This window comes from Rattus norvegicus, chromosome 9 (assembly GCF_036323735.1).
Source record: "Rattus norvegicus strain BN/NHsdMcwi chromosome 9, GRCr8, whole genome shotgun sequence".
Classification (NCBI taxonomy): Eukaryota; Metazoa; Chordata; class Mammalia; order Rodentia; family Muridae; genus Rattus; species Rattus norvegicus.
The window spans coordinates 22,996,917-23,113,161 of NC_086027.1; the positions used below are offsets into that span (position 1 = coordinate 22,996,917).

The following is a 116,245-nucleotide window of genomic DNA, read 5'->3' on the forward strand; positions in this document are numbered from 1 at the left end:
ACTTCATTAAACACATCGGTTGCCTCAGCTTCGAGGTAGAGCTTGATTACGAGGTAGACAGGAGCAACCTAGGCAGGAAGTACATCAGAATGTGTGCTTGCCCCTGATTGGATGAAAGCAGGAAGTACCAAAGGCTTGGGGGTTCCTATCTTTATAGGCACCTGACTGACCTAATTCAGCACTATTTCTTTGGGAATCCCGGATACAGAAACAGCCAGTGTCCATCTTCCTGGCCAGTGTTTAATAAAGGTTGCTTTAATCAGATCATTGTGGAACTGGTCTTTCTCTTCTCAGTCCTCAGATTTAATACACGTTCCTAATTGCCGAGCTGTCTCTCGACCCCTGCAGCTGGCCCCTCTCATGTAATATTTTGAGGATTCATCCATGGGCGATAAAAAAGAGAAGGAAAGGCCATGGTGCTCCTAGGGATGATGGAGGAGAAAGATTATTGTAGATATGCGGGAGAGCACAGCCAGAGGCAGACACATCTGGGAGAGTCCAGAGTGGTTCTGACTCTGAACCATGTGGGGAGACAGGGAATGGAAGAGAGGGAGGGGGAACCAAGTACAGCAGCCAGGAAGCCAAAGGTACAAAAGGGGCGGCTAACCAAAATGTCTAGATTCTATAGGGAAGAGCATCTGTGGGCTGGAGAGGGCGGGGTATGCCAGCCATACCCTGTAACAGGTAGGGACTGAGAGATGCTTAGAAAAGACCTGGAGGCTTGGTCCACTGATTGGTTAACTAGGTTCCTCAGCAGCTTGTCCTGAGTTGTTTGAAACTGAACCTGGGGAACATGTATTAGACATGTATTTTTCTTTTTTTAGTCGTTTCTATTTGAAGTAAGGTTTCCCCTCTCACTGTTTCGCCCTTGCTGGTGAAAACTAGTCATTTTCTTTGAATGTGGAGTTCTACATGAAGCAAAGAGGTTTGGTCTGGGGCTGGGAATGCGATTGTTTTGATGTGCCGCTGTCACCTGATGAAGATGGTAACCCCAAGGTCTGCACCTTCCCAAGATAGCTGGAGGTGTGGGGAGCTTGTCAGACAGGAAGTTACCAACCTGGGAATGTCTCTCGGGAGAACTGCTCTACTGCCCCGGTATTTGGAGGAATTTCACTGTGTGGTTGAAAATGCAAATGCCGACTGTTTTCTGGTTATTCCTCAGCAGGGGTTCGGTGAGCATGACCGTGGGGCTGCCTGCATGGAGGATGAGGAGTGGGGCTTTCTCTTCTCTAGGGACTTCTGTGACACCTGACCTACTTATCTTGGAAGGTACAGAGCAGTCTTGACACCTTTACTTTCTGTTTCACTTTAGTTTAAAAGAAGTGACACCCTTATCGCAGTGGAAAGAGTTCTTTCTGGTTTCCCCTTTGCTTTGAGAGCAGAAACTCAAGATTAATATATTCCATCCTGGACTGATGGACAGAGCCAGAGAGGGACTTTTCACTCTCACAGTGTAGGGAGCCTAGCTCTGTGACTTCCTCTTAGCAAGGCTGTAGCTTAAACATTGAAAGTTCAGTCTCTAAGAGGCCGCTTGGGGGATGTACTTATTATGGGGTTATCTCACCTGGGCTATGAAAAATTGGTCTCCTAGGCTCTGGTTAAAGGTGCAATACTGGGGGCTGAGGGTTTATCTCAGTCAGTAAAGCTTGGCATGTGAACCTGAGGACCTGGGTTTGATCCCCAGCCGCCTCATAAAGATCGGGCCCCAGTGATAAAGTACCTGTACCTGTTATCCCAGTGCTGGGAGACGGGGCAGGAGACCCCCCCTGGTTTGCTTGGCCAGTCAGACTGGTCTATTTGGGTGATCTCTAGGTCTGAGAGTCTAAAAAGTGAACGTTTCCTGAGAAATAACATCCAATGTTGACCTCTGGCTTCCAGACAGATGCACATGCCTGTGTACACGCACATACACAAACACAGATGTTGACATTAGCTAGTTAGATAGATCTGGGATGGGGTCCCAGAGGGAAGCAAAGTCATTGCTGTCTGGTTCTAGCAGGATCCTGCCTTTGTTTTTTTTTGTTTTGTTTTGTTTTGTTTTTCTTTGCTAAATGTCCATCTATCATCTGTCTGTCTGTCTGCTGTCTCCACAGAGTGTGTTTAGAAGTCAATGGTCAACCTGCAGGAGTCAGTCCACTTCTTCCGCTATGTGGGCTCCAGGGATCAGAGTGCCAGGCTGGGCGGCAAGCATCCTTCCCCACCTAACCATCTCACCAGCTCAGGATCTCTCATTCCTAAACAGGTTTCCAGGGAAGCTGTTGCTAGTCGTCTAGATTGTACTTTCAATGGCCAAGATAAAGTAGAGGGCTTGAGTCTAGACACAGGCCTACACAGGGTCTAATGTCTGGACATACCTAGGTTCTCCTCTTTTTCATGCTTTCTCCGAGAAGCTGGGTGGAGTGCAGAGCTGGTCCTGTGCTTGTGCCTATCTGCTAACACCTTTTCTCCTGTTGCTTAGAGACAGAAAGATGTTGCTTGCAGCCCAGTAGAGGAGGGAGAAAGTGCACTCAGGGGTGGGACACAGTGCAGATGGCTAGGTGGGAGCTGCCAGGAATTGGGAATTCAAGGAGTAGTGGACACCCAAATGCCAAGGAACTAATCTTACAAACATATCCTTAGTGTTAAAGAAAAGGTGTTATATTTTATTTTTTATTTTTTTGGTTCTTTTTTTCGGAGATGGGGACTGAACCCAGGGCCTTGCGCTTCATAGGCAAGCGCTCTACCACTGAGCTAAATCCCCAACCCCAGGTGTTATATTTTAAATGGTCATATAATTGCCTGTATTATTTCTTTGGTTTTACACCACTTGGCCTGTAAAACCGGGTCCTTTTTAAAAGTTTCTGGCACTAGAGAGCAGAAGGGTATCTGTAAGTTCTAGGCCAGCCTGGTCTACAAAATGAGTTCCAGGTTAGGACTACATATGAAGACCCTGTCTCAAACACAAAACCAAACCAAACCAAACTAACCAAACAAAATTATTTACTTATTGTAATAAAAAAAACAAATGCAGAAACTCAAACAAAACAAATGTGTAACGTAATAGTTAGAAAGCCAGTATCTTGGGCTGGGATATAGCACATAGGGAGAGCACTTGCCCAGTATGTATGAAGCCTTGGGTTTGACTCTTCAGCATGCAAACAAACTATTTCTCCCTACTATGTTGGATGTGGGAGAGAACTCGGCAGTTACCCTGGGGGCCTTCTATGGCTTCTGTCTTTTTTTTTTTTTTTCTTTTTTTCGGGGCTGGGGATTGAACCCAGGACCTTGCACTTCCTAGGCAAGCGCTCTACCACTGAGCCAAATCCCCAACCCCCCTATGGCTTCTGTCTTAACCCGACCCACTTTTGTCTTCCCAGAGGCACCCACCACCTTTTATTTCTTGGCCCCTTATTAGCATATATTAATTGTCCAAAACATTGTACTTCACTAGGATACTTTTATACATGTAAATAACGGGCCTTAATAATATTCACACTCAATTTGCATTTTTTGACACAAGGTTTCAGGTAGTGTAGACTTGCCCCCAATTTGCTATTTAACTGAAAGCTTTACTTTTTTCAAAACCTACGTTGAATGATGGTTCTTGAATGCTTTAACCTCCCTTCTAGCCCATCACCAAACAGTGGTAGTGGAGAAGAGAGGTTATTAGGATATGGGGGAAGTGGAACTGTTTAGAAATTGTTCTTTGGAATCTTCCTTTCACTTCAGGAAGACACTCCTTCACCAGTTATCTGAGTTATTAGGAAATCAGCAGTTCAGTTCTCGGGATTCAGCAGCTTGATCAACTCACAAATACTTCACGTATACACCAGCAGCTCATTTTGGTAGAGTTGGGACAGCAAACACGAGCCAGCAGTGGTGGCCCGACCTAGCAGAGACAGCCAGGCTTCAGCTGAATTGGAGTCAGCAGGAGGAATTGGACCACCAGCGATGCCAGGAGAGGTTCTCAACTGTGCCACTCTCGACAAAGTGAAGATCAGCGAGAGCGTGAGACCAGAAAATATTGCAAAGCCAAGCCAAGCCTCTGTCACTGTCTGTTGAGTCCCAGTCATACTCTCTCCAAACATCACGTGTCCTCCACAGGTCTCGCCTTACCATGTGTCTTGCCTCAGCGCGTGAGTCTGTCTTAGCAAAACTCCATGGGAATCTCTATAAGTCAGCTCATTACTCTGCTCATTGACCTGAGTCCACAGAATCTGTAGGAAGCTGTAGGAGCCTCTGAGACGCCTTCTTGGTACATTTCTCTCTATGGAGTCATGACAAGTGGGGCTCAACAGTGCATGTAAGGCAGACCAGTACATGGGTGTCATTATCAAAGACTCCTTCATCACACGCCCTTTCATGTGCTGGCTTCCTTTCACCTGTGTCCGCTTCAGGAAGACACTCCTTCACATGTTCTTTCCAGCAAAACCCCATTCGACACAACTGACTTTCCAAAGAAGTTTCCACTTCGTGACTGGGTACAACTTTGACCTTCTTGTCTTCTGAGTGCCTGGTTTATGTGAGGCTGGGGGTGGAACTGGGCCCTTGTGCATGCTAGGCAAGTACTTTACCAAAGGAGTTATGACTCCGGCCCTGGTTTGCTTTTCTTTTACCAGCCAAGTATGTGTTTTTAACTCTTTTTTTTCTTTTTCTTTTTTTTTAAGATTTTGTTTATTTTATGTATATGAGTACACTGTAGCTGTCTTCAGACACACCAGAAGAGGGCATCGGATCCCATTACAGATGGTTGTGAGCCACCACATGGTTGCTGGGATTTGAACTCAGGACCTCTGGAAGAGCAGTCAGTGCTCTTAACCGCTGAGCCATCTCTCCAGCCCTGTGTTTTTAACTCTTATAGTATCCCAATATTTCTAGACAGGGTCTCAGTTATGCCCAAGCTGGTCTCAAATTCTTGTCATTTTAATTATATATAAATATTGGGGTTGGGGATTTAGCTCAGTGGTAGAGCGCTTGCCTAGCAAGCGCAAGGCCCTGGGTTTGGTCCTCAGGTCCGGAAAAAAAAAAAAGACAAAATAATAAATATTCACCACCTTGCACATACCTGGCCTGTGGAGGTCAGAAGAGGTTTTTGGGTCTTCTGGACCTGGTCTTGCCCACCAGGTAGGGGCCGGGGGGAACCAAACTTGGGTCCTCTGTGAGATCAATGAGCACTCCTAACCACTGAGTTACCTCTCCAGTCCCAGACCTCGAACTCTTACACTGAAGCGGTTCTCTCAGCTCAGCTGTCTGGTGCTATTGGATTGTAGACCTGCATTACCACAGCTGGCCTGATGACTTGGTTTGTGCCGCATCTTTCTATCCAGGGGGTTCTGCTCCACCCTTTTCCTTCCAGTACGCCCACGGTGGAGCATTTGACCTAAAATGTTTCTCAAAGTCTGTGTGTTCACTGACCACTCATTCAACATTCAGCCGCCAGTTAGCCGCTGGCTGTAGAGCCCTCTGGGCACAGGGCTGGGGTTGAGGTTTGGTCTATCCCTATGTGTTGTAGTGTGTAGTAGTGCTAAACTCTATACCTGAAGGTCTAGGCCCAGAAGTGAGTGACTTCTCATGTTTATAAGCTTATGTTGTACAGACCTTGTTCCTTGATTTAAAGCTATTAGTTAAATAAAATTGGCTATAGCCAATTACTGGAGGGATTAGAGGTAGGTGAATTTGGAGTGACCTGGTTGGAGGAGGAGAGACCAGGGGAAGGAGGAAAAAGGAGGGGAGAGGAGGAAGCCCCCATGAGGGGAGATGGATTATGAGCACATGGCCAGGAGAAATAGCAAGAACCTGGGGTACACTGCTGGGGAAGTAGCCAGGCCAGCAGTTAGATGAGTAGATTAGGGGTGACCCCCAGTAAGTTTCGAAGCCCAATACAATAACCTTAGTCTGGGTCTCATTTGTAAGCTAATTGGGGATAAGCCTAAATTGGTTGGACTACAGGTTGTGTGTCCCTTTGGGAAAATGACTGCTGCTCTTTTGTTTGTGTATGTGTGTGGGTTAACCTTGTGTATACTCCTAGGTGGGGGCTTGAGGCTGACCTTGAGTCTTTCTCTAATGTCTTCCACCCTATGCTCTGAGGCAGGGTTTCTTATGGAACCCAGGGCTCACTGACATGGTTAGTTAAGCTAGCCAACTTGCTGTGGGGAACTCTACTCTCCGAGTAGCAGGATTTCAGATGGGTGACTACCCCTGCCTCAGATTTATATGGGCACTGGAGTTTCAACTCTCGTCCTCCTACTTGCTCAGTATGCACTTTACCAGCCGAGTCATCTCCCCAGTCCCCTGCAGATGCTCTTATCCCAAACAGGACATTCACATTCTGGGATCTGTCTTTCTGTCCCCTGACCAACGTTGATGGCATCATGCTGGTGTCTATTAATTCACTAGAAAATACAGGACACATTCTAATTCTGTCTTCTCACTTTCAGTGTTTACTTGGAGTTTTGCTGTGAGGAGACATATCCCCTGACCTGTTGGTTATCGAGTAGCACAGTCGGTGAAGAAAGGGCAAATGTTTCATTTCCCTTCTTGGGAGGTCAGAAGACAGCATCACGTGTTGGATCTCACCATCCACTGTAGTGCAGCAGGGGCTTTTGTCTATTACCACTCATGCCACCAAATTTCAGGGGATGCCCCTGTCTCCCATCCCTGTGTGAGAGTATTGGGATTACAGATGTGATCAACTGCTTCTGGCTGAACGGGGGTTCTCGGGGGCTGAGTGCCAATTCCACACTCATGTGGCAAGGGCTTTATCCATTGGGACATTTCCCCAACCTTATGAATGATTAGTAGTCTAGTCAGACTATTATTACTGTTAGTTTCAGTTAGGAATAGCTTATTGTTTTTTTATTTCAGTCATACTTATGAGTTTCTGCTAGCTTGTGTGTGGTGTTTTGTTGTGTTGTTTACCTTTTTTATCTTTTGAGATGGGTCCCTGGATGCTCAGGGTGGCCTCCAGGTGACTGTGTAGCTGAGGCTGGAGAACTCCTGATGCTCACACTTCTGCTTTCCAAGTCCTAGGACCACAGGAGTGAGTCACGGTGCCTGAGTATGCTGTGTTTCTTGCCTTAGTCTTGGAATCAGCCATGTCTAAAAGCCCCAGGTTCAAATGCTATATGGAAACTATAATCTAAACTGGGCATAGTGATACGCCCCTAATCCTACTTAGTGCTTAGGAGGTCAAGCTCAGAGGATGGCCTCAACTTGTATTTGTGTATGTATGGGGTGCGTGTGTATGTTTGTGTATGTATGGTGTGTGTGTATGTAAGGGGTGTGTGTATGTAAGGGGTGTGTGTGTTTATGTATGTATGGTATGTATGTGTATTTGTGTATGTATGGGGTGTGTGTGTATGTTTGTGTATGTAGGGTATGTGTATGTAAGGGGTGTGTGTTTTTTTGTATATGTATGGTGTGTCTGTGCATGTATGGGGTGTGCGTGTTTGTGTGTGTGTCTGTATGGGGGTATGTGTGTGTTTGTGTGTGTGTGTGTCTGTATGGGGGGTGTATGTGTTTGTGTGTGTGTATGTATGTATGTATGTATGTATGTATGTATGTATGTATGGGGTGTGTGTGTGTCTGTATGGGGTGTGTGTGTGTTTATGTGTGCGTATGTGGTACTGAGGGTTGAACCCAGGGCCCCTGGGCATGCTAGGCAAGTGCCATTGAGCACTTTTGATCTTCTGAGATAACATTTTGCTGTGTAGCCCAGGCTAGCCTCAAACTCATGACTCTCCTGCCTCAGCCTCATCTGTGCTCAGATTGGAGGCATGTGTCACCGCACCTAGCTTAAGAAGGGATTTTAAATGTTCAAAAAAAAAAGTAATGAGTATGTGAAGTGATTGACAGGTTAATCTACTTGCTTTTATTGTTTAATATGCATTTATATTACACTATCAAATATATATCTATCTATATATATTGTTAATTAAAAATAAATGAAAAGAACTCCAGAAAGTTTCTGTACACAAGTTAATGGAAAAAAATCTCTGTTATTAACTGATTAAAAAAAACCTTCATCTCTCCTCTTTCCTTGTTTTCTCTTCCTTCCTTCTCTTCCTGTTCCTCCCTCCTGTTCCTCCCTCCTGTTCCTCCTTCTCCTGTTCCTCCCTCCTGTTCCTCCTCCTGTTCCTCCTTCTCCTGTTCCTCCCTCCTGTTCCTCCTCCTGTTCCTCCTCCTCCTGTTCCTCCTCCTCCTGTTCCTCCCTCCTGTTCCTCCTCCTTTCTCCTTTGGCAAAAGCAGCAAAGGAAACCAGGGCACACCTGGGAAGTACTCCACTGAGCTACATCTCACATTGTAGCACAGATGTGTGTGTGTGTGTGTGTGTGTGTGTATGTTTAATAAGCTGACAATGAAAACAGGCATGGTGGTACTGGAGAGGCTGAGGCAGGAGGATCACCACAAGCTTGAGACCTGATCTAGGTAGGGAGGTCCAGCCAATCCAAGGCTGCTTAGGGCAGCTTGAGGTGCGTAATAGTATCATACTATGAACAACCACAGGAACCAGTCCTCGGCAGTTTGAGCAGCTCTAAGTATGGGGCGAGTGTGGCTTGTACCACTTTGCACTGGTGGGCTGGGGTTCATAGGGCAAAGGCCTGCTTTGAAGCCCAGCTCCCAGCCTGGAAGTGTATACAGCCACTGACAGCGGCACGAAGATCTTTAAGAGCTGCACAATTGGGAATTCGTTCACTAGAACTAATCAAAGTGCGGGGTCCTGGGTAGTGTTTTCATCTTCCTGGGGGGGGGGGGTGAGTCCGGAATGAAGTAATTCTGTTGGAGTGTTATGAACAGACTTGGAAAAAGGTTAAAGGAAAGCACGAACGCAGAAGGGTGTGGCCGGGTGCTGCCACTGTGTATCTGTAGTATACTTGTATCTGTAGCCATGGAGGGGTAGATGACTTTGGACAAAGAGTGGGGCGGGGCTAAATGGGTGGGGTTTGTGGAGGCTTCCCCTGGATGCTTTTTCATAGTTTTTTTTTCCCCTGAGTTGGGGTTGTCTGTGTGTGTGTCTGTGCGTATGTATGTGGGTATACGTGAAGTGGAGGCCAGAGGGTGGCAACTATGTCTTTCTTGGCTGCTTTTCCACCGTGTTTTGTAGACGGTTCCTCTCACTGAACCTGGAGTTGGACAGTTGGACTACACTGGTTGTCCAGAGGGCCCCAGGATCCTTGTCTTCCCACCCCAGTGCTGCAGCACTGGTGTTTTTGTTGTTTGTTTGTTTTTGAAAACGAACTCTGGGCCTTGCATGGAAAACATTTTGCAAGCTGAACCATTTCTCCCATTTTTGTCGTTTTTCTTCCTTCCTTTCTTCCTTTTCTCCTTCCTTCCATTTTTTTTTTTTTTGAGATTGTAAACTAGTTCATTGCTTTCTTGTTCCAAATTAGATGAAGCACAAGAGCAGGCTCTGAAGCAACATTTGTTTATCTTGAAGGGGAATTTATCATCAAACCCTTCCGTTTACAAAGATATTCGGCTGTGCCCCTTCCCCAAAGGCGCGGTTTGGGGAACATGAAGGGAGTTACCTCCCAGAAAACACGCTATAGTGGAAGGTATCATGGGGTGGCTGTGGCTCTTGACACTCAGATGGGCTTTTATCTAGGTATCTGTTGTCCCCAGAGCTTTCTTGTTACTTAGCTGTCAGGGGTGGAGGCCACCACGCTGGCTCTGATTTAGAAAGCTCTCTCAGACACACACACACACACACACACACACACACACACACACACTAATAACAATAAATCAGAACACAGAGTTCCATTATCCTATCTTGAAATGGGGCCTCTGTCTGTCTGTCAGGATGTCTGGAGAGCAGAGATGTAAACACAGAACTGAAGATCTACCATTAGTGCTGTTTTCACTTGCTATCAGCTTACCCATTACCCTTCGAGATGCCATTAAAAATGCATTCAGGATGTGAGGGAGATGGGGCCTATCAAAATACAAGTTGATTGTAATTGATGGCGACACTCCCCCACACACTCCATCCCCACCCCCCACTCCTGCCTGCCCTTCAGCTTCCAGTGGCTTTAAGCCACTGAGACATAACCCAGAGCAGAAAAAAGACTGGAGGGAAAAGGGCCTCCAAGCAATGATAGGTGCTGCCAGAGGCCAGGGAGCCAAAGTCCATGAGGCTGTCTGCCACCCTCACTCAGGACCTGGGACTTAGCAGAGTACTTATGCTCCTAAAAGCAGCTACCTGGTACTGAGCACCTTGTGCGTGTCAGGTGCTGTGGTTTTCTTCCCCTCTGTGCTAAGGTTCCAACCTTACTTCTGCATACTAGGTAAGCTCTCCAGCACCGACCCTCCATACCCAGGGTCTGTAACGTGCTTTATATGTAGTAACACTTAGTTTTCACATTAAGCTGTTATGAGCCTTACTTTACACATGAGGAGTCTGAGAGTGTTTCACTGGTATGTTTACCAACAGGCAGGCAGTAATCAGTAGAGCGGGAATTTGAACCAGACAGCCTGCCTGCATAGTCAACGCTGTTACCTTAGTGTATGTGTGTGTGTTTAAAGATTATAAAAAAAGATCTGTTTATATTATGTACATGATTACACTGCAGCTGTCTTCAGACACACCAGAAGAGGGCATCGGATCCCATTACAGATGGTTGTGAGCCACCATATGGTTGCTGGGATTTGAACTCAGGGCCTTTGGAAGAGCAGTTAGTGCTCTTAACCACTAAGCCATCTCTCCAGTCCCTCCTGGCTCGTTCTTGAAGGGTCATTTGCCGTCCATTTCTTGACCTTTTTCCATAGGATCTGGAACTCATGAAGCCCCAGCCTTCCAGAATCGTCTTTCTAGGGAGATTAGTCAAGGATAAGATTAAAGAGGGCATTCTGGGGCCGAGGAAACAGAAGGCTTCCACACAGGTTGTGAGTCACCATGTGGTTGCTGGGAATTGAACTCAGGACCTCTGGAAGAGCTCTTAACCGCTGAGCCAAGTCTCCAGCCCTATGTGTATGTTTAGTACACACAATTCTGGAAGTCCATGAATCTGCGATCCTAATTCCCAGTAAATTAGGGTACAGGGTCACTAGATAGCCCATTCACCACAGGGAAGACTTAACTGTGAAAGCTTCTTACTGATAGGCACAGGCAGGGAGCTCAGAACTCTCCATGGATGGGGGCAGAAGCAATGTGCACCATGGTGTACAAACTCTACCTTCGGAGGCTGAGACATAGACTTACAGCTGGGGTTGATGGGAAGGCCCACATCTGGCCAGGACAGAGAAAGAGAATGGAAAGACCCTTGTCTCTGGCCTTACAGTCACCCGGGAACTCCGTCTGCATTGTTACAGGCAAGAAGAGTAACTTACTTTGTATCACGGAGGGCTGTAAGATGAGTAGCCAGATTTGCAAGCTGATGGAAGAAAATAAAAAGCTGATGCGTGGGACAAGATGGATTATGATGTATGTGATACGTTTGCGACACTTTGGTGGCAAGCCAAGGAAATATTGAAAGCGTGTTATGGAGTAAGTGCAGGAGCACATGGAGGAGCCCTGAAGATCAGTGGGAGCACTTTGATGACTCAGAAAGGTCGTTGGGAAATTCCTCAACGGTCCAGAGAAAGGAGAGGTCATATTATTTGGTTGATGTTCTGCACTTGTGGGGAGTGACTACCTTGTGCCCAGTGAGGGAGGTTGATGCAGCCCCTTGTCTGCAGGAAACTCTCTGAGGCGGGGAGGGCGTTGCAGGAAAACATGGAGCCAACAACTGTCTCCAAAGATGCTAAGAAGCTGAAGAAACGACAGATCCAGGATTGCAAAGAACAATTTCTTAGGGACCAGCTGGCAGGAGCATGGTCAAGGGTAGCAGCAGGACAGCTGGGTCTTTTGAGTCCTACAGTGGTGAGGACAGATGTGACTCTCTTCTTGGCTACAATGTATCTGGTATGTGTCAAGCTCACATCAAAGATGATGTCAGACATATTCTTGGCTCTGAGAGTACCAGCATCCGCTCCCTGAGCTCTGCATAATGACCCCCATGGTTCTGTCTGTCTGTCTGTCTGTCTGTCTGTCTGTCTGTCTGTAGTGCTGGGAAATGGGTGGAGAAACAGGCTGGGGTCAGTGTTGTGGTGCAAGATGGCTGTACTCATGCCCGGCAAACTTTCTGTGTAGCCAAGTCAGGCCCTTACTGTGGTTGTAGGATGTGTGGAGACGAGGAGGGGCTAGTTGTTGGGGAACATAGAGTGTAACTGGATTGGGGTGCAGGGTTCAGCTGCTAGAGTGCTCACCTAGCACCCAAAGCACCCTGGCTTAAATCCCTCGAATGCCACTAAACAGACGTGATGGTACAGGCCTGTAATCCAGAGGTAGGAGGATCAGAAGTTCAAAGTTATTCTCGGGTATGTTAACTACATGTGAGTTCTGGCCAGGCTGGACTACATTAGACACTGTTTTGAAGGACACACTCTAAGTGAATCCTGTGCTGGATTCCAGGGAACTTCTTTGCTAGATGATATGGAGTTTCCTTAAACAAAGGCTATAGATGGAGAGGTCTCAGATCTACAGATGAGGTAGGTCCCAGAGGGCTTCTCTGCCTAAAGAAATATATGCGATCCCAGGAACTTACATTCTGAGTTTCCCATTTCCCTTTTCTTCCAAGGTCCTCCCACCTGGAGGTAGGTATTTACAGTGTCCATGAGGACCTTGGAATGTAAATCAGCAGAACATGTTACCTCTAGCTGTTGTCTGGTGTCAGAAGGATATTCTACTTTTTTGGGGGGGGGAGGGGACAAGGTTTCTCTCTGTAGCCTAGGCTGTCCTGAAACTAGCTCTGTAGACCAGGGTAGCCTATAAAGCTGTGCTTGTGTCTGTCTCCCTAGGGCTGGGATTGAAGGCGTGTGCCACCATGCCCAGTGACTTTCAACTCCTGATCCTTCCTGCCTCCACCTCTTCTTAAGTGCTGGGTTTATAGCATGTGTCCTCATATTCAGTTTCTCCTTTACCCTTTGGAAGGGGTAAGAGCAGAGGGGGCAGCGGGGGCTCGGGGGTGGAGAGAGCATTCCCAGACAGCCTTGCCTGCAGCGACAGGCAGACAGACACCAAGTTAAAGACCCTGGCTGTCAGCTCTGGATGATGACGTCGACCTTCCACAAGCAGGGAAGCTAGGGAGTGATAAATTGAAGGTATTAAATGGCACTTGAGAAGCTGAGAAGAAAGAAATGAATTTACTTTGCAGAAATATCGATGCCTGGAAGACACTTGGCTTTTCTTCCTCTTCAGACACTGAACTCAGGACATTTGGATGATGGCAGCTATGGAGAGGGAGATGAGACCGACAGAAAGGCAAGAAGCAGTAGCGGGCTCAGCCCTGAGAGCGTTGTTCCCCAAAGCTGGCTTCTCTGGACTCTCTAGTCTTCAGAGACAAGACTTGGGCTGATTTGGGCTGGGCCCCAAGTCAAAGTCAAAATCCAGCAGCAGATGGTCATGAGCTTAAAAAAAAATTGTCTATAATTTTATTTTCAGGAAAACTGCTTTCATATAAATTAATGTAAATACATATGGACAGGCACACACATATGCGTGTACATATGTATGCACACACCAAGATACATACACACATGCCTGAACACATTCATCTGTTTTATTTCTCGTTGCCAAGGACCGAACCTGAACTTTGAGTTGCTAAGGAAGCACTCTTATGCCAATGTCCTCAGACCTTTATTTGACTTCATTTATTTTTACACCTTAAAACATTTATTTGTTTGTTTATTTTTTATTTATGTGTGTACATGGAATTTGTGGCGGTCAGAAGACAACTCGAAGCAGTCAATTCTTTCTTTCTACCGTAAGTGTTGGGATGGGACGCAAGTCCTCTGGCTGGGTGGCAGTGGTCTTCACCCACTGTGCCATCTTGCAGGCCCTAATCTGACTCTGAATAAAGAGACTTATCAGAGTTATTTCTTACGCAAAACTTGGTGAGCAGATTTAAAAATTTATACTACAACACAGTAAGTTATATGCTGAGATGCAAACCCTCGAATATGGCCAAAATAAAATTTAACTTCTATGCATGGAAATACTCCATTTTACCCCCCACTGAATTGACATTGACCCTTTTTGGCATAAGGTGAGTATACTGAACTATCAATATTTAGTATATTTTACCCAGCACTTGAACTTTTATCTACTTTTTCTCCCACACACACACACACACAAAATATAAAATGGCCTCCCGATGTTGCTAGGACAATTAAATCTATAACATAGTCCACCCAGCCCTAAGGGTGCCAAGCTATGTCCAGTGCCCACATAGAAACCAGAGCATGGCTATGTGCGCCCGTGACTTACTGCTGGCTGGAGAGCTGGAGCAGACTGGACGACCTAGCTGGAATAAGAAAATGGCGGGGCCCAGGTCACTGGATAAATCACTTGCCGGAATGTATGAGGTCCAGAGTTCAGATCTTCAGAACCCACTTAAAAGTCAGGCAGTGGGACAAGCTGGCTAGCAAGACAAACAGGGTCTGCAAAAGGCTCTGTCAATAAAATGAGAGCGGTGGGAAGGCGTGCAACATCAATCAGGCCTCCACACGCAGCACACAAATAATAACACGCCACCTCCTGCACATGTGTGCATGCTCCGGCGCGAGTGCGCAAGTGCGCATGCTCGGGCGCAAATGCACACGTGCTCGCGGACACATACACATGTTGAGTGATGGCTATGTCTGCGAGAGACCATGTCTCAGAGGAATAAGGCAGAAATTGACAGCGGAGGGCAGCCATAGTCCTGTGGCTTCTCCATACCCATGGCACCCTTACCCACCACAGTATAATGTTATAGGAAAGATGCCTGGATGAACCCTTGGGTGGATTTCCCAACTATTAAAAGGAAAATTATGGGGGCTGGGGATTTAGCTCAGTGGTAGAGCGCTTACCTAGGAAGCACAAGGCCCTGGGTTCGGTCCCCAGCTCCGAAAAACAGAACCAAAAAAAAAAAAAAAAAAAAAAAAAAGGAAAATTATGTATACAATTATGTAATTTTACAAAAAAAATCTGTACCACAGAACATGTACTATTTACTATTTTAACTTTCTTTTTCTGAGCCAGGACCTTGTGTAGCTTTGGCTGGCCTAGAACTGACATCTACACAGACTAGGCTGGCCTTGAACTTTACTGATCCTCCTGCTTCTGCCTTTTGAGTGCTGGGATTACAAACATATGCCATCACCCACGACATCATCATTGTCACCACCACCACCACCACCAACAACAACAACAACACATTTTGAGACTGTTATTTTAAGGCAGGGTCTCAAATAGGCCAAGCTGACCTCAAACTTCCTATGCAGCTAAAGCTGAGTGACATTGAACTTTTTTTTTTTTTTTGGTTCTTTTTTTTCGGAGCTGGGGACCGAACCCAGGGGCTTGGGCTTCCTAGGCAAGCGCTCTACCACTGAGCTAAATCCCCAATCCCCCGACATTGAACTTCTGAATATCCTGTGTCCACCTCTGAGTGCTGGGATTGTAGATTAACACCGTGTCTCATTCATGCAGCACTGTGGCTCCGTGTGCATTAGCCAAGCCCTACCAACGGAGCCACATCTGAAACCCCCATTTTAACTACTTAAAATCCTTCTTAGGGGTTGGGGATTTAGCTCAGCGGTAGAGCACTTGCCTAGCAAGCGCAAGGCCCTGGGTTCGGTCCCCAGCTCCGAAAAAAAAAAAAAAAAGAACCAAAAAAAAAAAAAATCCTTCTTAACTGTGTGTTTATGTGTCTGTGTGTATGCACACAGGAGTGCTGGGGCTCAAAGAAGCCAGAAGAAGGTGTCTGATCCCCAAGACTGGAGTTAGAAGCAGTAGCTACAGTTGTGAGCTACCCTGCTTAGGTGCTGGGAACCAAATGCAGTTCTCTATGAGAGGAGTTGGCACTCTTCACGGCTGAGCCATCCTCGCAGCCTTTGTTTCAATGGCTTTAAAATGTCCACTCACGTTACTGTGCCACTGTTACCACTATCCATTTCCATACTGAAGTGCTGTGTCCTCCAACCACCCTCCAGTCCCTGCTAATGCACTTCCTGCCTCTGTGACTGTGGCCCTTCCAGTGTGGACACTTGATGTGGAGCAGACTGAGCACGGTGTGACAGTCATCTGGTTTCTTTATATATTAGTGTTCACTGTGTGACGGCTGGCCATGCACAGCCAGCCATGACGCCTGTAGGATTGTCCCTGTGGATTTTCCTTTTAACTGTCCCCACTGGGGCGAGCTGCTATCCAGCGGATGACTCTTACGGGACCTAGCATAGGTATGAGGAACTGCCAACTTCTAGCTAACTTTCTGCTGTCACAGGAGTAAGTGGATGCCATCCAGTGTGTGTGTGTGTGTGTGTGTGTGTGTGTGTGTGTGAGTGTGGAGTGTGTGTGTATGTATATGTGTGTATGTGAGTATGTGTGTGTGTAATTATGTGTGTGGTGTATGTATATGTGTGTGGTGTGTGTTATGTGTTTAAGCCAGAAGAGGATGCCAGATCATCACCTTTATGGGAAACCTGAAGCATGTTCTGCTGGTCAGGATGAATCCCTGGTCTGTTTACAAGGTCATTTCACCGCCTGGAGAAAGGCACATCTGCTTTTGGGCTTTTCTGGAAAAACGAAGAAGCAGAGTAAACCCCGAGAGGACTGAAGTGTGTTAAGAGAATATGTTCCTGTCTATTCCAGGGCACAGGAATCTTGGAGACCTTCTGTTTTTTGTTTTTTTTTGTTTTTTTTTTGTTTTGGCCCCAAAGGCAGTAGAGGGGCCATCCGCATCCATGAATGGGCAGCACAAGCTCCTTCTTGGAGACACTGGGTTGTCGTTGCTGGAAACTCAGCACTGTTAGAGCTGAACAGCTGCTCCCCGCCCCACGTGGTCTCTATTTTCTCCTGTTTGTGTGGATCTGTCACAGCCGTGGCTCCCCACGATGCCACAATTTCCCAGAGATGCTGATCCAAATTGTTGCCCCCAGTATCCCGAAGAGTTCCTTTATCCTTTAGAGATCCACTGAGGTACAGCTTGATCCTTTGCAGAAAGAATTTCAAGGTGAGCCAATCTGACTCAGGGTTGGACTTTATTAAGAGACATCTGAAAACACATGTAAGCACAGGGCTTAATAGGAAGAGGCCCTTGGGGAGGAGGGGGCGTGCCTGAGGAGGAGGGGGCGTGCCTGAGGAGGAGAGGGCGTGCCTGAGTGGTGGGGGCGGGTGTCCACAGCCTTCACAATAACAATATATACAGTTCTGGCGAATTCGGAAGTTAGCATTCCCAGAGGATTTCCTAGAAATGTGTGCACACAGGATGGTTCCTGTCAGGAGTGTGATGGGTACGGGGACACCCTAGACAGAGATGCAGGAAATGAAGATATTTTCACTCTGGTCCAAAGGTGAAGATAGCCTTGTTTGTGAGCTATACAGAGAGCATCTGCCGGGTGGGGTGGGGTGGGAGGAGGAGGCCATGTGTGAGATGGTGTACACTCGGGGTTTAATTCCTGGCACATTATTACTCCTACATTCTTAAAAGGAAATTGCTGAAAAAGCCCTTTCCGGTTTTTTTCCCCCCTTGGAGCTGAGGATCAAACCCAGGGCCTTGTGCTTGCTAGGCAAGCGCACTACCACTGAGCTAAATCCCCAACCCTTACATCCTTAAAAGAAATACTTCTCTATGACTGCCTCAGTGGTTATGAGCGCTAGCTGTGCTTCTGGAGGACAGGAGTTCTATTCTCAGCATCCATGTGGGGATGGGGGCGGGGGCGTTAAGGGATGGCTCACAACTGCCTGTAACTCCAGTCCCAGAGGCTTTGGTATCTTCTTCTGATTACCGTGGGTGCAGACACTCACATGTGTGTGCACACATAATAAATCAATCATGGCAATCATGATGAAATACAGTCTGTGTGTCAGCGACCTTCACAGTGAATGCTTATTATATTGGAGTTGCTTCTCAGCTTGTGAGAGGCCCCAGCCAGACTCCTTTCCTCTCCCTTTCTGCCCTGCCTCAGATGGGACGTGTGTTCTCAACTCCCCAATTTGGGCTTTTCCCATGTGACTCTGAGTAACAACAGCACAGAGGGTGTGACATTTTCAGAAAGTTGAATCACTAGGCGTGCTGTTCTCACTCACCTCCTGCCTTTGCCATCTGACATGAGAACACCCACCCACCCTTGCTGTTTTCAGGAGAACGGAACAAATCTGGGCACCACACTTTAACCCAAGTTGCATCCAGCATCCAGGCCACCTTCAGCCTGAAGCTGATTGGTAGTCACTGACTCATCCAGACTCATGAACGAGAGAACAAGAACACCTCGTGTGTGCTGTTGTAGGCAGCTGAGTTCGGGGGGCTGTTTGTTATGCAGCATTATTATGGCCAGAGCTGACTAATACACAGAACAAATGACAAGAAGCCAAAAGTAAAAGGATAAGGGAAGGAGATGCTGGTGCGAGACACAAACAGCAAGCGGCGGGTGATGGTGCAGTTCACTATCAGGCTGTAGGAACAGCTGGGAAAGGAACCTCTCACCCCCATAGACACATAGACAGACATACAAACACAGACATACACAGACACACATACACATAAACACACTGACACACAGACACATAGACACAGGCATACACACACAGACATACAAATACACAGATACAGACACACATATAGACATACAGATACACACATCACACACAGACACACAGACACACAGACAAACACACACACACACACACACACACACACACACTGTGGTGGTTTGAATATATTTGGCACAGGAAATGGCACTATTTGGAGGTATGGCTTCTTTGGAGTAGGCGTGTCACTGTGGGTGTGGGCTTTAAGACTTTTGTCCTAGCGTCCTGGAAGCCAGTCTTCTTCTAGTGATCTTCAGGTGAAGATGTAGAACTCTCAGCTCCTCCTGCACTGTGCGTGCCTGGATGCTGCCATGTTCCTGCTTTGATGATAATGGACTGAACCTCTGAACCTGTAAGGCAGCCCCAATTAAATGTTGTCCTTGTAAGAGTTGCCTTGGTCATGGTGTCTGTTCACAGCAGTAAAACACTAATACACACACACACACACACACACACAGTGTCATTTGTGAACCCTGCCTGTCTGGTGTCTTTGACCAGTATTGCCAATGTCTGAGAGGTTTCCAAAGAGTGGAAGTTTGATTCCTTTGATGGTCCAGATTTCTCCTTAAAAAGAACAGAAAGAGCTGGATGTGGTGGCACACACTTTTAATCCCAGCACTTGGGAGGCAAAGGCAGGCCGATCTACCTGAGTTTGAGGTCAGCCTGGTCTACAGAATGAGATCCAGGACAGCCGGGGCTCTATTACAGAGAAACTCTGTCTCAAAAACAAAAACAAAAAAACAAAAAACAAAAACAAAAAACAAAGCAAACCCTCAAATAAAACCAGAAAGAGATACTATGTTTTTCTCTGCCTGGATATTTAGCAAAAGCAGAAATCTGATCTAATTGACTGCTCCATAGTCTGAACTCTCATTGGCTGAAATCAGTGTCCCTCATTTTGTTTCCTCAGCTCCCGGCAGCCAACCTGCTGGCCTTTCCTTTTCTTTTTTTCCTCAGGGAAATCTGTAAATACTTCCGCTTGTTGTAGGGAAAGGTGGGCAGGCCCTGGGGGGAGCAGACAGCAGGGCTCAGCAGGCCATTCCATGCTGCCACCATCACTCTGTCGGGTGGCTGGGTGACTACTCCCCTGCACACATGAGCTGGAGGAGCATTTTCAGCTGGACGATACCTTTCCACTAACACGCTGCTTTTTCTCCTCAGTTCTGGTTCAGATTTACACACTGGGTGAAGCTATCCCATACTGGCGAGGTCCTTGCCCAACCAGCTTTGCAGTTTTAGTTTGTGTGGAGAAAACTGTTCCAAGAAGGAATCCTTTCCATCTCTTTCCTAAAATCAACTCTTCTGGGGGGCTTTTTGTTGTCGGTTCTGGTTCCAAGGTCAGCAGAGAGGCAAACTGCTGCCTTGCTAATTAAGGTAGAAGTCTACCATCGTCGTTGGGACAGCCTTCTGAGCTCTGTGCAACATGGAGGACTCTTTTCACCAGCAGGGCTTCTTCGATGACCTTCTGTGGGGAGTTCAATCTGCCCTCCCACGCCTCTACCTGAGGAATGTCGTGTAGCCTTGGTTAAGATTATAGGTTCAGTTTTCTTTGTCCCGGTAAGAACCGGTTCAGCAAGCACCTGAGATCGCTGAAATGCTTCCGTACGCTAACGAGACATTTCTGTACCCTAAACCTTCAGCCAACGACCTTTGCCCACCCCGAATGTTCCTACCTGTGACTTTTCTCTTTGCTGTTACCAAATATCTGGCAGGAAGAGACAGGAAGTTCGTTTTAGAGTCTGGTTGAAGGGCTGTCACCCACTGAGGCAGGCGAAGGCCTGCTATGAGTGTGAGGGGGCAAGACAACACAGAGCTTCCTCCATCTTGCTCTTTCAGAGGCCGTTTTAGGTTTAACTAGAATTTGATCTCCTCGTGTTGTCCCACGTTAATTAGACGGGAAAAGAAAGACTACTGACCCAAATCATTGTGGCCAAATTAATTAAAGCAAACAATTAACTATATAGTAAGTTTTAAAATTCGTATACATGGGTTTTGAGACCGCAGCATTGGATGTGAAGAAGATAAAATTTTTATAGCTCAGAGGTAGGGGATTTCCAAATGGGGGACCTGGAAGGGAAATAGGCGGGGTTACAGGATGGCCTATAAGCACCACAAGTCTGTCATAGCAACTTCCGGAAACAAAGGCGAGGGGGTCGTAACAGCAGGTAGAGGAGGGTTTTGTAGGGTAAAGGACATCTTGGTGATCATCAGTCTAGGAACACCACAAAGCAACAGCCTCACACAACAGTTTTACTGAGACAAGAGGGTACAAAATGGCTGCCTCCGAGTGAGGATGGAGACTGGCAGGCCAGGCCAAGATAGCGGGCTTTATAGGTGAATAGGTGGGCTATAGAGCATGCATATAAGGGAGCTACCATGAGGGTGGCAATGGTGGAAACACATTCCATTGGCCGTTAGTGACGGCAGGCTGTTCATGCTGAGTCACTGAAGGTGCCGTGGGGGTGCTCTGAGGAGCTTGGTTTCAGGATGTGGACCGACATATTAGATCACATTACAACACAGTAGACCAACAGGTAGTTATAACAAGGTAGCCAAAACGACCCTTTTGAAACAAAGGTGGGGCTGCAAAGATGGCTATAAACAAGTTTTCGAAACAAAGACATGATTACCATTCTTGAAACAGGCAGAGCAGTGCCCTTTGTAGTTACAGCTACAGGTGGGGTACAGCCCAATCCTTGGAAAACAGGCTTAATCGTAAAAGAAATGAACCTAGTGTGTCTGTACTGTAAGCGGCTCTTAAGCCTAAGATAAAGGCAGGCTGGCTCTTCTCTCGATGGGAAGCCCTGTGGAAAATTACCCAACCCTGTTCTAGGAGCCTGAGGTCAAGATGCCTCAGCTAACTTATCCTGGCTTCTGTTAAACTGCCTGCTTGTGCAAACCTCCCCCTGCAGCTACTGAACGAGACACCAGGATGTGAATTTTGCCTTAAAAAACAAAACAAAACAAAACAACCCCCCCAAAAAAAACCTTATGCTAAACACACGGGACTACACTTGGGTCCTAAATACCTGAGTGTAGTCCCAGCTGGCTGAGTTAAAGACTCTCATTGGCTTTCTGTGTTGTGTTCTCTGGTGGGCTTCCTGTTCCAGCAGGGGGGTGAGGGAGTTAGTCACCTTACTTCTGAGTCCGAGAGTAGAGGGGTCAGGAGGAGGCCATGAAACTTTAAGCCTCACCCTCCGTGGCCCAGTTCCTCCAGTGAGACCCTACCTTCTAAATGTTCCATAATTTCCCTCAAACAGCGTGTCTACTTGGACACCAACTGTTCAAACACCTGTGTTTACTGAGGACATGGAAACGGGGTGGGTATGGGGTGGGCGTAGGGTGTACGCTGATGGTTCTATAGCTTCCACCAGGGTCTAGCATCCCTCCTCACAGAATGCCTGCTGAGCAGGGTTAGCAGATAGCCTGGGCTTGTGAACCCTCACACGACCTCACCTCACACGACCTCACCTCACACGACCTCACCTCACACGACCTCACCTCACACGACCTCACCTCACACGACCTCACCTCACACAACCTCAGGTGTTGGCTCTGCTCGTATTCCGCCTCACGAATAAAGGGCCAGGCTCATGGAAGGTTTTTCCTGAGTCAGCATCTTGGTTTCCATGGTTTCCATGCTGTCACGTTGATTTTCAAAGTACTGACTGGTTTGAAAGCCCTGATAACATTTATTTATACTTTCTTTTTTCTTGTGTGTGCGTGTGTGTGTGTGTATGTGTACGTGTGTGTGTGTGTATTTTATGAGTACACTGTAGCTGTCTTCAGACACACCAGAAGAGAGTATTGGATCCCGTTACAGATGGTTGTGAGCCACCATGGGGTTGCTGGGAATTGAACTCAGGACATCTGAAACAGTTGTCAATGCTGCTGAGCCATCTCTCCAGCCCTATACTTTATTTTTTAGAAAAGGGATACAGTTTTGCACTGTTTAACTGTTTGTAGTATTTTAATAGGCTCCAGAAAGAGTCTGCCCTCTGCTGGCCAATTCTCTCTCTGTCTCTCTATCACTCGTCACTCTGTCACTCTCTGTTTCTGTCTCTCTCTGTCTCTCTGTCTCTCTGTCTCTCTGTCTCTCTCCCTCCCTCTCTCCCTCCCTCTCTCCCTCCCTCTCCCCCTCCCCCTTCCTCGCCCTCTCCCTCTCCCTCTTTCTGTCTCTCATGTTTTTCGAAACAGGGTGTCTCCTTGTAGCCTTGGCTGTCCCAGAACTCACTCTGTAGACCAGGCTCGTCTGAAGCTCAGAGATCCACCCGCCTCTGCCTCCTGAATGCTGGGACTAAAGGCACTGGATGTTCTCTTTAAAGACGTGGATCACTTCAGCGCATCTGTCACCCCAGGACTTGGGGATCTGAGGCAGGAAGAACTCAAGTTTGAGGTTAGCTTGCACTACACAGTCCCAGAACCAAAACAAACTCAGAGCAAGAACAGTAATAAAATAATATGGATTATGTAATGCTTCTGTTCCAGTTTGGAAGGTCAGGTACCAATTCCAGGCAACAGAAAAGTCTCCCCCTTTATTTCCCATTAATATGTGATGTCAACTCTTAATCCTGCTTGAATCCGCCCTCATGACCCCTATGACCTCTGCCCTTTCTACCTTGTCCAGAGATTAATGTTCCATTATATCCATTTTAAAGATGTTTCCCCAATCACAGGTCTAGATGTTGTCTTTGTTGCCTATGGCTGTTTTCTCATATCCGGCAAGTCCCTTCTGGTCCCCTCTCCTCTTAGCGATGTTTCTACCGGCTTTGCAGTTTCTCAAACTCCCTAGAGTTCTTAGGGTTTCTATTGCTGATACGAGACACCAGGACCAGGGCAACTCTTATAAAGGACAACATTTCACTGGGGCTGGCTGACGGTTCAGAGGTTTAGTCCATTATCATCATGAGGGAACGGGGATCAACATGGCGGCGTGCAGGCGGGCATGGCGCTGAAGAAGGATCTGAGAGAACTCTCTTCATCCACAGGCAGCAGCAGGAGACTACTGTCCACAGGCAGCCGGGAGGAGGTAATGAGATGACGAACGCAGCCGTCATTGCGGAGAGCGCTCGCATGAGGGCCTGGGCCTATGGGCTTGTGGTGAGTACCCAGGCTCACTAGGAAAGCAAGAGCCAGGAAGACTCTATCTCCTGAAGCCAGAAGATAAACGCCGCTGGCCTGATTCTTTCATGTGGGTACGGGGAAGTGAACTCAGGTCCTTATGCTTAGAGAACAGGCGGCATTTTACTTCCTCCATCTTGCGGGCTCCCAAGACTGCTTTTGATTCACCTTTGAGTCTTCACTGAGCATTCTTCTTGGAACACAGAGATATCTAATTATGGATCCTGACCTACGCTGACAGTAAGGTTCGTTGTCGACCTGGGGGCTGGCAGTGTTAGCTGGATCTGGGGTCACTCATATTTTCTCACCCCACTGAAGGTTCAGCAGACTGTGCCATTCAGCTCCCTCCAATTGAGAGACCCCCCACCAGGAGGCCTCGGCCTTCAGGTTGTGACAGAGGACCGGGCATCTTTTCCCCAATGCACGGGTTTACACTGCCCTCTGGTGGACACTCATGGTATACACAGGCTCAACGATGAATCGTAGTGGGTGACCTTTTTCTGACATTGAAGAAAACTTGCTTCCCTGTAGGGGTTTTTGGCTGAGCTGCTAGGCCTCCAACCCCCAATTTACCTTGCATCTCTTGGGTGTGTTAACAAGCACACGGCCTTTTTACTCGTGTATGCCACTCCTCAGATAATGCCTGGCTCAACTCTCTTCTCACAGCATCTCAGCCTGCTTTGCCAAGACCCATGAGAGAAGAGGGACAGTTTATCTGATATCTTTCTCCTCTGCTGTCTGCTTTTTCTCTTATCCCCACGCACCTAATTCTTATTTCTGCCTCAGCTTCTCTCAAGGGTGGGGTTGCAGGAGGTGTGGGAAAACAGAGAAAACATCAGCTGACTGATGTCAGTTGTGCTTATCTGTCCATCTGTCCCTGTAGTGTCACGCTCTCCAAAACCCCAGAGGGAGGAGCTCTGTAGGCTTCGCTGAATATCGAGGCCAAGATCTTCTAGTACTGGCAAACTGAGTGGAGAAGCCTCAGGGGCTTAGAGTTCTAAGCCTTTAGAAGGCAGAGACTCATGGCTCTTGGGTTGAAGGCTTACCTCTAGCATCAGGGGCTCTGGCTGCAGTGGTGGCCTATCAGAGCAAGAAGCAGCAGACGGCTCGGACCTTCTAGGGCTACAGTTCTTGTACAGGCCTCAGGTATTGGGCCCCTTCCGTGTGCAGCAACCAACACCATGGGTGCTGTTTGGGAAGTTGGGATCTTTGTTCTCCACGGCTGGGTTCTGTTACAGTTCCCTGAAACCTTGGCCCTTACGGCTTGGCAGCTCTCAGGTCTATTGCTGTAATCTCCAGTGCTGTTTGCTCCACCATTGCAGTCTCTCTTTCTGTTACTAGCTGAGTCCACTCTACTAAGGGAGTAGGCAAGAAGGCCCGGGCAGCCGGCTCAGTCGGTAAAGAGCATTTGAGCCTGGGTTTGATCTTCAAGAACCTATCTTTAAAAGCTAGGAGAAATGTACCTTTGACTCCAGCACCAGGGAGGCAGAGAGGAACGGCTCCCTGGGGTCTGCTGGCCAGAAAGTGTAGCCGAATAGGTTAACTATTCAAAAAAAAGGTGGAGAGTGACTGGGGAAAATGCTCGCCATAGACCACACATATGCGGGCACGCGCGCGCGCACACACACACACACACACACACACACACACACACACTCGGAGTATGAAAAGATCATTTTCTATTGACACTACCAACCTCTCTAATCCCAAGAGGGTGCACAGAAGACGGTCTCCTACCTACTGTATACAAAGGGAGCTCTGTGAACTGCGCTTCTATATCCAGGGATGCTTGCACCAATCACAGTGGACTCTTCTGCGAATGAAGGACTGTGTTTGTACTAGCTGCAGGCTTTCTGCCGGGCTGCCAGGAAAGTGTTCCTCTTGCGGTTAGAGGCAAGACCATTTAGAGTTTACCAGAGTTTTTGATGACAATGAGGTCCATGCAAGCTGTCCGAAGCGGTCCTAGGTGGGGCTGCACCTCCAAGAGCCAGAGAGCTTGGGCAGCAAGCAGCTGTAGTTGTTGGGTGGCTGTGTTACTTCCTTGGAGTGTCCCAGTGGCTGCCACCAGCATAAGGGCAGTCCGCCTGACTGGACGACAGCCCTATGATGGCAGTCAGGGTTCCTGGGGAAGCTGTAATGCCTGTCAACTGAAGAGTCAAAACACTTCATCTCAGCACTCAGGATGCAGAGGCAGGGGCAGGCAAATCTGTGTGTTCGAGACCAGTGTGGTCTACATAGAGAGTTCCAGGCTGGCTGTGGCTACGCAGAGAGACTCTGTCTCAGTAAAATAAAAGTCAAGCCACTCTGGCCCCAACATCCTAGCTTTTATAAAGAAAAAAAAGGGCATTAAGAGGGATGCTTACAACAAGATTTGTCATTAATGAAAAGACACTTCAGCTGTAATTAACAGTACTTTAATCAAGCTTTGTTCCTGCCCCAGAGAGAGATGGGGCCTTCTAATCTGTCAGTGCCTTTGACCTTGTTGTGGTCCCTGATAGAAGTGCTACTATTTTACAATTAAAATTAATCCAGAGAAACTGACAATTTTCAACTGTTTGATCCCGTGAATGGCCATTCTGCCATTACCATCTTCTCTTTCTTTCTGAGACACAGTTTCTCCGTGTAGTTCTGGCTGTCGTAGGACTCGCTCTGTAGACCAGGCTGGCTTTAAGCTCACAGACCCACCTGCCTTTGCCTCCAGAGTGTGCTGGCATTAAAAGTGAATGCTCCTGGGGTTGGGGATTTAGCTCAGTGGTAGAACGCTTGCCTAGCAAGCACAAGGCCCTGGGTTCAGTCCCCAGCTCCGAAAGAAGAAAAAAAAAAAAAAAAAAAGAACAAAAGTGAATGCTCCAGCTCTGGCGTCTGTTTATAACCCCAGTGGCTGTCTACTATTGGATAACTCCTCAGTAAGGGGCGTGGCCTGGGGAGCACCTCCTCTGTGCAATGTTTGGCTAGCTCAGTTTCGAGATCTTTACAGCCTTTCTGCTGTTTCTTTTACAATCAATGAAATTATTAAAAACAGAACCACTCTGCGAGAGGGTTCAGTGGGTAAAGCGCTTGCTGCACAAGCTCGGGGACCTGAGTTCGAGCCCTGGAACCCACTAAAAGTCACGTGATATGTTTATAAGCGGGTGGGGCAGAGATAGGTAGATATCCTGGGACTCCTTGCCAGTGCAGCTGTAGCAGTGAACTCCGTGTTCATCGAGAACCTTATTTCAAAAGAATAAGGCAGAGAGCAATGGAGGAAGACACCTGACATTGAATTCTGGCTGCCACAACCTCACCCTCCCAACACGTGTGCACGCACGTGCATACAGCACACAAATAAATATGAGTATTTAAATTAATTAAAGATCTGTATTTTTTTTTCTACTTAACCATAGGAGAAACTACATAACATAAATTTAGAGACTAAACTTCGGGGGGGGGGAAGCTGGGGGGCGTTTCTATGCGCGATTTATTAGGGAGAGGGTTAGAAAGATAAATTTCAATCTATACCATGGAAAGAATGCTAGCTTTGTAAGGTGGAACTTGGGAGTGAATCCGTTCTCTGGATGACCTTGAACGAGTCTTTGCTCCAAGTCAGTTTTCTATTTTGAAAAATGCAGCTGGCTGTTGAGGGAAGACAGCATCCAGCAGGGCGCCTGGCCCAGAAAAAGGCGCTGTAAGTGGTGGGTGAGTCCTGCCTCATCAGGATGCCAATTCTACACCGATATCTGCAAGCTTTATAGAGGGTGCATCGCTCATGGCCACCCGAGGTTTACAGAAGTAGCAACGACAGATGTTGGAAAAGAGACACAAACTGTAACAAAATCCTGAGGCTCTGCAGCTCTTAGGTCTGAGACCCCCATCCTCAACCCGGGCCAGAGCTCCGGATGCTGGAAGATTGGTGCGTCCAGAGTAGCGCGCCAGCTCGCGGGAAGTGGCGCGTTGTCCTGGCAACCCTGGACCGAGCCTTGCAGGCGGTAGTAGCGGCCCTTGCTTTCGCTTTGCCTCCGGGCATTCGGCAGTTCCGCTGCCCGTTGGTGCGTTGATCTGGGCCGTATCCGCAATGGAGTCCTCCAAGGGTAGATGAAAGGTTTCCCCCAGGGAAGTAGGGTGGCACTCAGAGGTGGAAAGGAGACTCAAGGGTGGGGCGGAGCGAGTACTCTCTGGAGCCTGAGTCCGGAGGAGGGGGAGTGGGCTTGGCATTCAAACCATGAAGACCTCTAGGGGGACCAGCGAGATTTAGGGTTCCCCCTTGCTCTGCCTCTTCAATTTCAATGACTTGTGGGGTATGCTGGTTTTGAATGGTAGCCTTTTTAACAAGCACGTCTTGGGTCCGATTGCTTTTCACGGTTAAAATCACCGTGTGCACCGGTGAGCCCATGGGTACTTGAAATGGCAATCCCTATGGCCAACCTCCCTCTGTCTCTCAAGAGCGGCCTGTACTGGAGAGCTGCTGAAGTGTCCAGAGAAAAGCGATTTGGGCATGGCCAAGGTGGAAAAGAAATACAATTGAGGAATCAAAAGTGTTGGGTGGGCGTTATAAGCTTATGGAGAGAAAAGGTTTATTGGACTCATAGGTTTATAGGTTTTGTGGTTTTCTTTTTTTTCTTTTTCTTTTTTTTTTTAAGGTTGAGCACTGCTACTCCATATGTTGCCCAGAGTAGCCTGGAATTCTCCACACCCTGCCAAATACCGGGATCACAGGCCCCTGTCATTCCACGTGTGGCTCATGTTCATGGTCCCTCTGGTGGCATATCATATTGGCATATCATATTGGCAATCATGTGTCAGATCAAAGCATCTCCCTCTTAGTTAAGAAATAATGAAGAGAAAAAGGGGGGGCTGTTGTCCTGCTTTTTCACTCAGAGGCACCCCCAATGACTCAAGACCTCTTAATTTTTTTAAAAATTGTCTTTATTTTAGATATATGCATATTTTGCCTGCCTGTGTGCGTATGTGTACTGTGTTTGTGCAAAAGTTAGGAGAGGGCATTGGATTCCCTGGAACTGGAGTTATGGACCACCATGTGGGTGCTGAGAATAGAAATCCAGCCCTCTGCAAGAGCAACGAGGGTTCTAACTCTTTCCACCTCCATGACCTCTGACTTTCCAAAAAGTCCCACCATCTCCCAACAGTGTGACAGGCTGGGAGCTAAATGCAGATTCAAGCTAAAGCAACTAGTTAGGGGAGACACAATGAGCTCACGTCTACATTCGAGATCTGACCAGGAAGAGACTCCATCGGAAGGAGGAGCCAAGCTGGCACGCTCACATCTCAATGCTAGCACCCGGGGGAGAGGCACGAGGATTGCAGTGTTCAAGGTCATCCTCAGTTATAGAGCAACTTTGAGGCCAGTCTAGTCTGCACGAGACCCTGTCCCAATAAGACAAGGCTGAGATCTGAATGTCTTGTTGCCTGGAACTTTTAACAGCTGGGAAGTATGTCATGAATGAGTAGAGGGAGCCAGAGGCTCGAGCTGCCTGGTGCTTTGTTTAATAAACTCGGAGGCTGGGCTTTGCCCTAGAGTCTGTCCACATCCATTTTTTTTTCTTGCTCACATATTAGTAGAAATGCGGTATTGCTTAATGGATGGAGCACTTGAGGTGGAAATCGTGAGCACTCCAGGGTTTAAAAGTAGGTGAGCCTCTCACTTCACAATTGGCTCTTAAGGTAGAGGAGGAAGAATGGAAGCATGTTTCTCTTGAGGGCACAGAGTCCAGAGGACAGTACAGTTCCCCAAAACCGTTCGGGGTGAATCCAGGCTCAGGCTGTCATGGCTGTAGGTCAGTAACCAGTGCTGCCGAAAGGGGCTGGAGAGATCTCAGCCTTGTCCCCAGTCTCCTAGGTCCCAGGTCTTCATGTCTGATTTCCCTTAGTAACTTAGATGCGGGAGCTGTTCCCATCCTCGGCTATAAACTGGGCCGGAAGGAACTGGAGAACCTCTGCCCATTAACTGCTTATCCTGGCTAAGATAGCATGGAGAAAAGGACTCTGGGATCCCAGCTTCTCTCGGCCACCATTTCCTTCCTCTTCCCTCGTGTCATGTGGTTCATAGTAACCAGAACATGTAGCCAACTGAGCTACACTTCCAGTCCCTGGGAACCTAACTTTAAACTTCAGAACTTCCTGTTTCTCCGATCTGGTTTGGAGTGAGAGAGGAGACCACTTTAAGCTAGTGGGGATCCAGACTTTGTAATTGGGGGTTCCTTTCAGGAGACACATCGAAGGTTCAATTTAACAGGGAGTCTAGGTCCTGGGGAACTGAGGAGCCCCACAAGCTAGCTCCTTGTACAGTGTGTGGGCATATGTGCCTTTTCTTAGCAGGAAGGGCCCATTATTTTTCTTACTGCTGTAGTGTTGATGTGTCTTTTCTTTTTTTAAAAAAGATTTATTCATTTATTATATATAAGTACACTGTAGCTGTCTTCAGATACACCAGAAGAGGGCATCAGATCTCTTTACAGATGGTTGTGAGCCACCATGTGGTTGCTGGGAATTGAACTCAGGACCTCTGGAAGAGTAGTCGGGTGCTCTTAACCGCTGAGCCATATCTCCAGTCCTGATGTGTCTTTTCTTAAGTTCAAATTTATTATTGGTTTTTACTTATTCACTTTACATCCTGCTCATTGCCCACTCCATATCACCCCCTTCCGCATCCTATCCCCTCTCCCCTTCTCCTCTGAGCAGCTAGAACATATCCCACAGACAGGCAACAGCTTTTGGGATAGCCTCTGCTCCAGTTGTTCAGGACCCATCTGAAGACCAAGCTGCACATCTGCTACATGTGTGCCCATGTATGTTCTTTGATTAGTGAACGTTCTTTGGTTGGTGCTTCAGACTCTGAGAGCCCCAAGGGTCTGGGTTAGTTGACTCTGTTGGTCTTCCTGTGGAGTTTCTATCTCCCTAGGGGGTCACAATCCTTCCTCCTAGTCTTCCAAAAGAGTTCCCAAGCTCCATCCACTGTCTGGCTGTGGGCCTCTGAATCTGAGTCAGCTGCTGGTGGAGCCTCTCAGAGGACAGCCATGCTAGGCTCCCATCTTCAAGCATAACAGAATATCATTAATAGTGCCAGAGACCCACTGGATGGGTCTCAAGTTGCGCTGGGGGACTGATGTGTTTTAATGGTCACTCACCCTAGATCTTTAGCTTGCTTGTCAGGCAGATAAAGCAGGAAGTGAGTAACTGAGGTGGTTTTTTTTTTTTTTTTCCTTTTTTAAAAACTAAAAACACTCCATATTAAGCCAACATGGTTTGTTGCTGGCATTATTTTTCTCCCTGCCAGACAGAGGGTTCCGAGTTAGCTGATGAGACAAGTGTGAGAAGGTACTTCCGGTATGTAAGGTGTTGCTTCCGCCCAAAGACGTGCAGCTCTTCTTGAGTTTCACAGATGGCACCAAAGACACAGATTTTCTTCCAAATTCCCTTTCCCTCATGAATTCCTTTCTGGTCTCTAGAATCTTCCATTGGTCTTTAAAAATGTTTATTAAAAAATTAATACGGTAAGGCAGCGGTGGCGCACGCCTTTAATCCCAGCACTTGAGTGGCAGAGGCAGGTGGATCTCTGACTTGGAGGCCAGCCTGGTTCACAGAGCAAATTCCAGGTCAGCCAAGGTTACACAGTGAGACCCTGTCTTGAAAAACAAACAGAAAAAACAAAATTAATGTTCTCTGTGTGGGTTATGTATACACGAGTGCAGTCAGCCATGGAGGCCAGAAGAGGGCGCTGGATCCCTTGGAGCTGGAGTTACATGTGGCAAAAGATGGCTGGAGCTGGGAGTAGGAGGTAATTGGCTTCCCTAGAGCATGGCCAACACTACCATCAGAAGGCATTCTTCCTCTGCCCGGGCAGGGGGAGGCCATGTTTAATGCGCTCAGCCCTCGATTGAGACTAGGATACTCCTAGGGAGATCCTGTACTCAGCTTGAGACAGGTAAGTGTGTGTGTGTGTGTGTGTGACATTTAGCTAAGAGATGGCTCTGACTGCCCTTGCATCAGACAGGCTTTCCCACCGCAGAAGCTCTGGGTCACTATTTTATTACAGTGCTGGTATTGTGAAACTTACTAAGAAAGCTAGGAAATATGCTAACCTTAGCTGTAACTCCGTGTTGTAAGATCCTCTGATACTATCCATAGGGGTCAACTGGTGTGTGTGTGTGTGTGTGTGTGTGTGTGTGTGTGTGTGTGTGTGTGTGTGTGTCCTCCACTGCACACATGTGGAGGTCGGAGAACAACCTTCAGAAGTTGATCCTTCTTCCAGGGTCTCTCTTGTTTCTTTGTCCTCCGGACTAAGCTGGCCTGTGAACTCATGGCAATTCTCCTGCCTCTACCTTCCATCTGACTGAACGAATTACAAATGTACAAGCCCCTACATGTGGCCTGGAAGTATATAACTGTAGAATTATTGTGCATGTATTTGTGTGTGTAGGCTCGTGCTTCCCCATGCATATGGGGAGGTCAGATGACAAGTTGGTGGTCTCAGTTCTTTCCTTCCAAGCTTACACAGGCTCTGAGGGGATGGAGCTCTGGTCACTAGGCTTAAGGGACAAGTGCTCATCCCCTGCTGAACCACCTTGCAATGGCGTTTCTGAAGTTAGGGCTGGTGTGTGGAGGAGCGCCACAGTCGTGTCTTTCCTGTGCGAGCTCTGTGTGAGCCTCCTTGGCTTGGAGGAACATTCCAGAGACAGGAGAAGGTTTGTGTTTTCAGTGCACTGAGGTCTCTATTGGTAGAAATTGCGGAAATCAGTGACTGAGCTGGAAAATGACTTAGTAGCCAGATTTTTGAACATAAATAAGGTGTAAGAATACCTTATCCGATTGTCCATCCCCCACCCCTTTTTTTCTTTGTAGCCCTGTCTGTCCTGGACCTTGCTCTGTAGATCAGGCTGGTTCAAATTCACAGATATTCACCTGCCTCTGCCTCCAAGTGATGGGATTAAAGGTGAGTCACCACCAGGCTTGTATTTTAAATAATAATAGTTGCTATTATTATTATTATTATTATTATTATTATTATTATTATTATTGAGACAGAGTTTCTCTGTGTAGCCCTGGCCATTCTGGAATTCACTCTCGAGTCCAGGCTGTCCTCAAACTCACAGAGATCCACCTGCCCCTGCTTCTGGAGTGCTGGGATTAAAGGCATGTGCCACTACCATCCAGCCCAAATTATTCTCTGGATGTGCACGTGTCACAGTATGATTAAAACCTATACCCAGGTCTAAAAGAATGCCTCAGCCGGCCTAAAGTAAAAATTCCAGGTCATCTGGAGTGGAGAGATAACTCAGTGGTCAAGAGAGTTTCCTGCTCTTGAAGAGGACCTGAATTAGATCACAACACTGGGTAACTAGCAACCAACCACCTGTAAGCCCTGTTCGGGGGATCTGATGCCCTCTTCTGGCCTCCTCAGGAACTGCACTTACATGGCACATATACATGCACTCCACCACACACACACACACATACACATGAAATAAATCAAAATGAAAAAGAATTCCAGGTCATGAAGTTATCATGTCATCAATTGAGAACTTTTGTTCTTTGTGGTGCATAAAACAATGTTATTAAAACTGATAGTAGGCCCTGGGTTCGGTCCCCAGCTCCGGAAAAAAAAAAAAAAAGGAAAAAAAAAAAGAAAAAAAAAACTGATAGTGTCTTCTACTTGGTGAATTGCACTGAAGAATGCAAATTTCTAATTACTGTTCAGTTGAATCCCAAAGGTTTGAGTGTTAGTGTGATTTCCATCATGATCTCTTTTTGGTGAATTATTCAGCAGTGTGGTTTGAGCTCCCAAGCTTATGGTGAGGTTTTGGCTTGGGCTGTCTTATTTATTGATTTCTAATTGCGTCGTGCTGAGTGCAGTCTATGCTCTTCTTTGGTTCCTTTGTGGCTTTGACTTTATCTCTGACAACCACTTGGCCTCACCGCACCTTAGGCTGCCCTGGGTTCTGGCTCCCAAGGCTTTGGGAGTCTGCCAAGGTCACAGGTCTTGTGCCATACTCCAGAAAACCTGAAAGTGGAGTGGGGGAATTTGAAGACAGGCCGACCTTTGAAATTTGTAACCACAAGCACAATCCTGTGAAGGGTGTGATGTGTGTGTACCTCTTCTTTCACTCTCCCTCCCCTCTCTTCCCTCCCTCCTCTCCCTCCCTCTCCTCCTCCCCATTCCCCTTTCTCTTCCTCATCTCTTTTTTCTTTTCCTATTTTCTTCTTTCCTCCTCTTTCCCTCCCCTATTCTTTCTTTTTTTTTATTTAAGATTTGTTTATTTATTATATATAAGCACACTGTAGCTGTCTTCAGACACGCCAGAAGAGGGCATCAGATCTCATTACAGATGGTTGTGAGCCACCATGTGGTTGCTGGGATTTGAACTCAGGACCTCTGGAAGAGCAGTCAGTGCTCTTAACCACTGAGCCATCTCTCCAGCCCATGCCTCACCCATTCTTACTTCCCTCCTCCCTCCTTTCTGGGTATCACTATGCTGCCCAGGCTGATCTTGAACTCAGGGCCCTTTTTGCCTCAGTTTCTATCCAAGTAGAACTGTAGGTGCATGCTACCATGTCTGGCAGACATGAAGAGTTAGGTGACCAGAGTGGAAGCGTAGAATTCCCTGGTTATATGAATTTAAGAGGTGATGAAGAAGTCATCTGCTCTGTAGTCCTGTTGACAGACTGTGGGGATTCATGGAGGACCAGTGTACAGAGTGGTCCTTTGCAGGAAGACTAGGGCACAGTCTAAGATTGGACTCTAGGCTCTGAGAGGACTCTTGATTTGTGCAATTTTCTTACCACAAGCAATTATGTTGTGTCTAGTGAGCTTTTGTGCTCTGTGAAGTTATTCACAAAGAAATACAGTATCTACTCGGTTGGACTTAAAAACAGAGGAGTACTTGGAGGGGTGGAGAGGTGGCTCAGCCAATGAGAGCACTTGCTGCTGTTGTAGAGAATTGGGAGTTTGGTTCCCAGCACCCACATCAGGTGGCTCAACCATCTGTAACTCTAGCTCCAGGGGGCCTGACGCCTGACACATGTGGTGCACATACAGGCATGCAGGCATGCACACATACACATAATAATAAACACAATTCTTAAAAAAGTAACTGGATGGGCTGGAGAGATGGCTCAATGGTTGAGAGCACTGACTGCTCTTCCAGAGGTCCTGAGTTCAAATCCCAGCAACTACATGGTGACTCACAACCATCTGTAATGAGATCTGATGCCCTCTACTGGTGTGTCTGAAGACAACTACAGTGTACTTACATAAAATAAATAAATCTTTTGTAAAAAGTAACTGAACAGGATGCACTGTTGAAAATGGTAAAGAACAGATCTACTTTTACAGAATATAAATCATACAGCAAAAAACCAAAACAACCAAATAAACAAACAAAACACCGATTCATCTCTCCATGTGATACTCTCAGACTTAAGGGACTCCTTTGTCATTAAGGGTGGCTGGGGGTGGGGTGGGGTGGTGTGTGTTCCTTTTTCTTTTCCTCCTCCTCCTCTTGATACAATGGCTGACCTTGAACACTTTATGTATAGCTGAGGGTGACCTTGAACTTCTGATTTTCCTGTCCCTGTCTCCCAAGTGCTGGGATCATTGGCAAGGGCCACCATGTCCACTGTATGCAGTGCTGAGAATGGAACCCTGGGCTTCCTGCACATCAGGCAAGCGAGTTACCGACGACCTCCACCCTCCATCCAGCCCAGAGAATTCTATTCATTTATTCGCTCAAACACTGCTGAAAGGCCAGAGGCACGCCAGGAACTGCTGTAGATGCCATTGCTGGCAAAGTTATGTTTGTGAACGAGTGGCTTGATAATGGGAGGTGACCTGTAGACATTTCTGAAGGCACTTCTTCAGGTCCTGCCCACCGGCTGTGTTCATTCATTCCGACACGAGCAAGCGCTCTGGAGAGTTGTACCAAGGTGTCCACACAGTGTACGGTGACACCCAGGTGCTCTCCTCCACTCAGTTCGGAGTAGGTGAGCTGTGCGGAGGCACAAGCAATCTGCTGTGGTGGCTGGGATTCCAGGCTCTCGCATCACGAGTCTCGTTGCTAAACTTGGAGCTAGATGTTTTTGTTCTCTCTGAAACCTTCTGAATCTGTTTTCTCATTGCGCTCTCTCTCTGTCTCTCTGTCTCTGTCTCTGTCTCACATACACATGCGTGCACACACACATGCACACACGCATGCACGCACACACATACACGCGCACACACGTGTGCACACACACATGCACACACACGCATGCACGCACACACACATACACGCACACACACGTGTGCACACACACATGCACACACACATGCACACACACGCACACACACACATACACGCACGCATGCACGCACACACACACAGTCATGAACTTATGAGAGCTAGATGGGATATTGTTTGTGAGGGTTAGGATCCCTGAGACACCATAAATACTGAATGCTAGCTGTTTTATAAATTTATTTATTGGGTGTGTGAGTACAGGCACGCTTGTGCCAAGGTGCCATGGAGAGATTAGAGGACGAACTCAGGAGTCAGTTCTCCCTTGCCACCTTCTGAGATCTGGGGATTGAACTCAGATTGTCAGGCTCGGTAGCAAACCCCCTTTACCCACTGAGCCATCTCACCAGATCCCTGCCTTCCCCGTTTTTCAAATACAGCATAGGAAACAAGACAGGCTGTCAGATATCTCAGCAATATACTTAAATGGTGATATCTGTGTTGCAGATGCCCAGCACAGTGATGTTCTAGAATCTAAAGGTTGCTTGGCCAGTAGGACGTCCTCTCATCAAAACAGAAGGGCCAGCCTCTCTTCTGATGGAACCGGTCTGAGGGTCACTGATGCCCCAGGCCTCCCCAGGGTGATGACTCCCTCTGAGTAAGTGTGCGTGTCGGGGTGTCGGGGTGTTGGGGGCTGAACTGTGAGCCAGAAGCTGGTAGTCTGAGGTCAGTGTGACCTGCGAGGCAAGAACATTAGAGCCAGGCTACACAGGTTCAAATCCCAAGTCTCCCACTGACAAACTGCGTGAATTCAAGCAAATTGCATCACTTCCCTGAGACTCTGGTCTGGTGTTCTGTTTTGTTTTTAAACATTTATTTATTTATTACCCCCCACCCCCGTGTCTTCATGCATGTTGTTGTGAACATGTGGAGGTTAAAAGGAGAACTTGAGAGAAACACACACACACACACACACACACACACGAAAGAATAAAAGAATGAAGAAAGGAGGGAAGGAAGGAAGGAAGAAGGCACACACACAAGAAAGAGAAAGGGAAGGAAAGTAAAGAGAGACCATCTAAGAAATACAGTCAGCGTATGATTATCTTTCTGGGTGAGAGGCCCACAGATGGCGCCTGGGCACTGAGAGGAGAAAGAAGAGCTGGTATTGTTTTGTCTGTTGACCTGGAGATTTACTAATTAAAAAAAAAAACCCATGACTTTGTAGCATTGGCTTATTTAGTTACTTCTTCTGTGAGTGTGCATGGCACAGCAGCCTGTGGAGGTCAGAGGATAACTTTTGGGAGTCAGTTTTCTCTTTCCTCAATCCCAGGAATTGAACTCAGGTCCTCAGGCTTGGCAGCAAGCTCCTTCACCCAATAAGCCATCCGGCTGGCCTGGCACTGAACTTATAAGTATTTATGAAACTGTGTTTATGTTTCGGGTACTTTTCTCCGTTTGTATTTCTGTTAGCAATACAAAAAAACAAAACAAAACAAAACAAAACAAAAACAAAAAACCCTTGGGGTTGGGGATTTAGCTCAGTGGTTCCCAGCTCTGAAAAAAAGAAAAAAAAAACCCTTTTCCAATTTTTTTGTTACAATGCAAGTTTATTATAGAAAAATGAAAAATTACAAAATCACTTTTACTACAAAGAGAAGTCACAATTTCATACTATAGAGAAAAATATGTTAACATTTAGTTGTTAGATTTTGTTTTGGTTGGTTGGTTTTGCTGTGAGGGCAGATCAAGCCCAGAACACCATATACAAGAGCCTCAACCTGGTCCTGATGTAACACGTCCAGTCCTGATAAAAGTCCTTTCTCACACACATAGATACCTTTCTATTTGAGGTATCTCACTCTCCTGTAAGATCTAATTTAAACATCTTCTTTTTTTAAAAGGATTATTTGAAATTCTTTTTTTAAAATAAAGATTTATTTATTTCATGTATGTGAGTACATTGTCACTGTCTTTAGACACCAGAAGAGGGCATTGGATCCCATGACAGATGGTTGTGAACCACCATGTGGTTGCTGGGAATTGAACTCAGGACCTCTGGAAGAGCAGTCAGTGGTCTTAACCGCTGAGCCATCTCTCCAGCCCTTAAACATCTTCTTTTTTAAAAAAAAATTTATTTATTTATTTAGTGTATATGAATACACTGTAGCTGTCTTAGACACACATCAGATCTCATTACAGATGGTTGTGAGCCACCATGTGGCTGCTGGAAATTGAACTCAGAACCTCTGGAATAGCAGTCAGTGCTCTTAACCGCTGAGCCATCTCTCCAGCCCCTTAAACATCTTCTTAGGGCTAGGGATATAGCTTAGTGCAGAACACTTGCTTGCCACATTGCCAAGGCCCTGGGCTAAAAGTCAGAATTATAAAGAGGCACCACGTGCTCTTATGAAGACCACAGACCTTCCAATTTCTCTTCCCTCCCACTCTTCAGGCTGGGGCAGCACTGGAAGGCAGGAGAAAGTTAGAGGAGCTAAGCCAGCAAGGGAGGAAACAAGGCCCTCACCTGCACACCGGCTCAAGTCTCTGACCAGCCGAGAGTCAAGAATTTCAGCGCAATAAAGCTGGAGAGATGGCTCAGTGGTTAGAAAGCCAAGTGCTGGCCGCCATTCTAGAGGACCTGGGTTTTGTTCTCAGCACCCACAGCCACCTATAACTCCAGTTCTGGGGGATTTTGGCTTCCATGGGCATTGCATGTACATGATACACTCACACTGCAGGCAAACTCTCCCACCCCACCTCCCGAAATAAATACATCTTTAAAACCCATATAATACAACAAAGGCACGTTATCCTAGGTGTACAATGAGATGGCCTTAAGTACCTTCCTGGTGCCTTAGGACCACCATGGCTGCCTGTTTTCAAACCGATGCGTCACCCCAAATGCAAACTCTGTATCCATCAAGCAGAGCAGTACTCTTCCCTCCCCAGCTCTGGGAAACCTCTCCTCTGCCCTCCGCTCTCCTGTTAATGGAGTCATACTGATATGTCCTCTTACGGTTGGCTAATTTTTATTTCAAAGAATTGTTTCAAGGCTTTCCCGTACTGTTGCGTGTTGTAGAACTGCGCCCCTTTGTAGGCTGAGTTATACTTCTCTGTGTAGATATACGTTGAGCTCCATCCATTTACCTACCTGTTGGATACTCAGATTTCTTACTTCTCTGTAATGCACATCCATATACAAGCGTCTGCCTGAACTTCTGTTTTCTGTCCTTTCAGGTATATACCTAGCGGTAGAATTGCTGGATTACGTAGCAGTTCTGTGATTTACTTTCTGAGGATCTAGTGTCTTGGCTGTCCCCCCCCCCCCTTTTTATTTGTTCAAATACACGTGTATTTCAATACCACACGCATGTCTGGTGTTTGTGGAGGCCAGAAGAGGGCATCAGATTCCTTAGAACCGGAGTTAGAGGTGGTTGTGAGCCATCATGTGGGCGCTGGGAATTGAACCCAGGTCCTCTGCAAGAATAGCAAGTGCTCCTAACTGATTATCTATCTTTCCAGCTTGTTTTTTTAAAAAGATGTATTTGTTTATTTTATGTATGAGGGCTCTGTCTGCATGTACACCAGCAGGTCAGAAGAGGGCATCGGATCCCATTACAGATGGTTGCAAGCCACCATGTGGTTGCTGGGAATTGAACTCAGGACCTCTGGAAGAGCAGCCAGTGTTCTTAACCACTGAGCCATCTCTCCAACCCCTCTGCAGCCTGTTTTTAAGAACTGTATTTTATAAGCTGGGAGGTGGTGGTGGTCCACAACTTTATTCCCAGCACTTGGGAAGCAGAAGTAGGAGTGGATCTCTGTGAATTTGAGGCTAGCCCGGTCTACAGAGTGAGTTCTAGAACAGCCAGGGCTATACAGAGAAGCACTGTCTCAAAAACAAAACAAAACAAAATGAAAGCAAGCAAACAAACAAGAATTAAATTCCATCCATTCGTCCGTCTGTCCGTCCGTCCGTCCGTCTATCCACCCACCCATCCACCCACGTGTCCATGCATCCATCCATCGTGTGACAGAGTGTGCGCCTGCCACAGGATAATAACAGGAGTTGGTTCTCTCCTTTGGCCACACCGGTTACCTGGGATCAAACGCAGGTTCTACGCAGGTTCTCCGGCTGTGCAGCAAACACTGATTGTTCTAAAGTGCACATCTTTTGAATAGGTTTCAATACCTTCAAGCTGTGAGTCAGTAAACCACACTCAGGGACTTTATTGAGAAGCAAAGCCAGTCCTGTTGTCGAGGACTCATGTAGTGGGAATGTAAGATGAGATGATTCTGGGGTTGGGGATTTAGCTCAGTGCTAGAGCGCTTGCCTAGCAGGCGCAAGGCCCTGGGTTCGGTCCCCAGCTCTGGGAAAAAAAAAAAAAAAAAAAAAAGACGATTCTAACCCTGCCGCTTGCCTTCCAGCACTGCTTCGGGGCTGGGTCAGAAGACCTCCTCCACTTCATCCTCCTCCTCTTCATCCTCCTCCTCCTCTCCCTCCTCCTCGTCCTCTGCCCAGGCTAATCGGTCCTTGAAAGTCTCACTGCCTGAAATCCAGAAGGAAAAATATCCCGAGGAATTCAGCCTGCTCAAGTCACAGACAAGTGAGTGGCCCCGGGCCTCTGCTCCCGGGACCTGATGTGGGAGGAGTCACGGAAGCCCTCCCCCGCCCAGCGCTAGGCATTTAGCATGTTTCTTCTCCCGTCCTCTGACAGCCGTGCGGGAGGTGTGGTCATACAGTTTTCAAAAGTGAAATGCCTTCAGGTGAGAGCCATGAAAGGTTCTAAGGCAACATACAAGTGTATAGAATGTAAACCCTCTTCTTCAATATTCTCCAACAATATCCTGCCCAACAACTGTGAAGAACGGAAGTTTGAAATGTATATGTGATTTGTGTATACACGCATATACACATACAAAAGCCGTCATATGCTCTATCATGTAGCTTTGGCCAACAGTGACCTGCAGATATGAAGGTTCCACCAAAATACGATGATGCAGCTGAGAGCTTTTATTGCCGAGTGATGTCATAGGTTTCCTAATATCATAACACACACGTGACTTGTGTCTGTGGCATAGTGCACACATCATATCTGATAACAATAAATTACTACACTACTGGTTCAGATATTTAGTACCCTACACTACACCATCATTATAAATCGTACTCTTTCTACTTAGTACAAGAAGTTAAGGGTCTGGGCAAGGCCCCAGTGGCCCCAGTGGGCCAAGGTCTTTGTGGCTAAGTCTGACCACCTGTAGTTTTGATCCCCAGAACACACATGTGTGTGCACAGAACATAAAGTTAACCACAGGACAATGTGCGTGGCTATCCTGTTCCCTCATACATGTGCTAAGGACTAATTACTAATTACTTTTCACACCTGTGAAGAAGCAACTTAAAAAGGAAGGGTTTATTCTGACTCAGCCGTCCACACAGCAGATGGGAAGACATGGAGACAACTCACACTGTGTCCACAGAGATAGAGAGAGACAGAGATAGAGAGAGACAGAAAGAGAGAGACAGAGACAGACAGAAGAACAGAGAGGCAGACAGACACAGAGACACACACAGAGACAGAGACACACAGAGACAGAGGGACAGCCAGAGAGACATACAGAGAGACAGAGACAGGGGAGACACAGAGACAGACTGACAGACACAGAGGAGACAGAGAGAAAGCACCAGATAGGCAGATGGGTAGGTAGACAGACAGAGACAAACAGACCGACAGACAGACAGATGGCTAATGCTCAGCTTGCTTCTCTTTATTCAACCCAGGATTCAGTCTACATCCCAGCCTTTCTACCTCAGTTAACCCAGTCTAGAAACCCTCACTGGTGTGCTCAGAGATGTGTCCTAGGTGACTCCAGATCCCCTCAGTTGAGACCAGTGCTACCACCCTGACCTCTCTGTAGGTCTGTGTCAGTGCACTGAGCCATTCAGAGAAGAGTGAAGCGAGCCACTGATGCATTTCTCCAGCCATCAAGTGACACACACTAGAACGGCTGAGCTGCGGTATGCAGAGCATTTCCCTCTGGCCGCATCGGTCCTGGACCCTCCCCTGTGACAATGCTTTAGGTCTGGGTGACTCTGCATTCGCTATTTCTCTCCTCCTCAAAGATTCACTTTTTTTATTTCATGTATGAGTGTTTATTTGCATCAGCTCCCCCCCGATCTGGAGTTACAGGTGGTCGTGGACTGATAAGAGATCTTTTCCATTTTCAGAGAAGGAAATGGAGTTACAGAGAGACTCGATCCTCCACGCAAGCGCGTGTAGTTAGGAAGTGGAGCATAGGGAGCAGAACCCCAGCTCCCCAGGCCTCCTGTCCAACCTCTGTCCTTTGCTGCCCCTCACCAGGGGCTTCTCCAGCAGCTCTAGAACAATGGGATTCTTTTGTTGCTTTGTCACTAGAATTAGTTTTATAAGGACAGCTTCAAATGAGGTAGGCACCGAAAGGGCCTGTGTCTAGCTTAAAGTGGCACTGTGCTTTCCCTTCTTTGCTGGGTGTGTGTCCACTGAGGTGCACATATGTGGGGCCAACACCATGCTACACACAGATAGGATGTCATGGCTGGTCTATGTTGAGCGCTCTCTCTCTCTCTCTCTCTCTCTCTCTCTCTCTCTCTCTCTCTCTCTCTCTCCAGCCATCAGAGAGAAGGCTGATCACAGGTACTTGTAGGCTGTTATGACCCTTCCCAGCCTCTGTAGAATGTGTGAACATGAAGCTTGTGTGAGTTTTGAAAGACAAGAGAAAACAGAAACAATCGAGCAGCTTCTTGAGTACCTTTCCTCCTCCTCCTCCTCCTCCTCCTCCTCCTCCTCCTCCTCCTCCTCCTCCTCCTCCTCCTCCTCTTCCTCCTCCTCCTCCTCCCGTGCCTAGTTTCCCAGAGTCTGATGCCACCCCTGATGCAGAACCAAGGGCTCACATGCACTGAGGAAGGCTCCACAGTTTAGCTGGGTGTGGTGGCACACACCCGTGGTCTCCACAGTTGGGAGGGTGAAGATGAAGAGACCAAGGCTGGGGGATGGGAAGATGGCTCAGTAGACAAAGTGCTTACCACACATGCATGAGTGTCTCAGTATAGATTCCAGTACCCATGTAAAAAAAGGTAGGTGTGAGAGCACGTGCCTTTAGTCCTATTGAAGTGATGGGTAAGAAGATCCCAGCGATCAAGTCAAACCAATGAGCTCTTGGTCCAGTGGGAGATCCTGCCTAAAAAATAAGATGAGGGGGCTGGAGAGATGGTTCAGTGGTTAAGAGCACTGACTGCTCTTCCAGAGGTCCTGAGTTCAAATCCTAGCAACCACGTGGTGGCTCACAACCATCTGTAATGGGATCTGATGCCCTCTTCTGGTGCGTCTGAAGAGAGTGGCACTGTACTCATATACATAAAATAAATAAAATTAATCTAAAAAAAGAAAAAACCATGTATACGTGAGAAGTCTGCAGGTCAAGAAGAGCCTGCGGAGGGGAGGGTTGTAACATCTTGTCATCTAGTTGTCTCGAGGGCCCAGAGTGGTACTAATGGAAGGGTTTCCGATGTCTTGCAGCAGATGGGCAGCGTCCTGAGTGGACATTTTATCCAAGGTTCAGCAGCAACATCCACACCTACCATGTTGGAAAGCAGTGTTTCTTCAATGGGGTCTTCCGGGGCAACAGGAAGTCTGTGGCAGAGAGGACAGTGGACAAGAGCCTTGGGAAGAAGAAATACGGTAATGTGTCTCCTCTATCCTCTATCAAAGTGGAGAGAGAGAGAGAGGGGAGAGAGAGAGAGAGAGAGAGAGAGAGAGAGAGAGAGAGAGAGAGAGAGACAGACAGACACTTGGAGTGTTCAGGCTGAAATGGGATGTCTGTATCTCACTCCTCCCTTTAAGGCTCAGTGACAGAGGCAGGGGATGGGGCAGAAAACATGTAAGAGTCAGACATGGTGGATGACTTCAAAAAGGCAGCGTTTTTCTTGACATGGCAGGTCCAATGGGCATATGTACTCACAGAGCCTTGACAGCACAAACTCAAGCCAGACAAGATCCTGACATAGAGGGGAAGTGGGCACAAGTCCCACCCTTAGCCAAGAAGCGGTTGGAAACTGATATCTTCTGGGAGAGGGGGAATCAGGTTTTTTTTCTCTCCAGTGGCATGACGCTGGGTATGACACAGGCACCGGAGTAGTTGGCCAAAATAATTAGATTTCATGTTTGTTGGTGGTGGTGTGTGCGCATGTGTTTAAAGAGGGAATAACAATATGAAGTTTGGTGGGTAGGGAGGGTTGGGAGACTCTGGAAGAAGTTGGGGGAAGGGAAAGAATATGATTAAAACAAATCTTTTGAGATTCTTAAAGAATGAATAAAAAACATTGTAACAATGAAAGGGGCTGGAGAGATGGCTCAGTGGTTAAGCTCACTGGTTGCTCTCCCAGAACACCCGGGCTTGCTCCTCAGCACCACACAGTGGCTCACAGCAGTCTGTAGCTCTAGTCTCAGAGGACTTGATGGGTGCGAAACAGACATGCTGGCAAAACACTCGGACACACAAAATAATAAAATACAATAAGATAGTGGAATATCAAAATAAAAGCGACATATCTTGCTTGTCCAAAATAAAAAACAAGCAAAACCCCCCAAAACCTAAACCCCTCAAAGGGCCAAGCAAACAAATGTGTACGTTTTATAATCTATAGTGATAGAATATATATACATACACATATACATATACATACAAATACATATACATATATATATAGCTTGACATTGACCCAAGGGATTATATATGGTAGCCAGGTGAGCTATATTCCTCCATGTTTTTTGGCTTTTTTTTTTAAAGGTTTATTTTATGTGTACAATGTAGCTGTCTTCATGCACACCAGAAGAGGGCATCAGATCCCATTACAGATGGTTGTGAGCCACCATGTGGTTGCTGGGAATTGAACTCAGGATCTCTGGAAGAGCAGTCAGTGCTCTTAACCCCTGAGCCATCTCTCCAGCCCTTGTTTTGTTTTTTGAGACAGGGTTTCTCTGTGTAGCCCTGGGTGTCCTGGACTCACTCTGTAGGCCAGGCTGGCCTTGAACAGAGATCTGCTGGCCTGCCTCTGCCTCCTGTTGGTGGGATTAAAGGTGCACCACCACCACTTGGCCATGTTTTTCAATTTAAATTTTTATTATTTGAAAATTTATAATGCACCCAGTGTACTTTGATCATATCTGCATGTTGCTCCTCACCTCTGATCCTCTTGGAACTGTCACCCCCATCTTCTTCTCAACCTCAATCTTTGCTTTAAAAAATTTTTTTTCTTTTTTTCTTTTTTTCAGAGCTGGGGACTGAACCCAGGGCCTTGCGCTTGCTAGGCAAGCGCTCTACCACTGAGCTAAATCCCCAACCCCTAAAAATGTTTACTTAGTGAACTTTTAACCTTCAACTGGGGCTGTCCACAGTATGAGGTGGTCTGTGGGTGTTGGGACACTACCTGTGGCCATACTCTTAAATAAAAGCCACTGTCCCTCTCCTTGAAGGTATCAACTGCCAACAGATCCTCGGGGCCTCAGACGCTATCCCCAGTCTATTCTGAAAAATGTAATTGGCTTGATCTCCTGTAAACCTTGCCCAGCTGCTGTGTGCGTACGTGCACAAGAGCCATGCCTCACTCAGGGGCTGGCTCTCCACACCCGCTCTTCTGCAGCCTCCATGGTTTTAAGTAGTCATATCGGAGAACACAGCATAGGGGAAAAAGGTCCTGTGAACTTGAATTTCCAAGGTGGGCTAACGAATTTATCTCACGATAAATATGAAGGGACTTGATTGTTCACCGTCGGGCGGCTGCTCACAGAAGACGGCATCGGCTTCAGCCTTACATGTGACTTTTCTGACGTTTCCCACAGATATTGATCCCAGAAATGGAATCCCCAAATTGACACCAGGAGATAATCCATACATGTTCCCAGAACAGAGTAAAGAGTTCTTCAAAGCTGGGGCAACTCTGCCGCCAGTGAACTTCTCACTGTGAGTCCACGTGCATGCCACGGTTTTATTACCTGTCTCCGCTGAGTGTAAATTAACAGTACTTAATTAGTCACTTGTCTAATATCTTGGTGTGTCTGTGTGTGTTATAAGCACCTATGTATGCAGGGGTGTATACTCAACGCATGTGCATGGGGAGGCCAGAGGAGGACACGGAGTGTTTTCTCTATGGCTTTCTGCACTTATGTTTTTGGTCTGGATCTCTCTGAACCGAAAGCTTGACATTTGGCCTAGCCAGCTGAACAGTGAACCTCTAGGATCTGCCTGTCTCTGCCCCTATCGCTGGGGTCACAAGCATACCCCATGGTGCCTGGTTTTTATGTAGGTGCTGGGAATTTGGAACCCAGATCCTGTTGCTTTCAGAGCAAGTCTCATTACTACTGAACCTCTCCCCTAGACCCTGTATAGGAATTGTTTTTTAAAGTGGGAGATATAGCAGTGAGATATGATGGAGTGAAAATTCCTTAAAGAGTTCTTATTTACTTAATTTGTGCCTACAAGAGACAAGAAGGCCTGAGGATATAATTCATTGGTGGTGAACTTGCTTAGATGTGCAAAGCCTTAATATCAATCCCCAGTACCACAAAAATGGCACCAGACTTTAAAAAAGCATACAAACACACACACACACACACACACACACACACACACACACACACACACACACGTCACTGGGGAGGGTGTAAGAGAGGGTAGTGGAAGGATGAATATGAATTAACTCCAAGGATACACTCATATGGAAATGTCGAGGAACCCATTACATCATACTTTTAAAACCTGATAAAGTCAGAAATAGTAGTTGTTCTTTTTGTCTGATGTCTATTACCACACACTTGTAGATAAAGGAGCTTTTGCACTAAGTCTGACTGTTAGTGACCAGTCTGTGGGTTGACTTTAAAGGTGGAAGTGAACTTAGGACAATATGGTCAGAGAGAAGAGAGCCATTCAACTGAAGGAACAAACAGCAGTTGTATTTTATTGAAACTATCTAGAAAGCCAGTTATGTGGGAGTCAGTGATCTTGATGAAACCTAATAAAAAATGAAACATTGTTCTCTGTATGGCCCTGAAGCTTCTTTTTGGGACTGATCCCAGAAGGTAGAGCGTGTTTCGAACATAATGTGTTGCTCTCCATACTTAAAGAGGTCATAGCAATTTTACAGTTGTTTTTACTGTTTTTTTTTCCCCAGGGGACCTTATGAGAAAAAATTCGACACCTTTATCCCACTTGAGCCACTTCCACAAATTCCCAAGTGAGTTTTCCCCAGGTTTTCTATGATCCCATCTCTGTGGAGCCCACAGTCAGTCAAACCACAGGGACCTTTTGTGTTACATCAGGAGGGTCAGTGCAGTATGGTGGACAGTTGGAAAGACCCACAGAGGTCAAGGGTCTGTGGCATCTGGCAATGGGAGGGGGACAAATTTTACAGATGACACTGGCCAACTGCCTCATGCCGTGTTGTGCTTGGGTATGCATGGGAAGGGAGTTTACATGGATAAAATGACTGATACTCCATTTTCCAGAATACTAGAATATCACAGAACATCCCTGTACTTGAGGGAAATACTAGTCCTATGTTTTTCTACATATATAAAAAGGTATGCATGTATAGAGGCACATGTGCCACGTGTTAGGGAGTTGGTTCTCTTTGCACTATGTGGGTCTCAAGGCTTGAACTCATGTCATTACACTGGCAGCAAGCACCAATATCCATGGAGCCATCTCAGTGGCCCTAATTCCATGCTTATAGACTCGAATATATTTTAAATGAAAAATTATGTGTAGAAGTGTTTTACTCATATGTATGCCTGTGTACCATGTGTGTGTCTGGGGCCCAGAGATCCAGAAGAAGGTTTTAGATTCCCTGAAACTGAATTTACAAATGGTTTCAAGCTATAGTTTCGGTGCTGGCCAGGAATCAAAACAGGGTCTTCTGGAAGGGCAGCCAATGCTCCTAACTATGACCAAGCCCTATCTCCAGCCCCGATTTCAAACTTTTGCTCTGACCATGAATTTATGTATTTACCTCTTCCCTCTCCCTATTTCTGAATAGAAATAGTCTCATGTAATGTGGTGAGGTTGGCACGTGTGCTCCCGAGTCTCACACAGCAGGATTCAGTGCTGGGTGGGAAGAAAAGCCTTTTATTCTAAGCTTGGCACCTCTAATGCCTTTGTTATGCTTCATTAGTCCTTCCAACACATAATTAAGCTTCTCATGTCTGTACTTCCTTTTTTAATAAACACTATTCTAGAATACTCAACCTATCAGCCACTGCCTTACCATCCTACCCAATTATTTTAGTTTTTGTAAATTGCCTCTTATGAATATATAAAAATATATTTGTATGTATAAATCATAAAAATACTAAGTAGGGTGGTTTTTCTATTGTGTTATATTATAGTTACATATGTGTACACACACACACACACACACACACACACACACACACAAACACACACACACATTTTTTTTTTTGAGACAAGGTTTCTCTGTGTAGCCCTGGCTGGCCTTGAACTCTGTCTCCTGATTGCTGGGATTAAAAGCGTGTACTATCACTGCCTAGCTTGATCTTTAGTTTTTGAAGATTGATGCTTTTGAGTGTGTTTTGACTGTTTTCAGGACCTCTCTAAGGTTAGTTTAGAGTAGCTAACTACTCCATTAAAGTCTTTACCAAATGCTTGCAGTAATCAATGAAGACTTTCCAGCTCCGTTTGTGGGATCTAGAATAATTTTTCAGTTTTCCATGGAAGCTGGGAACAATGACGCTCATATCTTTGGGCTTATTTAGTGTATACTTCTGTATTACAGTCCAACATCAAAGGAAGTCAGGATAAGAATTCAAATGGCGGATGTGAGGGCGATCTGGCTGCGACATCTGTCACCCCATTGATTGCCAGGGTTGATTCGGCTGATCTGGCTGGCTAGGCGGGTGTCCCCTTCCTCCCTCACCGCTCCATGTGCGTCCCTTCCGAAGCTGCGCGCTCGGTCGAAGAGGATGACCTTCCCTGAATAGAGGAGGACCGGTCTTCGGTCAAGGGTGTACGAGTAGCTGTGCTCCCCTGCTAGAACCGCCAAACAAGCTCTCAAGAATTCAAATGGCAGGAACCCGGAGACCTGGAGATAGGAGCTGATGCAGAGGCCATGGAGGATGCTGCTTACTGGCTTGCTCCTCACAGCTTGCTCAGCTTATAGAACCCAGGATCACCAGCCTAGGGATGGTGCTACCCAAAATGGGCTAGGCCCTCCCACATCAGTACCAATTAAGAAAATGTCTTACAGGCCTGCACACAACCCCCATCTTACGGAGGCATTTTCTTAATCAAGGTTCCCTGTTCCAAGCTTGTGTCAAGTTGACATAAAACTATCCAACACAGCACACAATAGACTATTTTATTGTCCTGTGGCACCTCACCTTATAATACTTCATAACATTCAGCGATCCTCAAGGGAACCGGTATACAAATTTCGGAAGTTCATTTTCTGTGTAGCCCCCACCCCCAAGCTTTGCCCTGCTGTTTCCGTGTGTCTAAGGTTTCCTAATGACGGATCTCTGGCTCTTCAGACTTGTTGAGAACACTGTGCTCTGTCTGCTCTTATTGCCTGATTCCTCAATTATGAAGCCATATTTGCAGGAGGCCTTTAATTCCCATGTTATTGGATGGGTAGGCTTTATACAATTGCTTTGCTCTCATTATCCATATCTATACATTTTAATATTTGTTATTCATTAATATTATATTACTTTACTATTAAGAAGTCTCTGGGGCTGGAGAGAAGGTTCAGTGGTTAAGAGCACTGGACGTTCTTCCAGAGGACCCAGGTTCAAGCCTCAGTGCCCGCAGGGCCACTCACGCCCATCAGCAATTCTAGTTTCCGGTGCTCCTCCATCTTCTGGTCTCTGGGCACCACATGGCACATGGTGCAGATGCATAGGAAACACCCATACAGTTATAAAACTTCAAAAAAAAAGATTACAACTCGTTCTATCCATTTGCATTTAGCTAATATACCACAGGTCATCCTACTGCTTTTGCATCACTCTGTGTTTAGGTCTGTCTTTTTAAATCTACATTGTTATTTTTACATTTACTTATTGTGTGTGTTTGAACGTGTGCATGTCGAGGTCAGAGGTCAACCTTAGGTGCTGGCCACACCCTGCCTCGTTCTGTGGGTTCTGAGGTGTGAACACAGGTCCTTGTGGCTACACTACAATCACTTTACTCACTGGCTCTCTCCACAGCTCCTTGCTGTGGAGGCCTAGGTCCCTTTATGGTCACGTGGTCACACAGTGCCTTTCTCATAGATGGTGTTTATAAATTTAACATGGCATACATTCAAACTCAGTGCGGTTGTGTTCTTCCTGCAGTCTGCCTTTCTGGGAGAAGGAAAAAGCCAATAATTTGAAGAACGAGATAAAAGAAGTTGAGGATCTTGACAACTGGCAGGCGCCGATGCCCTTCCTCCACGGTTTTCTCTCCACTGGTAGGTTCAAGAAATTTCAAACAAAACAAAACAAAACAAAAACGAAAACAAACAAACAAACAGACAAAAAAAAAAAACCCCAAACTACAGAAACTGGAGGAGTTCAGAAGAGCAGTCCTTTGGGAGGCTGCATGTGGAGCTCAGAGATGTCAGTGCCTTCTGCCTCCAGGAGGTCCTCTTGGCAGAGGTCCTCACTGTGCTCTAAGGATTGAATGTCTCGCTTGAGAGCTGTTGGCTTGTGAGGGAACACACTCTTTAATGCTGTGCCTCTATCCACAGGTGCTTCCAACTTTCCAAGACAACCCTGAGCAGAGACATGAGCCCCCAAGCATGCGCTGACTGCCCTCCCAGCCAGCCTTTGCCATTGCTGGGTTTTTTTATTCTTTGCTTTTGACATTGTCTCTGTCCTAAACCATTTGTTTGACTCTAATGAGGAATCACTGTTTTGCCTTGTTTAACACTCAGCTGTGAAAACTTTCAAGATGTGTAGAAAAGTTGCACTAAGCATAAAGCAGACACCTGGGCACCCTCATCTAGACTCCCATGGACAGCATGTATGCCAGTGTTTCTTCCTCTCCCTCTCGCTCTGTTTTGCTGAGCCACTTGACAGCCAGTGACATACATCAGAATCCTTTATACCTTCAGACCTACCTTAAGCATGTGTTCTTGAAGTGGGGGAGATTTTCTAACCACCATATGCAAATTTCCAACGCAAGCTTGGTATTTAGCATTGAAACTAATATACAGCTCATGTTTGGTTTTACTCAGATACAAGATGCCTACAGATTAATGGTCAGGCAGGCATTATGGAAGTGTTTCTGTTTCCTCAGACTGCTATTACAGAATATTAGAGACGGGGTAGCTTATAAACACAAGAAATTTCCTTCTCATAGTTCTAGAGCCTGGAAATTCCAAGCCCAAGATGCTAGCCAATTTGGCATCTGGTGAGGCACTGCCTTCCTGCTCTGCCCTCATATGGGGGCGGGAGGGGCAAAGTTGGATCTCTAAGGTCTTTCTTTTTTCGAGATGGGGGTTGTGTTTGTGGTGTGTATGTGTATTGCTGTGACAAATACTCTAACAAAGGCAACTTAAAGAAGAAAAGGTTTATTTTGGCTCCCAGTACCAGAGGGATGCAGTCAACCACAGTGGAGAAGACATGGCAGCAGGCAGGGAAGGCATCATGGTAGGAGTAGGAGGCTGGCTGCTCACACTGTATCCATAGTCCAATTATGAACAGGAAGAAGTATCAGGCTACAGAGCTACAAGGCCTGCTCCCAGTGACCCACCTCCTACCCTGAGGCTCTTTCCTAAAGGAAAGTCTAATCCACTCCCGGAAGACCCCTGGAAACCAGCATTACCTTTCACCCGGACAGCGGACACCTCTTATTAGGCTCTACCTAATCAAGATCCTATCCATTTTCTTCGTTTTCTCCTACTCTCCTACAGGGTTTCTTTGTGTAGCCCTAGCTGTCCCAGAATTCACTCTGTAGACCAGGCTGACCTTGATCTGCCTGCTTCTACCTCCCAAGTGCTGGGATTAGAGGCGTGCTCCGCCAGCCAGTCCTATCAGTTTTCAATGTCACTCACTGTATTGGGGACAGTATTAATTTCATTTCTCATTGCTGTATCAGGTGAGAAGCAACTTAAGGGTTATTTTGGCTTACAGTTTTAGGGGACACAGGGAAGGCACAGCAGTAGCAACATGAAACACTGGCCACACTGTATCTACAATTGGGAGCAGAGAGGGGTGAATGCTGGTGCTCAGCTGGATTTCTCATTTTTATTTCATCTGTGACCCATGGGAAGATACTGCCCATATTCAGGGTGCGTCTTTCCTCCTCCATTACATGTCTCTGAGGAAAACACCCTCAGAGAGCATGTTTTCTCTAAATCTAGTCAAGATAACAATGAAGGCCAATCACCACAGGGACCAAGCCATATCCAAACTATAGCACTATGAAACTTAACAAATCCTATAAAAGACTTACGAGCATTCTGTAGCACCCTACAGCACCTCCTACAGTTTTACTCTGAGGGATTGTTTGGTTGGACTGTTTCCTTTTGATCTTGAGCAACTGACTTCCAAAATTTAGCTCAGTGGTGGCACTGTTTGACAAGGCAAAGTATTTTCCAGTTTTGCTCTCAAGGTCATGTAGCAGGTCTGTGAGGCTTTTCTTGCTTGGTCTGACAATCAAGACAGTGTATTTGAACATATAAACACTTCCACCTTAACTGAGCTGTTTGTCATAAGACAGATTTCAACCCCTATTTGCCTATTGTTCAGTAAAGTCCCTATACACCCATACAGGTCAATTGGTTCTATTTGCTGAATAGGACATTCACATGGCTACAGGCTTTCCAGAAGCTCAGTACTGGGCAAGCTGATTTTGAGATGCACGTGATAGGCGTTGATGAATGTTGTTGGCATAAACGTCTGGGGTATAAATATATGCATGTGACAAAAGAAAACCTCTCTGAGACATGAACATGAAACCTGTGCATTCAGGGCCGGGGGATACTAGTTGCAAACAGAACAATGAACTCAGATGACTCTTGAATCCCTAGGGCCTGAGGAAAAGCAGATTCTCTTTGGGAACACTGTCCCATCTCAGGGCACAGAAGACTCTAGAAACGAGACCCACAAAGATGAACTCCTGAGGAAAAAAGATTAAAATCCACAATTGAATCCACCACAAAGTGCTGGTAGTTGAAACTCAAGCCACATTAGGTGACTAAGACTGTTTTGCAGGGACTGGGGAGATGGCTCCACGGTTAAAGGTGCTTGCTGCTCTTCCAGAAGGAACAAGTTCAGTTCTCAGCACCCAAGGGAAGCTCACAACCCCCTGTAGCTCCAGCATCATGGGGTCTCAAACCCTTTTCCTGCCTCATCGGACATCCTCACACGTGTTGCGTACACATGCACGCACATTACATATAAATAAAAAACATTAAAAACCTTTTTTGTAATATGGTATTACTTACTGTGGTAGGGTGCATGCGATTCATTTTGTAGTAATGATGCTAGGTCACCGGTTCTCTCAGTGCTGGCTAATGTGCAAATGAGAGGAAGGGTCTAGGGAAGCTAGTCTGGGTGTTGGGTGTGGAGCTAGGGGCTTGTCTTTAATTGCGTACATTTATTTGGGGGAGATTATAAGGAGTGACTAATATTCTTCCCACCCATGTCTTGATGTTGCTGTTGACTTACATTCCTAATCTTAGGGGATTAAGATTTTTCTGTGTAGTCTCTTGTGTTAAAAGACAGGTGAGGGCTGGCAACATGGCTCACCAGGTAAAAGCACTTACTGAGCAAGCCTGATGACGTGGGTTTGATCTCTGCAGCCTCTGTGGAAGGAGAGAACTGACTCCTGAAAGCTGTCTTCTGACCTCCTTGTGTATGCTGTGGCTTTCAGCACCCCCTCTCCAGTAATAAAAAATGTAAATGGTACAAAAACAAAACAAGTGAGCTAGAAGTTGATATTAAGTATTTTCCTCAGGTAAGTAGTAAATGTCAACTCAGTCAGATCCAGTTCCAGGTGCTTATGGCAGCAAAATGGAGAATGGCGCTGCCTGAAGTTCCCTTTGTAAGCTTGATAGACAGCTACTGTTCTTCTGGAGCTGGGGTGTGTTTCTTGCAAGTGAATAGCTTTTATGCGAAAAAGGGTTTCTATGTCAAATCAGTTTGGAATTTTTTTTCTTTTCCTTTTTTTCATAGCTGGGGACCGAACCCAGGGCCTTGTGCTTGCTAGGCAAGTGCTCTACCACTGAGCTAAATCCCTAACCCCCAGTTTGGAATTTTTAAAAACAGATATTTACTTATATATTTTAGGGCATTGTCTGCATGGATGTCTGCACACCAGAAGAGGGCATCAGATCCCTTAATAGATGGCTGCTATGTGGGGACTGGGAATTGGACTCAGAACCTCTCAAGGGACAGGCAGTGCTCATTACCACTGAGCCATCTCTCCAACTCACTCCCCCCAGTTTGGAAATTCTTTAAAACAAAACAAACAAACAAACAAACAAAAAAGGAAGGGCGGGGGAGATGGCTCAGTACTTAAGAGATGGCTCATCCAGTAGAGAATGGGCCTGGCTCCCGGCTCCCATCTGGTGGCTCCCAACCACCCGTAATTCCAGTTCCAGGGTATCCAATATACAGGTATCTGAGGCAAGACACTCAGATGCATCAAAAAATATATGAAGGAAAAGAAAAGTGTATTAACTTCTAGAGCTGCTCTGGCATAAGACAATAGCAGTGAGTTGTGGGTTGGAGAGGTAGGCAGCCAGTACAAGCACTGGTAGAGCTAGAGGATCCAGGTTCGGCTCCCAGCACCTACATGGTGGCTCACAACTGCATGTCACTTCAGTTCAAGGGATCTGAAGCTGTCACCTGGCCTACTTAGATTCTGCACAAATGTGCAGACATATATGCAGGCAAAACACCCATACACATTAAAGAAAAACAAAATCTTTGAAGAAAAGAGAGAAGTGGATTCTCTTCCGACTGTGGAAGCGGGAGCCTGAGGATAAGTTGTTCCCAGGGTTGGGTCCTTGAAGGTTCAGGGGAGGAGTACCGTCTAGCACAGCAGTTCTCGACTTGTGGGTCACAACCCCTTTAGGGTTGTTAAATGACCCTTTCACAGGGGTCACCTATGACCATTGGAAAACACAAATATTTATATTATAGTTTCATTAACAGCAAAATTACAGTTACAAAGTAGCAATGAAATAATTATATGGTTGGGGTCACAACCTGAGGAAATGTATTAAAGGGTTGCAGCATTAGAAGGCTGAGAACCACAGCCTAGAATTTGCTGGCAAAACTAGGTGCTCCTTGTCTGCAAACCATCACCCCTACTGTGCCTCATTCTGCACATACCATTCACACTGCATATCCATTGTCACTTCACTTTGTCATTTAAAGCAATATATGAATGCTATCTTTTATAAATATTTGTTTTATAAGATTGCTTTCAGACTATTAGCTGTTTCCATCAAATGATTATAACTTATGTACAAGCACTCATGCATGACTCTTGGGTCAGGAACATGGAAGAGAAGATAACTCAAGATTATAGCTGTGTATGTGCCTAATCTGGAAAAGCTGATCATATGAGCTGGGCTGGGCATGGTGGTACACACTTTTGATCCCACACTTGTGAGACAGAGGGAGGGGGATTTCTGTGAGTTGGAGGCCAGTATGGTCTACATAGCAAGTTCTAGGACAGCCAGGACTAGAAAGACCCAGTCTCAACAATAACAACCCCAACAACCCCCAAGCAAACAAAAAAACTAACAAAACAATCCCAAAAGTTGATCACATGGGAAGTCCAAGGCAAGTAAAGTTGATTTTAATATTGTTCTCTTATAGGCAGATTAAACAAACAGGCAAAGTACATACATAGTACATGGCAGTCTTAAGTGACCTCAAGGTGTATTATTAACTCAGACTGTGCTAGCAAAAATTCCAGTCTCTTAGGATGTAAGATATTTTTATCACAATGCATTGCCACAGTTCCTCCTTTTTGTTTTATTAAAAAAACCATGTGGGTGGAGGGGGTCACTGGTGAAGAACTAAGAACTGATCAAGCATGGTACTGTAGGGATAGCCTGAATGCACCACTTCATTCTAGGTGATCCTTCTGAAAAGTTGGCAAAGGCATAACAGGACTTGAGAAGGAAAACAGAATGCATTACCTGTAGAAGATCACACTTAAGATTTATTCCCTGTACTAACTTAAAGAATGAATTCATCTTCTCCAACCTTCCCCTCCCAAGAAGATTCACTGGAATGACTTACAGGCTGCAGTCCAGCTGATCCAACAATGGCTAGCCATGACCAGAAAGTCCGAGAATCTAGTAGTTGTTCTGTCCCACAAGGCTGCATGTTGCAGCTGGTCTTCAGTATATGCTCCAATCCAGACATAGGCTCTAAAGCCAGTGAAGGAATGGATGTGCTAGCAAGGTGAGGGCAAATAGACAAAGAGCAAAAGCTTCCTTCTTCTACGCCCTTACATAGATGTCCAGTTGAAGGTATGTCCCGGATTAAAGGGATTTGAGTCTTACTACCTCAAGATCTGAATTAAATGCCCATGTCTTCCTACCTTAAGATTCGGATAAAAGATGTGTGCCTTCTACCTCAAAGGTCTAGACTAGAAGTAGATTCACCCACTTCAAATGAAGCAGATAAACACTCACAGACGTGGTCTCCATTCCTGGACTGCAGTCCACTGCAGAGATAGTCAAGCTGACAGCCGAGAATAGCCATCGCAGCCTCTTTTCAACTTGACACACAATCACAGCTTAAGTCATAATTAATCTCCAAATGAAAACAATTATCAGGTCATGATAATGCCTAAACATAACCATCCCATGTACAATCACAGATGCATTATCTATTTAACCAGGTCATAATTATGCCTAACATGATATAACCCATACAACAGTTGTACAACTGCTAACAAATTATAAATTTAGAATAGGTGGCAATGTTTTTTAGGGGACATCCTTTTAGTATCTCAAACTTAAATATGATAATTGATATTCTTTTAATTGATGTTACAACATAGGATTAAAAATCGAAGGAAAACACAAATCTGAACAAATGCATTCTTGAGAAAATACAACAGGTGTTGTCATGTCAACTATAATCCTCATTTTTTTTGCAACTAGTCATGTGGCCTTAGCTGGTATTTGTAACTACCTTCTTCTTCTTCTACCCATTCTGCATTTCCTCCACCCGGCAGGTACTTCGGCAGGTTTTGGCTCTTTTCCTGGAGAAGTGACCCATACCTTCATTCCTGAAGGCTCATGCCCTTTGTCATCCTGTCTGGATTAGGTTGTTATAGTTTCCCATTGACTTTAATTACATGTTAAGATAGTCCTAAGAGATACCCTAAAAAATCTTCTACGCTCCAGACATAATCTTTCTTACCTCTGTGTGAAGAAGCAATCCAACTTCCCCATGGTAATCTGGTTCCCTCCTAACACTGTTATTCTTTCCTTAGCCTGTAGGTTTAAGGACATTAGAAGCCCAAAGATGCCAGGGGAAAGTCTTTGCTTCTAGTCCAATGGAATTTTTGTTGTAGTTTCTAGCAGGAACACTTCTCTCTCTGGATCCAAAGAACCTAGGGTGTAGGAACAGAAATCACTTTTTCCCCCTAGTGTGTTATTAGGGCTGTTAGTGATTCCCCTTTTCAGGCCTTGATTCCTGGACCCATGGATCCTGGCTATGGGAGAAATTGTACCTTACATTGGATGTTGACTCAAAGCATATACTGTCTTCTGAAGAACCTTGCCTCAACCCTCCAGACTGCTGCTACCTAACTGACGCTGTAACTGTGTCTTTAAAAGGCCATTTCATATTTCTATCAGACCAGCTGCTTCAGGATGGTGGGGAACACGGTAAGACCAGTGCATTCTATGATCGTGGGTCCACTGTCACACTTCTCTGGCTGTGAAGTGAGTACCTTGGTTAGAAGCAATACTTTGTGGAATACTATGATGATGGATAAGGCACTCTGTAAGTTCATAAATTGTGGTTTTGGCAGAAGCATTATGTGCAAGAAATGCAAGTCTCTAACCAGAATAAGTATCTACTTCAGTAAAGGCAAAGCACTGTTCTTTCCACGGAGGAAGTCGTCCAATGTAGTCCGCCTCTCACCAGGTTGCTAGATGATCACCTCAGGGAATGGTGTTTATCTGGGTCTCAATGTTAGCTGATTTGGCATTCAGAAGCAGCTGTAGCCAGATCAATCTTGGTTAGTGAAAGTCCATATTGTTGAGTCCACCCATAATCCCCATCTATGTCGCCATGGCCACTTTGTTCATGTGGACATCGGGCAATGACAGGAATAGCTAAGGGAAAGAAGCTGAGTGTGCACAGAATAGGGCATCCCATCTTGATTACTGAACTCCTTGGCTGAAGTCACCTTTTGATGAGCATTACATGGGACACAAATATCTTCACATCCTTTGCACATTTGCCAAGGTCTATTCACATACTTCTTCCCCAGATGCTTTTCTCACCAATTTTCCAATCATAATCTTTCTATGTCCATGACCATCCAGCCAATCCATTTAACAGCATACAAAGCAGTGAACAATCGTTCATTTGGCCAAGTTCGGCCCACTGTGAAGATTTCCTTTTGTCAGCATCTTTCAGAGTTGTACTAAAAAGGGTTTGTAATGCTGCAGCTGTCCACTTCTGGGTGGTGCCTGTATAAAGTGCACAACCATCAGTAAACCAGGCCCTAGTTGTCTCTTCCTCAGTAAGCTGATTGTAGGAACACCCCATGAGGCTATAGGCACATGCTTGGCAGCAAGACTGAACTGTAACAAGAGCAGAAACCACAAGCATTTGGGCAACTTCTGCATATGACTTGCTTGTGCCATCAGGACCTGCTCAGGTGCAATCATGTATATACCACTTCCATTTTCGGAAAAATATTTATTTAATGTATATAAGTATACTGCTATCTGCAGACACAGCAGAAGAGGGCATCGGATCTCACTGCAGTTAGTTGTGAGCCACCATGTGGTTGCTGGGAATTGAACTCAGGACCTCTGGAAGAGTAGCCAATGCTCTTAACCACAGAGCCATCTTTCCAGCCCTATACCACTTCCATTTGATAATGGATTGCTACTGTGTATGTCCTACTTCATGATTTGGTGGGTCCAATAATACTCAGCTCATGATAGGCAGCTCAGGTCACATGGTAACTTGGTGGCTCACTGTCAAATGTTCAGTTTTCATTGAGGTCCAATAGCAAGTCAAGAATTATCTTTTAAAGGGAGAACAGTTGTCTGCAGATGATGGTAGGATCCCAAAGGTCTCTTCTGTGATCCACCTTAGGTATGTCAAAGCTCCAAACAGCATCCTTGTCTGTCACTGACACTTCAAGTACCATTGGGTCTGCTGGATCATATGCTCCAAGTGGTAGAGCAGCCTGCACAGTAGCCTGGATCTGTTGAGACTTCCTGTCCCAGGCTCTACACAAAGCTAACAGCTTTCCTAGTCTCTTAGTGTATGGCCTGGAGTAACACACCCATGTGAAAATTGTAACGCTTCCAGAATCCAAATAGGCCCACTAGCGTTACGCTTCTTTCTTAGGGGGAGGGGGAGGACAGCAATTATTTATTCTTTACCTTCCAAGGGATATCTCTGCATTCTCCACACCACTGGACTCCTAAGGATTTCACTGAGGTCCTTGAATTCTGGTTGGACTTATTTCCTATCCTCTGATACATATATGGGTTACCAATGAGTCAAAAGTGGTTGCTACCTCCTTGGTCCTCACTTGGTCCAGTCAGTATGTCATTTATATAGTACAGCAATGTGATATTTTGTGGAAGAGACAGAAAATCAAGATCCTTTCTAACTAAGTTATAACACAGAGCAGGAAAGTCTATATATCCTTGAGGTAAAACTGTAAAGGTATACTGCTGGCTTTGCCATCTGAAAGAGAATTGCATCTGGTGATCCTTATGAACAGATTCTAAGAAAAAGGCATTTGCTTGATCAGTAGCTGAATACTATGTACCAGAAGATATGTTAATTTGCTCCAGTAAGGACACTACATCTGGTACAGAAGCTGCAACTGGAGTTAAGACTTGATTGAGTTTTTGATAGTCAACTGTCATTTAACTGGCCAGATAGCAGAGTTAAAGGGAGATGTAGTAGAAACCACCACCCTTGCATCTTTGAAGAATTTGGTGGTGGCACGAATTTCTGCAGTTCCACCAGGTATGTGATACTGTTTTTGATTCACTATTTTCTTTGGCAAAGGTAACTCTAAAGGCTTCCACTTAGCCTTTCCAACTATAATAGCCCCCACTCCACAGGTCAGAGAATCAATGTGAGGATCCTGCCAACTTCTAAATATATCTATCCCAATTATACACTCTGGGACTGGGCAAATAATCACAGGAACAGTTCAGGGACCTACTATGAGTCAGCCAAAGCTCCATTAATCACCTAGCCTCCATAAGCCCCTACTTATGTTTCTTGGGATTTCTCAGAATCAGTGTCAATTCAGAACTAGTATCTAATAGACAGACCCTGGAAAGTCTGTTTCCTTTCCCCCAGTGTAAAAGCCCTTGTAAAAGGCTATATGTCCTTCTAGGGAAGGACTCTAGAACAGTAAAACTTTAAGGTGATTTATCAAGGTCTTTCCTCAGGGCACCTATCATTCCTTCATTCAATGGGGTCTGGGTCTGCAAACTGGCTCAAGTCTGGAAATTGATTCACTGGCAGTGACTGCCTTTTTGCCATGATCCAACATAGCCTTTCTTTTATTTGTTTGTGAATTGTTCTGTTTACGCGGATCAGATATTCAGTAGGCTTCCTATCTATTTCATGCCTGGAAACACCATGACTGATGAGCCAGTAGCAAAGGTCAGAATGCGTCATGCCATTATGAACATTGTGTTATCTGTGCTGCCTGTACAATAGTTATGATCATCTTGTCTCTGGTGATTCAATGCTACCACCTGGTTGCTGCTACCCCAGGGCCCAATTAGGTCCATTGCATTTAATTCATCCAATTGAGCAGCAGCGTCTCCAACCCTAAGGTTTGGCACAAGCAAAAGGGAGAGAACAAAACTCTTCAAATGTGCTGGTGCCCCTCTCACCAGTTTGCGTCTTATAGGATTCGTGAAGGGCATATCTTCTGGGTCTTTCCATTGTGGAGGATTAGGATAGTGTATCCACTCTAGCATTGCAATTTCCCTGAGCCTTAAAATCCCTTCATCAACACTAAGCCAAGGGATATCAGGCATCTCCAACTCCTTTTCAGTAGGCCATCTTTTAATAAATGCTTCAGCCAGCCATTCAAACAAAGTTCTGACACCTTGTTGAACTGTGCGAGCTTCCATATTAAACCTAGAATCTCTACTCAGAGGGCCCATGTCAATAAACTCAGCCTGATCTAGTTTTATGTTCCTTCCACCATTATCCCACACCCTTAAAATCCATTCCCATACATATTCCCCAGACTTCTGCTTGAATGACTTAGCAAACTCATTAAGCTCCTTAGTAGTATAGTACACTTCCTCATGGACCACACTTTCTACCACCCTTCTAGGAACCTGCTTTGCCTTAAGTCTTGTTATAGGTCTAGAGGCAACTATTTTGGGGCTCTGAGGGACATCAGTATTATCTTGTCTGGCATTTCTTTGAGAGCTAATCACTGCTGGTTTAATAGACAACGAAGGATTAAGTTCCTCAGTGAAAGGTACAAATGGCAGTATTTCAAGGGGTGGGGCTGAGGGTACCATTTCCTCAGATGAGGTAAACCCTTGAGAATCTGAGAATTCTAAGTTCTCAGCTTCAACAGGGTCCTCCCACACATCCCCATCCCAAGTTATAGGATCCCATTCTTTACCAATTAATGCCCTTACTTTACCTGCTGACACTCTCTGAGGCTGGGACTTGAATTTTCCCTGTAATTCAGCTAACCTTATAATGAGAGCTTTAGTTTGATTTTCCATAACTCGAGCTTTGTGGCTGCTGGAGATAAGATTCTCTTCCAGGGCACACTTGGAAACCTTTAGATTGTTTATGAGCATCTGAAGGTGGTCAATTTTATCATTAAGTTCTTTGTTGTCCTTTACCATGTTCTGAAGTTGGTTAATTTTAATCTGGAGCTCATTCCTATCCTTTATCAGTTTATCAAGAGATATTAAAAGCAACCAACCAGCAGCAGTATTTCCCTTATTTTCCCCCAACCTGTCAAAAGTTTCATATACAAGGTCACCTAATCCATCAGTGCTCACAATTGGTAAGTTGGGATAATCAAAGTCATTTATCTCTCTAAGTTTGTAGTATAGTTCACACCAAGGGCTTTCGGTACTCTCTGAGCTCCCAGGAGAGGGGGTGACTAGAGTGGCTTCAGTAGCTGAAGGCGCTGGTGAATTGAAATACCTATTCCAGATACTTAGAAGATTCATCCTTATACTTCTTTCTCTAGAACCACTTCTGGTACCAAAATTAGGGTATTAGTCGGGTTCTCTACAGTCACAGAACTTATGGAATGAATCTCTCTCTCCTTCCCCCCCGTCCAGCTAATCGAACAATAACTACCTGTGATCAGAAAGTCTAGAAATCTAGTAGTTGTTCAGTCCCACAAGGCTGCATGTTTCATCTGGTCTTCAGTATATGCTGCAATCCAGAAGTGGGCTCTAAAGTCAGAAGGAATGGATGTGCTAGCAAGGTGAAGGCAAACAAAGAACAAAAGCTTCCTTCTTCTTATATAGACGGCCAGCTGAAGGTGTGGCTCATATTAAAGGTATGTTTTTCCTGACTCAAGATTTGGATCAAAGACTGTCTTCCACCTCAAGATTCAAATGAAAGGTCTGTCTTCCCACCTCAAGATTCGGATTAAAGTTGTGTCTTCCTACCTCAAAGGTCTGGACCAGTGGATTCATCCACTTTAAGCAAACAATGTCATACAGGTGTGTTCTCCATTTCTGGGTTGTAGTTGACTCCAGATATAGTCAAGTTGACAATGAAGAATAGCAATCACAGTCCTGAAAACTACAGAAGGGAGTTATCAAACATCATTTTCAAGTGTTTATTTTGAATAGGATAACTGTGGCAGCTGTGATAGCTACAAAAATCATTCCAATGAATCCTTTTGTATGTGTTTGTCCTGGAGCATAACCAACTTGGTTTAAAGCAGATCCCCTATGCCACAGATCAGTCAAATATACAGGAAACCAGGCATGAACTTTTAGTCTAATAATTAAAACAGGAGATAAAATCAGTGCAACAAGAGAAAGTGTGGTGAATGGGTGATAATTTGAGGACACTGATCGCTGGCTGGAGAGTTATCTTCATACTAGTTTGGTCTCACCTTAACTCCATCACATCTGTGAAGACTCTACAATATTTCCAAATGAGTTCACATGTCTAGGTACCAAGGGTTAGGATGTGAATATATCTAGTTGTGGAGATACATTTCAACTCAAAACAGGGAAAAAGAGATTTCCTCATCTTACAAGTTCTTATTGGCTTTCATTTTGGTAAAGTGGAGGTTGGGAAATGTGGGGTCGTTTGTTTGTTTGAAATAATCATGAAGCATGTATTTACGGAGTTTCCCATGTGACTGATTTTCTGAGGGACACTTGGGAAAATGTACGTTGGGTAAGTGAGGAAGATGTGGAACCTATCTTTTTGTTTCTGGATGTGGGGCTCTGATCTCAGAGGTTCCAGACTTCCATCTATTGCATGCTGAGGGTACACCATCTATGCTCAAAGGTGTTGAAGGACAGTTGTCAGGGCTGCTGTGCAGAGGGGCCTGCATGGCACTTGGAGGACTAATTCACATAATAAAAGGGGCAATGTTGGTCCATCTGACTAAAATCCACACCACAGACATGGTAGATCTCAATAGGTTGCTGAAGTGTGTTCTGTTCTCCAAATACCAATCCTTTGTAACAATTTTCTAACAGGTGACATTAACATGTCTTAAGGAAGAGACACCCTTTTAAAGTTAGCATAAATATGACCGAAAGTCTAGGGGCAGTCCTGAGTGGAAGAAGCCATTGCCATAAACCTTTGGAATAGCCTATGTGAAAGGGCTCTGGGAGAGGACTGGTTCAACTGTGGATTTATTTAAAGCCTTTTATGTATGCAAGTACACTGTTGCTCCGTTCAGATCCTTGGATCCAGAACATTCCCAGGTCATAGCTACTTCCATATTCCCCTTTGGATTGGAGTTAGCTTTCCATTATTTTAATCAAGAGTCCTGATAAACCCACAGTTGCAGCTGGAGAGATGGCTCAGTGGTTAAGTGCACTGACTGCTCTTCCAGAGGTCCTGAGTTCAATTCCCAGTAACCACATGGTGGCTCACAACCATCTGTAATGAGATCTGATGCCCTCTTCTGGTGTGTCTGAAGACAGTGACAGTATACTTATATAGAATAAATAAACCTTTAAAAAAAAAGTGAAGTGAGATTGTAGGTCACTAAACCCAAGTGTTTTTCATAATACTACATCACCTCCCTCCTCTCTACTGAAAGCCGTGATATTTTGGTGCAATTTCCTATTTCAAGAGAAAAATAATAACAAAAATCGAATCGGAAAATTCGTCATGTCTTCGAGAAGAGGCAAAGAGAAGCACAGACAATGGCAATGAACCACTGCAGAGCCGCTATGCATGGAATAAAATCTTTCCCTAGGGACCTGGGGTGGCACCAAGTAATTGCTCTGGAATAGTGAATAGTCTGCGTGGGAGAGAGGGAGAGGAGATAGCGGAGAGTTTGACAGGTTCCACCTCACCGAGTGTTTATGAAGTCGCAGCTGTCCTCCGATTTTATGAACAAGAGTTCGCCCTTAGTTCCACTCTTCAGATGACGCCGCCGCAGGATCCCAGGGGCAAGTCTCCCTCAACCCGCCGAGTTTGTTCCACAGAGACCCACCAGTGAGGTATGAGTGAAACCCGCGAGCGCGACACTTTGAGGGCTCCTAGGGCGCACCTTCGTGAACTCCTCGGGGGCTGAGGTGAAGTTTGCGCGGCTCTTCTAGGAAGGATAAAGAACACTTCGGGAGAGCAGTCGCGTCTCTCAGGGTACAGTTAGGACCTTGAATCTGTTCAGCATCCTCGGCACTTGGCACTGCGGGTTGTAGTTCCCAGAAGAGAACAGACTCACCCTATTGCATCTCCCTGAGGCCTCCGCGAAGTTCTTGTCGCTTAGATGCCAGCGGGGCGCTCCGTTAAATAAACTAACAAAGCTCCCATCCGATCTAGCGTGGTGCGGAACGCCACACCCCTGACTTCCCTACCCCCCTCCCCCTGTACCGCCCCCCCGTGACTTCGGGACCAATCCCTTCACGCGTTGCCGGCCAAGTTCCACCTCTGGCATCTCGCGAGAGTTTTGTTTTCCTCCAACCTGTCTGGGACCTGCGCGCGACGTCGGGCGCTTTGGCCTCTACGGTTTGATAATTTTCCGTCAGTGTTAAGGTTCCAAAATAGGCCGCGTCTTTCGCCTTCGGCCTCTAAGATCTCGCGAGATTTACCGGGGGCTGCTCACGCCGCGCCTGCGCAGATCTCATCAAAGCAGAAGGTCGCTCTTGGAGGAAGTGGCCTCTTTGCGTCCCGTGACCGAAGCGCCGTTACTACTTTCTCGAAGCTCCACTCGGCCGCTTGCCGGGACACTCCGCCGCCAAGATGCCCCGGATTATGATCAAAGGGGGCGTGTGGAGGAATACGGAGGTGAGGCAGCTTTTCCCGCCGTCCGCAGCCCTCCGCCGGGTCCGGTAGCGAGTGCGCACGCGCGGACAGCTCCGGGAGCCTTGGCTGTCCCGCGGGGGTCTGCGTGGGGGGCCGCGACTCTGCGGACCCGGGAGACCCTTGCCATGCGTGGGTGCGGATGCGGGTCACCTGGCTCAACCTCGGGAACGAGGTCACGACTTGTCGGTCGGCGCTCCCCGCCTGGCATCTGCTAGGCCCTTGAACACTTATTTGTTCAGTTAGGGACGCGCCCCCTCCTCTCCCCTGCAACCCTGTGGCGGCTCCGACGGGACCCCCGCGGAAGCCTAGTTTTTCTCCAGCTCCTTCCTTTGTCAGTTCTAGCAGAGCGAAGCGCTGTGACCGCAACTTTGTTTTTCAGTGACTTACTTAGCGGGGGCAGGCGGCGCGTTTACGTCTGCACCTCTCTGCTTATCTGGTCCCCGGGCATAGTCTGTCCGTTCTGCAGATTCCCAAGGTCCTTTCTCTTACCTTCCAGTCACGCCACCCTTGCTGGGATAGAAGCCAGTATAGGGTGGTGTTTGCTTCCAGAAATGTAGTAGATAATGTCACGGTGAGCGGAACGGGAGAAGAAAGGAAATAAAAGAAATGAAATGAACGTGTATTTAATCGGATGCGCTGAATGTAGGAGTACCTTTACGTCTCGTACCTTCTTGAGATAGCTTCTTATTGCTTGGCATCTTTCTGAGTCTCCTCCAAACTTAGCTGAGAACACTTCTTGGAGTCCTTGCCCATAAGCCGTCCCGTTGAGAGTTGGTTGTTTAGTGGGTTTGTGGCACCTATTTTTCATTCGCTACAGCTCATTTTGTTGTCGCAGGCACTTCTGTGTGGTTCTGGCGGAGTTTAACTTCTCAGAGCCTCAGTTTACTCATTTTTATAAGACACATAATAGTGTTTGAGCTCTTGAAATGAGTTGGCAGTTTGGAATATTTCAAACACAGCTGGGCACATTAGTAGGCTTTCAGTAAAGTTGAATTGCTGTTGTCCTCATCAGACAGCAGTGCAGAAGGACCAGGCTTTGGTCTGCTAGTATGAAGCAGGCTGCTTGGTGGTGTTTGGGAATGAATCTTGTAGGATAGGGACCTGCCACATGTATTTGGTTGAAGATGTGCTGAAAAACTTTACAAATGGAGGTACTAAAAAGGGTCTTGCATGCACCCAGGCTATTTAAACTTGGAAGAGGTGATTTCTGAGGAAGAAGTAGAATCACAAAAATTTAAGTTACAGCAGTGGTCAAAACCCTGCAGAGGGGTGTGTGTGTGTGTTTGAGATAGGGTCTCATGTAGCTCAGATTGGCTTTGAGCTTCTTATGTAGATGAGAGTGACTGGTAATTTGTGACCCTCCTGCCTCTACCTCTCCAGGGCTGGGATTACAGGTGTGTACTGCCATGCAAAGTCTTATGGGAATCTAACCCAGGACTTCATGTATACTAGGTGGGGACTCTACCAATTAGTAATGGGAGAGAAGATGGAGTGGAGGGGCTTAAGTATAAGGCAGGCAATGCAAGTTCATTGTGGAAAAAGCCTAAAAGTAAAGTGCTCAAGAAAGATCTACGACTTTCATGTTTGTGAGTTTGCTTGGCAGGTTGTCTGGGGATTGGGTTATGCTATGGGTACCCCGGTGAAGTAGTTTTTGGAGATTGGAGTAGATGGTGCTGACTGATGAGGTAGAGGGAAATGTGGATCCTGAGCTGTTGTGGTTAGTAGGATGATGGAGAGGAAATGTGTTGAACCAGAGTCTCAAGTTGCTTCTTTGATTCTCTTTCCTGGAGTATATAATGAGACCTGGTTCAAGGTAGATATTCAGGAAGCTTTGCTTTTTTTGTTTTTGTTTTTGTTGCAGTTGTTATTTTTGTTTTGAGTAAATATAAATATGAACTCTATCTTTGAAGAGAATGGCAGGTACATATGGGTGAATAATTTTGTCTGTCATAAAGTAGTGTTTTCAGCATTGACTTTTCCCACCTCCAGTTTGTTGAGGGGCAGGTAAGATGTCCTTTCTCTCTTTTTTTTTAAAGATATATTTTACTTTAAAAATTATGTGTCTGTGCATGAGTACAGGTGCCTTCAGTGGCTAGAGACTTTGAATCCCCTTGTAGCTGGAGTTATAGGCAGGATGCCTGATAAGGGTGCTGGGAATTGAACTCACATTTTCTGCAAAGAGCAGTACATGTTCTTAACCACTGAATAATAAAGTTTCCATGCCTTTTTTATTTTTTTAACGATCGTGTGCCTCTCTCTACAGGACCTCTGCGGGGACTAACTTAAGTTTTGTCTTTTCTCATTTAGAGGCTTGTGACTGAATGCATTCTCTTTGGTAACTCTCTAGGATGAAATTCTTAAAGCAGCGGTAATGAAATATGGGAAAAACCAGTGGTCTAGGATTGCCTCATTGCTGCATAGGAAATCGGCAAAGCAGTGCAAAGCCAGATGGTATGTATGTACCAGTCAGTCCAGGGGAAAGCAGTGTGATCCGGATCCCCACTGTGATGAGGGAGCTGGCTCTTTGACCCCCTCTATTCCCCTAAAGCATGAACTGTGATATGGAGGGAAGTATGGAAAGAGGGGCCTTTAGATGTACTTACCACTTGCTTCCTGTGTCTTGAGCAAACCATTTTTCCTCCTCTTTACCCTGCCTGTTTTCTCACAACTTAGCACTAATTGATCAGTTGTGAATCCTTGTCCAAGTGAGTTAATGTATTTATTTGAGAGTGCCTTGTGAGACACAATACAAAATCTTAGGTAGCTGGGCCTCAGTTCATTGAATAAGTTGTGGTCTAAAAGTTTATAAATTGGTTATTTTAGGACTTACTTTCCCAAAGAAATAAATGCTAAACAGTGCTTTTTTTTTTTTTTTAAAGGCCAGGTCACAGTGGTTAGCTTCCTTTTAATAGGGCAGCAATATTGCATATTTGCTATACTAAAATGCAACATTCTACTTATGTGTTACCTTGTTAAGTCACAGAGTGGTGGTCATGAGCAGTGTCCTGGACTTGGATGAACCATCTCGGCTGCAGCCCATATGCTATGAGGAGCAGGATTTGGATTGTGTGAAGTGACCCAGATTCTGATGGTGGGAAGGGTCAGATGCAGAGCAGAAGGAAGGGGGCTCTCAGGCTGCAGTAGTTTGATTCACTTTCTCTTAGTGACTGTAAGCCTTAAGCTTCAGCCTAGCTGGAGCACCAGTGGCAGTGAGGACTTAGACATGTGGACAGGTTCTCACCCAGCTAACCACCTCATGGACAAGGCAGACTGAGACGTTAGAAGACGGACAGTGTCTTCTACTTTAAACTTAAAAGTACAGCACATGGAAGCACACAGCTCTGGAACATTAAACAGTGGGTTTAAGTGGACGTTTAGAGAAGTAAGTGAAGATGCTGTGGGACTCAAACATAAGGATGTACAGTGAAATTGTAATATAAATAATACAAGGTGCTATTTTTTCCAGGTACTTTTAGCAGTTCAGAAAATCTAAGAACAAGTGCTGGGTATGGTGATGCACATCTGTAATCCCATCATGGAATGCAGAGGCAGGCAGATGTCTGAATGCTAGGCCAGCCTGGTCTACAGATGGAGTTCTAGGACAGACAATGGTACACAGAGAAACCCTATCTCAAAAAACCAGAAAACCCAAAACAAAACAACACAATTACCACAAAAAACAAACCAAATAGACATAAAACAAAAGACGGTTAAACAAATAAAAATAAGTACTAGTTAAAAAAAAAAGAAGTTCCATGATTGCATCTTGGACTTTAGTTTGTTAGAGTTTTAAGTCTCACTAGTCTTTTTTTTTTTTTTTTTTTAAAGATTTATTCATTTATTATATATGAGTACACTGTAGCTGTTTTCAGATACACCAGAAGAGGGCATCAGATCTCTTTACAGATGGTTGTGAGCCACCATGTGGTTGCTGGGAATTGAACTCAGGACCTCTGGAAGAGTAGTCGGGTGCTCTTAACCACTGAGCCATCTCTCCAGCCCAAGTCTCACTAGTCTCACTAGTCTTATATACTGAACATACATTGTAATGTGAAGAGGGGCAGATGAGTTAGTTCAGCTTCACAGTGAGTTCTCTTGTCAGCATAGTGTTAGTGATTGAAGGATGAGAGCATGTGGTCTTAGAGTCGGTACATGGAGTACTAATGTTTGATATGTTGTCTTTAACAGGTACGAATGGCTGGACCCAAGTATTAAGAAAACTGAATGGTCCAGAGAAGAGGAAGAAAAGCTCTTGCACTTGGCCAAGCTGATGCCAACGCAGTGGAGGACCATTGCTCCAATCATAGGAAGGACAGCAGCCCAGTGCTTGGAGCACTATGAATTCCTCCTGTGAGTGGGCCTCAGAGTGTCCTGAAGGCTGTGTTATGTTAACCTGCTGAACAAGCTTAGAGCATTTCCAGCTTAGTTGTGCCTGTGACTAAAGCCAGAGAAACCAAAGTCACTGAATTCTGTATTCCAGATGTCGAATGGTTGAGCAAAATGATGTTTTCCGCCTCTCCTGTAGAAGGGTAGTTTACAAAATGTGCTAGTCACACTCAGGAAAGTGTGAGTGTGAGTGTGAGTGGGTGCATGAGGCCCCATCACCAACGCAGCGCTGCTGAGAGCTTATTAGGACTTTGTCGTTCTGTTCCAGGAGTGTATTTGTCTGGATGTTCTGTATTTGTGAGGAATGGCTGCTTGTTTCCTCATGAGTGGAAATACTGAAATTAGAGAATTGTAATGTCCCTTTTATTCTCATGAAGCAGTTGTAAAGATGCTGTTTTCCATAACACTCATCTGTTGGTTATTTTGGGAAAGAAAGGAGTGCCAGAGCCAGAACCTTGGTAATTCTCATACTAAATGGGGTGATGCTGTGACTGACTCATCTGGGGTTTGTTTTTTTCCCTCCAAGGGACAAAACTGCCCAAAGGGACAATGAAGAGGAAACAACAGATGACCCCCGAAAACTTAAGCCTGGAGAGATAGATCCAAATCCAGAAACCAAACCAGCCCGGCCTGATCCAATTGACATGGATGAGGGTGAGTGGATGCTGGGAAGAATTTCTGCTCACAACATGTGACTCAGGCCTTCCTCACACTCTTCTTAGTTTCTCCTGAACTCCTGATGTTTAGAATCCCAGTTCTGTCAGTGGTTATTCTAGGTATCTCCCCAAATGTGTCTGGTTTTTTGATGATACCCTTTATTTTCTCTTTCTTCATTTCATTTAATGAATTGATCAGTGTAGTAGTCAGATGTGCCAGAAGTGGGTGATGAGGCTCGCAGGATCCTGTCTCTCGTTCCTTTTCTAGAAGGAGAGACAACAAGCTAGCATATTGGACTTTGCTGTTTTTTTGACTTTAGGGTGATTTACTCTCTAGGAAAGGACTGGTCTTCAAGAGCTATGCTGGAGACTGACAGTGATTCTGTAACACATCGAGTCAAGAGTCCGGGATTGGCCTTTGGGTCCATCTCTGCTATTTACTAGCTGTTTGACCTTAGCTAAGTCATGTAGGCTCTTTGAACTTGAGAATAATACCTCCTTTACCTTTTTTTGGGTACGTGGTAGTTTAAAGATGAAAAGATTTAAAACCTGAATGCAGTGGCTCCCAAGAGTGACGAGTATGTGACTATGAGGCTGTTACATCCTTTCCACTTGGGGAACTTTTAAAGCTGTAGGCACCAGGTCCTCCCCTGAGGAAACTGAGTTGGTAATTCTTACTGAGGGAAGAGAGAGGACTATGATCTGAGTGGAGTCTTAAGTCTTGTCCATCATTATGAGACTGCTTTTGTTGTTTTGTTGGGGAGAGCTGTAGAAAATGTCTTGGAGAAAAAACAATTCTGAGGGGAAAAATGTCTGAAGGTTATCAGTTCCCCATGATTAGTTGCTGCATTATTTCTCTGCTGGTGAAGTGTCATTTTGTTGGTGTTACGGATGCTATTGTAGTAGAGCTTTCTGTGAGCAAATACTTGATCCTTGCTTGATATACTTCATTTTTCTTAGCTCTTAGCATCTCTGAAGTAGACATTCTTATTCTGATTTTAATGGGAAACATTTTCACAGAGGTAAATATGGCACGAGGCCTACATAACGAGCAAGTTAATGATGGGATGATTTGTAACCTTTCTCTGACTTGACAAGTTTTCTGTGCCCTGTACCAGTAGTGAGTATATTTATGCTTTTGTCATTGTAAGCACTGGGATATGCCTGACTGCTGTTGTTGGAGAGGAACTTATTTTTCTTGTCTTTATTTTCGCAGATGAACTTGAGATGCTTTCTGAGGCTCGAGCCCGTTTGGCCAATACTCAAGGAAAGAAGGCTAAGAGGAAAGCAAGAGAAAAGCAGTTGGAAGAAGCAAGGCATGTTTTCTTTTCATTCTATGTACAGTAATTGGTTATGCGTCCTTAGGTTCAGGCAACTGTATGGTTATCTGCTCTAGTTGGTAACTAGTCTGAACTGATCAATTCCCATTTTGCTGTTACTCCTTAGTGCCTTTATTGTTCTGGAACATCTGGAACAAACAAAAACAACTTCTGTATTTTCTCCCTAACCATTTCAGAATAGTTATAGGAAAAATACACTTAAAAAGTTTACAAAGCATGGCAGAAATTACGGGCAAATACTTGACCCAGCATGCTGTGTTTGATCTCTTGTAGCATTGTGGCTTCAGGTGGCTTTCACATGATTGTCAGTTTCCAGCTCCTCATCCTCTTGGTCAGTGTTGGGCAGGACTCCCAGCTGATCCTAGAGGGACTTAAAGTTAATGAGCCTTGAGCCAAAGTCTAGGCTGTCGGAGAAATCGTCACTTAAAAAGCGAGCGAACTGTATTAGGCATTGTTCTTTGCTTAGGCCTTCCCCCACCTTCTCCTTGCTTCCTTTTGGTTGAATTTATATCATTCTGATGCCCAGAAGCTAAGATAAAGTTGGTAAAGATACCATCTGAACTGTGTGGCAGTTGGTGGGATTCAGGTATTGATAAACTCCCTACCCCACAGTCTACCTAGAGCCTTTTTTGGCTCCTGTGCTGTCTAGAACTTGCTTTTTGACCTAGTGGGTAGCTAGCACTGTGTTGGTATTCCCAGTGCTGGATCCTGGGATGGAGGATGCTTTTGGCATAGTAGCTGGCCATTCATTAGTGTAGGAGTAGTCAGAGTGATACACATAGAGAACTATCCTATCTAAGAGAAGGTGCTATGTTTTCTTCATATCCAGCTACTTTTCTGTTCTGTATACTCTTGAGGGTTAAGTAATGTTTTAGGACGTGACTGATACACTAGCATATGCTTTAGTTAGAGTCACTTAGCATGAAGAAGGGAGTGTTCTCTAATGTGTTAGTCTTGGTTCCTCTTATTTTAAAGAATGAAATTTACTTTTGGAACACATCCTTCAAGACTTCTCTTTCATTGTAGATGTTTGTTTATGTGTCTGTAAACTCGTTACCATAGAGACCTAATTGGATCACTCTGTAGTCACATCTTACACAGTTATTTGTTAATCTTTCTGAGGTTCCCTTGTAACTGACTGATTTCTTCACAAGTCTCTTTTTTTTCCTTGAAAATTGCATGTTTTGTATATGGTAACATAATAGTTGTGGGTACTGTATCCCTGTCCTCATCTAGTTTAATTGTTTGTTTTGATCTTACTACTTTAGTGAAGTTTGTTCTATTGCTGTCCTCTGATGATGTTGCTCAGAGAGTAGGAGTCTTGGATACCACAGTCATTGTGGGATGGCATGGTTGGGGCAGGGTTCTTGTTGATATCTTTTTCCTGATTGTATCCAGTTGTTTGTTGTAGTGATTTCAGCAGTGTTCTGGGGTTATAAATTGCTGTGTAGTCAGATTTGATCCAGTTTGAGTTCCTTTGAAGAGATGGTTCTGAGATTGGCTTTTGAGATTTACTCTGATTCCAGGAGACTTACTCTGACCCAGTCTTTTGGTCTCTGTCAAGCTAGTCGGCTCACAGACTGCCTTGTTTCCACCGAACCTCTTCTCTTTTCCCACTTGCTGTTGACCACAACTTTGATTGCTTTTGAAAGTGCCCTTTGGCTGGATTGAGCTCCTGTTGTTGATGGGAGTCAGGGCTTTTAGGTCTTGCTTTTTTTCTCTAGGGGTCCTTGACTGCATTTCTGATAGACACTCTTGGTTAAAGAGCCCAGGGTGCTGGGGAGCAGGTGTGGTGGGCAGTCTTCAAATCTCTCCCAAGGTAGAGCCTTCAATCCAGAAGCTGGGGCAGAAAGAGCTTTCAGGACTTCATTCCCAGTGTCAGTATGCCCAGGGGAGAACCACTGTTTGGGTGGAAGAAGGGAGCCTGTGTAGCTGGGTGTCTGGTGGCAGGGTAAGAAGTACTGATGTCTGGCTCCCCTGGACTGAAAGCCTCTGACTGCTAGCTGGCAGGGAGAGGGAGCTCGTGTTCTTGGCTGTACTTGTGTGGAGTTTCCTCTAGGAGCTGGTAGGTAGAAGGGAGAGGGTCCTGCAGCTGTTATCTGCTTGTCTTTCTTACCGAGGTTAGCTAGATTTTCTTGAATTTTTATACGTTCGCCACGCCCTTCCTTTTTCATGTTTTCTGGGGACTGTTTCTTGTTTCTTGAACTTTCATACTGGCTGTCACTCTCGTGTATACTGGTATGTGATTTGTTTTTCTGTCTTTAATACTGTGAATAACTTTTCTCATTAACTCACTAAAATTAAAGCATCATTAGTAAATACAAAGCAGAAATGGAATTAAATGGACTTTTACCCTCTGCTGATTGTCACAGTTAAATACTGACTCTGGCTGAGATGTGCACATAACGTTCATGTACTTGTCTATCTGTTGAGTAACATTGACTCCGCTCTACCTTAGGCCTTTGTCTGTGTAAGAGCGGATTTCTAGTTTTCCTCAGGATTGTGTAGAAGTTGCATATTTCAGAAGTTACATAGAGCCTGTACAATACCTTGTTTTATATCTTTTGTAAATTCATTCAGTAAATTCTTATTGGTGAATTAGATTGTGACCAGTGTTCAGCAAAACAGTCTGATTAAATTCTTGTTTATGTTGGATTATTTATTTATTTTTAGTTGAATTCAGAGAAATGAATTGGTGGCTTTGATATGAATTGGTAGGTTTTTAGTGTGTGTTCCTAAGTTTGTTTTGAGAAAGTCATCCAGTTGGTTTTTCCATTACCTTTGCTGGAGATGGTCTGCTTCTATACCTTCTTTTGAGATGGGTAGTTTTGGCTCTGGCCTCAAACTCTCAGAGATCCAGTTTCCTCCTGTTGTGTCCCATGCGCTGGGATCAAAGGTATGCACCTCTATGCTCAGCCTTATTTTTTACACTTTTGCCATTAAAATAAAGTTCAAAATGATAGTAACTAGATATTTGGAAATAGTGCATGCTAATTTGTGATTGCTAGTTAAGTAAAACTTGCATTATTTCTGTTTACTCTTTTCTTTTTCTATCCACATTAGAGTTTTAAATTCTACTTAGAGGGCTGGAGAGATGGCTTAGTGGTTAAGTGCTCCTGAAGAGACCATAGTTATGTTCTAGCTCATAACCACCTATGACTTCAGCGCCAAGAATGCCAGTGCTCTTTCCTGATCGCCTTAGGCACTGTATGCATGTGGAGTTCACTCACATAGACATACATAAACATAAATAAAGAGCTTACATAAACTTTAAAAAATAGTATTTTATTATTTCTTTGACAATTTCATATATATTTTGATCATACCTCTGACTCCTCTCAGGTCCACTTGGTACATAAAATGTATTTAACCTTTTTTGATTAGTATCAAATATGTTTTTATTTTGTTTTATACTTTTTTGCTGCAATTTATGCTGCAAAAAATTTAAATCTCAACATTCTTTTTTTTTTTTTTTTTTGCTACTTATTAGTAACTATATTCTAATATTGTTTGTTTGTTTGTAAGATGGGGTTTCTCTGTGTAGCCCTGGCTGTCCTGGAACTCACTTAGTAGACCAGGCTGGCCTTGAACTCCTGAGTGCTGTGATTAAAGTCTACACCATCACTTCCTGGCTAGTGACTATACTTTATTTTTAAAAAAAATTTTATTGATGCTTTGTAAGTTTACATCATGCACCCCAATCCCACTCATCTCCCGGTCCCTTTATATCCACCTTCCACCCTTGCAACTGCCCCCAAAACAAAAACAAAAGCCTCCCCAAACCAAAACCACCACCACCACCACCAACAACAAAAGAAACCCATCTTGTTGTGGAAACTGTAACCTCTCACTGTGCCCCACAGGTCTATTCTTACTTAGAGAGAAAAGGCACACATTTACTTACACTTTCTCTACTTTCCCTTTTGCTTTACTGTATTTTAAAATCAGAATTGGAATTTGACAAACCGGGTGGGGTAAGAGCTTGAGTAAATACTTCTTTTCCAGATAACCAGATAGTTTTCTTAGTGATGTTAGATTAACCTGTCTCTGCCTGGCAGTGTTAATTTTCAAGGTGACTTTGTATTCTTTTTCTCCAGGCGCCTTGCTGCCCTCCAGAAAAGACGGGAACTTCGAGCAGCTGGCATAGAGATTCAGAAGAAAAGGAAAAAGAAGAGAGGAGTTGATTATAATGCTGAAATCCCATTTGAAAAAAAGCCTGCTCTTGGTTTTTATGATACTTCTGAGGAGAATTACCAGGCCCTTGATGCTGATTTCAGGAAATTACGACAGCAGGATCTTGACGGGGAGCTAAGATCGTGAGTCCCTCTGAGTTTGGAAATAGGTGCAGTAGGACTCTGGCAAGCCTTGACTATGTGCCAGCTTCTTAGGGTTTAGGGTGATGGAGCCTCTTTATGCTTTGACGAGTTTAATGAGGTTACCTCCGTGAGAAAGTCAATGAACCTGGGCAGTATTGTTATTAGTATACTAGAAGCATTTTATCTACTTAGTGTGTAAGTGTGTAAGTATTTTGTGTGTACTTGTGTGGCATGTATGTTACAGCACCCATATGGATGTGAGACAACAGGTGGTTTCTCTCCTACCATGCAGGTTTGGGAGTCGGGTGCCTTTACCTGCTAAGCATCTCACTGACCTGATGTGTGCTCCTTACTTAGTGCTTGTGTTTCGTAGGCTGTTTACTCGCTGACGACAGCTTTCCTTTTTTGAGCCTGTTTGAGTGTTTTGCCTGTATGTATGCGTACCTCATATGTGCCTGATACTCACGGAGGGCAGAAAGAAGACATTGAATTCCCTGAACTAGAGTTACAGATGGTTATGAGCTACTGTATGGGTACTGGAAATCAAACTTCTGGAAGAGCAGCCACCCAGTTACTAATCACTGAGCCATCTTAGTAGTCCAGTTGCTATTACTAATGACATATTTTTTGTTTGTTTGTTTATATATTACTTTTTTTTTTTTTTTTTTAAGACAGCATCTCATTATGTAGCTCTAGTTGTCCTGGAACTCACTATGTAGATCAGGCTGTTCTCAAACTTACAGAGATCCACTTGCCTCTGCTTTCCTAGTGTTGGATTAAACACCACTATATTTAACTTACTATTTTTTTTTTAACCAATGACATCTTTATATTTTTGTACAATTTGTAAATAGTTAGATCTTTTGCTGATGACTTGAAGAAATCTTACCAAAATCAATTCTGGCTTATTTTATCATTTGCTTGTATGTGTTCCCTATGGTGTATTTATATTGGTGGGTGTATGTGAGTGTGTGCTTGTGTATTTGGAGAAGAGAGATCAACTCTGAGTGCTGTTCCCTGGGAGCTGTTCATCTTGTATTCTCCCCACTACCACTCCATGTTAGGCAAGAGCTCTGCCATTTCTCCCCACTTTGTTGAGATGAAGTTTTTCATTGGCCTGGAGCTCACCAGTTTTGGTGTACGAGCTCCAAGAGTTTGCCTGATTCCATTTTTCTAGCTCTAGAGTTGGAGTGTGTGTTTTCCCCTTGGGTACTGTGGAGGTCACAGCCAAGACACCCTGATGGAGTTGGTTCTCTTTCCACCTCTGTTTCAGAGTTCTGGAAGTCAGTTCCTGTCACTGAGCTTATGTAGCAAATGCCTTTGTGTGTTGAGCCATCTCATTGGCTTAACCTGTTTATTTATTTACAAAAAGGTTTATTTATTCTACATATGTGAACACATTGTCACTCTCTTCAGACACACCAGAAGAGGGCATCGGATCCCATTACAGATGGTTGTGAGCCACCATGTGGTTGCTGGGAATTGAACTCAGGACCTTTGGAAGAGCTGTCAGTGCTCTTAACTGCTGAGCTATCTCTCCAGCCCCAAGACATTTTTAAAGTGAAAAATATTTGCCTTTTATTTCTTACAAAGAAAAGAAAAAAGTGTTTGCTGTATTCTTAAATCTTTATATTTGATATAGATAGGTAGATGTTTCTGTTGTTTAAATTATCTCTCTGCTCATTTTAGAGATGTCTAGGAGTTCCGTGAGTCTACTGATAGGAATTTTTACTTAGTTATCAAGCACTATGCAACAGAATTTTCTTGAGTGTTTAGGCGTTTGTTTAGGTAGGCTCTTCAAATAGATTAAATAAGAAAGCTAGGTGTTTGGAAGGGGTAGACCTGTCTGTGGTAGGGAAGGAAACAGATCTTTAACATACTGCCTGAGGCTGGTTTAAGCGTCTTAACAACCTTTGGTGTCGTTATGATGAACATACCCTTTTTCCTTACTTTTTTTACTTTCTTGGGCAGCAAGATGGCCCATCAGATAAAGAAACCCACTGTCAAACCTGATGATCTGAGTTTGATCTCTGGAACCCACGTGGTGGAAGGAGAGAGTAAGCTCCTACCAGTCGTCTCTAAGTGTAACGTGTACACCATTGCAGGTGGTGCACTCCCAACCCCCCAAATAAAAGATAAATGTGAAAAATTTCTTGTATGAATTAAAAAAATCATGATGGGGTCCTTAAACATTTGGTATATTTTAATTCTGTCTCATGTATCTTTTTCTGCATACAAATCATTATGCTCACATATGTTTCTATGTGAATATAAACATAGTAAACTTGTACTTTTTGGCATATATTATTTTTGATATTACTATTTTTATAGTTTTAGGCTTTAAATTTTAGAACTTAAATTAGTGTTTCTTTTTTGTTAATAATTCTGTAACTATTCCAAGTTTATTTTTCTCAAATGTACTAGATTAATTATGTAGGAATTGATTAACATACTACTTTTGTTTTTTATAAAAATTCCTTAGAAATGAAATTGCTTAAAGTTTAATAGTTTATATAGCTCTTGATATTATTGCCTGTGTGTAATTTTCTTTTCTGTCTTGATCCATTACAGTGAAAAAGAAGGAAGAGATAGAAAAAAAGACAAACAGCATTTAAAAAGGAAAAAAGAATCTGATTTACCATCTGCTATCCTTCAAACTAGTGGTGTCTCTGAGTTTACTAAAAAGAGAAGCAAACTTGTGCTGCCTGCCCCTCAGGTAACTGGAACAGTCTATCATCCTGTGGATTTACAAGCTTACATCAGACTCAGTAAATAGAGGTGGGCTGCTGTCTCAGGCCTGTGCTTAATGCTCAAGAAACCATAGTTTAATGGAGAGCCACGTGGAGAAAAGTCCATCGGTGAGCGCATGAGCACAGTTCTGTTATGTGCTCCCGCTTTGAGTGGTGGCAGTTCTTGGTAGTTCTTAATTGAATTTTTCTTTAATATTTCTAAGGATATTTCTTTTGGTAAAATTACAGAAGTACACTTTTAGATTTTCCTAGAGATCTTGAGGTTTAGTGGACTGTGTGATATTTAGTTGATTTTTCAATAGTATTATCTTCTCATTAATAGTTTTGTACAAGTACTTATGTTCTTGGTGCATTAAATCTGTCAATATATTGATTTAAAACATTTTGACTATGCCTAGTGCGTACACACCATTGGGATGATATGAAGATTAGTGTGGCTCCCATGTAAGGGTGGCATGCACATATATGATCCATTCTATATTTACAAAGGGGAAACAAAGCTGGGTGGGGAGGAGGTTGGAATATATTGGGAGGAACTTGGGGTGTTAAATATCGGTAAATATTGTATGGAATTCTGTAAGAATTAATAAAAATCCTAAAACAGTTTTAAATACAGAAATACAGCCATTGCAGCCAGTTGTTTATAATGTGAACTTTCCCCCCATAGTAAAAGGAAGACTTAAAATTTTATTTTGGAAATTTTAAAGCCAGGCGAAATTAAGTGGTACAGAGAGGCCTTTGTCTTTCTGCCCTTGACCCAGCTTTAGCAAATCATTCTCTGAAACATGGAATGTTTAAGCTGCACTGCTCCTGTTAAAGGGATTACAGGGCTGGTCTTGTCCTTTAGATTTCAGATGCTGAACTCCAGGAAGTTGTCAAGGTAGGCCAGGCCAGTGAAGTTGCACGGCAGACTGCGGAGGAGTCTGGGATCACAAACTCTGCTTCTAGCACTCTCCTGTCTGAGTACAATGTCACAAACAACAGCATTGCTCTGAGAACACCACGGACTCCAGCCTCCCAAGACAGGATTCTACAGGTATGCTGGCACTGTTGATTTGATCATCTTTGTGTCACTGTGGAGGACACCATATGGTTTGGTTGTGTATTGGTTGGGCCAGCAGTTTGATGGCCATGATCCCAGAGCATTTCTTATAGCACAGAAACCTAATTAGCAGGCTAAGTGGTCTGAACTAGCAGGCTCAGTGGTGACCGTCTGTTCATTCACAGCATGTTGGTGCCGGCCTGCCCCTCTGCCCCTCTGCCTTCATATTGTTCTTGTCAGGGAAGTACAGATTTTGCAGTTCTGTGCTTTTAAGTTTTGTATGTGTGGATGGTTTCTCTGCATACATATATGTGCACTATTTGTGTGCCGAATCTGCATAGTCAAAGGAGGGTGTTGGAGCTCTTGGAACTTGAATTACAGACAATTACATGTGCTGGGAGTTGTGCCTGGGTCTTTAAGAGCAGCCAGTGCTTTTGTCCTCTGAGCCATCTATCCATCCCTCCCTTCCATTTGTTGGTACTTGGTAGCCACTGTGCCTGAAAGATTGTGGACCTGCTGCTGTAGGTCCTCACGGCTGCCTCAGAACACTGGGCATGGAGCAGAGCAGTGCAAGGAAGGACACTGCATGTGCAAGGGCCTCCCACAAGTTGCTGCCTCCTAGTGGCACCCTTTTACTTTGATTTTGCTTTTGAGGAAAGAAAGGGGAGGGAGATTGTGGGAACATTTCAGTATAATTATATATTTTTCAGTATAATCAAGTTGACAGACTAGAATAGGAGACAGCTCCTAGAAGAGCCAGTATTCTGCTGGGTCATTTGGTTATATTGTTTTAGGGTGGTTTTTTTTTTTTTTTTTATTCTTTTTTTCGGAGCTGGGGACCGAACCCAGGGCCTTGCGCTTCCTAGGTAAGCGCTCTACCACTGAGCTAAATCCCCAGCCCCGTTTTAGGGTGGTTTTAAGGATAGTGTGTTTTCTACCTTTGTGTGTTTATTATCCTGGTACCTAAAGTGAGTCATGTTACCTTTGCTCTTCTAGATGTAGTGTTGTTTTCTCCTCTTATGTAGAAGTTGTAAGTCTGTCTCTTTCTAAGAGATACTTTGTATTTGGAATATCAAAGCATGCTCAGGACTTTTGATAGTATGAAATTCTAGACTCTTCATGAGAAGAGATACTCAGAATCATGGAGCAAGTCTTGCTCTAGTTGTCTACATTTTGCCTCTTAGTAGTTTAGACAATTTACTATACTTGTGACTGCTGTGGGTTGGGGATTTAAACAGGGCACAAAAGGTGACTTCCCCCTGCCTTAAGATGTCTAGTACCTCAGCTGAGAAGACTCAGCATTTGAGGGTGACTTGACAGGTAGTGGCTAGAACACATGGAGTATCATCCTGCATGTGTGGTAGTGATGCTGGATATAGGTTGGTGACTTAGCATGGTGCATGGCATGAGTTTACGTCTGCATCTGCATGTGGTTTATGCGTCTTCAGCATGGCAATTGAACTTCTCTCCGGTACCTCAGACTGATATAAGAGGTGTGAGTGTGGAGAGAAGCTACATCATGGTTCTAAGCTAACCTTGGACATCAAGCCATGCTACTCTTGCTGTATTCTCTGTCAAGGGGAAACACAAGCCCACCTACATTTAAAGGGAGTGGGAGGAGAAGAACACTGAAGACACAGACGAGTATGAGAGAGATGTGTATGTGCCTGACTTTGAAAGGTAAAGTCTGCCTTAGACATGGAGCTGGGAACTATGATAAGGCAAAGACAGTTACAGGAGGGTGAGAACTAAAAAGAGCCTGATCATTTCAGTCTTAGCCAAAAGGTTGAGAAGGCTGAGACATGACCAAGTCTTCAAAGAGTCTAGGTGAGACTTCTTAAAGCAGTCTGATCCTATGAGTTTTGTGGCATGCATTGGCAGCTTAGGTATGTTTCAACTTCCCAACAGAAGCAGCAGAGACTCAGAGTTGCTTATGAACATTAGATAAAGAATTAGTGATGAAGCTATTCTGAAACCTAGGTGTTGTGACATTTGCCCTCAGCTCATATCAGGAACTTTGATTCTTAGTACTTGATGGCGTGGATACTGGGAGAAGCTCTTGGATAATGGCAGTTTCATACTAAGCCCACAGCACTGTTTCCCCCTGCCCCTTAACACAGAGGCTCAGGTGGCTTCAAACTACTCTGTAACTGAAGGTACCCCTGACTGCTGACCGCCCTGTCTCTCCACCCTAGGTGCTCAGGGTTGCAGGCATGTTGCATTCACACCAGTGACGGTAGCGTATCTTGACATGGAAACTTTATTCAGAACTCCTGATGTGATGCGTTAGGTGGGCAAAGGACTGAAAGCGCCGGCCTGTTCCAGAGCAGTATTCACTCTCTTGGTTTTCCATGAAAGATTGTGTATAAATCCTGTCTGCGTCAGGATTTGTGTAATAGGATCAGAGGCAGGGTTCCACTAGCCTGACTGCTGTGCACTCTCTTTATCTCCAGGAAGCTCAGAACCTCATGGCCTTGACCAATGTGGACACTCCACTGAAAGGTGGGCTTAACACCCCACTGCACGAGAGTGACTTCTCTGGTGTGACGCCACAGCGGCAGGTTGTGCAGACTCCAAATACGGTTCTGTCTACCCCTTTCAGGTATTGTAAACATCAGCATGTTCTGTAGTTTAGAAAAACTTGAATTTAATAACCTGGGCAGCATGCTTTTTTGAGTAATGTTGACAGAGATTGGAATAACTGTTCAACTTCAGTTTGCCTTTTGATGTTTCCTAATTGGGTTACCTGGACTGGAGTTAAGGTTGTGAGCTGCAGTGTGGGTGTAGGGATTGAACCTGGGTCCTCTGTAAGAGCAGCCAGTCCTCTGTCTCTCCAGCCCTGGTATTTACTTTTAGGTGTTAGCCCTGCCCTCTGGATTATTTAGGCTAGAAATCCCCACAGTCCATTCTACTTGTAGATGACAGCAGAATCAAGAATTGTTGGAAGCTAATCTTTGTATAGTAGTTAGTGCTTCCTGTGAGGCTAAAGAGAGCCTAATCTCTATTTTCCTGTGTATATCTTGTCTCTCAAATAGATTGTAAGCTCCTTGGGGGCAGGGACCATGTCTTAAATGATAACACCGCACCTGTTGGGAACAGATGTCTGGCAGTACCATCAGTCTGGAACACAGCCAAGATACAGGAAGTAAGCAACCAAAACCAGAAAGGCTTTGAATAACTAAAGTATAAGTTGCTGCTGGACTTTATTGTTGAGAATCTAAACTTAGAGCCTGTTCATCCTTAGATGTGAATCGGCAACTGTGGTGTTTGGTTTCCAAACAAAATATAAAGGCATAACCATTGAAAGTGCACCTTTGATGGGAATGAGTGTGACAGAAAGCTGAAGACTTAAGAAGGGAGGCAATAAAGGATCAGCACTCTGAGCTCAAACCAGAGGCCTTCGAGGAGTGTGGAGCTAAGCCTCCCTGCCAATTGCTTGTTCTTAGTTACCCCACTACGTCAAAAGTCCAAAAAGATGTTTGGTAGACCTAATACAGGAAGGCAGAAACATCAGACGTCAGGGTTGGAAGCCAGTTCAGTACATATAAATACTATGTTCAGCAAACCAGACCTGAGTCTTAATCTAGATAGCACAGTGAAAGTGAGAGAGCGGTTCTGGTGTCTTTACTCCTTACTTTAGGCATTACCATGACTTAGATTTCTGTTTGTATAGGACTCCTTCTAATGGAGCTGAAGGGCTGACTCCCCGGAGTGGAACAACCCCGAAACCAGTCACTAACGCCACCCCAGGTAGAACACCACTTAGAGACAAATTAAACATTAATCCAGAGGATGGAATGGCAGACTACAGTGACCCCTCTTACGTGAAGCAGATGGTAAGTGTCAGCTCTTTATAGTTATGTATCAGTGCATTGGACCCAGGGACCTTCAGCCTGCTAAGCAGGCGCTCTACACCGAGAGATACCTCCAGCTCTAAATTTTTAAATTAAAGTTTTTATTTTTATGTGCTTGGTGTTTTGCTTGCCTGTGTGTCTGTGAGAGTGTTGGATCCCCTGGAGCTGAAGTTAGAGACAATTGTGAGCTGCCTTGTGGGTGTTGGGAAGTGAACCTAGGTCCTCTGGAACAGCTGCTAGTGCTCTTAATCAGTGAGTCATCTCTCCAGCTCGTTCATGCGCTCCCTCTCCCTCCCTCCCTTTCTCCCCCTCTGTCTGTCTGTCTGCCCCTCCCTCTTTCATAATACCAAATTAAGTGCAGATCCTAATGAGCGTTTTTCTCTGTCCATGAAGAAATAGTTTTGAGACATTTTTAAGACCACAAAACACTGGTTTATTACAAGTCAAGGTTTTGTTTGATATTAAGGAAGATAAGAGATAAGATAAAAAATTGAGGATCACTTTATAGCAGTCACTACTAAGTTAATTGTTTTATTTTTACATATCTAAATATTTACATTATACTTATTTTCTTACTTAGTATATGTTCATGTGGCATATGTGGGTGCCCATTTACCGTAGTGTACGTGTGTGGGTCGGAGCACACTTGAAGCAGCTGGTTCTTGTCCTGCTGTGCACAGCTTGGGAATCAGACTTAAATGGTCAGCCTTGGAGGCCAGCAGTTTTACTGGCCCCAAGCCAGTTGTTTCAGAAACTTGTTTGTTTTGTTCTTGAGGCCCAAGCTGGTTCTGAGTTTGTGGTAATCCTGCCTCAGTTTTGTGATTATAGGCATGTGTCACTGCGCCCTGCTGTTCCAGGCGTCTTAGAGAATTTGTTAGTACTGACAGTGTGAATTGACAAGGACCGATTCTCTTCTCCAGGAAAGAGAATCTCGTGAACATCTCCGTCTAGGGTTGTTAGGCCTCCCTGCACCGAAGAATGATTTTGAAATTGTTCTGCCAGAAAATGCGGAGAAGGAACTGGAAGAACGTGAAATGGATGACACGTACATCGAGGATGCTGCTGATGTGGATGCTCGCAAGCAGGTGAGAGTCGGTGGGAGGCGTCGCTGCAGTCGCACATCTGCTGGTAGGCTTTACAGCCGTGGTCTCAACCCCTTTGAGGTCACAGACCAGGTATCCTGTATATCAAATATTTACATTGCAGTTCACAACAGTAGCAAAATTACAGTTATGAAATAGCTGTGAAATAATTTTATGGCTGGGAGGGAGGGGTCACTACAGCATGAAGAACTGTATTAAAGGGTCACAGCATTAGGAAGGCTGAGAACCTTTAGAGGGAGGCATGGCTGTCAGTGTTTCTAGGTTGCTACTTTGAATTTTTCTAATATTTTAACAAAATTCCTCAAATTATGTCATTTAACAATAATATACTCATATGAATCAATAATCATGTACTCAGAATATCTTAATGGGTTTTTAAGATGTTTGTATGCATATGTATGTATTTAAACACTGAAATTTACTGTGCTTTTCTAAATAAAACACAGGAATGGCCTTTTAAACATTGCTTTAATCTAGTGAAGAAAGGATTAAAAGCAAAAATTGGATTAATTTTGAATAATCTTAGATCTGTACAGATGGATAAAAATTAGATTTGGAGTTTGGGAAATATTAACAGCCTCTTATACCGATGCAGTAATTGTCCAGTGATATATAGGTCTTAGCTCCATTTGAAAGGAGCAAATGGGCTTGAGGTAGTTTTTCTCAGATACTGCATGACCCCTTTCTTTTTTTTTTTTTTGTTCTTTTTTTCGGAGCTGGGGACCGAACCCAGGGCCTTGCGCTTCTTAGGCAAGCGCTCTACCACTGAGCTAAATCCCCAACCCCTGCATGACCCCTTTCTGCCATATTGTATCAGGATGTTTGTTTGCAAGAACAAAATCTCTGGAGATCATGCTTTATTTGTTTTCTTTGTAACATGCTGCACCTTTTCTTGCAACTAGGCAGATGTGAGGGTGCAGAGTTTGAGGTCTAAACTGTTGGACAAAGTTTTAATAAGGAACTGGCACAACAAATGGATTAACACTGTTGTTAGTATTGCTGAGTGGTAAATGGCAGGCTCCTACCCTATGCAGTGATGGAACTTGTGGAGTGCATTAGGGCCCACAACTGTTTCTGTGCAGGTGAGAGAAACATTGAGACATTGAGATCAATTGATAGGATGGTTAGCCAAACAATTGGCATTCCTTGAGGGTTACATTCATTACAAAACAAAGTGCTTTTAAAGTTTTATCTGTGCTGCTATGTCAGAAGTAAGATTGTTAAGGCAGGTGGTGCCTGAGTGCTCTGGCATTTCATGGAACTGTAGCCAACTGTCCCTCTGAAGAATACTGACACCTCAGACTCGGGCCAGTGGCTAATACTTCCAGGATATTAAGCTAGTTTGTCTTTTGTTTTATTCTAAGCTGTTTACACTTACATTCACATTAATTGTAGTGTGTATGTTGAGCAAACATATTATTTATTTTGTTAGTCTAATGGCAGCCATTGCTAGGCTGCTTACATACTGTGTCTCTTTCAGTTCTTGGGAGGGTCTAGTGGGGAGGGAAAACAAATAAGAACATTCCAATGAACTAAACTGGAGAAATGAAATTTCCTTAAGGTAACGTGGCACTTGACATTTTCCTTCAAGGCAAATTGCTACATTGCCTCCTGGTTTGCACCCAGAGCTGTTTACTCAGCCTGCACACACTCCCGTACATGGCATCTTTAGAAGTAGTCTAAACTGGCTCTTTAGTAGTGCACTTTCAGAGGCCTACAGAAAATACTTGTCTCTTATTAGACTCCTTGGTTTCCATATGGCATTATACAGAGTATGCTGGCAGTCTGGGCAAAAGAGAGGTAGGGGTCCTCTACAGTATCACAGATGCCATCCCCCAGGGTCTTCATTGCTTCTGTCATCTTTTTTTTTTGTTTTTTTGTTTTTTTTTTTTTTTTTTTTGGTTCTTTTTTTCGGAGCTGGGGACTGAACCCAGGGCCTTGCGCTTCCTAGGTAAGCGCTCTACCACTGAGCTAAATCCCCAGCCGCTTCTGTCATCTTTTTTTTTTTTTCTTTTTATATCATCACTTAAAAGGAAGAGAGCAACTTTTTTTTTTTTTTTTTTTATTTCTTCTTGTGGTGATTTCTTTCTTTGAAACTTTGATGATGTCATCACTGGCTATACACCAGCCGCCTCAGTGCCTGTGGGCTGTAGCTGAGAAGGCTGCTGTCACTTAGCGTGGAAATAAATCACCTTGCAGGGAAAGAAGTGAATGTGGGGAGCAGAGGTGGATACTTTTTGTGTTTTGTTGATTTGTTCTTGCAGATAGATACATCCAGTTACACTCCATTCCACTTTCTCAGAAGTGGCATGGAGTTTTAACGTCACACTATTGTAACATTGGCGGGCTTTAGCTTTGGGTGAAAGCAAAGAGTTGTGTTGGGAGTCTCTTCTATGTTTATGATTGCCATCTAGACAAGAAGGTGGCTCTCTGGTGGGCAGAGGCGTGTGAGTCTGGAGCACTCGCTGGGACACTTGAGTTGTCCTTAACATCTTCTGTGTAGTGAGGGCGAATAGATCGATTCCTGGAGTCCCAGCATTACCTCTACACCCCACACAGATGTCTATAGTTTTTAAGCCTTTGAATATAGCTACTCAGAAATGTCAACTGCATATAGCTACAATAATGGTTATCAATTCCCTTTTTAGGCCATACGAGATGCTGAGCGTGTAAAGGAAATGAAACGAATGCACAAAGCTGTTCAGAAGGATCTACCCAGACCGTCTGAAGTAAGTGGTGCCATTTCTGACTTACGAGGTTTGTTTCTTTACCTGCTATTAGTGTATTTTTTAAAAATCTAATAAAGACTATAACAAAGTTTCCTCTGCTTTCTTGAACATAGTAAAGTAGTACTCAAATCCATTCTTGAAAATATTGCACTAATACCATTATGGATTTAGAAGTAGCGGGAGAAATTGCTTTTGAAAATATGAAAGTGCTATTTAGTTTATTCTGTGAAAGTAGGCACAGTATATTGAGGATATGTCTGATCATTTTGCTTGTTTTAAAATTTTAGGTAAATGAAACTATTTTAAGACCTTTAAATGTAGAACCACCTCTAACAGATTTGCAGAAAAGTGAGGAACTGATCAAAAAAGAGATGATTACGATGCTTCATTATGACCTGCTGCATCACCCCTACGAGCCGTCTGGGAATAAGAAAGGGAAAAACGTCGGGTTTGCTACCAACAATTCAGAGCACATTACCTATCTTGAGCATAGCCCTTATGAGAAGTTCTCCAAAGAGGATCTAAAAAAGGTGGGTTGATCAGGACCTCACCATTGTGACATTTCAGCTCTTGTTAGATGCTGTGTGTCAGAGTTAGAACTTATGGGGCCACATTGCTACTCAGAACCAAAGGAAGCACAACGAGGAGATGAATGTCATGTGAAGTGCTATGCAAAGAATATGTTCTTTTCTTTTAATTTGTATGTAGTGTGTGGTCTACTGTATTTTTGAGAGTGTCTCTTTTACCAAATTTGGGGCTTGCCATTTGTCATTTTGCTAGAATGGCAAGTACAAGCTGCAGGGGTCCTCTTACACACCCTGCCATCTCATGTTAGGGTTACAGGGGTACACACACCACTGTACCCAGTTTTTAATGTGAGTGCTGGAGTTCTAAACTCAGGACCTTATGCTTGCAGAGCAAGAACTTTTACCACTGATATGTTTTCTTAGCCTCCAGGATATGTCTTTAATTCTCTGTATTATCAGTTACAGAGGCTTTGGTAGTAAGGTAGTTTGAATTTGTGGGTGCTGTTGGCATGGTTGAAAGTTTTGTTGATTGCTGTCTTCCTGTGCTGAAGTCTGCATTTGAATGCCTTTAGTAGTGAAGTGTTACTTAGACTTCTATAAAAGGTGTGGGTTTTATACTAAGTAAGTGTTTTCTAGTTGTGAGCTCTAATGGTTTGATTATCTCTTCTAGGACTTGTATTGAAATTAATTACCACTGTAGTAGTATTAGGATGTGGGCCCTCAAGAGGGCTCTGTCCTCATGAGTGGGCTTGTTGTTTTGTGAGGGATGCTCTTTGCGATTCAGTCAGAAGGTCCTCAGCGGATGTGAGATTTTGATGGGAGAATTGAAGCAGATGTGCCGAGGTTTATTTGTTACATTCTTCTTTGTCTCAAAAATGGTTTAAAGCAGCCGTTTGCTTGGATCATTTGTTTATTTTTGTAAGATTTACTTTTTATCTGTATGAGTGTTTTGTCTGAATGTGTGTCTGTATGCCACATGTGTGTAGTGCCTGTGGAGGCCAAAAGAGGGCATGGAATCCTCTGGAACTAGTGGTTATGAGCCACTCTGTGTGTGGGGAACCAAGCCCAGGTCCTTTGCAAGAGTAGTGAGTGCTCCCAACCACTGAGCCATCTTCTCAGCCCTAAAAATTCTTCGTTAAACATTTTTTATTCAGTTTTTTAAAACTACATTAATTTTTTTAAACATTGTGTGTGTGTGTGTGTCTCTCTCTCTCTGTGTGTGTGTGTGTGTGTGTGTGTGTGTGTGTGTGTGTGTCGGGGGGGGGCAGGGCAGTTCATGTGTAGAAGTCAGAGGAGAACTTGGTATGAGTCATTTCTCCTGTTCCGCTCTGTTGGATTAAAGTATTTTACTCAGGTTGTCGTGTTTGGTGGTTAGTGCCTTTACCTGCTGAGCTGTCCTGTCACCCAGAGTATTAGACCATTTTACATTTGAGAATTGAGCTCAGAGGAGTTAAGCATTGCAGGCAGCCACTTAAACAGGGAAGCTGTGACTGAACCTGGCCTGCTCAGTTCCTTCCCTCATGCTGCCCCTAAAACTGCTTCTTTGGTAGAGAACTCAAACTGGCTTAGGCTCTACTATCTACTTAGGTCCTCAGTCTTACTCTCGTGATACCAGTGGTATCCCTTTGGAATGAGCAGGCTTGTCAAAGATACCTGGGATTCCTTTCACCTTCTGAAATCATGAGAAGAAGGTGGACTGGAGTACCTAAGCCAGCATTGGTGCCTTTGGCTTAGATTCTGCCTCATATGATTACTACTGGTATGGTTCTGGGCAAGTTGTTTAATTTCTCTGCGTGTCCATTAGTTTCATTAGCTTTAAAATGAAGACAGTATTGGCTAGTTTGTAAGGTGGTAGATTTTTTTTTTTTTTTAAGAGAAGGTCTTACTATGTCACCCTGGCTGGAACTTGCTCTGTATATGAGGCTGGCTTTGGACTCTTAGAGATCTACCTGCTTTACATCTGCCATGGTTAAACTTTTTGGAAGTAATGAGAGTTGTACTTTTGAACCCAGTTTCTGGCCTGTAATGACTGGTGCATAGTTGAGAGATGTTGCTATGTAATGAGTCATAGCGATGTTCATGCTCTTGGAGAACCATGGATGTTTGACTTTCAAAAATCAGTTTGCATCTTAGAACCCTTAGAGCTTTCTCTCTGTGTGTGATTATATGTGTTTGCTGTATGTGTATATGCCCATGTGTGTGCTAGAGGACATAAGTTGTCTTCATCATTTCCAGCTGTGTCCTTGAGACATAGGCTATATGTCCTTGAGACATAGGCTATATGTCCTTGAGACATAGGCTATATGTCCTTGAGACATAGGGTATATGTCCTTGAGACATAGGGTATATGTCCTTGAGACATAGGGTATATGTCCTTGAGACATAGGCTATATGTCCTTGAGACATAGGGTATGTGTCCTTGAGACATAGGGTATGTGTCCTTGAGACATAGGCTATATGTCCTTGAGACATAGGCTATATGCTCTGTTGTCCTTCGCTGAACCAAAGGCTTGCTGTTGCTGAGTTGGCTGGCTGAGGCTACAGACACATGATTATGTCTGTTGGGGTCTTGGTGTTTCTGTCTGTCTGTCTGTCTCTCTCTCTCTCTAAATGGGTTGTGGGGATTCCAACTCAGACCTTCGCGTTTGCAAAGTAGGTCTTCTTACCCACTGAGCCATCTCCCTAGCCCTTCTTAGAATTAGAGGCTTCTTAATCTGGTTAGCTCAGGTATTGTCCATCCCCTTCTACAACCAACCAAACCTTACTGTTGGTTTAGGGAAGGAGGGAAATAAACTAGTCGTATGCTTTATTTATGATGGTGGAAAGTGTGTGCTTCAGTTTAAATTATTACTGTAAACAGGCCCAGGATGTTCTGGTGCAAGAGATGGAAGTGGTAAAACAAGGAATGAGCCACGGAGAACTCTCCAGTGAAGCTTACAACCAGGTGTGGGAGGAATGCTACAGTCAAGTCCTCTATCTTCCTGCTCAGAGCCGCTACACACGGGCTAATCTTGCTAGCAAAAAGGACAGAATTGAATCACTTGAAAAGAGACTTGAGGTTGGTATCCATTTGCTTATTAAAATTTTATTATTATTGTGTGAATGCGCGTATGATGTGTACGTAAGCTTTGCTGAGCCAATTCTTTCATTTCCTCCTAAGTGGGGTGAGCATTGAGCTCTGGTTGCCAGGGTTGTGCTGCAAGCACGTCTACCTGCTGAGACAGCTCCACTGCCCTTGGTATCCTTTTAAAATTCTAATTCATTCGAAATTGTGAGCCAGTTAATACCTCTAATGATGACTTAAGCAAACCAGGCCTGGACAGCTGATGGCATCGTAGTTCTTGAGGAACCATCTGTCAATCAGAATAAGGAATTACTAAAGTGTTGCTGGTTGCTCAAATCAAGGTGGGTCAGTGAGATCTCAGCAGTGGAAGTTTTGATCTATAGCTCACAGAGCACTGAGGTTTACAGAAGAAATTCAGTACATTTTTGTGTATTCAGAAGTTTGAGTTAGAGTGGAGCTGTTATGCAGACAATGGCTTCTGTGATTTCCTGTCTGAAGCATTGAAATCTGTCAACAACAGTTCTTGGCATGTGGTTTCTTAATATAATGTTCACAGTTTGAATTCCAGGATCTCTGTAGACATTTTGCCAGTGGCATGCAAATTGTGCTCACAGACCACGAGGCTGCCTTGTGGATTCTGTTTTGGTTTGTTTGTTTGTTTTGTTCTTGAGACAGGGTCTTGGTGTGTCACTATGCCTATCCCTGGAACTTACTGTGTAGATAAGGCTGGTCTCAAACTCAGACATCTGCCTGCCTCTGTCTGCCTCCCAAGTGTTGGGATTTGAGTTGTAAGCCACCACATCCAGCATGCTTTCTAAATTTTTAATAATGGTCTTTAGGGATATGTCTGAGGCCAAGATGGACTAGGGAAGGAAAAAGATTCTTCAGGACACTGTATGCAGAAAATGGCCTCCGCTTCCTCTTTCATATGATTGTTAGTGTTAGTGCTAAATCTAGATATTAGAGTTACTGTAGGTAGTGGGGATAGTGAAATGAACAGGAAATAAACAGTGTCTTCTAATATGAATATTCTAATTTAATCTTTATGACCACATGTATAAGGTACCTATGGTCTTGCCTTTGTGTCTGCTGAGTTAGGAAATTTGTCTTTCTACAGTAATTCTTGCAGTGCCAAGGCCATGAGTGTTGTAGTTTTATGACTTCCAGCAGGTGGCACTGTTGCTCTGTTTTGATTCATAATTAAAGCTCTTGGAGACAGAACATGAGCGGTTAAATTGTAGGTTATACTTTGTGTTGTGCAGGCTTCGTTTCTTAGAAATGACAGTTATAGATTTAAGGCCAACTTTGTAGTTGATTGGTAGGCTTCTTGGAATGCTTCCTTGTAACATCTATATATAAATACTTCAATCTCTCAGTTTGAAAATCTTCTCAGTTTGAGGTAGGTAAACTCTTTCTTCTACAGATGGCAAGGACATTTTATGCTGTTTAAAATAAATAGGATAATTTCCCTGACTCTCATTTACTCTGTTGAGGCACTGGCTTTGATGACAGCAAATGAATGTCACAAAGTGAGTGCTGCTGTGGAGTGCGGTGACGCTTCTCTGTTGAACCAGCCCTGAGAATTCTGAAGGGAAAAGCACAGAGAGCTCTGCTGAGTTGGAGATGTACTTGGGTTGTGAGCAGTCATTAAAAACATGTGGCTCTCTTTGTTCAGTTCATACCAGGGACTGAAGTCTTCTGCTGAGCTGTTCTTGTTGAAGGATTGCTGATGTTGGAAGAATATTCATAAAGCAGTTTGAAAAGTACTTTTTCTCTTTTTGACTCCTGGGTAACTTGACTTATTGTTAACCATGCAAGTTAATTTTAAGGAATGCTTAATCAAATCTTTCAATTAGTAAACTCTTTTTATTCCAAAAGAAAATTTATTAAGTCTTCAGGAAGAAGAGAAGCAATTCAAAGATCCAAATAACAAAGCTTCCATCTAGTGTGTATCCATCTGTAATTCACAGCTAGATTTCTCAGAGCTCCTGAAGACGACACCGTTTACTGGTTTGAAATATATAAATACTTTATTTCAATTGTCTGGTGATTCTTTCATCATCTAAGTTGATTGCTAAATTATAAACATCACCCAGAGTTTGTTGTCGGAAGGAACTGTAGTTAAATGGTGTAAACTAACTGCTAAACCACCACTGGAGGGTCAGGGAGATGAGCTTTCTGGGCAAGCACAGTGCACCGTGGCTACCACTGTTTGTCTTTTGCTGCCATGCACATTGGAATAGTGAATCCACATTGTGGCTCTATCTCAAGTCCATCAGGCAGGAAAACATGCAGAGTTGTCATGGTTGGTGTTTCCTAAGTGTACTTAAAAAATCCTTTGAAGTTTATACTGTAGGTCAATTTTTTGAGCCACCACTCATGATTAATATTTGTAACTTGTCACTCTTTAAAAAAAATTCTTAAGATACTTCAAAATTGGGACTTAGCAGTTAAGAGCACCAGCTGCTCTTACAGAGGACCCAGGTTCAGTTCCCAGCACCCACATGGCAGCTCACAACTGTCTGTATATAACTCCATTTTCAGGGGATCAATACCCTCACACAGACTTACATGCAGACAAATACCAATGCTCATAAAATAAAAAAATAATCATTAAAAAAGAGAGACTTAAAGCTAATAGAGCCAGCTCATTAGACGCAGTGCACGGTTGGGTGTGTTGTGTGCTTGAGTCTGCTAGGCATGTTAGTCACAGAGCAGAATGAGTGGGAAAGAGGTCTGAAGTGTGACTGAATTCAGGGATTCTGTTTTGCTTTGAAGGCAGAATTAACTGGAACCTTGTCAGACATTTGTTTGTAGAGGGGCAAGCAGAAATAAGAGCTCAGGGAAGTTGTGCAAGTACGGCTTACAGAAGGCATTTTAACATGCAGCAGAAAGTCCCAAGCCTTGGAATAATTTCTGGGTCTGTTACAAGCTCCTGTAGGAGGTTAGGACTTTTTTTGTTTTTAGCGATTTCCCCTAGAGTAACAGAGAGCCTCAATTTCTGTTCCTTGCCATGACTCTTAGAAAATGAGGGATGGCCATAATTCATTGTAGAAAAACTTTCACCAAATTTGTTAAAAGTACAATGCTTTTCTCTTATTTACTCACACACTTAGGGAATATTGCCAAGTAGCTTCTGTTTCAGACACTGCTCTAAGCTGGACACATATAACAGGGAACAAGACAGACGAGTGCTTCACTCTTGGGTTATCTGGAAAACACTAGCAGAGGCCTCAGTTTTGGTTGATGCTAGTATCGTCAAGTCATTTCTGTATTTGGGAAGTGCAAAGAAATTCTGAAGTGTTCTAAGTTGTTTCCACTTTGAGTGGAAATAGGAAATCATCTGAAGACATAATTAGTTTGTGTGAAGCAGTTTCCATTAGGTGCAGAAGTGAAATGAAAGCCAGAATTTAGGCCCTGCCATTAAGTTGAATAATATTTGAAATTGTAACTATGCTGCTGTGTTGAAGAAGCTTGGCAGGAAATTGGGTTTGGTCATGTTAGCTATAAAATGGAAAGGCTTTCCTCAGAGGTAGGAACTAGGCCCTGTGGACACTTCTTCATGTTACTTGCATGGTCAGTGTGGTCAAGAAATAGTATGTAATGCTGACTTCTTGGAAATACGAGACTTAAAGAACACAGGTAGCAATTTAAAGGCCTTGGTATATATATATATATATATTTTTTTTTTTGCTTCTTTTTTTCGGAGCTGGGGACCGAACCCACCTTGGTATATTTTTTAAAGCTCTGCCAAGGACCCTGGCCTTCTGAGAGTTACGTTTCAGCACAATTGGCTGTACTGTGGACCTCATTTTTCAGTGCTTTTCATTATAAAGGCAGATATTTTAACACAGGAAAAGATGCACTTGTTCCTCTAGAGTGAAAGCCTAGGCTAAGGATTAAGTTGGTCAGCATTGCTGGATAGAGAAGTCCGTGCTGGAAGCACTTCTGCAGCTGTTCATCTGATCTCCTGAGGCTGGAATAGGTGGCCTGGGGTACAGAGGAGGACTCTTCACATTATGCTGCCTGGCATCTGTCGTTCCTCTTCAGGGCACTGGCAGGTTTCTTAGTTGTCTCCAGCAAGAACTCAGATAGAGCTGGACACTCAGGTCAGAGATTGAGAAGCACAGCCGTGTTGCTCAGTCCTCCCCTGTATGAGTTGGATTTGTGTTTTATCTCCTAATCTGAAGATGCAACAGAACATGCTCTGTGGTGCTCTGCCAGCTGCCTTGCTGGTTATCTTGCTTCATTGGGATGCAGTCGAATGCTCGCTAAGTCTCATAGATGCCAACTGTAATCACTTGAACCTACATCTCATCAGTAGAGGGAAGGGTCACTGGAAAAACTCCATATTAATAAGGAGTATGGCAGTGAAACGAGAGGCACTCCTGACTTGTCTGAGAGTGTTGTGGTGATTGAGCTCCATCCTTACTTTGACAGGATCGTGTAGCTGAGTGATGGACTGGGCAGTGAGCTGCCGTCTGCTGTGTGTTTATTTTGGGTGTCCCTAAACCTCTTTTTATATAAGGGTATATTCTGGGCCCTTAAGCAAGTTTCAGTGAGGGATGCTCTGAATGTTTCTGAACCTCACTGGAATGGGCTTAAACTGCAGACAGTACAGGAGACCCAAGGAGAATGTGTTTATTTTGGAATTACTTAAGCTTAGTAACCTTAACAAACTCAGTGAGCTTGAAAGTAACAATTACACTTTTATAAGTCCCATACAGCTCCCTTTGTAATGACCCGAGGAAACACTTACGGGTCCACTGATTCATCTCCTGGGGACCGTCAGTTTTCCATTGGTCTCTGGCCAGTCTGTTTTAGACAGTTTCTCTTCTATGTACTTAAAAATAACATTTCTAGATGTTTTTCTAAAAATAATACCTGTGCTTTGTAGAAAATGTAAGAGAAATAGAAAAACTACAGAAGAAAAGAAGCTTACTGTTCAGAAGCTAAGTCTGCAGATGCAGTCACCTCAGATCGCACATGTGTACACACGTATACATCTAAATGGTTTTACTTATTTAATTTTATGGTGCGTGGGGGGGGGGTGCTGCTTGATTATATGTAAGTGTGTCACGTATGTGCCTAGTGGCCATGGAGGGTCTTGGATATCCTGGAACTGGAGTTACAGATGATTGTGAGCTTTCATATGGATTCTGGAAATGGAACCCAGGTCCTCTAGAAGAGCAGACAGTACTCTTAACCACTGAGCGAGTCATTCCTCCAGCCCTTCTTTTCCTTTTTTGTTTTTTAAAACTACTTAATTTTATGGTGGGTGCTAGTGTGAATGTGCCCATCGTCTGTGTACCATGTGCATGAGAAGTCCGCAGGGGTCAGAAGAGAGTGTTGGATCTTCTGGAACTAGAGGTGTAGATGGTCGTGAGCTGCCCTGTGGGTGCTGGGAACCAAACCCAGGTCCTCTGCAAAAGCAGTAACATCTCTCCGTCTATACTCACAACCTTTCAGTGAGTAAAGAAAGGGAACTTTTAAAACGGAACTGAAACAATGTATACCATGTTTTCCATCTAATAGCATAGTAGTGTAAATAGTAGTGTAAGAAAAAAGAACATTTACTCCCGTTTAAACTCTACAGGAAAGTGTAGCTTTTGTAAAATCTGTTAAGTACCAGTTATGTTTATGCGTGCTACTGCTTACAAGGTTGTGAAATGTCACATTTTAATCCTGTGAATCATCTGGTGTGTATTTTCTATAGTTTTGTAGCTTTAGAATAAACAGTTAGAAATCTTTTTAAAAAGAGATTTATTTATTTATGTGCGTACACTGTGATGTTCAGACACATCAGAAGAGGGCCTCAGATCCCATTGAGATAGATGTTGAGGGCCACCATGTGGTTGCTGGGAATTGAACTCAGGACCTCTAGAAGAGAGCATCTAGTACTCTTAACCACTGAGCCATCTCTCCAGCCTCACAATTAGAATCTTAATAGCTTCATTCAAGCGTTGAAATGCAGGAACGAAGGAAAATGACCTTCACCTGACTGTTGTGGAGATGGGCAGGAGGTTAAAAGGGGAGGCGAAAGTGGAATGCTGCTCTGCTCACCCAGCTACACACTGGCCAGCTCCCTAGTCTAGATGTTTGGAACTTAATGTTTGGTGTTGCAGAGTGTGGAGCTTTCTTGTTATGCAGGGACATACAAGTTCATGTTTTGTTTATTTGTCTAGAATGTTTTTTTTTTTTTGTTTTTTGTTTTTTTCTTTTCTTTAAAGGGATTTGTCTGGTAGCATCAAGCCACTCAATTCCCTGTCCTATTTGAATTTCTTCAGGGATGTTTGCATTTCAGCCCTGGGAAGACATTTTGTTAAAGCATTGTGCTCTAGTCCAGGCTACTTATGTGGTGGGAATGCCAAGGAAGCAGGCTGACTAAAGGCTAACCTGTTGTTCAGAGCCCATCTTTTTTTTTTTTTTTTTTTTTTTGGAGCTGGGGACCGAACCCAGGTCCTTGCGCTTCCTAGGTAAGCGCTCTACCACTGAGCTAAATCCCAACTCCGTTCAGAGCCCATCTTGTGCTGGTATGGTGGTACTGGGAATTGAATAAACCTATGCACGCTTATAGACACTTCTCCACCTTGCCTTTTACTTTTTGAGACAGGGTCTCACTGGGTCACCCAGGCTGACTTTAGATTTAAATCCTCTTCCTGAACAGTCACAGGCCTGCACTTGGAGACCCTAACGGGTGTTGATCTTGGTAGCGAGCCTGAGTTTGTGTAGAGGTGGATGCTCGGGGTCGGTGGGTACATTCTCCCAGGTAGAAGCCTCAACTACCTACACGTGATCCTTATTGGCTATACAAGATACTTTTAGTTCTGCAAATCTCAAGGACAAAGATAATTACTTTCTTGGGCTTTTCTTGAATAGTTTGTACACATGCAGTTTCTGACATACACAACAGACAGGTTGGGCAGCGACCGAAAAGCTTCCCACCAAATTCAGTGTAACGAAGGAAAATGACCTTCACCTGACTGTTGTGGAGATGGGCAGGAGGTTAAAAGGGGAGGCGAAAGTGGAATGCTGCTCTGCTCACCCAGCTACACACTGGCCAGCTCCCTAGTCTAGATGTTTGGAACTTAATGTTTGGTGTTGCAGAGTGTGGAGCTTTACATATGCTTAGTGAGAAGCCTTGGAATGGAAATTCCTTGTTTCTTATGCAAATAGCCTGAAAAATAAAATGATTTTATTTTTTAAACTTTTACAATATGGCATTTTAGATAATTTTGAGGCCTGTTAAATGAGGGTAAATATAAAGTTGTCCCTTGGGGTACCTGCCAGTGCTCAGACTTTAGAACATTTTAAATTTCATATTTTGAGATAGAAGATGTTCATCCTTTAAAAATAATTAAATAGCATTAAAAAAGAATTTATTTTGTTTTTTTAAAAGTATGTGTCCGCTTGTCTGTGTGTGCGCGCGCGCGTGTGTGCGTGAGTGTGTGTATAAGGCCAGGAAGAGTCACAGATGTGAGACTCCAAGTGGGTGCAGGAGCCAAACTCGGGTGTTCTGAAACAGCAGCATGAGCTCGTAACTGGTGAGCATCTCCCTTGAGTAGTAGTTTTTGAACGTTTTTGGTAAGTGTAGGTGGTGTATGTGGTTTTATTGTTTGTTTGTTTGTTTGTTTGTTTGTAAAGTGTTGTCCTGGCTGGCCTTAAACTCACTAGGATCAGTCTGCTTCTGTGCGCCAGCACATTTGGCTGTGTAAGTGATCTTTAAGATGTGGTGGCTTGAAAGGCACTGCAGCCCTCCTCCCCAACCCCCTTGTGTTTAGAAGAGCATTTGGTAGATCAGATGGAGGAGGCTGTGTCATTTCTTTGCGTCAGAACCGTTGGTTTGTTTGTCTGTTTTGTTTTTTTCCAAAATAAGTTTCAATGGGACAGCTGCTGTTAATAAAAAAAAATTAAGTTAGCATCCAGAGTAGTGAGCTTCATTCTGACAGCTACACATGTATGTCAGTGTACTTTCCTGCTTCCCTTCCTCATCCTCTGCTCACTTATTTTCTCAAGGACTAGGATATGAACTTGATAACAGCTGATTCCTGTCGGAGTTTTACCATTGAAACACCAGCTCTTACTTTCTGGCACCTCAGGTCTTACAGTTCTAGGCTTTTTCCTAGTGTGCTCAGCAGTCAGTAGTAGGTTGTACTTTAAACACTTATTGATATTTTCTTTCCCATTTTAATAATTAGATAGCAGATATCCAAAAGCTAAAACTTAATAATAAAAGCTGCTTTTTAATTTTTTGTGTCCGATGTCTGTGTGTATATATATACACACATAGACACAATATATTTACTTGGTGAAATTAATTTTTATTATATTTTAACTTATTTTATCTAAAGCTGTAGTTGAGCCAGGAGATTTTTATGAAGTTTGAGGTGAATGAAATGTAATTGTTGGCAATAACTAGAGACTAACAACTTTGAAGTTTTAAAACCTCTGGTGGTTTGGGAATAATAAACAGCTGAACTATATGAGTGAGGTAATTCCCAGAGACAGGGGACTCAGTGCTAAGTGTACCACGATGACTAATTAAATTGTTTCTGCACATAGGCATTAAGCTGTTAACCAGGCTGGAAATCAAATATCTATGGACTGTGGTCAATGTAAAGCTAATTGAGATATCTTAACCAATGAAAATGTTAATTTGTATAACTAATTTTTAAGACATACCGTATTAACTTGAAATTCTATGCTTTTAAGAGTTTTTGGATGTGTATTGAAACCCACATGTGAGTGAACTCTAATATGGGTATTAGATCGTGTTGAGTACAGACCTTGATGTAGCTCTGTGGAATTTGCTGCTCGGCTCTTGTGGCGGGAGGACTGTTGTGGACGTGGTTGAGAAGACAGTTGATACCAGTTCTCTGCTGATCTCAGCTGGATCCGTTCTCCATCTTGGCTGCTCATTAGAACTTACTGGGGGCTTGGGAAACAGTGCTCTGAAATCATTGAATCAGAAACTGGGGCTGGTCATTTTTTTTTTTTTTTCTTTTTTTCGGAGCTGGGGACCGAACCCAGGGCCTTGTGCTTGCTAGGCAAGCGCTCTACCACTGAGCTAAATCCCCAACCCCTGGGGCTGGTCATTTTGAAGAGCTTCACAAATAATTATAAGTTTAGTCATGGTCTATTCACTAGTTAAAAAAGGCATGCTCCAAAAATGTTTTCTATGGAAGAGAGTAAATGTAAAATAGTCTCTTCTTTCCTTGGCTGCATTGTGAGACAAAATTAAAATATTTTATTTTGCAAAATAAAATAAGTATTTTTTTTTATTTTTAATTGTGTGTGTGTAGTGTGTGGGCATGTGCACTTAAGTACAGGTGCCCAAGAGGGCCAGAGCATTGGGTCCTCTGGAGTTGGGACTTAGAGGAGGTTGTGAGCTGCCTGACTCGTGTCCTTTGTGAACTATTGTTCTAGCGTAAGTAGGTCTCCATACCATCTTTCTAGAACCTAGATCCAGAAAGTTCTGCTTATGCTCTCAAGGACAGGGGAGAGTTCTTATGTCTAGAAGAATTGTTTCTCAGAAGTACTCTTTCCATTGTTTGGACTCTGAGGTGTAAATCACACAGCTCAGACCGCTGCTTTTGGGTAAAGAGATAGGTGTTTCTTCTGTACTCACAGAGCTGCATAGATGTTACTGTACCTTTAGGACATTTTCTTCACACCAGGAAGAACCCCTATACCCACACCAATCACTTCCTCCTCTTCTCAATGTGGGGCTGAAGGCTGCACTAGTTCCTTTTCACATAGATTTGCCCATTCCTGATACTTCATGGAAGTGAAGTCATGTTGCGTGTTGGCTTTTGTGATTGGCAGCTTTTATTAAACATTGTGTTCTGGAAGTTCACAAGTAGCGTGTTAGTACTTTCCTGCTTTGTATGGCTGTGTGCTGTTCTCTTGTGTAGGTAACAGCTCGTTTTGTTTATCCATATACCATGGATATGATGGGGTTGTAGTCGTGTTGCTGTGAACAAGGTATATATGCTTCTGCCATAGCATGTCGTCACTTAAGTATATGCTGGGAAGGACATGGCTGGCACTGAGTATACTCAGGGGTCCTTCACCTCATTTGAACTTCCTGGTTAAAACAAAAATCTCCTCATCAAGTCAAAGAGCACCAATATGCTTATGTTCTGACATCATTGCATTGTGAAAGAGAGGTCCTGTGTTGTCTTTGATATGGTGATTTGCAGAAGGCACACTGCTCATCCAAAAGAAAGCACAGCTGCTCTCTGCTCTTCCCCCACAACAGGTCTTTTGTTGAAGTTGAAATTTAAAGATTTTCAAGTCTTTTTCTCAGTCCTTTACTGATTACAGAGGAATGAAAGGTTGGCCTCTTCCTGTCTATAAAGCCATCACTGTAATCAGCTCATAACTGTTGATTGCTTGTTCTCTGCCAGGTTCTGCATGTCTGGGGTTTGTGTACATCATCTCCTTTAAGTTTCACAGCTAACTGTCAGCAGTGACCACCGTTTTACTACTGCTGGTGAAATGGAGGCACTGAGGTTGGATAACTGCTCCGTTGGAACAGCTGGGTAGTCCCACTGTTTCTTACCCACTGTTTGAGCTGCCTGCCTGACAGTAGTTGTTGGTTCCTTTGGCAGATGTATTATGCTGTGAACTTACTGATTTACTGCCCATGAGGGGAAAATAAGGAACAGTAGCAGTATACTTGGGTTTAAGTCAATTGCAGAAGCATAAAAGCTTAGCCTGTATAGATGTTGAGAGAACGATGGCTTTAAAGGAGCTTTATTTAAAGTAGCTTTAGCTCCATCCCATATTCCAACATGCACACATGCAGTATCCTTCCCCACCCCTGTTAGCTCACTTGACTTAGCCTTGCAGTGCAGTAATCTGGAGGTGGGTGGGTACAGTACCATTTCAAGTGGCCTGCTGCACTCGGGTGGAATACTGGTCGGTGTAAGACGGGGAATACATGTGCTACTGAAGTGAATTTTGGTATGTAAAAGATGGCTAGGTGGCAGTCTAGAATGACTGATGAATGGTCACAGAAATCATTTGCACAAGGTAGAGAGCAGTTTTTCCATGCTCCAAAATTCAAGCCCTCTTTGGAGTGAATTTTGGGTGAAGTTATGGAATATTTGGGTATAAGGTAATTCCTTGTTGAGGCCATTTTGTGTTACACATTGTATCAGTGAAGGTGGGAGGAACTCTGGTGTGTTTTGCTTTAGGTACTTAGTTTAGCCCTGTTACATAGTAATCTGTTTTTTCATGTATATTGAGTGATTTTCCGCTCCTTCCCCAATTCCCCAGATAAACAGGGGTCACATGACAACAGAAGCCAAGAGAGCTGCAAAGATGGAAAAAAAGATGAAGATTTTGCTGGGTGGTTACCAGTCCCGCGCCATGGGGCTCCTGAAGCAGCTGAACGACCTGTGGGACCAAATCGAGCAGGCGCACCTGGAGCTGCGCACCTTTGAGGAACTCAAGAAACACGAAGACTCTGCTATTCCCCGTAGGCTAGAGGTAACGGCATGGGCTGCCTAATCGCTCAGGAGCTGTGAAGGGCTGCCCAGTCCTTCCTTTCCCCTCCTTCTAGCAGGTATCTCTAAGGTATCTAGGTATCTAGACTGGAGTGGGTTCTGACTTTCTGATCTAGCCCTGCCTATGCTCAGATGGGTATCAAACAAACGGTTGCCGCTCTGAAGACTCTGCTCATTTTCTTTTGTGTTAAAGGATAGACAGTGTGGGAGAGTAAGTCAATTTTGCGACTAGTTTTCTTGAAACTTAGTGGCTTGTCATATATATGTGGCTCTTGGAACCCGCATCTTTTAGTTTTATGATTGAAGATGCTGCACATCACAGAACATCAGGTCCTTTGGCCAAATTGGGTTTAGATTTATCTTCTAGGTGTGCACTGTGGCCGCTGCCCAGCTTCAGGGCAGTCAGGGCTCTTTGCAGTGTGTGTGGGTGTGGAGAAGACTGCAGAGCTCTTACAGGATGGCAGTCACAGCCAGAGCAACGAGTGGCTGCGGTACTAGTTTGATAGCAAAGATACTGGCTGTTGGTTTCTCTGTGAACTGTGAGAACCTGAGAGCTTACACAGCTGTTTTGTAAGGTAGACTGCCATAAGTGGACTTAGGATTGAAGTAACTGGAATATTTTTCTCTCTTCAGTGTCTAAAGGAAGATGTGCAGCGGCAACAGGAAAGAGAGAAAGAGCTTCAGCAAAGATATGCGGATTTGCTGATGGAGAAAGAGACTTTACAGGCAAAGTTCTGAAGCACAGAGGACGCTCTGCCTCAGAAGAACTAGTTGCTGGTTTCGTACTCAGCAAGGCCGAGACTGACCTTTCTCCTCATTGACAAAGTCACCCAGCACCTGTGGGCTCTCGGTTGCTTGTTTTGAATGATACTGATCTTGCGTGTTCTGTGTTACAAACTTGGACTCCAGGATAATGAGGGTTTAAATTATCCAGATGCTCATTCTTTGCCAGTGTCATATTTACAAAATTTCGTAGTTTAGGCCTTTAATTTAAAAAGCCTGATTTTAAATACTGCCTGCAAGTAAACCCTTGAATAAAAAGAACATGTGAAGAATCGAGTGTAGCCTTTTGTGTGAAGTAATTAGATACTTAGGGTGCCCACAAGCCTGCCACTGTGCTTATGTGTGCCACACTTAATGAGCACCTCTGTAGTGAGAGAGAGCCCGACTCAGTGTAAGTCCTTAGCGCTCATTTCTCTCCACTGGCAAGATGGATAGACTCGTTAAAACCTGACATTTCCCCTCCAGTGTTTCCTTAGAGAAGTTTCTTTTCCTTTGGCTATTACATGACAGCATGTGGATTATAACTCAAAAGACTTGCTTGTTTTGACTCTGAATATTTTACATGAAGGTTTTAAAACTCAGTTTTAAAGATTCATTTAACAAGGCCGTCAAACTTTGTAAAGCTTTGCATTTACCTTAATATACTTCCTTAACTTGGGGATTTGAGGATGGGTAGATGTGGGGCGACCATCATAACTCATACGGTGACTTAGTAGCAGAGTGTGCTGGTCCAGGCCTGTGACCACAGCATTTGGGAGGGAGGCTGAGGCTTCAACGACAATAACAGCCAAACTAACAACCAAAAGCCACAGTGTAGGCCAACAGTGAGTTGGACTTAGCAGAAATGTTTGCCTAACCATAGCCTCTGAGGGACTAAAGGCAGGAGGAAGCAGTCATTCACCAGGTATTGCTGAGTAAATGCCCTGTCCCAGAGTCTTGGAGCTAGAACAATAGATAAAATAGGCTCTGTTTCTGCTTTCTTGAGCATGACTGTCTCTTGAGAATGACAGACATCTTTTTACTTTTTTGTGACAAGGCCTAACTCTGTGTTCCAGGCTGATCTAGAACTTAACAGTCCTGACTGGCTTGAAATGTGAAGTAATCCTCCTGCCTCACCTCCTGAGTGCTGGGATTACAGGCGTGAGTCTCTATATGACGTGTGGTGAGAATCCAAATACATCAAGTGTCAGAGATGCATGTTACTTATAGCAGAGCCCTTGCTGATGACATTAGTTAGGGTATACTGCACGTGCACAGGGGAAAGAAGCGTCATGAAGTTCAGATTCTGTGAGGAAGTTAAAGAGGGCGACATCGAGGCTAAAGAGGTCACTTTGAAGAGATGTAACATGAGCTAATACTTGGTCGCCACTTCAGAAAGCCAGGGCCTTGTCAGATCCAGGAAAGACCATCTCGCCAGGATGGATTGCAGCCCCGTGCTGCTGCTGCTGTGTGTTTGGGGGAGCAAGAAGAGGACAGTGTGGCTTCCTCGTCAGGAGTGCCTTAGCACAGGGCCTGACCACATACATGGACCCACGTGGGAGGGAATTGGGCTTTATTTTAAATTGTGGAAGCCACGAGAATACTTTAGGCAGAGGAATGACAGGTCATCTGTGGTTTAGATTCATTGTTGTGGCCATATTATGAAATGTCTCACCTGGGTGGTGACTCCCCTAGGAGCCTTGATGCAGTGATCCAGACAATGCCGGGGAACCTGTGAAGTGGAAAGTTGAGGGTTCTTTGATGGTTGAATGGTTTTGCTGGGGCAAACATGTGATGTAACGTTTCCTTAAAGTGGACACAGATATGAAAGTCTAAGGCCAACTTGTGAAAGAAAGGTTAGCTGAAGCAGACACAGGAGAGAGGATGCTTTGCTAAATGAAAGATTCTTTGCTGAGGACACACATGTGTTGGTCCGCCTTACACTGTGTAGTTGAGCTGCGTTTGTCGCTACTCCATAGAGCGAAACAACCAAAAAGTGTGGTGTACTGCAGTTTGTTGCCGCTTCCAAGGACTCGGGCTGACTGGACCCATGTGCTGAGGCAAGGAACATGGAGGACATGTGATGTTTGGAGGGTGTATTTAGGACTCCGTGGAGTGATGGAGACAGCATAGCAAGTGGATCGTGCATCTTCACTCATCTTCACTTCCCCGAGAGGGACAGCGAGAACTTCTGGGGCTCCTCTTGGTCCCTCTTGCTGACTGGAGCTGAGGCTGAGGCCTGGCTATCTCTGCTAGGTTGTGTCAATGCTGTTGCTAACTGGACCGAACTGGACTGCTGGTGTATCTGTGAAGTGTTTGTGAGTGGATCGAGCTGCCGCCTCCTGCTGACCTGTGAACTGAATGGCTGATTTCCAGACAACACAGATGGGAGTTGCTCCAAAGAATCTAAACAGGTCCACTTTTCCTGTATCCTTTGTTTTCCACCACCTCTGCTGTGTGGTGGGCTACAAGGGAGGTTAAAGTGTTCAGGAACTATCATTAAAATTAGGAATAGAAAAAATTAAAGTTCTAAGAAGCTGCCTGGGTCAGAACATGGATGCACACCCATGGGGATCTTAATAGTTCCCTCTGCAGGAATGGACCATAAGTCCCTATTCTGGTATCTAGTCATAGCTTTCATGCCATTTCTGGTAAGTTCTCATGGGTTTTTAAGGAAATACTTGATACTATCTTTGTATAATGATTTTTTTTTTTAATTTCATTGCATGTGTTGTTGGCTCATATCTAGAACTATGTTAAATGATAAGGACAGTCTTGTTCTATTTCTGGTTTTAGTGGGGATTTCTTCTGTGTTTTTAAGTTGGCTTTTTGACATAGACACTCTCTAGAAATACCTTTTCTCCCTCGGCTCTGAGTTTTATATAGAGAAGGGTGAATTAGGAAGGAGGTGTGGAGCTGTTGGCGTCTCTCTTGAGGCTCTGCTGTGTTCTCACCTGGTCTGGTGTTGACTTCACTTTGAGACCATCTCTCCTGGACCCAGTTAGATTCATTTAAAACAGAGAGACTTATAGTTCATTTGTGTTTTATGTAGACTTTAAAGTATATGGGCTAAACAGTTGTTTAATAAAGACTCACTGTCTAAAATGTGGACAGATGTACTCACAGCCTAAGACTCACCAAGACTTGTAGCTTCAACACCAGCATGCCTTCGTCGTAGCAGAACCACGCTCACTGGTCAGTAGGCCTGCCATCATCCTTCCTCAGTATCCCGGCAAAATGGAGGCTTCTTAGCAGGTCTGACATTCAGTGCAGGCATGTGTCAAGTGGTAGTAGGGGTTCTTAGAAATCTGGTATATGTGGGACAGAAATTAAATGTGTATGAGCCAGTGTGCCAACATGCATGCGTTTCTTCAAAACTCATTAGTACTTAACAAGACAGTAAGCACAGTGTCCGGATGGCAGGCATGTGGCTTGGGACTGCTGTACCTTCCTGGGATACATGTCTCCCAAAGTGCGATTGCCTGCTGGGGCTTTAGAGTCTGTAAGAGGACAACTTGTGAGAGTAATTTCGTTTTACCATGTGGGTTCTGGGAATCGAACTCAGGGCTTCAGGCTTGACAGCAAGTGCTGACCCCTGTGGATGCTTCAAGTGAAGGGTTATTTAGTTTACATGTGATGGGTAAACAATAAATTTTGTTATTTAACTTTTGAAAGATTGTACAGTCAGTCTATTGTTATTTCTGTTTATCTATTCTGAACTCTATATTTTGATTCTGCTTTTTGCTATGAATTTTGCTTCAAATACTACAGGGTTTCTCACGTTTATGATGACTTGCCTAATTGTCTTCTTTTTACTTTTAACTTGCACAGCGTATTTCTTCTGAGGATTGATTTCAGTCCATCCCCTGACCCGCTCCCTCCATCTTTGGCTTTCTGCCTCCCTCTAACCCATTGGGGACCCAGCCCTTCTGGTCAAGGAGGTCAGATGTGCTTAGGCACCTTCCCGCTGACCAGGACCCTGCCCAGCACATGGGCTCTCTGCCATCTCACCCATCCATTTCCCCGTAAACGCCGCTGTTGCGCTTTTATTTTGATTCTAGGGTAGAGGTTTGAGGTGAGAGTCTGTCTCCTTCAGGTTTACTTTCCTTCTACCAACTTTGTCCACCAAGACTGAGATGGGCTGTCCGAACATCTCACTCCAACAACAGCTTCCTAATCAGGATTATCTTCTATTTTAGTTATCTCAGTTACGATTCGGAGAGGAATTCCTGTTGCAGCTGTGTGGATAGGCCCCTAAGCTCCGTCTTCTGCACAGATTCATGCTGTGTTACCAAGGGAGTAGGTTCAGAAGAGTGGGTTTGTCCCTCTTCTGTGGTCCTTTGATTTCCTGATAGGAGATGGTCAGCAAGGTCTGTTCCTGCTGGAGGTATAGCCCTTTGACCTTGGACTTCAGGCCTTCAGAACTAAGAAATAAAGATTCTTTGTAAATTGTCCAGCTTCATGTAGCTGTTGCAGCCCCATGGATCAGAGACATCTTTGGCAAAGGGAGAGTGTGTTTGAGTTGTGGTTCCAGTAGAGCAAAAGGCTGCCTGTGGAAGGGTGCGCCTAGTGGTGGTGGTCCCCTTAGCGAGGTGTGCAGTCACCGGAAGATCTTACCGTGGTTAGGTTAATTGAAGTGCCACTGTGGGTGACACCAGCCCCAGACTGGGATCCCGGAGTTCGTAAGAAGGAGCAAAGATCGATGATAAGTTGGTTTGTTTGCTTCCTGACTGCTGCTGCCGCTTCTGCTACTGCTATGATTGTCCTGTCACAATGGACTGAAACCTAGGCTGGGAGCCCAGGTCAAACCTTTCTTTCCTGAGTGGCTTTCATCATAGTATTGTCATAGCCACAGGAGAAATAATTGAGACCCTTGCCGGCTACCATTACTTTGAAAGTGGAATTGGAGGTTTTATGAGCATGGCGGTTAACTGGATTGGTTTTAATTCCCTTAGGATTTTGTCTTTGGGTTTGAATTTGAAGGTTCTGTGTCTGCCCAGACTCGTGTGTTCGAATCACTTATTAGGATATCTGCTTTTGTTATTTCTTTGGGTACACTAAGGCTGAGGAAGGGAGTGATCCTAGCTTTGACCCTAGTGCTTGGGGCCAGGGAGGATGCAAAGTTCATTTTTTTTGGTTCTTTTTTTTTTTTTTTTTTTTTTTTTTTTTGGAGCTGGGGACCGAACCCAGGGCCTTGCGCTTCCTAGGGCAAAGTTCATTTTTTAAAAATCTCTGAAACATGTTCATATTTTACTGAGTCCAGTTCTGTGACAGTGATACAATATTTTCTGAAAAAACTTTTCCACTCCGTATAAAAGGAGTAACCAAAGTTTCGGGTAGCAGCTGTAGCTTAACTCCATGACATGAACTCTAATGAAGGATAAGCAAAATGTGATATAAACGGCATACACTGCCATGGGCCCAGGCCTCATGTCCCGCATGTCCTTAGTGCCTGTGTAGGGAAGGCGGGCAGAGGCTGGTCCCGGACGGTAGCCTGAAGACCACGGGACACCAGAGTAGCCAGCAGGTGCTCATCGTCATGTGATGGACCAGTGTAGGAACTGTGGCTGGAAGAACAGGGTTTTGCTGTCTAGTACTGGGAGATGGAGTTTGAAAACAGGCTAGCAGCATCCACTGGTGACTCGGCACTGTGTCAGGAGGCTGTTTCCAAAGTCCTGTCAAGTCATAAGGTAAGGTTGTGTCTCCTTTGAGGGAAGATACAGTGACAACTCAGTAATCGGCGCTGTTCCAATGGCTGACTATGCATTAGTTTGCTGTGTAGGGTTGCACTTCCCCAGGGGCTGCAGCTTCCTATGGGTGCGCTGGTAACCGTCAGAGACTTGGCATGAAAAAAGATTCTTTGCCCTTGCCAGGCTGAATAAACAGGCTCGCTGATTTCTTTTCCCTTTGTGGATAGTAGAACATTTTAAAATGTTTGCAGGCTTGCATTCTGTATCTATTGTGCTGTGCTATTCTAATATTTTGTTACTGATTTCTGATTGCTTTATGGTTTGAGAATATTTCTTATGTGATTTTATATAATTTCAATCCTTAAAAATTGTGTGTGTGTGTGTGTGTGTGTGTGTGTGTATTGGCTAGTTTTCTTTTTGGTTTTTTGAGACAGAGTGTCTCTGTGTACCTTGGTGATCCTGAAACTCGATTTGTTGATCAGACTGGCTTTGAACTCACAGAGTAACTGTTAAAAGGTGAGAACTCACTCACTTCTGTGTCTGGAGTCACGTCTATTGACTTACTGTAGCAGAAAGTAAAATAGTCATCACGCCTTTAATCCCAGTGCTCAGGGGGCAGAGGCAGGCAGCTCTACGAGTTCAAGGCTAGCCTGGTCTACAGGGCGGGCTCCAGGACAGACAAGGGTTTACAGAGAAACCCTGTCTCAAACAAAAAACGGAGCAAAAACCAACCCCCCCCAAATCGTTAGTTTACATTTTACGTGTATTTGTGTTTTGCCTGCATGTATGTACTGTGCACCACGTCCATACAGTGCATATGGAGGTCAGAAGAGGCATTGGATCCTCTGCACCTGCACTTAGAGATGGTTGTGAACTGCTGTGTGGGTGCTGGGCATTGAATGTGGGTCCTCCGGAAGAGCAGCAAGTTCTTTTTAACCACAGAACCTTCTTTTCATCCTCCTCTGTTTAAAGATTTATTTTACTTTATTCTTTTATTTGAGAAAGAATCTCCAGTAAGCCTGCATGTGTTTTCTGTCATGCTGATAAATCTCTGCTCCCATTAAATGCTTTCTTTTCTAAGAGTTACTTGGTCATGGTGTCCCTTCACAGCAGCAGAACACTGACCAAGGCAGAAGATCTTTTGTTAAGTGTGGGTAGATTGTGACACCTCCTGGAGGTCTGCCGATTACGAGTTGCAGTGGGAGAGTTTGTTAAGCAATGTGAATACCTTGAAGGATGCAGGTTTCCAAATGCTCATTTCAAGGGAATCAAGCTCTCGACGTGCTGAGGTGGATCTGAGATTCAGTGTGGAGGCCATCACTTGCTGTGTGACTGCTCTGATTGGCTTCTGCCTGTGGACTTAGGGCCTCCTAAGGCCTCCATCCAGGCCCTGCTCCAACCCAGCTGAGACTAGTGGCTCCAGTCCCCCCTCAGTGTCTACCCATATGCTCGCAGGTGTCCTTAAAGGCTGGAAGAGTGTGTCAGATGTGCTGGCATTATGGTGCTTATGAGATGCCAGATGCGGTGGTGGGAACCAAACTCTGGTCCTGTGCAAGAGCAGCAAGTGTTTTTTGGTTTTGTTTTGTTTGTTTGTTTGTTTTAAATGTGTAGCCCAGGCTGGCCTCGAACTCGTGATCCTTCTGCCTCTGCCTCCTTCAGCAAATTCTACCGGCGTGCGCCACCACAACCCACACAGCGAGTGTTCTTAACCACACAGCCAGTTCTCCAGCCCTGGAGCCTGCGTGAGTGTGCAAATGCAAGATGCATACTAAAATCTGGGGAATGCTACTGGACCTCACCGTGGAACTGAGCGTGTGTAAAAAGGCAGTTTGGGTTTGTTTTGGTTGCTCTGCACTCTTGAGAAGTCCTGATTAATATTCTGTTCCCTGTGGTGGCCTTCCTGCTCCTGCTCTGGCCTTTCTTCCAACACACCTATTAACAATTTGTCCATTCTTTAGACCCAGGAAAAAAGCCGTCTGCAAATACGCCCTGAAGCTCATGGGCAGATGTGATAACTTACTCAAACCAACCTGATACTTATTTAATTTCCCTGCATCGTCCACTCCAAAGCATTTTTAAAAAATTATTTCTGAAACCTTTGGATAGGCCATTTGTTGGCCTGTAAGACCTTCTCCCCAGAGAGGCTGTTAATTATACCTGGAGCAAGAAAGCTCTGTTATTAGAAATAATATTTGGTCTTGGAAAACTCTAGATAAGTTGGGTGGAAGAGGACTGAAAGTGGGAGACGAGCTGTGTCCACAGTCCCCACGATTGTGTGTAGAGAGCCAGTGGGAAAGACAGGTCCAAGAAGCTGCTGGCTCTTTGGAAACTGCTCTCCCACACCATAGCTGCTAGCTACATGCAGCCTAAAGGACATCTAAGTTTAAGTAGAATCAAACATTATTTCTCCATTACCCTAGCCGCCTTTCCACCATCACAGAACGTTCTCTTGGGCTGTGCTACTCCAGGAAGTCATTTGGTAGCCACTTTCCTATTGGACAGTACAGTTTAAAATGAGGATAATTTCAAGCGAGAAGGGATTTATTTCAGTTCATAGTCCCTAAGGTTTTAGAGTCTGTAGTCGTTGGCTCTGTGCTTATCGGCCCATGGTGAGGCAGAGTAACGGAGGTCACAGAAGCAATGTGGGACAAGGAGGGAGAGAGAGGGGACCAGAAAAAGACAAAATTCCCGAGGACATGACCCCCGTTGCCTGCTTCCTCTAGCTAGGCCCATTTCCCAAGGTTTCTAGAACTTACTCAAATAGTACCTTTAATCTGGAGCCCAAACTTTCAATATTATATTCATGTCAGGTTGTGATACTGGCTACTGGATTGTGATGGTTTATTCTTGGGTCAGAATTTCCCTGCCTATGCCCAGAGAGGCTCCTTGCAGTCTGGGAAAGCTCCCTCAGCACAAGCGGGAGTCTGTGCCTCTTCCCTCTGCTGCTCTCTCCTGCCTGCAACCTCCATTGACATGACAGGGAGCTTGTGTGCATGCGTGTGTGTGTGTGTGTGTGTGTGTGTGTGTGTGTACGCGCGCGCCTGCGCGCATGCATGTACATGGATCCATGTGCATGCACATATGCTTCTGTACATGTTTGTGTGGGTGTGCATGCTTCTGTGTGTGAGTGATGTGTGTGAGTGTGTGAGTGTGTGTGTGTGTGTGCGCGCGTATGTGCACATGCATGCATGTTTGCATGTGTGTGCTGAGTTCCCTGGCATCAGAGCTGGTCTCTATCTCCTTGAGCCACTGGATACTCAGCAGCACACTTAGCTTTCCCCTGGCTTGTGACGGTGTGTGTAAAGTCATGTCTGTATGTGTGCGGAACTCGGAGGACAGCCTCAGTTGTCAATCCTTAGAAACTGTCCACCCTGATTCTTGAGACGGCGTCTCTCATTGACCTGAAGCTCACAAAGTAGGCTGGCCCTAGGGGGCCACCTGTTCCCATCTTCCAGGACTGGATGACAAGCGCACATCACAAATGTGAATTCTGAGGTTCAAACTCAGGTCTTCATGCTTGTAAAGCAAGCATTTTACCAATCGAGCTAGCTCTCCTACCTTGACACTTGGTTTCTTTAGGACCAGGCACTGTCAGTGACTAGCAGGTGAAAACCTTTAGGAATTCTCATTCACTAAATACAATAGAACAGCAACTAAAACACTAGCAAGCTATTCCCACTGGTCTCTGTGCCCATCTGGCGATATGTGTGTTTCCATGTCTTAGAGAATGCTGTTCTGTCCGGTATTAGACCATGAGGTGGTATGAGATTCCTAGGGTCTTTGAGATTTTGTTTTAGTTGCCTTGGAGTCACATGCAGGCTGTTTTCCGTAACAAAGCCAAAGTTTGGTAGCTGTGCAAATGGTATTTTACTATTTTTTATCTTTGAAATTAAAATATATTTTAATACATATACATATTTTAATATACATCTATTTTGTATGTCTGTGTACATGCATGCTCTGGTACACATAGGAAGGTTGGGACAGCTTGCAGGAGTCAGATTTCACCTTCTTCCTTGTGGGTCTTAGGGATCAAACTCATGTGACAGCTTATCAGCAAGCATCTTTATCTTCTGAGCCACCTTGCCTCCTCACTTTAAAATGATACCTTCAATACAAAGGTGTTTGCACACTTACCTTAGGGTTACTAGCAAGTCGGGGAGCAAAGGGTTTACTTGGCTTACATGTCCACTCTGCTGTTCGTCATCAAAGGAAGTCCGAGCAGGAACTCAGACAAGCCCGGAACCTGGAGGCAGGAGTTGATGCAGGCCATAAGGAGTGCTACTTGCTGGCCTGCAAGCACAGCTTGCTCAGTCTGCTTTTTTTTTTTTTAAAGATTTATTTATTTTATTTATATGTTAGTACACTGTAGTTCTCTTCAGACACTTCAGAAGAGAGCATCCAATTACAGATGGTTGTGAGCCACCATGTGGTTGCTGGGAATTGAACTCAGGACCTCTGGAAGAGCAGTCAGTGCTCTTAACCGCTGAGTCATCTCTCCACCCCCTCAGTCTGCTTTCTTATAGGACCCAGGACCACCTGCCCAGGGAATGGCACCACCCACAGTGGACTGGCCCATCTCTATTGATCAGATTAAGAAAATTATTAATCATTTAAGAAAATGTCCTCCAGTCTTGCCTACAGCCCAATCTTATGGAGGCATTTTCTTAATTAAGGTTCCCTCCTCTTCGATGACTTAGTTTGTTTCAAGTTGACATAAAACTACGTGTATACTGCCCCTCATGTTACACAAAGGTTTTACACAGAGAAAATATAGTTACCTGCCTGAAAGTCAATTCTCATGTTCCTAGTAGCTTCCCTAACAGGAAAAGGACCGTAATCTGTTTATGCAACTGTCAGTGCTGCAGGCTGCAACTGTCAGTGCTGCAGGCTGCAACTGTCTGTGTGCAGGTAACAGTGGCACTGACTCAATGTTCTTTGCATTAGTCTCTGTAAGTGGGTTTCAGAGTACTTTAGCCTCAGTGGCTCTCACGCCCCGTAGCTACTGTGCCAAAGCAGGGACATACTTCTCGGGGATGAGACATGAGAGATGCCCATCAGATCTACAGTTGAGGAAGAGATTAGAAGAACCACAGTTCAGATCAGCTCTGTGTCTGACACCACAAGCTCTCAGTATTGTCACAGTCTGGGGACATGCAGGTTTTTTTTGTTTTGTTTTGTTTTGTTTTGTTTGTGTGTGTGTGTGTGTGTGTGTGTGTGTGTGTGTGTGTGTCTTCTTTTGGTGGCTAATCTTGGTTGTTGACCTGGCCCCATCTGGAATCCACTAAACCCCAAGATGTTGGGCACTCCTTTGAGGGATTTTCTTCATCAGATTATCAGAGTATGTGAAGCATCAAGACCCATTCTGAATCTGTCATCTTCTGGTGGCAGCCACTTAAAAGGATATGGAAGGGGCTGGAGCCATGGCTCAGCGGTTAAGAACACTGACTGCTCTTCCAGAGGTCCTGAGTTCAATTCCCAGCAACCACATGGTGGCTCACAGCCATCTGTAATGGGATCTGATGCCCTCTTCTGGTGTCTGAAGACAGCTACAGTGTACTCACATACATACATATAATAAATAAATAAAATCTTTAAAAAAAAAAGGATATGGAAGAAGGGAGTGTTTGGTGTGTACCTGCTTGCTCCTACTCTTGGTGGCAAGTTCATCTGTCATGTTTCTGTGGTCGGTATCAAGTCCAGCTTCTTCAGGATTCTAACTGACGAAGATGGCCTTATCTCTCCAGGAATCATCTAGGATACAGCAGCAGACTGGGACTGCCAAGAGATCCAGCCTCACGGGCGGAACAACTGCTGGATTCTTGGCTTTCCCCCTTCCCATGCGGAGGCAGCCAGTTTTGGACTAGTGGGACCACATCCTGCAAGGCAGTCTAATAAATTCCCGTTTAATACACATACTCATCCGTCAGCTCTCTTCCTTTTGAAGATGACTAATATATCTTCTTGCACCATCGTAAGCCAGCCCTGGAAATGGAACCTGCACACATCAGCAAATCTCATGGCGTGTGGGGAGGAGGGGAGAAAGAGATTGTTCGCTTGTCCAGAAGCCCATGGTGGGAACTTGTTGACCTCCTTTGCTCTCCAGTGCTTTTGAAACTGTCAGGGGGTAAGCACACTGGACTTGACTCCTCTACCATTTCTTCAGATATACAACCAGGATACAAATAACCAACCACATTACTGAACTGCAAAGGACTCTGGGTTGTTATTTGACAGTTAAGACAACATAATCAGGGCAGCAGACTCATCTAACCTGCCAACACAGGGTTTATCTGAAACACTTGGGGACATTCTTTGAGGAACTCCATCGCTAGGTATCAGTCTGTAGATGTAGGAACAAGAAGGGCGACCCACATGGTACCTGTTAGTGAAGGTAGGGAGGAGCCCAAATGTCCACAGTGCATACTCAGCAGCACCTTCAGATGATGCAACACTGGTCCTCCACCCCAGGCCTGCTCCAGCTGTTGTCACTTTGTGCTGTCTTGTCAGGCCCCCTGTCTTCCTGGCCCTCATGTCCCTGGCCTACTCACAGCCATAGTGCTGCCTATCTAAAGAAAGCTGTGTGAGCCAGGCACAGTGGCACACTTAGTTGGGGAGACTGAGACAGGAGGATTACCATGAGTTTGAGGCAATTCTGAATTAGAGTGGGAGACCATAATCTCAAAAAACAAATAAAACAACAACAATAGCAAAACCCCAGTCCACAAATAACCTGAGTATAATTTCTGACCCACGGGGGAAACACGTTCCTCCCTTCTTTCTGTCAGCCACACCAAGCACGGACAAGTCATTTTGGAGAGGGCTTGGTTACATAGCTGGTCTCTGACACTTGCCACACATCTCC

The 116,245-nt window shown here is 44.6% G+C and overlaps 2 protein-coding genes and 1 long non-coding RNA gene across 16 annotated transcripts; 2 read left to right on the forward strand and 1 right to left on the reverse strand.

The window, feature by feature from the left end:
* The first annotated feature begins 27,212 nt into the window (after positions 1–27,212).
* Spats1 (spermatogenesis associated, serine-rich 1) lies at positions 27,213–62,818 on the forward strand. Of its 11 annotated transcripts, none has more exons than XM_063266857.1 (8): positions 27,213–27,732; positions 36,421–36,571; positions 40,342–40,520; positions 43,476–43,634; positions 45,795–45,915; positions 47,123–47,185; positions 50,301–50,416; positions 53,166–53,373. In XM_063266857.1, the coding sequence occupies exons 2-8, from the start codon at positions 36,558–36,560 to the stop codon at positions 53,366–53,368; spliced, it is 855 nt and encodes a 284-aa protein (XP_063122927.1). In that variant the 5' UTR covers positions 27,213–27,732; positions 36,421–36,557; the 3' UTR covers positions 53,369–53,373. The 11 variants fall into 11 exon arrangements, with proteins under 11 accessions (XP_063122927.1, XP_063122930.1, XP_063122929.1 ...); XM_063266860.1 differs by lacking the exon at positions 53,166–53,373 and adding an exon at positions 62,477–62,818 and having other exon boundaries at positions 27,597–27,732; positions 43,473–43,634; XM_063266859.1 differs by having other exon boundaries at positions 27,597–27,732; positions 43,473–43,634; positions 52,982–53,373.
* A 2,662-nt stretch (positions 62,819–65,480) lies between these two features.
* Positions 65,481–103,985, forward strand: Cdc5l (cell division cycle 5-like). 2 transcript variants are annotated; one of them, NM_053527.2, is made up of 16 exons: positions 65,481–65,630; positions 67,996–68,099; positions 69,837–69,998; positions 70,561–70,688; positions 71,907–72,006; positions 76,128–76,346; positions 78,918–79,062; positions 79,944–80,132; positions 82,592–82,740; positions 83,812–83,974; positions 84,913–85,077; positions 87,744–87,824; positions 88,112–88,354; positions 91,212–91,409; positions 102,699–102,911; positions 103,562–103,983. In NM_053527.2, the coding sequence occupies exons 1-16, from the start codon at positions 65,586–65,588 to the stop codon at positions 103,664–103,666; spliced, it is 2,409 nt and encodes an 802-aa protein (NP_445979.1). In that variant the 5' UTR covers positions 65,481–65,585; the 3' UTR covers positions 103,667–103,983. The 2 variants fall into 2 exon arrangements, with proteins under 2 accessions (NP_445979.1, XP_063123858.1); XM_063267788.1 differs by lacking the exons at positions 65,481–65,630; positions 67,996–68,099; positions 69,837–69,998; ... (4 more) ...; positions 79,944–80,132; positions 82,592–82,740 and adding an exon at positions 83,164–83,283 and having other exon boundaries at positions 103,562–103,985.
* Positions 98,778–108,613, reverse strand: LOC108351893 (uncharacterized). Of its 3 annotated transcripts, none has more exons than XR_005489468.2 (4): positions 108,308–108,613; positions 106,829–106,998; positions 100,202–100,366; positions 98,778–99,305 (listed from the first exon to the last, which is right to left on the reverse strand). It is a non-coding gene; the product is annotated as an uncharacterized LOC108351893 (long non-coding RNA). The 3 variants fall into 3 exon arrangements; XR_001839758.3 differs by having other exon boundaries at positions 98,778–99,308; XR_010054947.1 differs by having other exon boundaries at positions 98,778–100,366; positions 106,829–108,613.
* Between the last annotated feature and the right edge of the window lie 7,632 nt (positions 108,614–116,245).

What these genes read in the sequence shown, in the direction of transcription:
- Spats1 (XM_063266851.1), top strand. An exon ending in CCTGCTCAAGTCACAGACAA is followed by an intron (nt 40,521 to 43,472) that starts GTGAGTGGCCCC and finishes GATGTCTTGCAG; the next exon opens with CAGATGGGCAGCGTCCTGAG. An exon ending in CCGCCAGTGAACTTCTCACT is followed by an intron (nt 45,916 to 47,122) that starts GTGAGTCCACGT and finishes TTTTTTCCCCAG; the next exon opens with GGGACCTTATGAGAAAAAAT.
- Cdc5l (NM_053527.2), top strand. Translation starts at nt 65,586, where the DNA reads ATGCCCCGGATTATGATCAAAGGGGGCGTGTGGAGGAATACGGAG. An exon ending in CCCAAGACAGGATTCTACAG is followed by an intron (nt 80,133 to 82,591) that starts GTATGCTGGCAC and finishes CTTTATCTCCAG; the next exon opens with GAAGCTCAGAACCTCATGGC. An exon ending in CCTCTTACGTGAAGCAGATG is followed by an intron (nt 83,975 to 84,912) that starts GTAAGTGTCAGC and finishes TCTCTTCTCCAG; the next exon opens with GAAAGAGAATCTCGTGAACA.